Here is a 144,179-nt window from a genome sequence, read left to right on the forward strand (position 1 = left end):
TTCTAATAAGAACTGGATATAGCGTTCGATGCGTGGCCCATTTCATTCCTATAAGAGTTGTTTAGTGGGGCGCCTGGTTAACTCACCTGGTAGAGCGGGCGCCCATGTATAAAGGTTTACTCCTCGACGCAGCGGCCGTGGGTTCAACTCCAACTGCGGCCCTTTGCTGCATGTCATTCCCCCCTCTCTCTCCCCTTTCAAGTCTAAACTGTCCTATACAAATAAAGGCCTAAAATGCCCCCAACAAATTATCTTTAAAAAAGAATTGTTTAGTGGCCCATGAAGCCTAAAAAGTTCAACTTCGGCATATAAAATTACATAGATGATCATCGCTGATCTGCACTATGTGGCCCATAGAGCAGGCACACTAGAGACCTCTGCCGGCCAAATCGGCTACTCCCGGTGACATTCTCCGCTAACTTGAATGGGGTTTCAATGGCTTAAATCGTACGGCTTTCTAGACTTTCCATATGTTATCAGCATCAGAAAAAGGTTTATTGCCACAATAAGCCCACTGACAAGGAATTTGCCTGGGTGAATGGTGCAAACATAAACAAAATATATCAAACATTAATATGAAATAAACAATTAGAGAAAACAAATATATACACAGAAAATAACTGTTGCATAAGAAAAGAAAAAAGGGGCCCAGATCAAATTCTGAAAGTGAAACAAAGTAATTTTGTGGGGGGTTGTGACACTCAAAAAAATGTATCCACTTATTTACAGATGTGTCTTTCTCTATGCAAGTCTTTAGAGTAGGGCTGTCAAACGATTAATTTTTTCTTAATCGCGATTAATCGCTAAATTTCTACAGTTAATCGCATGTTTTATCACACGATTAAAATTCTATTATTTTGCATTTCAGAACTGTTTTTAAGTACATATTAACAATGGAAAGCAATTCTTACCAGTGTATCTTGATTGGGAATCAAATGAATGCAAAGAAAGTTCCTTTATGAAGTTGACTTTAAGATTTGTATTTGTTTATTATTTATTTACTGTAAACAAAAGAAAAATGTGTGAATCTAGTCACACATTTGAATCTAGAGTCAATATAGTGTGCAGTAACTCCTAAATAATTTAGATAACTCACTGACGTCCAGTGATCACCTTGCATCACTTTGCAGCAGTTCCAGTTGGGCTGCTTTCTCCGTGTCGTACAGGTGTGTGTGTGTGTGTGTGTGTGTGTGTGAAACTACTGTCCCCCTCGACGGCAATGTATAAGACGGGTCAAAACATGCCAACCGTAGTACGTCTTTAAGAGCCGAGTCTTCTACGATGCTGACACATTAACTGTACTACTATGCTTAGCTCGTAGGTGGTAGCTCCAGCTTGACGTGCTTCAGTGATATTTTAATTTGGTTTTACACAATGTGGCTTTCGACTTGTCTACTGAGCCGTCTGGGAGTTTTGGAAAATAAAAAGCAGCATTCAGATTGTGTTGCTGCTGTCTTTCTCCATCATGCCTGCAGCCTGCAGCAGTAGGAGTAGTAAAGGTGCGGCAAAGGGTCAAAATAGTAGCCTATTAGGCACGACGCGAAGCTGAGTGAAGTGTAAAATAAATTAACGCATTATGCTCGGCTCTTAATTGCATTGCGATTAACGCGTTAATGCTGACAGCCCTACTTTAAAGATGACTTTTTAGGGCTTTTCCCGTCATTTGATAGTGACAGTGGATAGTAAGGAAAGGTGGGAGAGAGATGGGGGATGACACGCAGCAAAGGGCTGCAGGTCGTACTCGAACCCGGGTTGCTGCAAAGGACCCGGCCTACATGGGGCCCACGCTCTTACTGGGTGAGCTAGAGGTCGCCCCTTTTTCCATTTAAGTCTATGGGGAAAAGTCGTTTTGGGCCAGAGGGCATCACGTGACGGGCCGGGAGTTGCTATTCCACTTTTTGGCCACTATGGTCAATTTGCACTTCCTGGGGGCTTGGTTTACATCTATGGTTTTGATAGAGAGAGACCACTTGTGACAGAAAATTACATATTGGACGTTTAACACTGGGATTAGGGGGTTGTATTAATTGACTTCAGAAAAAAAAGGTTTTGAGTAACTTACCTCTTCGCACACTGCCAATATCAACATTCCCAGTTAGAGAAAGAATAAAAGGTAAAGGAAGAGGATGTTTGCCTGGAACCCAAGTCGAGCAGTAGTGCTTTTGGGGTTTTTAGTCAGTCAGCGTGAGCGCTGTGCACATTCACGCTGCTGCTGAATGTCAGAAAACTCCAGAAAATATTTTATACTGACCGTTATAAAAAAAATATCTAAAATGACAGATTCAGCATCTGCAGCTTATTTCTCACATCAAATTATTTCAGAAACACATTTTGGGTGAACTATTTTCGTAAAATAAGAGAAATTTTCCCAACGATGTGGTGTGGCCTGTTTTCTTTGCTTGTCAGTGGTCATTGAAGAGATATTGATAACTGCTAGTGGCAAGCCCATCAAGCATCCAAGCGGGGTGATCCCTGCTGTAAAAAAAAAAGCCCCTGTGGACACATACCATGCGTGAGATGGAGGCAGCTTCCTGGAGGAAGAGAGGCTTTACCCGGTCAGGCTCAGAGATAACATTATGTTCTGCCCTCTGCTTAGAAGTGGTACATTTATTTGTCACAGCCATGTAATACGATATAGTGTTTGTCTAGTGCTGACAAGAAATGCTGCCATAAACAGAAGTAATGCGTAGAGTGTGGATGAGTCTCACTGTGTGTGCAGCGACTGTGTGGAAGGATCAGAGGAACACAGGGATGATGGTGGGCTTGACATTGTGTCTGACAGTGGAGCTGATCTCAGAGCAGTTTAGACTGCAGCACTGAGGGCCATCCCAGTAACAAGGCCCTGCTGCTTCAACCTCTGGATCATCAGGACTCAGCTGATCCTGATCTACTTTACTGATGCTCACACTGACAGAGATCACCACTCCCGTCTATTAAGAGAAGACAACAGAAATATCGGTCAGTGATGCAATATAAAGACCAGCAGGGACTTTAGTCCTATTCAGACCACAAGTGGAGCGGCTGTGTAGTGGAGTCTGCTTCCTTACAGCTCTCATGTTAGCGTATTGGAGTGAACAAAAGACTGTAAAAAATAATGGACAAAGCTTTCTGGTCTGAAAGGTAAAGCCAATGGGGAAGTGCATAAAACCTGCATTCTATCTATAGATCCATGCCATGGAAGTAGGCAGAGGGTTACTACTTAGTTTGGCTCTATTTTACTGGTGCACGTTCAGCCCCGACAAAATGTAGCAACACGTTTATGTTTAAACATTGATTTAAACTGACTTGCTTTGGTACTATCTGTGTTTAGATAAATACTGCTGAAAGCAGCATGGACTGACTCAACTCTCTACTGACCTCAGAGTCTCGAGTCTACAGTTCGGACTCTCCACAAGATCACAGAGCAGCTTCACGTCCGAATCCTTCAGGTTGTTGAGACTCAGGTTCAGCTCCCTCAGATGGTAGGGGTTGATCTTCAGAGCTGAGGCCAGAGAAACACAGCTGGTCTCTGACAAAATGCAGCACCTTAATCTAAATAAAGAAGAATGTTGTAACTTTAGAAGACAATGTTCCTGCTTGAAATCATTCAACGTTTAATAATCTGTTCATAGCTGAAGGTTTAGAATGTAGAAATTTAGAAGAGAGCAATAAAAAATGTGTGATTAGTTTGTGATTAATCGTGATTACGTATTTTAATTAAGGGGCGACCTCTAGCTTATCTAGGTGTCCTTGGCAGCAGCCCGGGTTCAAATTCAACCTATGGTCTTTTATGGTCTGGTCTCTCTCATGCCATTACTGTGTATCTACTATAACGATAACAATAAAAAAATTAAGAGTGTTTGAAGTGTTTCAGAGGTTTAGATTGAATTATCCAGTGTAGGAATTCTCTTGTTATGTTAAAGTTTTAAACGTGAAGCTCAACATTGCTCTGTCAATGAAAACACTTAAGAAGAAAAATAGACTTTAGCATTAAGATACTCAGTGTGGATCATTATAATATCAGCTTTATTTCAGCAGTGTAGTGTCACCCCAGCTTCCACATCATATTAATCTCAGCACAGAAGTAAAAAATGGTGTCTGACCCCAGACTTTCCAGTCTACAGTGTGGACTCTCCAGAAACCCACAGAGCAGCTTCACTCCTGAATCCTGCAGCTTGTTGTCACTCAGATCGAGCTCTCTCAGATGGGAGGGGTTGGACTTCAGAGCTGAGACCAGAGAAGCACAGGTGACCTCTGACAAACCAGAGCTCCGCAACCTGAATAACGAATAAATGATGTAGATAAAAAAGTAAACAATAACATGCTGCTGACCTCAGTCAGGTCTGTGATTAGAGGATCAACACTATATTGATCCTTTAAACAGCTGTGTGTGCTCTTAAGGATCAAAATCAATGATCAGACAGTATTTGTGAAATCATATTCACATCACATACAGAAACCAAAGAAATATTTCTACTACAGCAAGTAAACTTTATTAATTTAAGACCAATATTATTTCACTGGATCTTCTGTAAACAGATGTGGCCATTTACCAACAATTATAAATTTACTTTAACAACCAACATTTTCTACAGTCCCTTTGAGGAACACAACTCTTTTGAGACTGTTGACTACATTTAGTACAAGAAACTTGAAAATACGAACAAAATCAAATGTACAACTTTATGGATGCAAGTTATGTTTGTACATAAATTAAACATATAAGATCCAATATAGTAACAGAGACTCAGTGAACTGACCTCAGAGTCTCCAGTCTACAGTGTGGACTCTCCAGAAAATCAGACAGCAGTTTCACTCCTGAATCTCGCAGCTCGTTGTAACTCAGCTGCAGCTCTCTCAGATGGGACGGGTTGGACTTCAGAGCTGTGGCCAGAGAAGCCCAGCTGATCTCTGACAAACTGCAGCTCTTCAATCTGAAAAAAGAATATATGTTTTATCCTTAGAAGACAATGTTCCTGCTTAAAATGATTCAATCATTGCGTTTACATGCACAGCAGTAACCATTAATCTGTTCAGAGCTGAATAAGGTTTAGAATTAGGGATGCAAGATATATCTATAAATGTTACATGCACAGGCTTCACAACGACATTCCACAAACCAATGGCTGACATCACGGATGCTACATCCACTATTTTTACTGTCTGTGGACAGATCAGACACAACTTAAGATACTTCAAACACCTACATTTGGAAATATGTTTCACACTCTCCCCCTTTAAAGTTAGTTTGATTGTGTGTGTGTGTGTGTGTGTGTGTTAGGCAAAGAGAAATATGTTCCACACTCTCCCCCTTTAAAGTTAGTTTGATTAGTTGGTTAGGCAAAGAGAGATATATTCACAATGTTTTCAATGTGTTAGTCCCTTTTGATTATAGATGAAATTTACAGTCAAAGCCACTGTTCAGGCATCTAGACAAACTTTGTGCTCAGACAAGTAAGAAAAACAACTTCAGTTATGGATTCAAATTTGGTAAATATATACTGTATGTTAGCACAATACATGAACTGACCTCAAAGTCTCCAGTCTACAGTGAGGACTCTCTAGTCCAGCAGACAGATGCTTCACTCCTGAATCCTGCAGCTTGTTGTTATACAGGTCCAACAATCTCAGAGGGGAGGGGTTAGACTTCAGAGCTGAGGCCACAACTTCACAGTGAGTCTCTGAGAGTCGACAGCCAGTAAGTCTGTGATTACAGATAATAAAACACTTAAAATGACTTTAACATGACTATTTTATCATAAACTAGACATGCATTTTGATCACAAAGCACATGAACATGAGCAGCTGCAGCAGCTCAGCTGATCGGTCATTGATCACAAGGTGTGGTGTTTGAACCTTGAGCGCCTCATGTCCACATGACAAAGTGCCCTTGAGCACTTCTTTGGACAAACGTGTCTGACAAATGACTGTAATGTACTGTAAAATGTGTTATACTGAAATACACAGGGTGCTGTGATTTGTGTTTGTTAAACTTTATTTTAATATGATGTTCAGTGATTTTTAAGACTATATCTACACTACTACCCTACCCTTGCCCTCTCCTGGTTCAAATCATACCTCTCAGACCGCCACCAATTTATCAGCATCAACAAATCCATATCCAACACTGCCCCAGTCTTGCAGGGAGTCCCCCAAGGTTCGGTGCTTGGTCCCCTCCTCTTCATCCTCTACATGCTCCCCCTTGGTCACATCATACGCCACCATGGACTACATTATCACTGTTATGCCGATGACACCCAGCTTTACATCCCCACCAAATCCATCACAGCTGCCACCTGCTCCACACTCACAAACTGCCTAAAAGCATGCATGCAAGCTAACTTCCTCAAAGTCAACTGTGACAATCCTTATTACCGACCAAAAATCCCTAATCAAATCCTACCAAAACTTCTCTCTCAGCATCGATGATTCTTCTTTTCCAGTATCTAAAAAAAAAAATCCGCAACCTCAGGGTGAAACCCTCTCCTTTGAGCACCACATCAACCACATCACCAAATCTGCATTCTTCCATCTCAAAAACATTGCCCACCTTCGTCCCTCCCTTTCCTTGTCAGCCGCTGAAACTCTCATCCATGCTTTCACCACCTCACGACTGGACTACTGCAGCATTCTGTATGGTACGCCCACCAAATTCCTAAAAAAAACTACAATATATCCAAAACTCAGCCGCCTGTCTACTCACTCACTCCAGTACCAGAGACCACATCACTCCAGTCCTCCGAGACCTCCACTGGCTCCCCATCCAACACAAAATCCAGTTAAAAACCCTCCTCATCACCTACAAAGCTCTCAATAACCTTGCCCCCTCCTACCTCACTGACCTTTTGCACCATCATACCCCCACCCGCAACCTCCATCCTTTCCCCTCTCACCCGCACCAAGCACCGAATCTGGGGGGACAGGGCCTTCTCTGTTGCTGCCCCCTTCCGCTGGAACTCTCTCCCTAAAGACCTCAGACTTTCCACATCACTTGCTCACTTCAAAACCGCACTCAAAACCCATCTCTTTTAAGCGGCTTTTAACTTGTAACCAAATTAGCTGTTTTCCATTTGTTTTTATTTTGATTTCGTTTTTTATCCTTTTTCTATGCTGTTTTGCTGCACCTTTTAATATTTATCTCTAGTTGTTATTGTTGTTGTTGTTGTTGGTGAACTGAAGTGTGAAATTTGCCTTAATACTTTTCCTATTTAAACTTTATTTTTTCATTCAGAACACAAGAGAAAATAAGAGTTAACTTGCAAAACACAATGAGCTAAATAATAATTTTTCACGATTATTCTGTTTTTGTGATCATTGGGAGCCAAAATCATAATCACGATTAAATTTCAATGAATTGCACAGCCCTACTCCACACTACTCTCTACGTCTCCGAGCCCCTAAAAGGGAGACATTTGGAAACACTGCTGCCCCATTTGATTTGAAAACTCTGGGGTTTGCTTTGTAATCTGGATGTGTGTGCCATTGTAAACAGGTAGCAGATTGTCTGACGTTACTCTGCAGCTAAAAACATCGATGTATATGTTGAAAATACTGAAAATAATTTGGAGAAAGAACAACAATGGGGACTTACACAGCCTTTCTGCAGTTCCTCACAACTGGAATCAGTCTCAGTCGTCCCTCCTCTGATGTGTTGTATTTATCCAGGTCCAATTCATCCAGAACCTCCTTTGACATCTGCAGCATGTAGGCCAGAGCTGAGCAGTGGATCACAGAGAGGCTCTTCTCTGATTTATTCTCTGACTTCAGGAACTCCTGGATCACCTGGTGGACTGAGTGGTCATTAATCTCCATCAGACAGTGGTAGATGTTGATGCTTCTGTCAGGAGAAATCCCATAACTGTTCATCCACTTCAGGTTGTTGATGGCTCTGTGGATGATTTCTGGACTGTTGTCTGTCTGACCCAGCAGGCCTCCTAAGAGTCTCTGGTTGGACTCCAGAGAGAGGCCATGAAGGAAGCGAACAAATAGGTCCAGGTGGCCATTTTTACTTTTGAGGGATTTTGCCATAGTTTTACTCAGGAAGACATCCAGGGATGAATCAACGTAGACCTCTCCAAGGAAGTCCTCCAGCACCTCTGTGTTCCTGTTGGTGTAACAGTGGAACATGTAGACTGCAGCCAGAAACTCCTGAATACTCAGATGAACGAAGCAGTAGACTGTTTTCTGGAAGATTACACTCTCTCTTTTGAAGATCTGTGTACAAAATCCTGAGTACACTGAGGCCTCTGTGACATCAAGACCACATCGCTCTAGGTCTTCTTGGTAGAACATGATGTTTCCTTTTTCCAGCTGTTCAAACGCAAGCCTTCCCAGCTTCAGAAGAACTTCCCTGTCGGCCTCTGTCTGCTCCTGTGGACTCGTCTCATGTCCCTCGGCATACTTGTACATCTTCCTCTTTGTCTGAACCAGCAGGAAGTGTGAGTACATGTCAGTCAGTGTCTTCGGCAGCTCTCCTCTCTGGTCTGTAGTCAACATGTGGTCCAGAACTGTAGCAGTGATCCAGCAGAAGACTGGGAGCAGACACATGATGTGGAGGCTCCTGGATGTCTTGATGTGTGAGAGGATTCTGCTGGACTGCTCTTCATCACTGACTTTCTTCTTGAAGTACTCCTCCTTCTGGGCGTCAGTAAAGCCTCGTACTTCTGTTACCCTGTCAACACATGCAGGAGGGATCTGATTGGCTGCTGCAGGTCGGGAAGTTATCCAGATGAGAGCTGAGGGAAGCAGCTTCCCTTTGATCAGGTTAGTCAACAGCACGTTGACTGATGACTTCACTGTGACATCAGACACAACCTCATTGTTTTGGAAATCCAGTGAAAGTCTGCTTTCATCCAGGCCGTCAAAAATGAAGAGAACTTTACAGCCAGCGAGCTGTTCTGCTGTGACCTTCTCTAATGTTGGATGGAAAACATGGAGTAGCTCGAGTAGACTGTACTGCTCATTTCTGATCAAGTTCAACTCCCTGAACGAAAGCGGAATCACCAGACTGACATCTTGGTTTTCCAAACCCTCGGCCCAGTCCAGACAGAACTTCTTCACTGAGAAGGTTTTTCCAACGCCAGCGACGCCGATCATCATGATGACTCTGATGTGTTTCTGTTGGCCAGGTAAGGCTTTAAAGATGTCGCTGCACTTGATTGGGTTGGTTTCATTCATCTTGAAGCTGTTTCGAGCTGCCTCACCTCATGTTGGGTATTAACCTCTTCACTCTGTCCATCTGTGATGTAGACCACAGTGTAGATCCTTTTAAGGGATGTTTGACTTCCTTTAGCGTTGAGGCAGGTTCCATTTCCTGTTTGGTCACTTCCTTCAGTCACACAGTCACATGTCTGCTTCAGACTGATCTTATGTTCATGCTGACCACCAATCACTAAAAAGGACAAATGTGAGAGAAATAATGAAAAATGAAAAGTTTTCAATCTGGTGAATTGTTTTTGTAACCAATATGAAAATGTTTAACACAAGAACATATACAGAGATACTTGTATTTAGTGTTTCTACTAGAACATCTTTACCTGCTTTAATGTCCTACTGTTTTAAATAACCCTACTTCTACTTTTGATTTACTACCTCAGTTAACATTTTCATAATGAGTTTCATGGCCTCCATTGCTAGTTTCAAGTCTTCTGCTTTGCCCCTCTCACTCTGTGTTTTCACTTCATCAAAAATAATTTGGTTGTCTAGAAATGTCTTGTTAAGCCTTCTGCTAACTAAGCTAGCTAGCTACAGCTAGCATTAGCTGATAACTTAAGGAAAAGTTTGCTCATTTTCTGTACTGGCGTACATGCAGATGAATGGTCTCCACTGGATGACTAGCTTCAGAAGGGTTGAACATTAGCAACTTTCCTCTTTAGCATTACCTCTCATCAAAAATCGTCAAATGTGGTTACAAAAAACCAAGATGGTGAAGCCCGTATCGCTAAACTCAGGGCTTCAAAACAGCAGTCCACAAACCAATGGGTGACGTCACAGATACAACGTCATTGTCGCGTTATTATGGATCCCACGCAACTTCTAGGCAAGATCCGCCCTATGAAGCAGCCTGATTGGTTGGTGTTAGGCATTGACCTCGAGTAGTTAAGGTCAGGATAGCCGACTGCTCAGGGGATAGGACCTGAACAAATCTGGTTCCATTACCTTGCGTAAGCATGGACGCCTGGCCAACAGTAGCGTGTGAATGCTATTGAAGGGCGGGTCTTGCCTATGTTGCATGGGTTCCATAATAACGTGTCATTGTCCCAGGCTGCTAGCTGTTCTAACTGTGACTGTCTGTCTATGATACAACATTGACATTACTGTTCTACACTCGGTTAGCTCACATTGTCAGACCTTCCTCCACAGCTCTGCGGAAGAGGGTCTGGCTAGTCCACACAGCAATCTGGGATAGGAGAAAAACGTGCTCTCGTTTATCGGCACTTCTTTAAACCAATCATAATCGTCTTGGTCGGGCTAAACCCTGAGCAAAATAGCCCTGGTAAGGAAGTTGTTTTAGTGGAACGTGCTCGTTCAAAGGTTGTTTTAGTCGTGCGAGAGAAACCTCAGATTGGACAGATAGTCTAGCTAGCTGTCTGGATTTACCTTGCAGAGATCTGAGGAGCAGTTAACCATAGAGTTTAAAATTACAACACAAAGAAAGCGTAAGTTAATGGACATCTGGTGGAATTTTCGGCATAACGAGAGCCATCCCGGAAGTGGAACGTCGTGGATATAGACTAACACTCGGTTAATGCAAGCCTGCAGACAGGGGGCACCATCATAAAAGTAAAACATTAAATATAAATCTATTTTGTATTTTGTGTTCTGATTTTCTCTCAAAGGAGAACAAAGGAGGAGTGAAAGTGAATATACAATGTTTGTTGGAGCAGAAAAAAAATGCAGTTAAATTTCAGATGGACTAATGATCTTAAACTGTTGTGCTGTATGACGCAACAAATGTGACTGTATAACAATAGACAGCAGCAGACAGATGTACAGACTTACTTTGTACAGTGCAGGTCTGATCGTCTGTCTGCAGTCCAGGTCTGGTTCTGGATCTGGACGGCTGCTCCTCCAAAGAAACATCACTTCTCCTTCTGTGAAGAAGACATGTCTTTATAACTAAAATGATTTTTTGATTGTAGTTTAAAAATATTAAGACGTGGCTGACACTGTCTCACACCTGAGGTGTTCAGATTTACACAGGGAACACACCGCAGGCGTGTCGCGAAATCACCATGAACCTAAGTGTTTTATTTTGAAATGTGCTTTATTTTTGTAAAGTATCCGGCTGCACTGTGGTCTTCCTGTATGTGATCACCTGCCTGGCTTGACACATACGCTCACGTATCGTGTAAAAAATAGACGGGACGCTGAAACTATCGCTGCAGCGCGCAGACATACGTGGACGCTACGTGCCGGTATGAACGGACAGATTGAATAACATGGGCGCCGAAATAAAAATAGCTGCGGTGTGTTCCTGGTGTTACTTTTCTGTTTGAATTCAGTCTGTAATGAAAATGTTCCTTCAACTGCTTTTCCTACGTGGCTGTATAATTAAACTTTTAGTGATCTACCTGTAGTTTATTAAAGGAAAACGTTGACACCATTTATCTGCATATACCACACACACTGCAGTACATGGGCGATTTTAGACCCATTTTTTTTCTTCATCTCACCCCCCCTAAAAATTATTATGTAAAATGGTGTTTCAAGTGAGAGTTTTCGAACTTGTCTGTTAGTGACAGAGGACAAACAATTAAAGGTTCAATGAGTTTAATATCCTGTGTGTCTGTCGCCAATGCTATGCACCTGTAACCCTGTCAAGGAAAGGTTAACAGAAATGTAATTTTGACCATTTGGAGGTGGTTGTGCCAGACTCCTGCCTTTGGCTGAGTCTATCTACTATGACAGAGGGAGAGCAGGAGACGGTTGTGAAGTTTAACGTTGGTAGTCCCCACAGAAGAAGTTGGTTATTTCATGGAGCAGATTAGAACCCAAATTAAAAAGGTAAGCAACTAAAATTGCTGAATGTTAGAACATTGTGTGAAATTGGTCGTTATTACTGTGACTTACAGTATAAAGTGTCAGGTTTAGTTCCATCATAGTGTTAATAGTGTCAAAAAACATTAGCTGACGTTGTTGTTCAGTAGATAGCTCAGAGATTATCCAACCCAGTCTCACGGCAGTTTGTGAAATGGCCACGTTATTTAATCTATTGATTTGTGTACACGGACACATCCACGTGTGTGGAAAGCCCGCTTTTATTTAGCAACTGTAGGAAGGCATTCGGAAATGTCAACAGATGAACGCATCAGCGCACACGGGGAACCAAGCACACGTTAACACAGGCGTGCACCTGAATAATAAGCTGTTTTAAAAGTAAAATGTTCAATGCCTTATCGCGTTGATGTGACCGAGCCCGACCCGAACCCCAACATCATTTCTAAATATCTGTCCGAACCCGGCCCGGCCCGTCGGGTACCGTCGGATCCCGACGGGCTCGGTTCGGGTCTCCATCCTCTAGTTGACATCAACCAAGACAACAATGTCTTTGATATGACAACTTCACATTAACCTAGACAAAATAACAAATAACATAAATATGTCATAGCAGGCCTATTTATTCAATTCAAAGAAACTATTAAGCTTTATATTTTAACATTACATTATACAGTCATAAGTGGTTGGTTTTTCGACATTGGCTGTCATGGGACCATTATAATTATGTCATGAATATTTTCCTTGACTTTAAGTAACGTCAAACAATTTGGACTTGTCATGAAGTTTAATTACACTGTCAAATTCTCTGGAGTGAAACCATTTTCGCAGAACATTTTGCCTTCATCCTCAATGCATTATCTGCCAACAGGACAGCTGATGGTAAAAACATCTTCTTACTTTGTGCCTGAGGGTCCAGGACCAATACTGAAGTCCAGAGGATTACGTTTGGACCGGTCACTCTTCATGGACAGACAGCCGGATACTACAGACTCTGCTCTCTGTGTGTTGTCTTGACCTCTGGAAACACCATGATGTTTATGTTTATCACTTGAACCATTGATAAATTCTCTATTTTAGGAAGCTCTAAATACCCAAACTGTTGCTACTGTTAACAATTAGGAGGACTCAAAGTCTGTATTAGTGTGTACTAGTCTTAGATTAGATTACAGTTTTTTCTAGGTGACTGACCCCCAATTTCCACCAACTGCGGAACGGCTGCGGATCCGCTCCGGAACGGTGGCGGAGTCATTAGGTTTCCATTAAAGTTAATGTGTGTATTTCCACTGACTGTAGAACGGCTGCGTTCCGACTGCGTCCCAGCTCCGGTGATCCGCAGCCCTCCGGAGCAGATACGCAGAGCTTCTATTTTTGCCGGATGTCGGAGAGCTCCGCAGCAATTCAGCACAGGGCAGATAGTGCGGGACAGGAAGTCGAGCACAGAAACAAAATAAAACATCCGGTTAATTTTCAAAATAAAATACACTGTGCTCACGGCGGATCATATTTCCCTGCACTACACCTTGAAAACGTCATAATGGGCAGAGACAGGCCTGAAGCAAACTGTTGTTTTGCGGTTCTGTTTATCAGAATCAGAATCAGAAAAGCTTTATTGCCGAGTATATTTTTTACACATACAAAGAATTTGTTCTGGTGTTGTAGGTGCATGTCACATTCTCTAAAATAAGTTAAACAAACAGGTTAAACAGAACAAACAATATAAGTATAAATATATATATATACACACACACAGAACGTATTAAAAATAACAGAGTAAGTGTTAAGATAAAAAGACCAGAACAGTAGGTTAAGTACAGTGGCATGTAGAGCCAGAGGTGGGGTGTAGAGAGAGTCAGGGTGGCCTTGTTGATAGTGGCGGAGGGGAAAAAACTGTCCTTGCGACGTGAAGTTTTGGTCCTGATGGACCTCAGCCTCCTGCCAGAGGGGAGTGGCTCAAAGAGTTTGTGTTCGGGGTGGGAGGGGTCAGCCACAATCTTTCCAGCACGCTTCAGAGTCCTGGTGGCGTATAGGTCCTGGAGTGGTGGCAGATTGCAGCCAATTACCTTCTCAGCTGACCGAATGACACGCTGCAGTCTGCCCTTGTCCTTGGCTGTGCTAGCAGCGTACCAGATGGTAATGGAGGATGTGAGGATGGACTCAATGATGGCTGTGTAGAAGTGCACCATCATTGTCTTTGGCAGGTTGAATTTCTTCAGCTGCCGCAGGAAGTACATCCTCTGTTGTGCTTTCTTGACGAGGGAGCTGATGTCCAGCTCCTACTTGAGGTCTTGGGAGATGATATTTCCCAGGAAGCGGAAAGACTCCACAATGTTAATTGTGGAGCCAGAGAGGGTGATGGGGGCAGGTGGGGCTGAATTCTTCCTGAAGTCCACAAACATCTCCACTGTCTTTAGACCATTGAGCTCAAGGTTGTTTTGCTTGCACCACTTCACCAGGTGGTCAGCCTCCCACCTGTAGGCGGACTCGTCACCATCAGAGATGAGTCCGATGAGGGAGGTGACGTCCGCGAACTTCAGAAGCTTGACGGACTGGTGACTGTAGGTGCAGCTGTTGGTGTACAGGGAGAAGAGCAGAGGAGAAAGAACACAGCCCTGAGGGGATCCGGTGCTGATGGTCTGTGAGTTGGAGATGTCTTTCCCCAGCTTCACATGCTGCTTCCTGTCAGACAGGAAGTCAGTGATCCACCTGCAGGTGGAGTCAGGCACACCAAGCTGGGAGAGTTTCTCCTGGAGCAGAGCCGGGATGATGGTGTTGAAGGCAGAGCTGAAGTCCACAAAGAGGATCCTGGCGTAGGTTCCTGCGGAGTCCAGGTGCCGGAGGATGTAGTGTAGGGCCAGGTTGACTGCATCATCTACAGACCTATTGGCTCTGTAGGCAAACTGCAGGGGGTCGGTGATGGCTTTGAGGTGTGAAAGCACAAGGCGCTCAAAGGACTTCATAACCACAGAGGTCAGGGCGACGGGTCTGAAGTCATTATAGAAACTACATCCTGTTATATCGCGCGATCATACGTGAATTTGTGAGATCTCGTGGGTCCTCGTGACTTCAGCTGTCAGTCATGGCCACAGCCATTCCGCAACAAATACGGACCTAGTGGGTATTGAAGGACGGCGGAGCACGGAACCGACACGCAGCGGAGCCGATCGGCAGCCCTTCCGCAGTTGGTGGAAATTGCGTGTGACAGCTATCAAAGATATGAAGAGGAAGGTGGCACAAATGCTTTCTCTTTGTTCAATTTTAGTTATCAATAACATTTTAGTATTCATTTATTATACAAACAGAAAATCAACAAAAAACATAATAAACATTGCAGTGGTAGAGGAAAGTCAAAATGAGTCATATAAATGAGTTAGTAGCAGTTCTCTTACTTTGTGTCCGAGGGTCCAGGTTCATTACTGAAGTTTGGAGGAGTACTACTACTACACTTCATAGACAGACAGCCAGATACTACAGACTCTGCTCCGTCCTCTTCCTCCACACAATCACCCATCTATAAACAGGAAGAACAGGAAGTACCACACACACACACAAACACACACACACACACACACACACACACTGAATGATTATTCTTGTGTAATGAGTATGTGAGGAGATAAAAGTTCTCTGTTCTCTACAGTACACATTCGCGCACACACACGCACACACACACGCACGCACGCACGCACGCACGCACGCACGCACGCACGCACACACACACACACACACACACTTAAAGTACAATAAAACCATGTCAGTTAAACCGGTTTTCTTGCTTTACCGCAGGTTTAATGTGTATTATTCAGCCAATCGCGACTTTGTGTCCACAAATAAATTAAACTGCTGAGTTCATTCTAACATTTCTTTCCTTTACAGTCCACAGGGAGAAAACAAACAGTTGAAGACTTTGACAGTAAAACAATAAATATTGGTTTGACACTCACCCTGCCTCAGCCTTCAGTCTCTCTGAAAACACGTCTTACTCTTTCGCTTTCTCTTTCTGTGTTTATGTACCTGGATCACCTGGTCAGTGTTGCTCCCTTCTCTCTCCATTTACAGGAAATCAGGTGAGTTTGTGGGTGTGAAGGTGTGTTTAGTAACACCTCTCTTGGCTTGAACAGATTGAATTAAAATGAGTTTTGCCTAAAGGTTGTTTTCTCTTTACATACTTATAGAAATAAACAGTATTCTGTCTGTGCACGATAAAACTTTGTGTGTGTGTGTGTGTGTGTGTGTTTTAAAGATCACCAGAAGACATGCTGCTTAGCTCTGTGACAGGAGAGGCACAGTCTGGGACACTAGAATATAGGCCTACCCCTGGACTGCAACCTGTTTGTGAACATGCAGTTTCCTCTCAATGCTGAGCGCACCCAGCACCACGAGAGGTCAAAAAGGGGGCTTTGCCCCAATTTGTTGTATTTTGTGCCCCCCCTGTTTGAGTATCATACATCCATAAAAAGTACAAAAAAACACAATGTCTCTTTAGTGTCTTTATCGCAAGGGGCTTTCAACTAATTCCAAAGTAATCCCATCTGCAGCAATATTTGACACAGAGAGCGAGCGCTCCAGCCGTCATCTCACTTCGTTAACCGACCGCGGCGCTTAAAGAGGATTTGAGCATCCGTCCTAGTGGATAACGGAGGACCTTGACACCCGGAAGCAGGGCCTGAAATTAAAGGAACACGACGACTTATTGGGATTTAGCTTATTCACCGTAACCTCCAGAGTTAGACAATACTCTGTCTCTGTCGATACATACCCTTCTCATCTCCGTGCATGCTGTAACGCTGTCTGACGCCCCCAGCATTAGCTTAGCCTAGCACAGATCATGCAAGTAACTGGTTCCAACTAGCCGACTGCTCCGAATAAGTGACAAAATAACGCAAACATATTCCTATTTACATGTTGTGATTTGTATAGTCACAGGGTGTACAAATAATGCCATGATCACCAGTCACGTTCGCTACTAACTAGCTATTCACATTGGTTTTGTTGACGGAAGTAACTGTGCTTTTCAGTGTTGCGCTAATCACTCCGCCCAAGTAGCAGTGCTTCCACTTTCTGAGAATGTGAATTTACAATCACATCTGAGACACAAAGACACCAGTGTGTCCATGTTAATTACACAACATGAATGGGTTAAGGTTATGGACATCAGTTGTTATGTTTTCCCTTATCCATTCTGAGAAACAAGGAGTTTTTTTGTCAGTTTTGTATAGCTGAAGATGCATCACTGAAGTTAAAAGCTATAATCAAACTGTAATCATATTTTCGCGGCAGTTCGCTCTAACAAAAAAAAAAAGAAGAGCAACAAACACAATTTATTTGTTTGTTTAAAATTATTATTTGGGCCTTAGGGCCATTAATTGAAAGGAAGAGCTGTAGACAGGAAAGGGGGGAAAGGGAGGGCGCCCCAACACAGACTATTTCTAGTCCCTCACTGTTTAGTCAGCCAGCCAACTTAAAGGGATAGTAAGCGATGCTGCTTAAAGATTGTTGATATTTCAACTCAACTGCTAAACAAATGAAATCCCCCTTCAGAGGTCCCACCCCCCATATTCATGGTCGCATTGCTATAGCGACCATTTCTGCTAGTATCTCTGCTGACTAAAATCAAATATGGCAGAATCGACAGCAACTGCTGGCCGAGGAACAAACATCCTCAAATGAACTACTTGCAAGCAGAACAGAGTAAAAAACTAGCGAACTATTTGAAATTGTTTTAACAAAAATACAGTGACTGATGAGAGGACGATACGTTTGTATCAGATGATGAGCGAACAGGGAACGTCTCCAGTAAGCTACTAGCAGTGCTGTGCCTGAACGCGCTCATTGAACGATAGTTCATGAACTCGTTCATATTTTGGGCGAACGTGAACTGAACGTACTGTATTACTGCCTGATGAACGTTACTGTGAACTCGTTCATTCTGGTGTCTGTGAACGGTACGCTCTCTCAGTTTAACTTCGTTCAATAGGGTGCCAGATTTCTATAGAGCCTTCTAGGCGAAAACCCGGCTAAAACACACCGGAAACAGGCCTTAATATGTAGGGGAAAAAACACCCAATCTGGCAACACCAGCCACCAGTGTTGCACCGCCGCATGCGTCATCAAAACAAAAAGCAGCATGGAGGCTTGTTTTTCTTTTAATAATTCCTCATTAAAAAAGACCATTCAAGCAGCACGTTTTTCCCCATGTTTTTGAGAATATACCGAGGGGTGAAAGCTGCAGCTGCTACTAGTGTGGACTGAATGGACAGCAACAAAGCGTTAAAGCAACAATGGGGAAATGCTGTCCCCTCATTGCTAATGTAAACCCTGGTTGGATAAGGATTCAAAATTGGATATGAAGTGTTAAAACTGATAAAATAATTGCCGTCTGTGATTCTATATGGGCTGTGGCAATAATTTTGAAAAAAAAATAGCTCGCAGCAACATATGGAAAAAAAGAACTATGAACTAGTTCACATTTGGAACTGTGAACTTAGTTCAAAATTTTGAAGTATGAACTATGAACTGAACTAGTTCATTTTAAAATTTGTGAACTGAACTTTGAACTAGTTCATGTAGAAAGTGAACTTTCCCAACACTGGCTACTAGTATAGCATTTCGTATTATGAATAAACCCAAATTATCCCACTTTTTTTACCAAAACGTGTATTTAGGTCTTTCATGGCCATAAAACCCTTTGCAAACTTTTACAGACAAATACTATCATAATGTTAGAGCGAACAAAAACAACAAGAATTGTACAGTACCTATCTTGACTAGGTTGTGAATTAGCAAACTGTTGATAATTTACTGCTGCGGCAACGCTAACCACTTGGGAGCAGCGCACAAACAATGGACCTTTTTCACAGCAGACATTTTGACTTGTCATAGTAGGAAAAGCACAGCTGAAATTGATAACCTTATCGATGGCTCAATTCCCAGTAAGTAAGTGTCCCAGTAAGCTATTTCAGTGAGTCAGCATGCACCATACCAGGGCCTCTCCTAAAGCCTGGTTCACACGGCAGGATAATTAGGCCGATTTTAGCCCCGATTCACCCCTTCCGACAATCTTAAGGATGCTACGATTATGGTAAAATAATCTGATCAGATATTCCTGCCGTGTGTGGTGTGTTAAGACTGCTCTCGTCTGCTCGGAAGGACGTCGGGACCGCTCCGATCTCAAATCGGGGATATCCAACATGTTGGATTGTTTTGGCCCGATTTTTCCTTGTGTGTGGTGTCCCCCGGGGACAAACGAGCACGCAGCCTGTGGACTGTGGCGTGTAGCCAATCAGAAAGCGAGGAAAGCACCGGGAAACAAAATCAAAACAGCCGGTGGCATGGCGCACCAGAAAGTCCGGTGGACGTCGGAGATAAGTATAGCAAGTATAGTCCATGCTCGCGTTGTCTCCACTTCTTTGACCATTGCATTTTCTTTTGATAAAGTTTTTTTTTTCGGTTAAAAACCAACTACAAACTATCGCCACTGCATCCTCTTCGTCCGCCGTGATTGTTTACTCTGAAGTCATGTTTGATCTCGAGGGATTTTGCGAGATTTCCCGTCTGACCTGGGAATGCTCGGGAGTCAAATCGGTTCGTGTGTGATGTGTTGATTTTGCCGTGTGCTGCGCACCACACACTGTAAGACCAAAACTGTTAGACCCGTGATTTTTTATTGCCGTGTGTGGGGTCTCTCAGGATTGGAAAATCGGCCGACAATTTTAAAATCGTCCGTGCTTTTCCTACTATGACATGTCAAAATGTCTGCCGTGAAAAAGGTCTATAGCAACGGACAATGTAAATTGTTAATGTTGTTAATGCTTATAATAATGACAAACACTGTTGTGAACTCACATACATGTACTCAATACGAGCTCCGGGTGTAACACTCAAAACTCCCCCCAGTCCCTCACACAATAATGTCCCGTGGGCAAACATATATTGCAACAGCTAGGTTATGGATTAGCAAGCAGAACTTTTTCCTGTTTAAAAACTACAGAAATATGCTTTCAAAGGTGACAATTAATGGTTTGGGTATCTAATTTATAGTGCTCGTCTTACATATCAGGGGTTGAATTTTGACTTCACTTCTCTTTTCTGGGGGTAAACCTTTTAACATTGTGACAAGGCTCAAGAGAAATAATTCTGGATTATGTTCTCAGCACAGACATTAAATCTTCATAGGAGTTGTCTGGACTTGGAAGTGCCTTTTATTTACTAAAGAGCCAAGGGGATGGCAAGGTGTCTTTGAGGGCGGAGCTGCCTGCTGGGTTGCTGCTTGGGAGGAATGGGTGGATGTCGAACCTTATGTTTGGCAGGGTTCCATAAAGGGCTGGGGTGGGGGGGACCTGCTGTTCTAATGAAGGGGTTTGAAATTCTTGGAGGGAGGATGGTGCAGATCATGAGGGCTAAGCTTTGGTGTTTGCTACAGTGGGCTCTATCTTGCACCCGACGCACCAGGCGCTTCACGCCGTGCGCTTAGATTGTTAAAATAGGGCCCAGTGTTGAAAGGTCAGCGGCACCCAAGGTAAAGTTAAAATAATATATGAACTTTGCTCGCATCGCTCACTCCAAGGGTAGCGCTAACACATACAAAAGAGACATAAAGGTGAAAGTGGCGGCTGCAAGAGAAAAGACCTTGCACCCTCCGGACATTACTGGTGTCTGTCTTCTACAGAAAGTCAAATAGGCAGGCATGCACAGATATTCCTTGATTCCGTGGCAGTTTTTAAGCATTGACGAGAGATGCACTTTTTTTCACACGTGGCAGATCCAGGGGGAATTTGCAGCATGTTGAGAAGGCTGGGTGGCATCAGTGACGGCAGCTGCAGTCCGATCTTCCTAGCAGGAATCAAGCCTTCCATTGTCTCAGTGAGTCTAAATCACGAGACTGACTGCATCTACTTTGTTTTTTTTCTAGTTGCTAAACTAATCATTTATTTATTTCATTTTTATTCCACTCAGTAAAGTCATGTAACAATGCAACTTTATCATTTGAGGGAAAAGAAAATCAGCAGTGATACTTTTGGCCAGCAGGTGGTGGTACAGAGCTGTATGTCAAGAACAGTGGGTTTGTTCTCTTGATTTCTGATCACACAGTGCACTGGGTGATAGAAAGTGTGCCCCCCCTTATTAACAGGTACACTTAAACCCACACTGGATACACACTTAACTGTGAATACTGCCTCAAAGTGCACTTTGAATTACATCAACCTGCATGAAATGTTCTACACAGAAGTTGGTTGGTGGTTGGTGTTCTAGGTTTGGTCCTGGTGTAATTTTGTTTTGTTGAGTGCAATGGTGATATTGTAACTGTATTATTTACTGTTCTCCAACCATTATAGCTAGTGTTTGAGGCCTGAACATGTGAAAGTATCCAGGTTTTGAATTTATATTTTTATATGTTGCATCCATTTGATCACCTTGTGACCCCTCAAATTGTCTTGGGAATCTTTAAGGGGTCCCAACTCCCAGGTTGGGAGCAACTGATGTACTGTAGTTTATACAGTGTTACAGTATATACTGGTGGTGATTTTGGGTGGGTGGGTTAACAAATTCCTTATACCCACCAATAGTTTGCGCTGCAGCAACAGCAGTATCACATCCAAGATATCAAGTTACAGAAATGCCACTATTTGTCTTGTTAACTAGCTCTAGCGCTCTAAAACACTATAGAAGTACCCATAAACAGGCCTAATGCAAAAACTTACTCTTTACCTCTCTTTTTTTCACTCTCAGTGGTTTCTGTGACATGAGAAAGACTTTCAAAGTACTTATATTTACAGTTTCTCTCAATCACTTTGGCACATTTACTGAAACAAACTTACAATTGTCAAAACTCTAAGTACAATCCTCACCACGTGGTAGGCTACATTCAGCACATCACTCTGTGTGACCTGCAAAAGGTGATAACTCCATCAAAATAATTATCTCCTGTTTTAAATGTAAATAAAACCAGTCAATGAATAAATCATTTCCATCAAAACAAAAGGTTCCTTTATCATTGATTAGACCAAGACAGTCAAAATGCAAAGAGGTCTTGTCAAATGACTCAGAGAATATCGGAGTTCTTTTTCCGTTAATTTACGACTTTTATTTCTCAGAAATTCAGATTTTTTTTCTCGTAATATCACTCCTCTTCCTTGGTTCCGTAAAAAAAATGTCGTTCTACAATGACCTTAGAATGCTGTCGTTGCAGAAGCAACTTGCTTTTGCCAACGGTTTCTGATCTTTCTGGAGTGGTTTACTGGTCCGGCCCACTTGAGATCAAATTAGGCTCTTTGTGGCCCATGAACTTAAATGAGCTTGACACCTATGATTTAAGGTGCCATGTAATTTCTCCGACGCTCCATTGTTCCGACCTCTCAATAACCTGAAAAATTCCCTTTGGTCCTACAGCCCACTAGTCCGACGTCCCTTTGTTTCGAAAGAAATAAACTCTCTGCTCCGACATCCCATTGTTCTGACCATATAGGCTTTTGGGGATCACCTCCCATCATCTAAAATGTGAATCAAAAATAACAAGCAAAATTACTTTTCTCTAGCTTATTAACACATTTAAATGTTTAGCCTATCTTTGAAAAACTGAAATAAAAATGTAGGCTAAGTCCAAAGTCCGACAGGGTAAAGTTAGTTTTGGGTTGGATGTGTATTTATATTATCATATGTATGCAATGATAATCAATAGGAATAGGGCATATCCCTGCAATAATCAATGTGAAACTTCATCAGTGAGAAGACGCCTCATCTTGGCTTTTTCAAACAGGAAACTTTGGGATTCCCAACATGTTAAACAAGGCAAAAATCCTGAAGAAATATTATAAATAATTGTCCCTAACCCTAACCCTAACCATAACCATAACCATGGTATGTCGGATCAGAGGGTTTATTTTTTCAAAACAAAGGGACGTCGGACTAGTGGGCTGTAGGACCAAAGGGAATTTTTCGGGTTATTGAGAGGTCGGAACAATGGAGCGTGGGAGAAATGGGCAGTCCCCTGAGTTAAATCATAAAGATGGTGTTCTAAAAGTCTTTCATATTGTGACTGTAATGAACACGGCAGCCTCTGGGGGAGGACAGCAGGCTTCACCTTCTTGTTGACCTCAACCTTCCTCAGGTTAACAGACCTCTGCGGGGCTGAGTCTGATCCAGGTGGACGTGTTTGGGCTGAAGACCCCCCCTCCCAGGCGTATCATCAAGGTCGTCCTGTCTGAACTGTAACGCTCCTCAGGCTGCAGTCTGACCACTCTGATTATACAACACCTGGATGACCTGCTGCTGCTGCCAGCAGCAACAACCAAAAACAAAGGTAACGTTGGGTTTTATACAGTATTCACACGGAGAGAAAAAAACACATAAATACAAAACAAAATGTAACTTAAATAAGTATTTATATGTATTTAATTTTTTTACATACACATTTAAATATGAATCATGCTTATATAGGCTACATGTATATGCCAAACAAACATTATTGACATACAGAATCACTTTTAATTTAAATTATATTGTATATCCCAATTTGTCAATGACATTAAATGAGTCCATATAGTATAATTTAATAATGTGTCTAAAAAAATGCACAAGACATGTCAAATGTTTTAACTTGATGACATGTTGAAGCCATTAAAAGCATGGAGTCTTGGGTTTGTAAAAAGCTTGTAGTCTCAATGAAGAGCTGAAACATGGTCATACATAATACCCGTACAAAAAACTTCTTCGCAGACAAATATCCCAACATATGGGTTTAAACCTGTATCAGGTTGGCTTTATAGTTTGTATAAAACAAAGACATTGATTTAATGTAACTATCTGTTGCATACGGTTGCCTTCCAAACTTTTTCTTCCTTTACCCCTGTACAATATAAAAATTATTAGAAAGATCTTAGGTAATATTTTTCATTATTCTTAGGGGGCTGTCACTAGCCTGGCTCTGCCCTCCTACGTACTTCCGCTCAATTTTCATTTTCCTTCAGTACTCCGTCTGGGTTTGCGGGTTTTCTCCAGCCAAATCTTTACCGGTCCAATCAGCGAACAGAGGGAGTGGCTGAGAACGATGACGTTGAGGTCGTGCGCTAGTTTGAGTTGTAGTTCCGTAATGGCGGCGGAGAAAGATGCGAGCGAAGCCGTTCGTTCTGTTGTGGCAACGCTGCCGAATATGCAGAAGTTAAAGCTCGAGCAAGAACAATCTTTGCTGAGTTTTGTCGATGGCCATGATGTTGTGGCCCTCCTCCCCACGGGGTTCGGGAAAAGTTAGATTTTCCAGCTCGCTCCGTTAGTGGTGAAGGAGTTGGCTAAGGCGAATGCTAGCGATGCTAAGGCGAATGCTAGCGATGCTAAGCCGACATCACGACCAAACGTTAGCGATTTGTTATGGCAGATCCAGAGTGGTTCTGGGCAGATCCAATAGTTTTAAACTTCAGCAGAGTACCTGCCTTCAAGGAAGTTAACACTTGTCAATGGAGAGTGGCCAGACTCTCTGTACAAATGAAATGTACCAGACAGTCTCACGAGGCTAGGTCTCAGTACGCTTCCAAAAGATCTCTGGAGTGGTTTGTTTGTGGTGAGAACGGGATCCAACAGACCAAAGATCCGAGCAGCCCCAACTCCTGAAAGAACTGTGCTTTTTTTGATTAAACCAGCTGCCGTAGTCATCTGCGCTGTGCATTATAGGATGATGAGAAGTTTGCACTTCAGCAACTTGCGGACAAACCTGGAGTTGTGAGAAGGTGCGACGCCTCATTTGGTCTGAGCCATATATTATTATCCAAACTTTCAAAACACACAGAACAGTGTGAATAACTGACATGTGTTTCTTCACAGAATCAATCACCTCACTAATTGAACACAACACTGCTATTATTTTGAACATGCCCCTTTCAATTACAGATTCAATTACACAGAATGAGCAGCATGCATGTCATGACTGTTGGTCTGTTGGTTTTCTATGACCCTACAACACTTACTAGTAAATTATGTGCCATGTAGAAATATCACTTCTACCAAAAAATTTGATTTATGAGGTTAGTGATGTTGGACTGCTATTATTTTGAACACAACTGTACGTATGTATATGTCATGTTACACATGCATATTATATTAGATATCAGATCAGTTTATGTTTATATCTAAACATACAGTGTTAATTAATACTGTGTGTTCACACTGTCAATGTGTAAATAAGACCACTAAAATCCACTTAAGGGGGAAATCAGGGTCTCAGAGGTTAAAGATGAACATTGCATGCACAGTGGAGTCTCTTCTATCAGATCTTTTTTGTTTCTGTTCAGACTGTGCTGATGTGAATCTGCTGCTGATGAATGTGTTCATCCTCTGACCCAGATAGAAACTACACAGCTTCACGTTTTATTCCCTTCAGTCTGGACCCACAGCATTCAGCCTGGAGCACCGAGCTGAGGACTTGGACTAAATTGAGGTTAGCGGGACGAACATGATGATAATGATGATGATATGTAAATGTAAATACTGCCATATATCTAAAAACCTGTCTTGCAGCATCTATCAGATCTATAATAATGTCTGATCTCTCTGGCAATAATCTGCTGTTTCCTCAAAAAAAAAATGCCTAAGGGGATGAAAGAGAGCGTGGAAACATCTTTAACTGTGAGCAGAGAGCTGTCAGCTCAAATCCCACAGAGAAGGAAGAGACCAGAGGAGGGACAGGGTTAACACTGATGCTGCTGCTGAGGTGCTGCTGAGCAAAGCATCTGGCCCAGGATAACAAAACCACATGTCAAACTATACAATATCATAGAAAAATAACATAAGGTACATCATATTTGATAGTTATTAGGGCTGTCAAAATTAACGCGATAATAGCGGGGTAGTCTATCTCGACGGCGTTTCATTTACGGGATAGTTCAGGTGCCGCCGGAAGTTCAGCCGGATGTCCCTCATCTTCTGCTTACTTTGTGTTGGCATTCTAAACTCCGGTCGATTTGGGAAGCATCCTCCGAGCTAGAACCGGCAATCAGATTGTATTCTTATATATATGTTATGTCTTTTTTTTTGGAGTACAATTCTCATCACACACTCCACAGCTATTTTCATTACAGAGCTCGCCTCCCTACGTACACATTCCACCAAAACAAGTTCCTTCCAGAGGCTATTTTGCAGAGGCACAGCTTAGCGCCGCCCAAAACGATTGTGATTGGTTTAAAGAAATGCCAATAAACCAGAGCACGTTTTTTTTCCCATCCCAGAATGCTGTGTGGACTAGCTAGACCCTCCTCCCCAGCACTGTGGAGGAGGGTCAGTTAATGGAGACTAATAACGGGGGTAACACAATTTCCTTTTAACACCACATTTTTCACTTTGTAAACCTATAAAATACACAAAAAAAGATATATAACACAATAAAGGAAAGGGAAAAAGCCAAAAAGCATAATATGAGCACTTTAAATAGTCGATCTCCGGAAAATGAAATAGTCATTTTTAGAAATAAAAACAACCCAAACACCCATTCTTTTTAAAATCCTTGGTAGAGTTTCAGTTTTCCTCACTATATTATCTCTCAATAATACGATTGCTATTTGAACTCAGCACCCAAACAAATACACCCTTCCCCCCCCAAAACGTTAACATGTGCCAGATTTACCATCCGTCTTGCTCACACTGCTTCTCTTTATACATCCATGGTCTTCCCCCTGTCCCACGCACGTGCACAAAATGGCGTACACAAAATGGACAGCCATTTCACAAAAAGTGTATTGGATTTCTAATCCAATACACTTTTTGTGAAATGTCTTTCTCAGACTCCACCTGAGAAAGACCTCTCACAGTCATTCCCATGATCGCAGAGCAATTAACTTAACGAGCAGCCTTCCCTCAGGCTACATACAATGTGCCCTATCTGGAGGTTGTCTCCACATTCCGGTAAAAAAAAAATAAAGTCAATTTGTCATATTTATATTGGCATACAATATACTCTCAACTGAGCATGAATGAAATCAGTCAAGCAATGTGATCTTTGTAGCAAAGAATCATGTACAAAGTCTCAGGTATCTATCAAGAAAACTAAACACAATTTTACGTACAGTATAGGGTTTAACATTACATAGGTCTTCATCTGCTAGATTGAACATTTGGATTTTAAACTTAATGCTTTAGTTTAGAGTTTACAAACCCATGAATTCCCAGTGTTCAGTGTGTGTCAGTGTATTTATCAGCTCAGTAAACATAAACCTGTTATTGTGTCGAGGTTTCCGTCTGTCAGTGTCACTATGACGCACGCCTGGGTGGCGACCATGTGACATCACTCCTCCGGAGTTAAAGGGCGTTGCTGTTACACAGCGTAACCATAACGACTTGGTTTCACCTCCTCTGTGTGTGTGTGTGTGTGTGTGTGTGTGTGCGTGTGGTTCAGCATTAACACAGCAGAGGTGTGTTGGTTTGAGTCACGTCTGACAATTTAATTTGTGCCTGATGTCATGAGAAAGTTTGTTTGTAAGGAAGCAGGCAGCAAAGTGTGACTTTAACACACAGTTTAAATATCATAGAACTCCACAACACACTGCTTCACAGTCTGTCACTCATATTTCATATATGTTTTAGTTTGGCAGATCACTTTGTGTTCTGATCATAGCTGCTGTGTTCATACAAGCCTTTAACATCATGAAGTTGTTTTCTGCTGAGCCGCTTTCAGCCATGCACCTGGTTCCATTACTGTAATGGTCTGGTCATTTTACATGGTCTCATGTCTGTATAAATCATTTTTACATACAAGTCAAGTCATGACAGAAATCTGACGAGGTCGGACATTAAAAAAATATGAACTGAATCATGCTAAAATAAAGGCTTCAGCAGCACAATGTTTAAAAATGAATGCACATCTTGTTCATATGTATATTGTGTATATATATATGTATGTGTGTGTGTGTGTGTGTGTGTGTGTGTGTGTGTGTGTGTTGTGTGTTTGTATGTCTATGTATGTATATATTATATTATATATATATATATATATATATATATATATATATATATATATATATATATATATATATATATATAAAGCTGGATAGAAACCATATATAAAATCTAAAAATATCTAAAATCCAAATTATTTAGGGCAATTAGAGACAAGAAGAACCCAAAACAGGGATCTAACTAATTTTTAGTTTGTTTATGTATCTTTTTTTATGATTAATGTAAGTGTGTGTGTGTGTGTGTGTGTGTGTGTGTGTGTGTGTGGGCGTGTGCGTGTGTCACACCCTAAGCCTTATGTCTAATAATAATCTGAAGGTACAGACAGTGTAACAAATCAACACACACACACACACACACACACACACACACACACACACACACACACACACACACACACATCTGTGTCAGTCAGTCATTTGTTTGGGATTTGTCAGCTTTAATTTAGGAACATTAATCTCCTACAGGACAAGCTCTACAAACTAAAGTAACTGTAAAGGTGATAAGAAGTCAGTGTTGTTGACTGTTGCTGGATGAAAGAAATGGCCTGATAGTCAGATAAAAAGAAAGTTTTTTTTAAGTGTGGAGGAATTATACACCGACTGTGACTTCTCTGCTGGGCATCCTCATAGCCAGTGTGCAGAAGTCGGTTTCCAGCGGGGTTGACGGTGTCCTTTTGCTGAGACTTGGCTGGATCCTGGAGTACCGGTGCGGTTCAACCGGGTAACTTTTTCTGTGTGCCGATCTGTTGGCCACCTTTTGCTTAATGAGGAATCATGCACAAATTGATGGGATAACATTTCACTGGAATTGTACCTCTTATGATTTCATTATATATATATATATAATACTGTGCAATATCTATATACTGTGCAATATCATTACTCTCATTGTCAAGTATCTATTACTCATTGAATATGATCACCACTATTGGGCAATATTCAAATAATGTGCAATAACCCACACTGCATATCACACTGTATATAAAACCATTTATATATATTTTTTTATATGTATATAGCGTCTCAGAACTGTGCACCTTACCCCCCTTTTTTTGCACTACTTATTTTATTCCATGTTATATTTATTTTACGTACATGTTGGCACTGGAAAATTAGTTGCTTTTAATCTCATTGTACATGTGTATAGTGACAATAAAAGGCATTCTATTGTATTCTATGATTCAGCATTCTGGATCCGGTGTAGCAAGCGGATATCCGGATAACTGATATACGGGCCAATACATAAATAGGAAACAGCAATAAGCACTTTCATCTACTTATGAAACACACCTGCACTTTACGTAATAATGTGCAATACAAGTAAATTCTTTTACTAAATACTTTCACTATTTTACTATTTAGTTACTACTTAGTTTAACATGTGTTTCTATGTTTGCACCATAGAGTAGCACTTTTAACTTAGTTGTATGTATTTACAATGACAATAAAGTCAATTCTGATTCTGACTTCCTCTTCCGTGTGTCATTATTTACAGTCCGAGTCGATACTTTTTGTAGGTGTTTTACATCGAGACGACATTTTTGGTCATTTCCAGCAACAGATATCTGCATATGAATGCAGATACATTTCAAAAAAGCTAAATCGTCGTCAGACAATAGCCGATGGGTTCCGAGATTATATTTCGGCTAATGCGTTCCGCCTCTTTTGCTCTCCACACTGAATACTTTCAAATCAACCGACCAACCAAAACACTGACTACGAACGGAAACCAGAATGCTTTCAATACTAAAATCTAGCCCTGTTGCTTTGGTGGAATTTCCGGAAACACCATGTAGTGGTACGATGAGACTAAAGGGAAAGCTTAAGGCTGTTTTATGCTTCTGTGTCAACTCCACGCTGTAGCGACTGCGTCGCTCCTACGGCGTCACAGGGCAGGGGACGAGAGTATTCATCCAGTCTCTGATATCCAAACCTGTTCTATCCTTGCTTGCCTGTCTCAATCAGGGAGCCTAGGTAGACAGCAGCCATAATAAAGGAATGTTTTGTTTCAGGACTATCTCCTTTTGGAGGTCAGTGTAAGCAGTGTAACAAGGTGACATAGTTTCTCATGCATCCCAGAACTATGCTCAAGGTGAATATCTTTTCATTGGCACCATCAATATCTTGAGATATCACCTATTTGATAGTTGGGGCTAGGGATATAAGCATCAGGAAAAGGCACAGGACCTCAGAGTTGGGGACGACACACAAAGCCCATCGTGGTTAAAGGTCCTATGACATGCTGCTTTTGGGATGTTTTTATATAGGCCTTAGTGGTCCCCTAATACTGTATCAGAAGTCTCTTTTATATAGGCCTTAGTGGTCCCCTAATACTGTATCAGAAGTCTCTTTTATATAGACCTTAGTGGTCCCCTAATACTGTATCTGAAGTCTCTTTTATATAGGCCTTAGTGGTCCCCTAATACTGTATCTGAAGTCTCTTTTATATAGGCCTTAGTGGTCCCCTAATACTGTATCTGAAGTCTCTTTTATATAGGCCTTAGTGGTCCCCTAATACTGTATCTGAAGTCTCTTTTATATAGACCTTAGTGGTCCCCTAATACTGTATCTGAAGTCTCTTTTATATAGACCTTAGTGGTCCCCTAATACTGTATCTGAAGTCTCTTTTATATAGACCTTAGTGGTCCCCTAATACTGTATCTGAAGTCTCTTTCCCGAAATTCAGCCTTGGTGCAGAATTACAGCCACTAGAGCCAGTCCCACAATGAGCTTTACTTAGGATGTGCCATTTCTGTGTCTGTAGCTTTAAATGCTATTGAGGAGGAGAGACGGGGGGCAAGGTGGAGGGGGGGGGTGTGGCCTTGACCAACTGCCATGCTTCGCTTGTTTTAAAGCCATGATGTCTCTCTCTTTCTCATGGGTGGGCCAAATTCTCTGGGCGGGCAAAGCAGAGAAAGGGGAGGTAACCTTTCCCCTTATGACATCATAAAGGGAAGATTCCAGATCGGCCCATCTGAGCTTTCATTTTCTCAAAGGCAGAGCAGGATACCCAGGGCTCGGTTTACACCTATCGCCATTTCTAGCCACTGGGGGACTCACATTAATGTTAAAAAAACCTCATAAAGTGAAATTTTCATGCCATGGGTCCTTTAAACTGTACTGTCTTCCTTAATCTCCTCGTTCGAGATCAATAAATGCTTGCGTGTAAGACATCAAAGTCTCCCGAACCTTCACGTATCCTGAAAAAAAGCTGCTACTGAGTTTTTCCTTAACAGTTGCCTTTAGATTCTTTTATTCATATGCAAATATCTGTTTAGAGAGATCAGTTGTTTCTCTGTCTCTCACAGCTCTGCGTCATCCCCGTTTCCTTCTGAACTTTATTGACGTGTTGTCATCATGATTTAGTTTGATCTGACCTCGTTAATGATGATGAGCAGCTATTTGTTTTCGGCTTTTGGCCTGAAGTATTTCTCTAAATATCATTTTCAACCTTGACTGACTAATTGGAGCTAGGCGGGCCGAGCTGCTCCGTAATGACCTTTGACCTCCGGAATGAAACGCATGAGCATGAAAACAGTTTTCCATTATGAAGATTAAAAAGAAAATAGATTGAAACATGAATGTATGAAAATAGGGATTAAAATAAGTGGGCATTATGAGAAGAAAATCAACATAAAACCAAACCGAATACCAACCGAACACAATGACATAAAAGTCATAACTTCAAATTAAAACATAGGGACACAAAAAAATAATTCTTAACCAAAAATAGATGTTCGACAGCTCCTATAAAGAACTGAACGCTGATTCTGACCTCCAGTTTGTAGATAAAACATGTGAAGCATTATTATTTTTAGACATGCTGAGACCACGACTCTGGATGAAATTAGTTTATGGCTATGTGAATGTGCCCCCCCCCCCCCCCCAACCCCTCTCCCAAACACACAAACACACACACACACACACACTCGGAGTCAGCCCCGCACCGCTGGCCTCATCCTGAACGTGGCTCTGATCAGATCTGATCAGTTTCCGCTCAGCTTGCTCTCTCACAGCGTGAACACAAAGAGGCAGCAGCATACATTTCCTCGTCGTGTTTTTCCTCTGTAATGTCATGCAGCAGAGCAGCTGCGGGGCCTTTTTCCTCCAACAGCCGTCTGTCTGACTGTCTGACCCTGCTTCCAGTCCCAGCTGAGCAGGTCGCAAAATGAACGTCGAGAGGTTTATCAAAAGTGAAGCTCAAGCCAACCCAAACTGACATCAAATGAAATAAATAACCCTGCATTAAAATCACATGATGAGACTTGTTGGAAGATAAAACAAAGCGTGTGTTGGGAATCAGACCTTATAAACTTTGAACACTCTTTTAATGAGCACTTTTTAAACTGTGATAAGCGCTCTATAAATACATTTCACTTACAAACTCTTTTTTAATTCTTTACACACCTACTTCTGTCACGGTCCGTGTAGCCTCGCATTGCCAGACCTATCTCCGCAGCGCTGCAGAGTAAGGTCTGGCTCTTGAGCGGCGCTAAGTTCTAGACGCCTGGCCAATCGTAGCGCGCGAATGCTACTAAAGAGCGGGTCTTGCCTAGAATGGCAGTTGGATCCATAATAATGTGTCAATACCGCGTTATTATGGAACCCACGCAACTTCTACGCAAGACCCGCCCTTCAATAGCATTCACACACTACTATTGGCCAGGCGTCCGTACTTACGTAATGTACCATAACCTGATTTGTTCAGGTCCTATCCCCTGACCAATCGGCTATCCTAACCTTAACCACTCGAGGTCAATGCCTAACCCCAACCAATCGGCCTGCTTCGTAGGGCGGGTCTTGCCTAGAAGTTACGTGGGATCCATTACAACCCGTCAATACTAGCTGTAGAAGGAAGTGGATAGGCAGCAAGCAGGAAGTTTGTAGGACAACCACATCTCCAAGACATTACAGAAAGTATTTCAGCAGTCACCGTCTCAAGCTTGTCTGACAGAACAGATATGCTTCTATTTTAATCAATCCAGCGCTCTACACAGGCCACGTAATGGTTTGCGGTTCACTCTACTTCACTATGCATGCAGAAACGCGACCCAAAGTGTACTTCTACACTTTAAGTCAGTTTTCTTCCACTTTACTTGTGTGACAAGCTCTGAGCACTGCCAAAATGTATGTGACGTACACTCAATACTGTGCCTGAACACACCCTGTGTAGACCTATGGCGGGCTGAGGCTGCTGCTAACGTGCTGCTTATGCTACCCCTCCAGTGTTAGGCAACAAGGTTCTGTTGTCTAAACCTAACTACAGATTGGAGTCTGGATATGAAAACTGGACTCTGGAATCACAGTCCTGTACTTTGTATGACTGCAATCTACCCCGCCCACCTCACTGCAACTCATTGCAGTTTGTACATCGAGCGCTACATTTATTTAAAAAAAACAAAAAAAACCCCGAAACATACAATCCCAAAAAAATAACTTTTCTGGTTCCTTGCTTTGCTTCTGTTATTCCATTTGTTCCATGTTTCTTTCTCTTCTTCTCTACATCTTTCTTCTATTCTTTCTTTGATTCTCTCTTTGTCTTCGGTTCTGTTTTATTTCCATTCTTTCGTCTATTCTTTCCCTCTACATTCCCTTCTACTTTTCTGTACTGTATTCTCTTTTACTTTCTGATTCAACCCCCCTCCCCCCGCCCTTTCCCTCTCTTCTCTTCTGTCCTACACTCTTCACTTCTCCCCTGTCTTTCATTTCTTCCTTCTACTGGCCTTTCTTCCCATAGCATCTTTGCTCTTGTTCTTGTAACACTCGACCCCCTGGCAGGTGTAAGTGGCTCCTGGGTACTGGACCCATTGTTCTGGTTAGTAAATCATCTTTGCCTCTACTGGTTGCCTCTGGGCAGCTGGTAGTCTCGCTTTGCCAGACCTTCCACTACAGCGCTGCGGAGGAAGGGTAAGTGCCTGACAGAGCCACGGTGCCGCTGTAAAATAGCCTCGGGAAGGAACTTGTTTTGGTGGAACATGTGTAAAAGTTCAAAAGTAGTTTTAGTCGTGCAACAGAAAACTCAGATTGGACAGATAGTCTAGCTAGCTGTCTGGATTTACTCTGCAGAGATCTGAGGAGCAGTTAACCATAGTCCTCAGAAATCCACCGGAGTTTAGAACGCCAACACAAAGAAAGAGGAAGGTGACGGACATCTGGTCGAAAAAGAGTGACCTCCGGTTGAAGTGAAGCTTATTTTAAATGCTATATATACTTTTGGAAAGTTAAATCTATGACACAGCATTATATCTGATATACTGTTCACATCTTTTGTTTGTAAAATCTTAATCTGAGAATAACTATAGCTGGTAAATAAATGTAGTAGAAGTATAAAGTAGCATAACATGAGAGTATCCAAGTACAAGTACCTCATATTACTGTACAGTACTTGAATAAATAAATTTAGTTACATTTCACCACTGGTTGGTGGTTAAGTGCCTTGCTCCAGGGCTTCTGTGCTACCATTGGTGTTTCTACTCCTTCACTTTTCTTCAGTCACAAGAGTTTCCAGCCGGTGTTTGGCTCGACTGCATGGATTTATTTAGTGTCTGCAGATTGATCACACTGGTTTGTATTTAACCTACTTAGGCAGAGAGTGAGCGCGCTAAGCTGAGCCCCCTGCAGGATTTAACATTTCCAACTGTCAGGACGAATTAACCGGCACTAATACCACTTTCATCCCTCGCTGGGTTCCTTCAGTGGAGTGACTCACAGCTCTGTAACGCTGAGCAGGAGGATGTTGGAGCGTTTCTGAGAGTGATTCTTTTAAACATCCATGTTGATTAGACTCTGATCTGCTCCCAGGGGCTTCAAGAAGAAGAAAAAGCATCAGGGTTTGATTTGTAAAACAGTCTTTTAGGAGAAGACGGTAATTAACCTGAAGTTTTTTTAATTACAGGATCCAGGGGGTAAAAGTATCTATTAGCTACGGTAGCCCTGGAAGTACAAAACTAAACGGCAAAAGATAAAACACAACCGCATTTGTTAAAACTCAAATTGGAACAGGTAGTTACGACTATTCCATAATAATTAAGGATTCTTAACTTGGGAAATCCCTAAGTTTGGACAGCTCTGTAATAGCTAAATTCCTATCATAAGATACGATTTTTGTTCTCCTAAATGCAGTTAGGAAAGTTTCTGTTATACCAAAAATCCTGAATGTCATCGTAAACAAAGTTTTTGGAATGAGGCCACCGGGGTAAATGTCCAGCAGTTAACCAGCACTAATGAAGCAGTCATATGATCTGTGGCTATATAAAAAAGGTAATCCAGGGTAAATGTCCAGCAGTCAAATGCAGTGCCGTACCGCCAGCAACTCTGCAGAAAGTTCCTTAACAAAAACACAAACCTGCAGCCTGTAGGTAGAGAGCAGCAGCTGCCAAAAACAACCAGCTGCAGCCACGGCCAAATCCACCGTGGTCTTTAAATTAACTATATGTAACTTTTTTATGTTTCTGAAACTGTGTAATTTTATATCTAATGATCATAAAAAACTGTAACAGGAAACAAGACTAACAGTGAAAAGAACGCTATTTTTATATAGTTTTTAGTAAGGCCTCTGCCCGGGTCCAAATTTTCCTGCACAGTCACAAAATGATTTACAGCAGGTAGATGGCGCTACAGAGCACACATTCTGACGGGTCACAGATTTCTTTGTAACACCAGAAAAGCCTGTGCAGCCAGTTAAAAGGAAGCAGGAGATTTCTTCATATAGGCCTAAATGTATTTTAATTTTATTTTAGAAGTTATCTGTTGTAGTTATGGCTGTTATCTGTTGTAGTTATGGCTGATACTGAGGCAGGGCCATCACAGAAAAGAGGGAAATTAAACAAAGAACAACTAGAAGCTAAAAGGGAACGTGAAAGAGGACGAGTGAAACCGAGTCACACTCGGTTGGGCTTTCAACAGATGGAGAAAATTACGGGATTGTAAATGATTCAACACTGACCCGAATTGGCCCTCAGGTATGTAATATGTCTATTTCATTCATAAAATAACGTTACAATGCACAATGTGGATGTACGCCAGTAGCCTACATTAAATTACACACCCTTTTAATTAGCGCCCGGTTTTTATTTATTTTCAGTCCGTGTTTGTGTTGGCCTACTATTTTCTCTTCCCTTGTCGCCCTGTACTTGTGTAAAGCGTCCGTAGGTTTCATGAAATGCACTATATTAATCTAAGATATTACGTTGGTTGCTACAATAATCTCTTAATGCTTTGGCTCTCGACACAGTGACAGTGATACCCAGTTTATCTCACGATACATCCAAAGTAGACTAAGTTTCCGTATGCTACACTATAAATGGAACAATGCATCTGTAACATATTTTTTAATGTAAATGAATGATTAGGGGTATATATATATACCCCTAATAGTAATTAATAATATTAATAAATTAATAGGGGTGGGGGGAGAAAATCGATACAGCATAGTATCGCAATATTTTCCATGGCAATACTGTATCGATACACAGACGCCAAGTATCGATGTATTATTATATACTGTATGTGTTGGTCAGTTTGTCTGCTTCACAATCCCATTTTGCACCAATAAAATTGAAGTGAAATGAACAAACAGAAAAAAATTTGAAGTTGGAAAAAAAGGTAATAAATTACAATATATCGCAGAAAATTGCAATATGTTTAAAATCGTATTATGACACAAGTATCGTGATTATATCGTATCGTGAGGCCTCTGGTGATTCCCACCCCTAACCTATATCATACCAATCATATCAGAGGAGTTTCTTTGCAACTTTTGACCTGCTTGTCCCCCTTCAACACACCTGTCTCACGTTGTAGATGTGCGAAGTATTTTTCTGCACAAACATCAACATGTTAACATTGTCATTGTGAGCATGTTAGCATTTAGCTCAAAGCACCGCATTGCCTGAGTACAGCGCAGCTTGTAGAACTTTACACTCCAACGGACTGTTCGCACATACAGACTCAAACGCTGGGACAATAATAAACAGCTGCTATTCATTGTGAATGGGACCTGGCTGCACCCCCCAGAGATTCAAAAGGCTCCCAACAGTAGGAGGGAAAGTTAAGAAAAGCTCAACTTTATACTGTTATGAGCAGCTCGCAGGCCACTACAAAGGAAGGAGATGCACACCAAACTCAGAGGTAACCAACTGACATTTATTTCACCAACATAATGACAATGGGGTTTTTAGTTTAGGATCACTGCTTTATGAGGATGCATGAATGCAATGACCAATATGATGTGCACGTTGCCAATGTTAACAAAAGGAGCAATGCAACAAAAGCAAACTCGGGTTGGTGCAGGGTGGAGAGACTGACACTGCCACCCACACACACACACACACACACACACACACACACACACACAGTACACAGAACCAAGGCAACAAGCGAGCCAACTGCTATCTTTTGAATGCCTGCAGAAACTGAAGCTCAGAGTTGTTCACTGCTCCGCTCCACATACAGTATGCAGGACTGCAATGTCGGTCTGTAGTGCCCGCTTAGGTATCATTGATGTATTGTTGAAACTGTCAACAATGCGTATTGCGTTAAATAAAGACAGAAAATAACCCTATTCTGTACTTGGGGAAACAAATTGCAGAGGAAAAACTAATTCCTTGTGTGGAGTACGCTGGCTACGTCAGAAAACAATGTTCAGTCAGTTAATTTTAAATGTTTAAATGTTATGTGCAGTAAGTGCGTGTGTGCAACACACACACACACACACACACACACACACACACACACACACACACACACACACACACACAGGGTGAATGGCTGTGTGAATGGAGCAGTATGTTGTTTCCACTTGTTTTAAGAAAGTAAAACTTTAGTTATCAATAAGGATATTTTTTGCAATGCACAGTTTGGATTTTACATGTTTTATTCTGAAGAAGATGTACATTAGTCCAGTATAGAGTGTGATCAACTGTGCACAAAGACTTGAAACAGAGCGGAAAACTGCCTAGCTCCACCAAAAACTTTGCATTTATTTTTTTGCATTACATTGTATATAAAACCGATTTAATTCTCAGAAATCCTGAAGCTTCATCAGATTGATGTGAAATGTTTTTTTTTAAATCAAATTTAAATGTCTAAAAAAGGCTTCTTGATGTTAAATATGTATGAGGAAAAAATAAAGGGATTGAACACAGAGGAGTTTTGTACATTTGCATCTTTAAAGTGAATCAAATCGCAATATCAGGCGGTCAGATTAGTTAGTTTGGGTTGGACTGATTTTTTTACTGGATTTCTATCTTCTAGAGGAAATCATTTTCCCACACAGGCCAGACACGTGCAGTGTGTGTGTGTGTGTGGGGAGGGGGGGGGGGGGGACGACACACACATTAAGATTAAAGAACAAAATTAAACATTAAAAGCCAGTTTAATTACAGCCCCCCACCCCCCACACACACACACCACCACCTTATTTTCACCAAACTGTGTAACATTTAAATAAACTCCTCTCTCTCTCTTCCAAATCCAAGAAGAAACAAATCCACCTCCATGAATTATAGATGAGCGTGAAGAGGATTAATTATAGCGCAGTAAAACCTGTAGCTAATGTGCTGCGTTCAGACCGACACTAATGCTAATGACAGAGACAGAAACCTCATATCTCCACACAGGAGAATCTGTTAATATTTTCAGATTGCTCTGCAAGGATTTGATCTGTTTATATCAGACTCTCAAATTGGCCTTTACAGCTCCATAGTACAGACATTTAATTATAAAATAAAATGTATAGTGTAGACTTTATGGGCAGAAGTGTCTCCACTTCCCTACCACTATATTGACATGGAGACACTTTTCCCCCTAAAATCTCCCTGTAAATATACCAAAACATTAAAGCTTTAGTGCGTAACTTTTTCATATTAATGAACATCCGTTACATTCAAGCCATTGCCAAATGAGTTGCTACAAAGTTAATTAAGACTATCAGCTCCACACAACTCTCTCTGTATCTCTCAGTATGACTATGTTCAGAAGATTGGGTCGTCCGGTGACTTTCCCACGCAGAAACTCGAGTGAAGATAATGACCTCTTCTGAAGAGTCCGTCGTGTTTTTTCAATCCTCTGTGTCCTCCTTGGCTACTAGCAACTGCGTGGGGGAGGACGTAAGGCTTGTATCATGTGGACGCGCTGACAGTGTTGTTGTTATTACTTAGAATTCCTCATGGGGGGCAACAGAAACTACGCACTATAGCTTTAAGGGCTAGTTCACGTATGAGTGATCCAATTGTTCTAAGTTGTGGAATTCTCTTCCCTGTGGTCTACACTGCATATTTCTGTTTATTAAAGCTATAGTGCGTAGTTTCTGTCTCCCCCATGAGGAATTCTAAGTTATGACAACAAAACTGTCGGCGCGTCCACATGACACAAGCCTTCCGTGATCACGCAACTCCCCCACCCCTCCTCCACGCAATTGCTAGTAGCCAAGGAGGACACTCGAGTTTCTGCGCGGGTAAGTTACCGGACAACACAATGTTCTGAACATAGTCATACTGAGAAATACAGAGAGACTTGTGTCTAACAACGTCTTTTTACAGTGTTGAACAGATCCAGAGTAGGCTACAGTGTGTGTGTGTGTGTGTGTGTGTGTGTTCTTCACAGCAGTGTGTGTCGATGCGTTCAGACAGCTGCTGTTTCCTCATGGCTCGGCTACACTGGTCGATACCCACACACACACACACACACACACACACACACACACCCACACACGCCGCCGGAAATTGACTGTCAGCCAGGTACAGGCTTTTATGACCGCCAACATAGACAGCATCTAGCTACTGCGTTGCGCCAAAAAGGTTATAATAATAAGAGGCGGCATTCACATGTTTTTTGCGCAACCGCCACCATTTTGGACTGAATTCTCCCCTGTGTCACAGTCAATATAATACATCCGTGGTCAAAATACATCGTCAATTTGAGTCCACTAAAAGTGCTGTTTTTTCCGCTGACAGGCTCAGATTGTTATTAGGTGTCTGACAACATTATGGAAAGAATCTCTACAGAGATAGACCTTTATGTTAAAGAGTATAATCTTTGTTTAACCAGAAACTGTTGCTAAACCAACCAGACTCTATGTAAATAACCATACTTTTAGCGCATACAGAGCCAATATAATCTTACGTGTAAATTTGTAAATGATGTGTTTATTTCATAGACTGTATAAAACCAAGACGGCTTTTCATAGTTTTATTTTGTGTTTGTCAACTTTGAATGAAGTGTATTTTACAATGCTAAAATGTTTATTTACATGGAGTCTGATGGCTTTAGCGATAGAAATTTCGCGAATGTTTTAAAAAGGATTTTGCTCTTTAACAGAAAGGTCGACCTCCTTAGAAATCCTTTCCATAATGTCGTCAGACACTTAGAATAATAATCTGAGCCTGTCAGTGGCAAAATGAGCACTTTTTTAAATAGTAAATTGGGTGCGCAGTTGCCCAACAACTTCCATTGTAGCTTGTTTTGCTGACTGCCGACTGTGGCGATCTTGCTTATATGTTTTGCAATTATTGCAACAATACCTGGTAAAATCAATCATACCTTATTTATGATTACCATGGCCTGCTGCTCTCATAAACTGCGCTACATTTTAATTTGATTTTGTTGTCCTTTCAACTTTATTATCGAAGCTTGTATGGCGTATGGCAGAGATATGGCAGATGTTGTATGTATGTTCTCTGGCCATTTGCCCATTCTGGCTCTAAAAGAATCATTCTGGCAATCATATATTACAGTTTTTCTTGATTGCTTAAACACTATAACCAGGCTTTTGAACTAACATTTCAAAACCATAACGCCATATCAAAAAAACATACCCATTTTCCTAAACTATAAACACTATTCCCCTGTTTTGACATATAATTCAGATTTGTTAAACAGTCGCTGCAAAGCTATACACACAAATCCCTTCGTTTCTCATTGCCTACACCAGGGGTCTTCAATGTTTTTTAAGCCAAGGACCCCTTACTTAGGACTTTTATTAGGCTAAAAACTAAAGTGATTTTAGTGAAATGCAGTATTTGGTTGTAACGTTTAAATCTGCTGCTTCAAGTTTGCATATGACACCAACAGGACTTGACATTAGCATCCGCCTACCTGCCAAATGGGGGTAAAATGTGTCAGTGGCAGGTGGCATATAGGCATATATAACTATGTTATAACACTGGTCGCTGGAGTACTGTGCCACCACCCGACACAGAAGCACAGCTCTAATCTACTGCGCAGTTCACAGCCAAAGTATGGTGGCCCGGTCCCTCTCAAGCCGTCACCTAATAACACACCTCATCGTTGGGTATTTTTTCTGTTTCAACACCACAAGCAGGCCTCTGTGCACGCTCTGCTCTCCAATATCCCCCAGAGCTCCGTTCAGCGTGCGCACTCTGCATGGTGTGTTTGGCAACAGTTGCGCTTGTGGCAGAAAAAAAAAATTTGACAGAGGTTTGTAAAAGAAGTAGATGACAACTGACTGTTTAAAAAAAAGTTTTTCTCTGTGCGCTCCGCTTCTTGTCACCGAGGGCGTGTGCCAGCTGCTGACTCCGCTTGAGTGACACCTGAGCGCATGCTCCAAACCACTTTCAATTACTCTTCTACACCCCTGCACTACGTATGCAAAATGACTTTATGTCTGTCTTAAAGGTGCTGTACGTAGGATTGCGAAGATCCAGGACTAAGCCAACATTTTTTAACATCAACAACTTCTCAGTCCCTCCCCCCTTTCCACTAAAGCCCAAAACGGTATCCTAAGCCCCTCCCCCCACAAGGGAGAATGAATTTAATTCAATTCAATTTTATTTATAGTATCAAATCATAACAAGACTTATCTCATGACACTTTACAGATAGAGTAGGTCTAGACCACACTCTATAATTTACAAAGACCCAACAATTCCAGTAATTCCCCCAAGAGCAAGCATTTAGTCCGACAGTGGCGAGGAAAAACTTCCTTTTCCTTTCCTTTAAGAAAGACCCAGGCTCTTGGTAGGCGGTGTCTGATGGTGCCGGTTGGCGGTGTTATGAACAGTGGCAATAATAGTCACAATAAAGATAATGGAACAGTGACTAGAAATAGTCGTAGTAGTTCATGTTGTAGCAGGGCACTGCAGGGCGTTACAGGATGTAGCATGGCACAGCAGAGCATAGCTGGATGTAGCAGGACGCAGCAGGACACTGCAGGGCCCGCAGAGCGTAGCAGGCAGTGCAGCAGGACCACGGCGACAGCTGCAACAATGAATGCGTGTGCATGAGCAGTGATTGACACCCCCCCTGGCCCTGATTGGTGCATCTGAACAGGGAGCTGTGGAGTTTTGCAAATCGCACTACAGGCTGTAGGTGGTTTTTAAATTACCTGCTTCATGTAGTTCTACTCGAGCATAGGGTCAGTTTCAGCAAATATGACAGAAAATGAGTTTTATAAGTCTTACCTACTGCACCTTTAATCGGTTGCATGTTTTCATATAAAAGGAGCTTTACACACAACCTTATCAGAGCATAATATTTTAATGTAGTGTTAGGCCTATTATGTAGTCTTGATTTGGGAGGTCATTTACATTTAAAGAGTTGTAAATCTGGTTCTTCAAGTAAATTGTAGCACACCATAGCAACATTAATCAAATAAAACCTAATTTCCCACAGAATTGTGGCTAGTGAAAAGGCTGAGTGGCTAGTATCTTTGGAAAACAACTAGCCAGGGGCGGCTGGTGAGCAAAAAAGTTAATGTGAAGCCCTGGACAGTGGACACCAACTAGTTCACGTTATCATCACCATCTTTGAAAATGATACATTTTATCATTTATCTGAAGGTTACCAATGCTTATGGCAAAATGCTTTGTTAAATGTAAATAGACTGCATTTATATAGCACCTTTCTGGTCTTAACGACTACCCAAAGCGCTTTTACAGTACAGGCACCATTCACCATTTACACACACATTCATACACTGGCGGCCGAGGCTGGCCATACAAGGTGCCACCTGCTCATCAGATAAACATTCACAGACTGATGGCGCAGCATTAAGAGCAATTCGGTGTTCAGTGTCTTGCCCAAGCACACTTTGACATGGGACTGCAGGGCCAGGGATCGAACCACTGACCTTAGTAGAAAACAGCTGTCTGCTGTGTCAAAGTCTTATATTTTTTTGGACCATTCATTCACCAGTGATGGAGTACTCGAATCCTGGACTGGGGTCCGACTTGAGTTGGTGATTCTCCTGGACTCTTCTTTGGTGAGTCAGACTTGGACTCAGACTAGACAGCTGGTGAGTCGACTACAACGCTGTCATCCACTCCGACTTTGTCGCTCTATTACAACATCACGCTGCCGCCTCCTTTGCTCCCAACAGACATGAGTCATAATTCTTACTGCTGCTGGAGGTCTGTTGTATTTCTTGGGAGGGCAATGTCTTCTGAGATAATGATATAAGACAACATGAAACAAGGTGCATTTCATTTTCTATTTTATTTAACTTAAGTAACTGACACCTCTTCATAATCCTGTTAAAGCTATAGTGTGTAATTTCTGCTGCCCACATGAGGAATTCTAAGTAATGACAACAAAACTGTCAATGCGTCCACATGATGCAAGCCTTCCATGCTGCCCCCCCCACCTCCACGCAGTTGCTAGTAGCCAAGGAGGACACGGAGGATTAAAGAAACATGATGGACTCTTCAGAAGAGGTCATTATCTTCACTTGAGTTTCTGCGTGGGAAAGTCACCGGACGACACAATCTTCTGAACACAGTCATACTGAGAGATACAGAGAGAGTTGTGTGGAGCTCATAGTTAATTAGCTCTGTAGCAACTCATTTGGCAATGGCTTGAATGTAACGCACGTTCATTAATATTAAAAAGTAAAATATTAAATAGCACATCATCACATATCCTTCACCATACCTCAAGATCGGCATGGGGTACTTTCCATAAAATCACCCGCTTCGAATGTTATCATTGGATTGAATGGGCATTATCAGCGGTTATCAGCCTCATAGATATGGGTCAGAAGGGGCCTGCTATGCCTACTGGTAGGCTCAGAAGGCTGTTATCATCCATTCGCATGGTTAATCACGGATACATACACGAGAAGACTCCAGATCCAATCCCAGGAGGAATCCAGGTCGCCGCTAACCAGAAGTCTGCTGGATAACGGGGATATGTACAGGTAAGACCATTAAAATGAGAGCCTTTAAACTGTGATTATTTAGTCAAAAGGCGTCAATAAGCGAAAACAATACAGAAAAAAATGTTTTAAATGTTTTATGGTGGTGTGACATTAGTGTTGACATGAGAACGTTATGGTATACGTGCAGTTAAGTGTCCCAAATACCCCATACAATGTTCTTAATTAATTATGAACCTGCTAAACCACCTGTGCTACCATAACCTTAACCCTAACCATAACCTGTCTCAAATAAGACCGTCATCATTTGGGACACTCAGTTTTTATCAATTAGATACAACACAATGCAACCCCACTGACATGGCAGAGGGAATGTCCGAGCACATGGACGCAGAAGGTATGCTGAGTTGTTTTATGGACTGAGTAGCTGGAGAGGTGGCAGTTCACCTCCTGAGCACTGCCAAGGTGATCTTTAGCAATGCACCGAACCCCCCCCAACTGCTGGAGATCAATAAAAAAATGTAATTAAAAAATGTAATTAAATTTAAATGAATATATAACATTAAACTTAAGAAACACATTTCACTAGATATGTAACTTTTGTAATTCAATTCTCATTACACAGCATATCTGACCACTGTCCACATTAATGTCTGATGCAAATTATATGATGAAATTTTCACCTTTGTGTCGTGGTTGAATGTCTTTAAATCAACAGACACAGCAGTTTGCATCCAGAAGAAGTCAGTGGAACAGATCTTTGAAGCCATGTGTGGAAATGGTATTTCTTGCAATCTTAATACATTTTAAAAGCCAATTGCTACAAATCAGTTTTTGGTATTGCTTAAATTCGAGCTTAAATGAAACTTCTGAGGTCAGCCATTGACATTTGACAGAGAAAAGCTCACTTGTTTGAAAATTACAATATATAGATACAATATTTATCCAAGTGACATTAAACAGCTTCTATAAGCTTGGTATCCTGATCATTTCACACTTTGAGTTGACTGTTGAGATTTAGATTTAGATGTTTACTATAACCATTGACAGTATAAATGCTGTATTAAGAAAGATGTTATTGTGTTTTCTTTTATGTTCTTTAGGTGCACAGCAGATGGAAGGAGAGTCCTCAGAAACAGCCACTAATGTAGCCATCGTGATGACTGCAGATGAAGGTATCTGTCCAAACTGTTGTTATTTATATTTAACCAGGAAGTCCCATTGATACTAATAACACCTTTTTCAAGCAGCAAAGATAAAAACAAGTAATTTCAACAGATTACAATACTGCAATATGTAATCACAATTATGTTATTACAGGTGAAAACTGGTTGACTGTGATTGAACCTAAAATGCATTTAATTTAGGTGCAGTACAATGAAAAAACGGAAGTTGAAACAACTGAAAATAAAATATAAGAACAAAGGTTCTGACATGAAAACTAGGGATATTTCCAGTACAACGGTTGATATAGCCTACTAAAAAGGCCAGGCCTGTTATCTATGGGGAAAAAACAGCAGTTTTGTGTTTTTTGACCATGGTAACTGTTGTGCTGTGATAAACTGAGGTGCAGGTGACCTGATAAAATGTGTCACTAAATAATTACTTAAATTAACTCACTAATTTAACCTTTTCAGAAATTATTTTTTCATTTCCCAGCCCCTCAGCCCCCTCTGTTTGCCAAACCAGCTCAATTTAAATGTCAGCTGGGCTCCACAGTCTTTTCTGACTTATTTTATTGTTATTTAACTTTGCTTAGTGTTTAACTGTTAAAAATCAGGGAGATTTTCATTTGGCAAAAGTTGTAAATGAAATGGCAGCCTTAGAGACATTGTTTTATATATGTTGATGATTTCAACTAACTGGCTTCACTTCCAAAATATTTCTGTTTTTCTTTCGGTAGATGGAGGCAATTTGTGCTGTATCTATCGCATCCATTTTGATGACAAGAATAAGAACGCTACAAAGAAGTGGCGTTCATGGTCTCAAGAACCATGTGCCTTCATTGCCAGGGTCAACACACCATGCAAACAGCCTGATTTCTAGTAGTCTATATCTAGGTCCGTTGCCACCGAAAATTCCACGGATGTCCCTCGTTTTCAGCTGATGTCCGTCCCCTTCCTGTTCCTTAGTGTTGGTGTTCTAACCTCCAGTGGATTTCTGAGGACTATGGTTAACTGCTCCTCAGATCTCTGCAGGGTAAATCCAGACAGCTAGCTAGACTATCTGTCCAATCAGAGTTTTCTGTTGTATGAATAAAACTTTTTCACTGTGTTGATGGCCCCCACCGCATCCCTACAAAACACTCCGTTTAAAAAGAACCCTGGAGTGTTTGGTCGGAAAGTCCGGCTCGTGTGAAATCTCATCCGAACTCTGGTGCAGGTCTGTACGGATTGTATATATGTGTACGGATTTAGCCGGCGGCCTTGAGTTTGACACGTGATTTAAAGCCTTTTAACATTTATTAGGTGCCTATTCATCATTTTCATTAAAATAGACTTCATATGAATCTGAAAGGAAGAACATTTATTTATTTACGATACATTATTCATTCACAAAGAAAATTGGTGTCCTTAAAAGTTGGATTTTTCATAATTTTTTTAAATTAAGATCAATTTCCAAAAGATGATTTTTTTATTCCTCTTTTTAGTCAACTTTAGCATGGGTTCATAAACTCATGAGTGCCACTGTATATAGTAAAATATCAAATGGAGTCTCTGGCTTAAAATTATTAAATAATTTTTTTCATAATAATTACACTACTGCTCAAAAAGGTTCATTGCTGGCAGTAACAATGCTGTGGGTCCAAATGTTTTACATTATTTGTTTAGTTTGACTCTTTTTATAAAGATCTCCATCATTATTGTTGTATTTTATTATATTTATTGCTGTTCTGCATGTTTTTATGTGTCAAAAATGGCTATAGTTGGTATATATATGGTTTTGTTTCTTTATGTTGCTTGTATGGTAGGGGTGGGGGGGGGAAATCGATACAGCATAGTATTGCGATATTTTCCGTGGCAATAATGTATCAATACACAGACGCCAAGTATCGATGTATTATTATATATGTGTTGGTCGGTTTGTCTGCTTGACAATCCCATTTTGCAGCAATAAAATTGAAGTGAGATGAACAAACAGAAAAAAAAAATATCTTTTTAGATCAAACAGATGTTGACAAAGTTTCATTTTGGGGACATCATTTAAAATTGGTAAAAAATTGCAATATGTTTAAAATCGCAATCATATCGTATCGTGACATAAGTATCGTGATGATATCGTATCGTGAGGCCTCTAGTGATTCCCACCCCTACTGAATAGTGGACATTGGGGATGTATTACTGTACTGTTTTGCTGCTTCCTGTTACTATGCATGGCTTCTGCACTGACAATGCTTATTTTTTTGCTGTCTCAATGGTGTGTTGTCTTGTGTCTCCAAGCACCAATCACCTTATTGGTTTCAAAGTATCTCACAAAAGGACTGCAGTTGAAAATTAGCCAGCTGGCTAACACTGGCACACTTACAGAAATGTCAATTAATGTGCGTTGTTCCTATAACTAAGAAAATAAATAAATGAAATGAGATGATCAGAGTAAAACGAGTTGAGGACTGCAGGTAAGTCCACTTCATACTCACAGCTTTAAATGAGAAGTCACTTCATGCCTCATTAATATTTTCACAGGACCCTCTAGGACTTTGTGTTTAGCCTGAAGGTGAAGTATGCCTCTGCTAACTGGACTCTTCCTCCATTTTAAAAGCAGACTGTCTGATGTGTGCTGGAGCCCGGAGGTCAGAGCTAAAACAAGATCGGAACTCAGCACTATTTAATCCAGACTGACGTCCTAGCAGCTAAATCTGCTCCTCAGACTGAAGAATGAGCTGCTGTTGTTATTTAGAAGAAAAAAAAAAAAAAAAAAAACGCCTGCAGGACGTGATGCGTGTTGACGGAGTGACGACGAGGAGAGTCATAGTGTGCTGTGACCTCATGACCTCTCGTCTAAGCATGAGGCTGAGGACACTCCAGGTCAGATGTTCTTCTTCAGTGGAGGAAACACCACGCTGTAGAAAATATCTATCTTAACGTGTCTTTTAGGACTTTACCTGCTGTAGAGGCGTGAGCTTCGCTGTTTATTTTTTCTTCATCACAGCTGATGGGAAGACTTTGTACGAGATGTTGGAACTTGGCTGGCTTCTACTTTATTGCCTCAACAAGCTAGGCTCATCACTGTCGGTGTCAGGGCCCTATCTTGCACCCAGCGCAGCGCAAAGCCCGACGCAAGTGTCTTTGCTAGTTTAAGACCGACACAGTTGTCAATTTCACGTCCAGCGTCCACGTCGTTTAAATGGCAAATGCACCCGCGCCCATCTTTGCACCCATGGGCGTGCTGGTCTTACAAGGGGGTGTGTTCAGGTGAATTCTTGGCGTATTACTATCTTGAGGCAGCGGGAAGTGATCGCGCAATTGACCAACAAAAACCTGGTCTAAAGTCAATAATGCAGCATTTCATTGTTATTTTAACAGCGTATTAGTAAAATGCGCCTAGGCTTATACACAGCGAGCGCACACTATGCTTGTTCCAAACACAGGGACACACAGCAGCACAAAAACATGCGGCGCAACGATTACAAATAAAAATATTACGGTGCAAATCCGCCATCATAATAGCAATGCTCCAAGGTCCAAACACGCCTGGCTTTTAAAGGGAATGGGAGATGACACTCTGATTGGTTTATTGCATTTTACGCCCAAAGCACACCTATGAATTAATGAAGACACTAAGTACAACCCTTTTGAACCATGCGCCCGGCGCGAGGTCCCTTTTTTCCGCCGTCAAACTAGCAAAAGTGGATTTGGACACGCCCTAAACGCACCTGCGCCATGTGCTTCACGCCGTGCGCTTAGATCTTTAAAATAGGGGCCTCTGAATCACTATCACTTTCACTATTTTTGATGCAGTTAAAACAGACACAAGTAATTTCCTCCTGAACAGGTAAGCATTGAGCTTCACTAATTTATCGCAGCTGCTAGTAGGGATGGGCATCTTCAGTAATTTCAACATCCGGGTACTCGCATTCAATTATTATAGAGTACTCAAGTTTGTTACTCGCAAAACAAATTGAGACACACTGCCAGTGAAGTGATCCCGACTGGTGCTAGCTAACACCGTCATGCTAACCCACGCTAACTGCTATTGTTTACTATCTCGGCAACAACCACATATGACGCAGACATATGACAGAAACAACAAGTTTGACTTCCTCATAATGGAAACATGCAATTTAACTTTGGCAAAACAACCGTGTAGCCTAATTAACATTCTCTACAGGTTGCTCTGCAATGTACGGTATGTTACGTTATGGAATATTCTTGTGGTTACCATCGCCAGCTCCACGATTATGAAATGTTGGACAGGAAATGGAAAACATAATGGAGGATAACTCAAACACCAAGTTCCAGTAAACTGAGCAACTTGTGCCCAAAAAACCTGCAGTCTGGAAACATTTTGGCTTCAGAAAAGATGATTTAGAACAACATGATTAATTATCGTTAATTTATCGTCATCGAGGTAAAATGTGCAATTAATTGTGAGTTTAGGTCATATCGTGCAGCCTTAGAGGTAAGGCAGGCAGTCACTAAACCCAAACTGCAAAGTGTGTAATTTTAAAGCAGTGGGATTTTGTTTTAAGACAGCTACATACCGGGCCGACCGTTGGCAGAAAAGGCAGTTGGACTGATCAGTCTCCCCGAGTCGGTCAAACTAGTGCCTCGGAACACACCAAAGCGACGAGATGTAATACGTCTCCATAACAGCAGGTGGCGCTAATCTGTATTGTCGCCCAAAAATGAAAACCGGCAGCTGATTGCACGAACGTGTCACGTGGGTCTGGCTGCTGCTTCCGGATTTTGGATTTTTCAACCAGCCATTAATGGCAACTCATTCAAAATACGATCTCATATTGTACTAAAATAGTTCACCGAAACGTGTTTCTGAAAACATTTAAGCGATAAATAGGCCATGCAGTTGCTGAATCTGTCTTCATTTCAGATCGACAAAGGTCAATTTAAAAGATTTTCGTCAGATTTTGAGAGGCTTAGTCACGCTCATCCCGCTTGCGGTGAGTCCCGACTGCCCTGTCTCCGACTGAACATGTCAGGTCGGCAAAAATGAAGGCCGACAGCTCCTCCAACGAACGACGGCACGGAACACACCGAACAGACTCGATTCACTGACCTCACCAGACTGTCCAACGGCCGATTATCAGCCTGTTGTGTGGCTGCCTTTAGGGATAACAGGCTAAGCTTTGGCTACGTCAAACATATATATATATATATATATATATATATATACACACACACATGATGACCGTCAACATAGCCAGCATCTAGCTAACACTGATGTCGTGGTACGTTGGGTTCAGCGTTCTCAACCTGGCAACCCCAGTGAGCTGCGAGTCTGGGGAGGATGAGCCGGAGAAGACTAGTACAAATCCCAATTCCAATGAAGCTGGGACGTTGTGTAAAGCGTAAATAAAAACAGAATACAATGCTTTGCTAATCACTACACTACAAAGACAAGATATTTAATGTTTAGACTTGATGATGATGATTTTTTTGAAAATATTCATACTCATTTTGAATTTGATGCCTGCAACACGTTCCAAAAAAGCTGGAACAGGGGCATGTTTACCACTGTGTTACATCACCTTTCCTTTTAACAACACTCAATAAGCGTTTGTGAACTGAGGACACTTATTGTTGAATATTTGTAGAAGGAATTCTTTACCATTTATACTTGATGTACGACTTTGGTTGCTCAACAGTCCAGGGTCTCCGTTGTCAAATTTTGCGCTTCATAATGCACCACACATTTTCAATGGGAGACAGGTCTGCAGTCCAGTACCTGCACTCTTTTACTACGAAGCCACGCTGTTGTAACACGTGCAGAATGTGGCTTGCCATTGTCTTGCTGAAATAAGCAGGGATGTCCCTGAAAAAGACTTTGCTTGGATGGCAGCATATGTTGCTCCAAAACTTGTATGTATCTTTTAGCATTAATGGTGCCTTCACAGATGTGCAAGTTACCCAAGCCGTGGGCACAACCCCATGGCATCACAGATTCTGGCTTTTGAACTTTGCGCTGATAACAATCTGGATGGTCCTTTTCCTTTTTGGCCCAGAGGACATGACATCAATGATTTCCAAAAACAATTCGAAATGTGGACTCTTCAGACCACAGGAAACAGTCCATCTCAGATGAGCTCGGGCCCAGAGAAGCCGGCGGCGTTTCTGGGTGTTGTTGATATATGGCTTTCGCTTTGCATGGTAGAGTTTTAACTTGCACTTGTAGATGTAGCGACGAATTGTGTTAACTGACAATGGTTTTCCGAAGTGTTCCTGAGCCCAGGTGGTAATATCCTTTACATAATGATGTCGGTTTTTAATGCAGTGCCTCCTGAGGGATCGAAGGTCACAGGCATTCAATGTTGGTTTTTGGCCTTGCCGCTTATGTGCAGAGATTTCTCCAGATTCTCTGGATCTTTTGATTATATTATGGAGTGTAGATGATGAAATGCCTAAATTCCTTGCAATTTTACTTTGAGAAACATTCTTAAACAAAGTGGTGAACCTCGCCACCTCCTTGCTTGTGAACAACTGAGCCTTTTGGGCATGCTCCTTTCATACCCAATCATGACATTCACCTTTTTACAATTAACCTGTTCACCTGTGGAATGTCCCAAACAGCTGTTTTTGAGCATTCCTCAACTTTCTAAGTCTTTTGTTTCCCCTGTCCCAGCTTTTTTGGAATGTGTTGCAGGCATCAAATTCAAAATGAGTGAATATTTGCGGAAAAAAAACAATAAAGTTTATCAGTTTGAACATCAAATAACTTGTCTAGTGTATTCAATTGAATATAGGTTAAAAAGTATTAGCAAATCATTGTATTTAGTTTTTATTTACATTTTACACAATGTCCCAACCTCATTGGAATTGGGGTTTGTATTTTAAATTTGGACTGCAGTACCCATTTTAAATGTTAGCTATCAATATTGCATATTGCTCCTTAATTGATTGTCAAAGAATGTAATTCATGTGAATAACTATTTTTTTTACATTAAAGTCAGATATAACTATATATTTGTTGCAGGTACATTTACAATAGCTAAAGTTTCCTCTTTAAGTGAAAGCAGATTACTAGTGAGGACCGTCACTTTTTACAGCGTGGTAAAGGAGTCATTACATCACACTGTGGCAGCAGCTGACGAGCTGTGACAGCCGAGGAGCGTACCTGTCGGGACCCCTCTGTTAGAGCCTCACTGAGACAGAAGCTTTATGTAACCTCAGAGTCTGATTTCATTTAACACAAAGACATAACAAACAACAACAACAACAACAACAACAACAACAACAACAACAACAACATGAAGGCTGGAGAGGACCACAGAGTCATGTAGAACTGTATGGTTAACAAAATGACCTCAACTCAAAAACACAAACTAGCATTTTTAGATCTGTCAACAGCATCTCACTCGTCTTCTTCATTTTAGGTGTCACCGCATTACCAAAGTTCCACCCTATAGTTATATGGTGATGATGATAATAGGAGTAGTAGAATATAATAATATAGAAGACAAATAATGAATAGCTTATAAACAAGTTTGTATCCCTCGCTCCCGTTACAGATGTGTTCCTTGTTGTTAGATGTGGCATGTTGATTGTTGCGTGAACGTGACACGATCTCGCATGTAAAACAACGTGATTCCACAAGAGTTGTTGTTGTAACGGCTCACCGCATGGACAGTGCTCGAGCTAGAGTCCACATCCCAGCATAATTGCCTTCACTAATCGGCTGTATGTTCATTTGCTGAAGACGCAAATGCATGCACTAGGGCTGTGTTGAGATATTTCTATTACTGTAGACATTATTATAGAATATTAGCAGTTAAAGTTACATTTGTCCACGTTGCAAAAGAAGCTGTGTGCAGTCATTGAGGTAGTGGTTCAAGGCAAATGTCCCTGATCTACAGACAAGTTAGCTGAAGTCATAAAACCAGTATAGGCCTTTATGGATTAAAGTTGCAGATAAGCAGGAACACAGAAAAGGTAATTAAAGTTGCAGAACAGATGCACCACAGGGTCTCGACCGTGCGTGTGTGTGTGTGTTTCTGATGATAACAGTTTCTGTCTAGTGTTAAGTGTCTCATTGTGTGATGTTGTGCATTCTGTGGGTATTCAGGTTTGTTGTTAACATTAATGACAGGACATAGCTGGTAGAATTATGTGTGTTTAGGCGCTTGGTCAAAAAAAGTCACGACGAGAAGGAGACAGGGGTTTCTGTCAACCCCCGTTCGGAGAATGAACAGATGCCCTGCCATCCTGCGGTGCATGAAGCATCCCCCACACAATCTGAGGACACAGAGAGAATAAAAAGGAGTGGAATTTTGTAACTATTGCGCATAACTGGGAGGCGCGAGGAGGTGTCAGTTGCTTAGCCCGCATGTATTGGCCTGCAAGCGTTTGTAAATACTTAAAATACTGTTCAGTAAAAGTACTTGACTTTATTCTATCGTCTCAGTGATTCTTTGAGGTTTCTGGTCTTTTGGGTCATCAACGAATACGCTGGGGATTAGAATTTAGAGAGATTATTGGAGTCAGATTTTCTGGCCTTTGGGCCTTCCACTTTTTACGAAAAATCCCTTACAGCTGTCAAAATAAATGCGATAATAACGAGTAAACGCAAATTCCTTTTTACACCACTAATTCTTTTGACGTGCGATTAACACAAACGTAATGGTATGTGATTTGTGCCTTGGGTAGTTTGGGAAATAAGGAAGCGTTGCTGCAGTAACGTGTGGATGGCTAGCAGAAACAAACCTCCTTGAGCAGAAATGGGTAAAGAAAATGGTCTTTTAAATGGCAAGTTCAGATGGTTCTCTCGACAAGACAAGTTATTTGCATGTGAATTGAGTTACCACCGGAGTATGTTGAGTCTCAAATACCTCTTGCTGGCCAAGCATACAGCTGATGCAGAGAACCCTCCTCCCCATTGCCAAAGGCAGATGCTGGATAGTTTGCAGCGGAGACATAAGAAGTACAAGTGTAAAGTATTAGTATTACCAGGTTATGTTACATTCAGGTCAAGATGCCCGTCTGTTGTTGCTTGATAGAGTTGAGTTTGCCATATTATGCTTTCAGCATATTTTTTGAGTATACAGTACTTTGGACGGTATTCTAGAGAATATTCTAGACAGTATTTGTCATTGTTTTGGAGTCGCAATAATAATAAACATTTGCATAAAGCAAGCATATTTGCCTGCTCCCATGTTGATAAGAGCATTACAAACTTGAAAAAATATCCCTGTTAAAGACATCATGCACACATGAAATCATTTTCAACTTTTTTAAAGACATAGTTGGGTCTACAACCTCAATTCGGTGACAATTCTCTGGCTAAGAAGTTTTGATGATTGATTTGACTTTGAGCACTTGGTTCCTCCCAAAAATTCTGGGATTTTTTGCTGGAGGGCCAAATCCAATTCCCTTGAAAATTTTACTTTTGAACCTGAGCCCCTAGAATAATGTATGAAGACACTTTTTCGTATAAGTTGACCACGAGGATTCCAATTCTGACATCAGTTTGACATTACAACATCATTTTGACCCAGAAATTTAAGATGGCCGCCATCCAGTAGAGGGAAGGTAAGATGTTTTTGTTGTTACGCTACTGTTGGGGTTACTGTCCCTTTAAAAATATTGTGCTCACTGCCCTTTACACCAAATGTGTCTGGTGTTGTAAGATGGAGTCGGCCAGGCACCCAGAATCAAAGCTGCTCCTGATTTCGTACGACCGCATGGGCAGCTTTCAAGAGCCACAGGGTGGCACTGGAAGATTAGAGAATGTGAGGCAGAATAAACTGACTGAGGTAAGGTCATTGCAGAGCCTCCTCCGCGACTACAGCTCTATCATTTCTCGGTATGCCTTCCAAACATCCGGAGTCAAGTCATCCTACATCAAAGACATCCTGAACCGGGAGTTTGATGGCAAGATGGGCTTCCATTCCCACACTCAGAGAAATCTGAGTAACCTAGTCTATGACACATCTGGGGGTGGGGGGGGTTCATATGTGTAAGCAGTGCTCTCTTCCATCAGTGTCAGCAGTGAGAAACTGGTGCGCAATGTGGCTGAGCAGTTCAGGGATGACATCAAGTCAATCAAACTTTTCCCCTGGCCACAAAGGGAGCTACAGAAGGAGGAACAGCCATCGCCTCTCATAGTGTAGCGGCTATCTGCTTTGCAGAGGAAGAAGGGGGTAGATCTTTCACCAAGTACACTCTTCTCTGCGACCCACCACTACCCCCATCAATGCCACTGTCACCCTTCATGGGATGAATCGCAGCAAGGAGCTTGTCGTCTCTACTACAAACTGGGCATGGGGATCAGCTACTCGAACGTGCTTCTGCTGCGTGATGTCTGGACCATGCATAAACTTGAGCAGTGTTCAGTGCGTCCTGACGAGATCGCTGAGGGACAGCCAAGCATCAGTATCATTGACAATGATGACTTTCTCAATGACACCTTGACAGGAGGGGGAACTGCACACCGTTGTAACTGGATGTCTTGAGAGTACAAGGCAAACATTCAGGATGAGAATGCTCACATCAAAGACTCCAAGACTGTGTTGCAGGCACTGACTGAGATGGTCTCTAAGATGCAGGCAGTTAAGCCACATAGGACCATCAAGCACGGTGAACCTCCCATCCACCCTAAGCCCACTATGTTTTCTTCAAGTACAGATCCTTAGTGCAAGCGGAGCATTATTCATGCCCTTGCTCGTGCAGACATGAATGGTGATTGCCCTGATGCAGCTGAACAGACTATCACTTTCTACAGTGGTTTTCACGCTGGCTTCAATATGGAGCAAAGGATGAGCAAGGCTTATTTTAATATGTCTTACAATCAAATACCCAACATGTCAGTTGTGAATGACGTTATGGACAAGCTGTCTACCATCATCTCCACTAAGTGCATGCCTTTTGCCTTCTTAGCGGGAGATCATCCTATGTACCTTCTCTTTACCCTGCTCAAGGCCAAGAACCCAAACAAGTACTGTGAGATTGTGCCCTTTCTTGGTCCCTTCCATACCCAGTCTGTGATGATGAGCGCCATCTACAAGCGCTACATGGGGAGTGAGCTAGGAGATGTAGTTGTGGCGGGAGACGTTATCGCAGAGGGCCCTGGCCAAGCGAAAAGACGCCAAGAGGAAGCACATGGAAACCCGAAACAGATGCGAGGCGATGAGCAGTGTGTGCAGGACCTGGTCGCATGCATGCATGAGTTTGACTTTTTCCTGTTTGACACGGTCTCACCGACCTCCGCACCCCTCAGTCAGCCATGCCTGCCTCTAAGGAACTCATTGTGGGCTTCAACTAAGCCCGTTTTACAGGAGAGGAGAAGTTACATGGTACTCAAAGACACTTTACAGTAAAACAAGCACATATAGCACATTCAAAACAGATAAGCAATAAAACCAACACATAAAACAAGCATATTAAAAGCAATTAAAAACAATAAAACCAGTAGCTATCAGGTGAGAAATGTAAGACTATTGTGGCCGGGTTGGCTCGGTGGGTGGAGCAGGCGCACATATACAGGGGGGTTTATTCCTCGACGCGGGTTCGGGTCAGCCCTCTGACAATTTCCTGCATGTCTTCCCCCTCTCTCTCTCCCCTTTCTCACCTGACTGTCCTGTCAAGTAAGGGCGGAAAAAAAAAATAATAAAAAATAATAATAAAAAAAAGAAATGTAAGACTATTGTATGTGGAAAGCTAATCTGAAGAGGTGTGTTTTGATGAATGTTTTGAATGTGTCCAGGTCAGTACAGTCACGGATATGTATGGGTAGGGACTTCCAGAGGGAGGGGGCTGATATGCCAGATATGCAAAGAACTGTTCACTAAGCCCAGGTACATATGACTGTACAAAGCTTACAGCAGGGCTATTCAACTACACTGTTCAGGGGGAAGGCTACTACTGAGTGAGGAGAAAGAATAAAGATTGTCATAATCATCCGTGCGGACACACAGTGAGCCGTACAACGTTAGTTACATTGATTAAACAAAGCTTTGAGGCATTTTAGTAATCAAATTATTTGAGTTACTCAAGGAATCGTTTCAGCCCTAGTTGACTAGCTTCTTGCGAGACCGGGTGTTCAGTAAGAATAGCTGCCAAGGGGCCATGCACAGAATCCCTGAAAGGAACTCAAGGCGAGAGCTGCTGAGATGGAGGGGAGTGCTCTCAAGGCAGTGATCTAACACACTAATATTCCACCATTTTTCCGAATTTGACATCACAATATTTTATTTATTTTCCAAAGTTGATACAGGTCATGTAAACAGCATATTCTGTTTGGATATTCCGAATGAGGCCTTTTTCCAAATTTAGCATTTTCCGATTTAAGACGTTTGATATGCAGGTATTATTCAGGTTATAGAAGCATTCTTTGGACATGTATAAAGCGCATTCGGAATTTACGTCTCAATCAAGGTTTTTACTGCAGTTTGTGACAGTTTACGGCCTCTTGCCTGTTTACTGCTTACGGTCGAGAAGGAGAAACACACCTACTTTTAAATGTTGTAAAAAACTTGTGTATCAACAGGTTTTTTGGATGGTCAAACATCACAACTTCAACATCTTTAAGAAGGTGGTTGAAGGAATAAAAGAGGCTGTGTTTTTTAAGATTATTTTGTTGGCATTTGTAGGCCTTTATTTGTGACAGGACAGCTTAGACATAAAAGGGGAGAGAGAGGGGGAATGACATGCAGCAAAGGGTCAGGTCCGCAGGTCAGAATCGAACCCCCGGCCACCGCGTCAAGGACTGAACCGCTGCACGTGGGCGCGCTCTCCACCAGGTGAGCCACCCAGGCACCAGTAAACAGGAATATTAGTGGAATATTCACTTTCATTTACCATGTAAACATCTTAGTCAGAATATGTCTATTTCGGAAGAAGGACATAAATAGTCACTGTCATAAACAGGGTTATACACCCATTTTATTCCAAAAATCATAAATCTTTAAGAAATGAGCAATGAGCAAAAACAACTAGCAGGGTTTCTGGGAAATTGAGTCTTATGGGTCTTAAGAGAGAAAACTGAAATGCTTCTAAACATTACAACAGCATTGAGGTAAACAAGTCTGTTCCTCGTTATGTTTCAGCTCATTGAAGTGTGTGTTCCTGCTCTAAACTCTCAGTCACATCGCCCAATCAGAAGACAGACAGAGAAAAAACTGTGAGAGAGAGCGTCAGATTCTCACTTTACTGACATTTAAATCAGGTACATCACACACACACACACACACACACACACACACACACACACACACACACACACACACACACACACACACAGAATACTTAGTGGTTGATGGTGACTCAGCGTGTCTGTGGGCGGAGCATCTGAGTCACCCTCAAACAACTACAGAGTCAGCCAATAATACATTCCTCCGTCCGTGCACACCTCCATCATCCCTCCCTCATCCCTCCATTGGGTTCAGGACAACATTGATTATAAAAGTGATTTTCTTAAATCTTCATTGAATGTTTTTCTCTCTCAGATCTACTCACATGTTTTGTTGGTTTTGTAACCAAAATGATTGTTTTCTTCAGTGAACAAAGACATTCGGTTGCATAACACATCAGCTCTGAACTCAGATTTTCACCAGCGTGATCAGTTTACTTTCACACGAGAGCTTCACTTCCAAAAATGATCTCCGTCCACACAACAGCTTCAGCTCCAGTAGCAGAACCAATCTCCGTCCATATTAACACGTCTGATAACACATTCTCACTCCCATTGCGTAAAAAAACGACGTTTGGTCAGGTGCCTTTGGCGTCATATTTAGACGCGCTTGGTCGAGACTCTTGGCGTGACTTTTTGACTCTCTGGGTCAGGACATACGTTTAACTGGCATGTGGCACAAGAATGGGACAGTTAGGTTTAGGAAAAGATCGTGGACGTGGTTACAAAATGTACATTTCAGTGACACGGAGGACAAGAACGGAACACGAACCCCCTGCTCTCCTGTGTGAAAGTCCTGTGTTGTTTGACCCATCCACCATCCCAACTGGCCTCTTTACGCGGGTTTTCGGTCTTTTATACTACTTGCTACCGTTCATCATCTTACAGCGCCGCGGTCAAGCTACTGCTATGCTTGCTATGCTTTAGCGCCTATACAGGCGCTAAAGGGTGATTTTTGCGTCGGTATCTGACGCTGAGAGCCACTGACCAAGCGTCAGTATTTTATGAGTTGGGAGTGAGGATGGGTTGCGTCTGACAACGCATATCACATGACCATTTGCATACAGTGGGCATGTGTATGCCGGTGCAAACAGGAAGCAGATTGTCTGATGTTACTCTGCTGCTGAAAATCATGGATGTTTAAGTTGAAAATACAGAAAATACTTTGGAGAAAGAACAACAATGTTGAAAAGTAAGACCAGGGATGTATTTGCTTAACACTAGAAGTGCCGGAATGCCATAACTACTAGAACTGCCGTGAGCGGTCATTTTGACCGCCAGATTCCAAACTCTATAATCTCTCATGATAAATACCTAATTGCGATATTGTATTATGTATTGTGTTAGGATATCTTTTATTGTATTAGGATATCTTTAGAAAAACGTAATAACACCGAAATGTACATTTTAACGAGTTTAATTATACATTTGAGTAGTAATACGTGTTTCAATAATTCATATCATGGCATAGTAAACAGTAATTATTTCATACCTTCATATCCCGAAAAATGTGGTGTGGAAATCAATTCAACTTAACTCATAACAGCCAAATAACAATTAAAAGTATGTTATTTGAACATTTAGCTATAACCTAACCTTGCACTGCCTCCGTTTTGGCGTCTGCTGCAGTGCGCAGCGCTGTTCAGATCGTGCGTCGCTGCCCTTTTTTCCTCCATAAATTCCGCTCTCAGCTACTTTGCCAGTTGCTGCATGAACTTTTATTTTACTGTTGGTGCACTCCTTGGAGAGGATGTGTGCAATGATTCCAGCCAGTTCGAGAATGTATAAAGTTATATGAACATGTAAACAGCCACCGGCCATCTACGTGTTCCGCGCCTTTGTTCCACCTCTCTGTTTTAGCTACAGAGTGAGACCTCTCAACTTCTGTAACATCTTTGTTGTCAGTTGCACATGCGCAGTAGCTAGGTAAGGATTACATGAGCTAGCTAGCTGTTTCTGCAACTTTGGCCTGTACATAATATGGGCACTTTAAAGGTCCAATGTGTGGGAATTTCTCCCATCTAGCGTTGAGATCATATATAGCAATCAACTCTCTCGCACCACGCAGTTCAAAGTACGTATTACAGCTACGGTAGCCTTCACGTTTTTTTTCTGATGACGCCGGTTTCTTGATCTTTTCAATATCCTTTTTCTTTTTCTGGGTGAAGAAGAAGACTCCTGTTCCTGAAATTTGGATTTTGAAAACGTGTGGTCCTCCATGTTTCCTTCTTCAAACTTGCCGGGGCCGGGAAGCTACGATACCCATTAGCAGCATTAGCAGCACCTGTGAGTTTATCATGTGACAGCGAAAACGCGAAAGGCGGAGCAGTATGTCCTGTATGTCCCATACCGGCTAACGCATTTCAAGATGGAGCATGAATATAGAGCGTCTACCCCAGTTCATGCAAACGCAAATGTAAAATTTAAAGCCAAAAGGAATACTTGGAATTAATGGTGGTGGTAAATATTCATGAAAAAGGACAAGTTTGTGAACGGGCAACACAGATTTTGAGAATGAACAACTAAAAAACATTACACACTGGACCTATAAGTTGAATGAATGATTTGCATTAATTCACTTTTAACATTTGTTCAAACAAATGTTGCGGCGTGCACTAAGGTGAAAGGTGGTTAAAAGCAACTCAGTCACATAAACAACAAAAGAGATTAATTCTCTGATTGGTTGAATACATAATTGGTCCAGTTTATGAGTGTTCACAGATGTGTTTTACAGTGTTCTGTCATGCTTGTCTTTTTTATTTTCTACCTCTGTTTTTGTTTCTAGTCAACGTTACCGTAGCAACATCAAACCCAAACACCAAACAAAGACACAGCTGAAAACTTTCACTGCATGTGTGTGTGTGTGGGGGGGGTTATGTAACAGGCAGTAACTCTTTGAGTCAGCCAACAACATCAACAGAGAGGGAGAGAGAGAAAGAGAAAACGTAAAAGGAGAGTGAGGATAAACAGACCAATCAGAGGGCTTTGTCTTAACAACTGCTCTGATGAGGACCCTTTGAGCAAAAACACAGAGACATGTCAACCACTGAGACAGATGCCATTTTCATATTATATGGGATGGATGGCAGAGGTGGGAAAGATTCCCATATTCATGACTTGTGAATGTTCACGTCATCGGACTATTGATGGCAGTTGTATGACTACAGAGTTGGTTGGGTGAGGGTTACAAATACTGTGCATTCACAGTACTGCGCTATAATGACTAATGATGGTAATTATGGTAACTGGGATAGGACTTTAATGCAGCTTGTGTGTAACAGTTCAGCCCGGTCTCACGGCAGTTCGTGAAATGGTCACGTCATTGAATCTATTGATTCATGTACACGGACAGGTTTATCTCCTTTTTTTCGTGATGGTCAGCACGTTTTTTTAAACTAATGTATTTCAATGGGAAGCATCTTTCGTGATCACAGTACGAATCATTAAAGGGGTGATAGAAGGATTATATAGGGTATTTTACACTGTTCCTTAAGGTCTCCTAATAGGGTATGTAACATTGGTTGGGCTGAAAATTGCCCGAATGCTATTTTATTAGGCCCTTAACTACCCTGTGAATATGGCTCTATTTGGAAGAAGAGCTTTTCTTCCAAATATGATATGCTCATGAATATTTAGATGAGCTGCGCGCTGATTGGTTTGAGCAAACCACATAGAAACACATTGGAGACGAGTCAGCAGGTCTTATATTTCAGACACTGCAAAGTTATACATTGTTTGTCGGGCTATTTCGTTATTAAATTCACTTCTGAGACTTTTTTTAAGTGAGAAATCAACTATATAAAGCTCAAATATGGGCCGTTTTACGAAAATTGATGGCTAATTGCAAATTTGGTAAGACGTGTCGGACTTTAGCTAAGAGCTCCACACAGTCTGACGAGAAAGCGGCAACCTCCATACCCAGTGAAAGTCACCGTTTCCCTGGGTACTGGACTACTGGAATACTGGCTGGCTGCCAGCTGCTGGCATAACTAGAGTAGCTATATTTACAGTTTTGTCACGCCACTTATATAACATCTACCCCAAGGTCTTATAAAGCTAACAATGGTGTCCGATTTCAATTTAATGAATTTTTGTGAACATTAGGGGTTTTGTTAGCTGCGACTGTCCCTTCAATCCTATGTGTACAGATCGCGGCTAGTTAGCTTTATTTTTGGCGTAATTAGAGTATATTTACAGTTTTAATTTCGTCACGCCACTTATATAACATCTACCTCAAGGTCTTATAAAGCTAACAATGGTGTCCGATTTCAATTTAATGCATTTTTGTGAATTTCAGAGGAATTCTAAGAGGAGGCTAGCTAGCTCTCATTGATAAAGCTCCATCCAGCCACAGGCTCTATCAATGAGACTCGCGGACAAGTGGCATTTATCGTTTGTTTAAATAACTCAACACATTATAATCAGTGTTGGGCAAGTTACTTCCAAAATGTAATACATTATAGATTACTAGTTACTGTCATTTGAGAGTAATTAGTTATATTACAATATTACTGTCTCTGAATTGTAATGCATTACACTACTTTTGCATTACTTTTGAGTTACTTTCACCAAAATAACAGGGGAAGTTTGATTTGGCAGCTAGCTTGTGAATTTCACCACCGGATCAATAAAGTCTCCTCTTTATCCACTTTAATACATCATAGATTATTCATATTTTGTATAATTAATATAAATATGCAAAGTAACTAAAGCTATACAAAATAGATAAGTAAAATGTATAATAGGCAAGTAGGAGAAAATGAAAATACTCAATTAAAAGTATGGCATTGTTGTAAAATGTTTGTTTATAGCACTTCAATAAGAAATTCATGTTGTTTAGGTTAAAACACTCTAAAGGAAATGTTCAATTATAGTGTGATTAAAACTCACTATTAACATTATTTACAGTACTTGATTTACAGCTGATTTGTGAAAAGGTAGCCTACACAACCTTATTTAACAGTAATTTAGTTTTACTGCGAACCGTCACAGGAAGTGCTTTTATTTTGAAGTAGGCTACACGGAAGTTGTCTGTTGTGTAGCCTACTCTTGCTAGCTTACTGAGAAGCAACATGTCCGTCAGGCTCAAGTTGTTCACTTTCTTGTTTGTAAAACTGCAACATATTGAACAGTAAATGGTCACAGTAAAAGACAAGCGCTTTTGGTCGTCATTCGAAGCCATTCCACTACAGGCATAGTTACTCTCCACGGCTGATAAAAATGCAACGATATTTACGTGTAGCAAACCTCAACATTAATTCCCGACATGTTTATATCTGTCAGCCGCTGACGTACCGTCACCTGTTGGGACATACATGCTGTCCGTATCGTCTCTGGTTCTGGCTCTGACCACGGGAACAGAAACAGGACAGCTCACTTCAACGCAGCGTAATAACTCCTGAAAATAATATCCATCTCGCAAATGTATTTGTCTCTGCAGTCATCTCAACCATCGAATACAGCGACAGGAAAATAATACGGCTTTTTTTTTTTTTTCTGTGAAGAAATGTGTGTTGGTGAATTCTTAAAAAAACAATGCACCACTAAATGTTGCGTTAAAATGCATTGTAACTCGTGTTACTGAGATTGTAACGAGTATAATATTACCGAAATTTAATTAGTAATGCGTTATATTACTGTGTTACAGCAAAAAGGAATACATTACTGTGATTGCGTTACTTTTGTAACGCGTTACTCCCAACACTGATTATAATTACACACATTATAAGATGAACTGGAACCTGCGGTAAGAGATTGCTGGCGTAACAAGCTCGCTGACCGCGCTCTCACTCACACACCGGCCATTTAGCAGGAAGAGGGGAGCTGCAGGCCCTGGAGCTCTGTCAGGGTAGGCGTTTGGTAGTCCATTAACCCAAAAAACGGTGACTTTGCGCGGGTACGGAGTGCCGTGAGCTGCCAGCCGTGACGGAGCTCCATCTTCCTCACAGCAGTGAAGCTGTGAAGGAAGGCAGGCCGGGCGGCGAGGCAGCAACACAGGCAGCATCGGCCGCTGAACTCCGACACACAGTTGGACAAAATTTGCAATTAGCCATCAATTTTCGTTAAACGGCCCATATTTGACCTCTACATAGTTGATTTCTCGCATAAAAAAGTGTGGTAAAATAGCAGATGAACAATGTATACAATTTCTGAGATCTGCACGACCTATTCAGAAGACTACCTGATCTCAGGTCAGTGGTGTAGCCTATGTAAATGTTTGGGCGTGACAAAGATAGAGACTAGAGCCAAATGAAGAGGAGCCGCCGAGCTCGTTGAGATTTGCCCGTTTTCAGAGGCAGTTTCAAATTGTGATATTTGCAGAGGAAAGAGGTGTCAATGGGATTTTGAGGTTCTATGTATGTCCTAGTTACCCACTAAACTGTCATTATTCAACTAGGTAAAATCGGTTTTGCATTCTATCACCCCTTTAAAGGACAATTCCGGCGCAAAACAAACCTAGGGCTTAATAACAGATGTGTACCCACTCTGTCGCTCTCTGGGAACGAAGAGCTGCGGGAGCTCTGTGAAAGGGCTACGGGAGAGAGAGTGCTACCGCTAGTAGTAGTAGGTAAGTACAGCCCTGTTTATTAGAGAGGGGAAATCTTCAGACTGTACAAAACACTGCGTCTCTTGGGTGTCGCGACGCAACAGGTCCCACTCCGTGCAACATAGACACTCCTGTTCAGTGGCCATAGCTTCACAATGTCCGCAGGTACACCACCAGTTTCCCGAAGTACGAGGCTGTGTTGCGGCATTGACTACTCTCTCTCTCGTAGCCCTTTCACGGAGCTCCCACAGCTCTTCGTTCAATAAACTGTCTGTACACTTACAATGTTCTCAATGCTTCGGTTAACATGTAGGGACCCTCATTATGCTACCGTTGAAGTTTGGTGATATTTAGAGCCTTTTTAGTGGTACAAAATAGCGATTTATTTTTACTTTCCCTGTGCCCCGAATACTAGCGTTGTAAGCTAATCAGCAGTCCGCGCTAGCTTCTTTCAAGCTACAAACACATTCGATTAGCATGAAAACATGTCCCAGAGAGCGATCGAATGGGTACACATCTGTTATTAACCCCTAGGTTCGTTTTGCGCCGGAATTGTCCTTTAAGATCGACTACGGTGGCGAGTAGTACAAAACAGCAAAATCAGCTGGAGCAGTGCAGGCAGGAAGGTATTTACAGTTTGTAGTCCTAAAAGAAGAAGGTATTTGTAAAAAATGTGCACACACATCAGAACTCGTGAAAATTTTGAGATTTTATGGGTTTCGTGCTTGGGTGTGACTGAATGGCTTAATGGTGCCCCCTACACATTTTCAAAGTTGAAGCCCCCTCCTTAAAATTTTATGTAGATTAATGAAAATGAGTAGGCATAAGTAACCAGTTGAGATGTACAAAAAAGCCTCTTGGGGTTGTACCTTTAACTCAAAGGGAAGTCAGCCATTTTGAATTTACTGTGAAATATTACTGCATTTTGAAGTGTTCATATTTGGTGGATGACGCGGCAAAGCCAGTGTCTCTATGGTTTCAATGGCACTGCACTAAGCCAAATGCTAAACAGGAAAGTCATGCAGCGGAGTTTTTGCGGGGGGGAGGTAAACGTGGACCTCCGAATACTGGCGCCGTTCAACTGCATGTATGGAAGTACAAATAATCGTCAGACTTTCCCTGAAGTAACCAGCTAGCGCAAGGGCTAGCTATAGCTAGCTTTGGTTGACAAGTTGCTACCGAACACTGAACAAGACATTTTAAGGCCACCAAAATGTTTCAATTAACTTTGATAAAGTGAAAACAAACAATGAGAGAGATAAAAAAAACACGGACAACACCCAAAAACAAGTTCACACCTATTTTAATGTTTACAGGGCCATGGTTAGCATTACTAAGCCTCTGTCCTGATAGAAAGGTCGGTGTGTAGCCACGCCCTAAAGCATCACTTGCTTTATCGTTTATTTTAAAATAAATGAGACCATAATTTACAAAATGAACAACATGCTGTATTGAAGAAGACTTGAAAGTAGCGATTAAGGCCATAAAGTCATCATGAAAATGTTTACTGAGTTAATAAATCTTGTGAGAAGTAGGGTCACTTCCCCATAGACTTCTACAGAAATGGACTTATTTTTGGAACCAGTGGAGTCGCCCCCTGCTGGAAATGAGATAGAATACCGATGTAAGGTAATTGCGTAATGGGTTTAATTTGTGATACCCAGAAGGACAACAGGACAACTGCAGTTAGTCTGACAGCTCAGGTAATGACACTATTATTTGTGACAGACTCTGCTGCCAGTCAGATGTCAGACAGTCAGATCTCTTTTCATCAGATTCTCACTGGCGTCCACCATGTTGTATCATTTCTCTCTCAGAGACCCGCTCACATCAAGAAATCCCCCATCACCTCAGTATGACATCACGGCTCAGGGCAGTAGGCAGGCTCTGCAACGCCCCAGGTGAGTCTCATGAATATTTAATGAGGTGGAAAGAAGGAACGAAGGAAGACGCCTGACTTGACCCGACTATGGACGACTATTTCCCTCCAGGTGGGAGACGGGACTGGTGTGTTCCAGCAGTCTAAACCTAGGTCAGCTTTAGTGCAGTAAGCTGTAATTAATGTGATTTACATATGCATTCCTAAGCTCTTCTTCTTCTTCTTCTCCCCAAAACAAAGTGTTATTCATAACACAATCCTGATTTTCAACTCTAACAGATCATCTCTTTTTTGACAGATCATACATTCAAATCAGGCAGCCAGGAACACTATGTTTACAGCACGATGATGTTCATGTTACCTGCTGATATTGTCAGTTCCTCACAGCTATAAGACAGCACAATTGTATTACTAAGTATGTCGCATATTTACGAGCTGTTCACAGAGTTCTAGTTTTAAATAGACCAGAGGTCTGATCGATTCCATGCAGACTGGCTTATCTTTGGTACCCCGGATGTTCAGATCTGAATCTTATATCTTGAATTTTAGTGCCTGAATTTGGGGACTGAGTACCCAGGGCCCTCATGTGAGGAGGGCCCAAAAAGATGCTTGAATGAATAGCTGTGGATGCGGGAAGGGGCCCATAGAAAATGCCTTTTTACAGGGCCCAGAATTTTGTGCTACGCCCCTGATTGGAGCAACCACATTTTAGACCATATATATATATATATATATATATATATATATATGCAGTGATGTTTTTAAATTGACTACTGAAAATTCCAAATGGGGAATTCAGACCACTTAAATTCAGATGGATTTCAAAATAACTAACAAATACTGCGGAGGTGCCCTTGAGCAAGGCACAGAACCCCCTACTGCTCAGGGCACCCATTTCTCTGTTAATAATGCATGTGCATAGGGTCCTTTTTGTGTATGTGTGTATTTGAGTCTGTGTGTGTGAATATGTAAAACAACAGAGTGAAAAAATGGAATCCCCCCCCTGCGAGAATACTAAGGTATACATTCCTGCTTCTAAATCTAAAATCCAGTGGTATGGTATTTAAATGTATTCATTTATTAATATTCAGTAGTGATGAAATGTCCTACGGCCAACATTTGCTTCCATAAACAGTAGCAAGTCAAACAGAATAACATTGTCAGAATAAAAAGACAAAATAATATCATCAGATTATCAGCCGTATACGTATTATAATAGAAGAAATTCTGTTTATTTGATTTGAAAAAAGTAATAATGACTTGATCTAAAAAGCCCCTTCATTTGAAAGCGGCATGAAGCAGCGAGTGCTGAAGGTGTGCGAGCTAAAACATGTAAAACTACAACAACAGGCGCTGACGTTCACTGTCAACCCTCATTTATTCACAAACGTCTTTATTTTTAACAAACAGAATCATCAGAGAGCAGAAACAGAAACAACAAGACGGCGGTGTGTGTGTGTGTGTTGTGTGTGTATGTGTTGAGGTGTGGGTGGAGGGGGTATTAGTCACCAGAAATGGCACAGCGCCTCTCTCTCTCTTTCAGTAAGTGGGTCACTCCATCTGGAGCAGAATATGGAAAAACAGCAACACGTTTTCTAACAAACTGTTTAACACACACACTCACACACACACACACACACACACACACAAAAAAAACGTGATTCCGCCAGTCTGAAGTCAGTACCAAATGAAGTGAGTAAAATGTGAGCTGATCAGCTGGTCGGATCATTTGTTACTCTTTTAGATTTGCTACTGTAAATTGGCTTCACAACCAACCAAAACACACAATGTTATCCTTGTAAAGTTCCTTAATGTTCCCTTAAAGCGGCCATATTATACTCATTTTCAGGTTCATAATTGTCATTTGAGATTGTATCAGAATAGGTTTACATGGTTTAATTTTCAAAAAACGCCATATTTTTGTTGTACTGCACATTGCTGCAGCTCCTCTTTTCACCCTGTGTCAGGTCTTTGTTTTAGTTACAGAGTGAGCTAATCTTTGTAGCTAGGTAAGGATTACATGAGCTAGCTAGCTATTTCTCCAACTTCGGCCTGTACAAGGCAGGATTAGCCGGGAGACTTCTTCTAAATGAGGGCGCACTTCCAACTTTGCGTGGAATACCTACAGAACAGGGACATGTAAGTAGTTCTATACAATTTATTTTGTAGATTAGGGTGAATTTGTGTGTGCTGTAGCAGTGTTTTGCCATTGAGAACGAGCTAGCATGCTAACAGTTAGCCCCCTAACCCCCTCTTTTCAGCTAGTTACGTAGAAAGCCGTGCAGATTTTGAACAGCTCACCTAGAGACTGAAGGCAGGACACATTCAGAAACCGTATCTCACTCAAAACAGCATGGATGGGTTTTTTTTTTCAAAGTTTGTATGCGTGTGGAAGCACCAAAGACACAAAAGAACACCCTAAATCCCAGGAAAAAGTGATTTTTTTTTCATAATTTGGCCACTTCAAATCAGATAAATTCTTCATGAGAAATCACAGGAGCTTCAAATGCTAAACGTTAGTCTAAGTGTAGTTTTTTGAAGTGTGTATTCATGGAGAGGTTATTGTTGATTAAGAGATTTTTTAATTAATCTAGAGTCTATTAAAGCTGGGCTGTATTATTAAAGTAATTTTTGTATGTGTTATCTATGTGTTTTCCTATACACTGAAAAGTAGCCTAATGCGTTTTGAGATAAACGTAGTTTTAATAGTGAGCTTTGTCCTCCTGATGCTTGTTTGTCAGCATAACTTCTGAAACATTTGTCAGTAGTTTGACAAAATAAATCTTAACTCAAGGTCCAGGCTTTCAAGCTTTTCTTCCTCTAGGTAGATGGTGTTGGATCAACCTGATCTTTGAATTTGTTTCTAAGGTCAAGAATGAACCGTATACGCAGTTTGTCAGTAGCTTTAGATGACGTTTGGCGGAAGGTTTGGCTACTGGCCAAGAAAGCGCCAATATGTTAACATTTACATTGTGTCTTGTAACTCCTGATCTGTGAGAGGTAGAAGCAACATGTTTTATCTGTCTGGATTGCTTGGAGAGAGGATCATGGTGACACTTCCAGGATAGACTACACCGGTGTGTGAAATACCATGTAGCTCTTTAAAGTCCATATTATGAAAAAAATCACTTTTCTGGGATGTGGGGTGTTATTTTGTGTCGCTGGTGCTTCCACATGCATACAAACATCCATGCTGTTTTGAGTGAGATACGGTTTCTGAATGTGTCCTGCTTTCAGACTCCGGGTGAGCTGTTCAAAATCTGCACGGCTTTCTACGTCACTAGCCGAAACGAGGGGGTTAGGGGGTTAACCGTGCTAGCATGCTAGCTCGTTCTCAATGGTAAAACACTGCTACAACACACACAAATTCACCCTAATCTACAAAATAAATTGTATAGAACTACTTACATGTCCCTGTTCTGCAAAGTTGGAAGTGCGTCCTCGTTTAGAAGAAGTCTCCCGGCTAATCAGCTAGCTAGCAATTGTGAGCTTATCTAGCTACTGAGCATGTGCGACTGACAACAAAGATGTTACAGAAGTTAGAGGTCTCACTCTGTAGCTAAAACAGAGACCTGACACAGGGTGAAAAGAGGAGCTGCAGCAATGTGCAGTACAACAAAAATATGGTGTTTTTTGAAAATTAAACCATGTAAACCTATTCTGATACAATCTCAAATTACAATTATGAACCTGAAAATGAGTATAATATGAGCACTTTAACTTAAATGAGAATTTAAAAGTAACAAACATATAACAAGTCCTCCAAACCATACGACAATATCGTCCATTTACCTACCCTCTAATACGACCCACAGGAGCATTTCATAAATTAGCGCCCCTAGCGGTGGCAGAAAATACGACCTTATATCTAAACCAGAGAACGCTGCGGTCCAGTTTTTACAGTTTTTCGTGATCGCTTTGGCACCATCGTCAAACTATATGACTATTTATATGAACATTTGGTCAGTTGTTCACATGACTATAGTCATTTATAATTGCTTTGGCACAACATGCATTGAATAAGCTTTGCAGATCAAAATAGTATGCATTCATTTGCTGTTGAATCATATTACTCACAAATGCAACTACACATGTTCATTGTGTAAATCCCTACATGCAAAAAAAGCAACCAACAATCACAATAATCTGTCACACATACATTAGATACATAGTAGTTATGTGGTTTTGTTGTAAAAGTTGGATAGACGTAGGCTATATGGGGAACAATAAACTTCCTCACAATTTAGAGGAACCAAACACAAACAGGTGACAGGTGAGAATATCACAGCAGATTGCTGTCTGGGGGCTGCGTCATGCCAAAAGATTTTTCCCTGACAGTATTGGATCGCATGGGAGGATATCAGATGTGATGTCGATAAATTGTTGTAGCCAGACAGAGAGGAGAGATTGGATGACCCTTGAGGTTGATACAGCATATTTTCTTGTTTCTCGCACATATTGTACAGTATTTCCTGATCATTTTGCTGTTGTATATCTTCTGTACAAGCTTCCTTTATGTATTTGCAGTTGGCTGGTGTGTACATACAATGAGAAAGTATAGTGTGTGCCATGGCTGACATCAATACTATTCAGCTGCCTAACTATACAATGTTAGCAACTAGACAATAATACAGAGTGGGTAACTATTATATTTTCAGAATACACTGTCATTTGACAAGATGTCTTTGCATTTTGTCTTGGTGCTAGCAATGACAAATTAACATTTTGTTTTGATGACAAAGATCTATTCATTGATGGTTTTATTTACATTCGAAACAGGAGTTAATTATTTTGCTGGAGTAATCACCTTTTGCAGGTCACAGAGTGATGTGCTGAATGTACCACGTGGTGTGAGGATTGAACTTAGAGTTGTGTTTCGTTTCAGTAAATGTGACAAATTGATTGAGAGAAACTGTAAACACGTCATTAATGTTGTGAAATGACCACAGTTCTGTTTAGGCACCAACACTAATTAGTTTCGAAAAAGGTCGTGGTTTGGGATAAAAAAAGACACCACTTTTCTTCAGGTTATGCACTTGACACAGAACATGACGTAGCTCCATTTGTTCCGTAAAGTTAAAATAAAACTTGCTCGTTCCGTTTGTTTGACCCATGAAATGCAGCGCTTTTATACTTCCTCACCTTACTACCTGCTTTTGCTCCCGTCCTAACTACTACGACCAGTTGAGGGCGCTGTCACTATGAACGTGAATATAGGTCGTAATTGCTGCTACAAACGACATGTGGGAGTTTTTTTTTTTTTTGGGGGGGGGGGGCAGTCTTCAAATGTAGCCTACTAGTTTCAACCCAAACCATTATCTTGTCCTAAATCTAACCAAGTCACTTAATACACAACGTTCACCATGTGTTTAAAAGGTATAGTAAGTGATGTTAATCCAATACACTTTTTGTGAAATTCAGCGAACATCTCCTTACAGTCAGCTAGCTCTCTAATTTCTGTATGCGCTGAAACAAATATGGTGTTCATACAGAGCCCTGGCTGTGTAAATGGAAAACAAACAGAAAAGAGTGCACAAGCCACAAAACACCATTCCAGCCAATCAGCAACAGGCGGTGATAGTTGATGGTAGGGGCCGGAGAGGGGGGGAGGCTGCATGTGAATGGTGAGTTCCATTTACCTCGGAACTCAGAAGCCGGAGCTGGGAATGACGACACACTCGAGTTGAATGCTTTCTATTTACAAGTCGGATTTTTAATTGTGGGGTTAGCTGTAGCCAGGTTAGCCATTGTTAGCAATACCAGTTGATGACAACGCATTACGCTGTTTTTTGTGCATACAAACAGCGTAGCAACACGTCCACAGACAGAGGTTGGCCAGGACTGTGTGTACGACTGATTTAGTGCAACACAAATAAGACAGAAGTGCTTATAACTGTATGTTACTACAGCTTTCACAACTGTTGATGCACGGGGCAGCCATGTTGGATTTTAAGCTCGGGGTACGCAGAATGCTGTGTGGACTAGCCAGACCTTCCTCCGCAGCGTTGTGCAGGAAGGTCTGAAGAGTGTTAAGGCTACTGTTTTCCTCTAAAAGCAGCTGGGGTTGTTCTGGACTGTGTTTGACTGATGACAGTCTGACTCATCTACCATTAAAGGATTGACATAAATACTGTCATTACTGGAACATAGGTGACTCAGTTTGGCTCCATCCTCAACAACAAATCAGAGGCGAGTCCAAACATTAACCTGTTAGGTCTCTATTATCTCTATTTCTATTTCCTTGGCTTGGAGTGGCACCTTAATCATGATTACAGCTGCCGCAGTGATCCAGCTCGGCGCGCTACTACGCCCTGCTACAACTATTATTTCTAGTCACAGTTCCATTATCTTTATTGTTAATATACACTCACCTAAAGGATTATTAGGAACACCATACTAATACCGTGTTTGACCCTATCCCATCAATATGGGCCAACATTTCTAAAGAATGCTTCCAGCACCTTGTTGAATCAATACCACAAAGAATTAAGGCAGTTCTGAAGGCGAAAAGGGATCCCTCACACCATTACACCACCACCAGCCTGCCCAGTGGTAACAAGGCATGGCGGATCCATGTTCTCATTCTGTTTACACCAAATTCTGACTCTACCATCTGAATGTCTCAACAGAAATCGAGACTAAACAGACCAGGCAACATTTTTCCAGTCTTCAACTGTCTGTCTCTAACTGTAGCCTCATTTTCCTATTTTTAGTGGAGATGAGTGCTACCCGGTGGGGTCTTCTGCTGATGTAGCCCATCCACCTCAAGGTTGTGCATGTTGTGGCTTCACAAATGCTTTACTGCATACCTCGGTTGTAACGAGTGGTTATTTGAGTCAAAGTTGATATTCTATCAGCTTGAATCACTCGGCACATTCTCCTCTGACCTCTAACATCAACAAGGCATTTTTGCCCTCCAGGACAACAGCATACTGGATGTTTTTCCTCTTTCAGACCATTCTTTGTAAACCCTAGAAATGGTTGTGCGTGAAAATCCCAGTAACTGAGCAGATTGTGAAATACTCAGACCAGCCCGTCTGGCACCAACAACCATGCCACGCTCAAAGTTGCTTAGATCACCTTTCTTTCCCATTCTGACATTCAGTTTAGAGTTCAGGAGATTGTCTAGACCTGGACCACACCCCTAAATGCATTGAAGCAGCTGCCATGTGATTGGTTGATTAGACAATTGCATTAATGCGAAATTGAACAGGTGTTCCTAATAATCCTTTAGGTGAGTGTAATTGCCACTGTTCATCATACCTCCAACCGAACCATACCCCCAAGAGCCTGGGTCTGTCTGAGGTTTCTGCCTAAAAGGAAGTTTTTCCTCACCAATATGGCACTAAATGCTTGCTCTTGGGGGTATTGATGAAATTGTTGGGTACATTATAGAGTGTGGTCTAGACCTACTCCATCTGTAAAGTGTCTTTTGATAACTCTTGTTATGATTTGATACTATAAATAAAATTGAATTGAAATTATTGTCCAACTGAAATCTGAATGATGAATGAATTTTTAGCTTGTGTTCACAGCAGTGTTTATGCCTTAAATCTTTATTACAGTAAAAGGTTGTATCTGTCAGCAATCTTAATGATGTATTATAAAACTCTGATTACATTGATGGAGATACTCAAAATGTCAAAAGGCACATAAACTGAAGTCTGTGTGTTTGAATCAACATTTCAGTTATTACTAATATGTCTGTAAATTCCCGTGATGAGTGTGAGTTCCCTCTAGACTGAAACTGACACGCAAGGACATTATCAGACGGTGACACACAATTTCACTTTAGTGTGTCATAGCTGATCACCATTTGTTCGTTTAAAAGACTGGAGTGGGGAGGAAAAAAAAAAGTGAATTGGTCTAAAGCAACAAATATACAAGATACTAATTGTTGCGTTTGGGCAAAAACCTTGTTTGGCCAAAACTGTTGCTTTTCAGGAAATAAAAAGGCTCAAAATATTTTTCTCAGTTGCAAATCCCATCACCATTGTTTAAATATTTCTAAAACCCACAGACAGGCAGGTAATGGGTGACCAATAGCATTGATTTATGAAAAAATGGAGATACAAAGTTTTTGCCCGACAGTGACAAAATGTAAAGTAATCATCATAATTTATATGTGCTGTTATGATTAATAGATAGTGTGACGTTTAAAAGAGCTGCTTCACTTCTGCTGCTCTGATTCACAGAGAGAAATCACTTCATCCTAATGACTCATCCATGAGTGGAACAAGTACAAGCATCAGTGGATAGATAGATAGATAGATAGATAGATAGATAGACGGATGGTATAGATAGATAGATAGATAGATAGATAGATAGATGGACGGATGGACGGGATAGATAAATGGATGGACACAGACAGACAGAGTATGTGGCCAAACGTCAGGCTGTTCTCACAAAGCTTTCGTACATATAGCTATGAAAAGTAATGCACTGTAATTGGTATGTATGCACGACATTGACTGCTGATGTCTTAGAGCATGAAGATCCGCGTTGGGAGGTAGTCGGGGCGGACGTTGTGGGTCATAAAACACGAGAAACCTCTGCTTGACCAAATTTAACTTTAGGTGATTTGGTGTGGGCCTGCACAGAACCCTGACCTCATTTGCCAATTGTGTCCAACATAATGTTCACATATGACACAACATTGGCTATTTCATACTCAGATTTTCACTCATTGATCAAAGAAGCTAACTCTGGGTTATCTGCGTATGCAGCACGGTTCAAATCAAACAAATTGTCACTAAATAATAATTCAAAAACCTAACTCCATTATTTTTTGTGTTTTTTTTGTTGTTGTTTATTTCAAAATCACAGATCTTGCTTGAGGATGACACAATGCCTTAATTCACAAAGTTAGTCTATTAACATATTTGCAGTGAGTTGGCGGGTGAAATCTTGGTTCCCTTTGACTTGTTAGTAACTTTTTTGTTGAATGTTTTTTCCTGTTAATGCCAAGGAAATAGCCTGTGTTAAATCAAACTGAGGCATAGGGTGGTTAAGTAATAAATGGGAGCAAAAGTTGTTTTTAGAAGAGGATTTTGGTTATAGTATATTTGTTTCAGTAAAAGCATGTTTGGAGAGATGCAAATTTTAAATTAAATGGAATTTTAATTCAGCAATATCAATAAAAAGATACATTTTGTTAAATGGTATGGTTAGTACAAATATGTATGTATGTTAGTTAAGTTATGTATGTTGCTATAACTGTTGTGTTTATGGAAATACATTGTTGTTTGTTTGATTGATTGATTGATTGATTGATTGATTGATTGATTGATTGATTGCTATTTGTATTTATGTATCATGTCACTAAGTGGCCCATCCTACCTGGAATTACATGACACCAATACAACAGTAATTAATTCCATTGCATTGTTGTAGTCTATGCTTTTTTTACTGACATATGCTTATTAAATATGTCATATTTGAGGTTAACATATACGGGGGGAAATGGTTACAGATAATTCCTGTTATTAAGGAGCAATTTGGCAGAATCACTTACCTACCAGCACTCATGGGAAATATGTACATCCATTTTGTTTGGCTATTGTAATTAATGTGATTCCTTGGATCATTCATACATTACACATTGTGTGTATAAATTCATTCTGAACGGCAACAGAAACTGAATGGAATGACAACAGACAGCAACAATAAAAATAAACTTTTTATAAACATGATTGTTCTAATGTTTCGTCAATATTTTTTCTGTTCATAAAGACATTCTCGATAAAGATGCCAGAGAATGAACATTGTGTGCAGACATCTTGATTGATTGTCTCCCTTTTCAGGTTGTTGCACTTGCACATAGTCATTCTCAGTGACTGTGTTTACATGCACACAAATATTTCACTATTATTCCAAAAATGACAATATTCTGAATTTGATACGGGTCATGTAAACAGCATATTCCGCATGGATATTCCGAATAAGGCCTTTTTCCAAATTGGAGATCTGCAGGTTTGGGGACTACCTCAGGATTTATTCATCTGGTTGTGTTAAGTGACTCATAATAGTCTACATCAGGGGTCTTCAATGTTTTTAAACCAATGACCCCTTAACTAAAAGAGAGACGGAGCATGGACCACCTAATACATATTGTACAAAATCAAAAAGTTGCATAAACTGGGCCGACAATAACGTGTGGGCAGCCTAAAGTCTTTAAACATATCTTTTTTGTGAAAAAAATTCACAAAAAAGAATTATTAAAATAATTGTTGGCGTGATTATATAAATGTTTTAATGTTAAAAATACCTGTGTCACAGTGAATCCTTAGGATTAATTGTATCTGTGTATGGCTAACTTAGTGACTACTTTACCTATAGGCCAGTGTGTATATCAATGTTTTTTTTTTCACTAATAGGCTGATTTATAGTTCCTAATAATATATTGGATTAATGTTCAGACGTTTTCATTTTTGGAAAAACTTTCAAAAAATTAACAATAATTTGATGGCTCTGAGGACCCACTAGGGGGTCCCGGACCCCCTTTTGAAGATCCCTGGTCTATAGTAAAAACAAAAGTAGGAAGCTTCCTACAGAGCTCAACAGTGACCGCCCACTTTATTAACGGCTCTGGTTCCGGAAGTGTTTTTCCCCATTCAATTGTTTCATTGACATTTCAAAAATTGCTTATATAAAGACTTTACATCTGGAACCAAGCCAACCAGCTACGAGAGTAATCGTGACCATATACAATTTTATTCGGCGCAAAAAAACATTTTGAAAACGTCAAAAAAGGCAATGGTACAAAACTCTGTACAGAAACAATCATAGACTTCAATGGTAGAAGTTCGATCTAGCCGTTCGCGGTTTTGCAGGTACTGCAAACGTTGCTATGGTAACAGTGAGTTGGGCCAATCAGAGACGTTGCTGTTACGCTTAGGATTGTGGGTAGTGTAGTATTTCTTCATAAAATCGCGGATAAAACATGTTTTCTTAAAACAAGGTTGATTTCATACAGACTTCTAGCTATTACAGGAGCAGAAACTACCATTTTACAACCACGGAGCTCGTGGTCAATCTACTTCGGATGGTTTAGACATTATGGCTGATAATCTAAATCCTTAAAGGCACACTATTGAATTTTAATTCAAACGAACAGTGCTCTCTAGCGCCTCACTTTTTCAAATGCGTGTTGCAACTGCGGTAGCCGTTATGTACCAAGAAGCTATGACAACATGTCTTCCAATTTTCGCTTTTTTGGCGACGAGGATTCCTTCTCCTCTGGCTCGGCATAAGTATGATCCTTCATTATGAACTAAGGTGCAGTGCAGGCTTTCAAATTTGCCGGGGCAGTGACAAGCATCTCTCACTGATCTCCTTCTCCGTTTCAGCTGGTTTCAGTCACATGACGCTGGCTCTGAACGAAAACACGTTGTGGATTAGCTAGACAGGTAGGCTAGTGCCGTATGTCCCTCTCAGTGATTAGAGTTTTTCAAAATGACGGAACGACATGGAAGCCTCCTTGGACTTGCCCGTCCAATGTAAATACAGAGAAGAAATTCTTCGCTTACGAGGATAAGTCAGATCATTGGCAGAGGTAATTTTACACCAATGAGGACATATTTATGAATGAAGACATTGATTTTAGCTAATAATTTCCGGAACCCATGCTGAGCTCTATTAAGGAAGTGTCTAACGTAGGTTACTTTGTAATGACAATAAACCCCAAATTTCTTTGAAATCCTGAAATCTTGGCAGTTTCAACACTGAATTTACATTTTGATTGTTGATTTTTTTAATCCTTCATGTGAAATTTTGAACACTCAGCTAAAATAAGTTAAAGGGTAACTATCGTTTTTTTCAACCTGGACCCTATTTTCCTATGTTTTTGTGTCTAAGTGACTGATGGGAACAACAATCTTTGACATTGGTCCAGTATTAAGCAAGATCGCTGCAGTCGGCAGCGGCCAAACAAGCTACAATGTAATTGTCCAGCTTGTATTTACCTTCACAAAAGTGCTCGTTTTGCCACTGACAGGCTCAGATTAATATTCTAATAGTGTCTGACAACATTATGGAAAGGATTTCTAAGGAGGTCGACCTTTCTGTTAAAGAAACATAAAAACATCCGCGAAATTGCGTTCCCTAAACCCATCAGACTCCATGTAAATAAACAGTAATTTTCGCATCATAAAATACACTTCATTCAAAGTCGACAGAAACAAAACAGAACTAGGAAACGCCATTTTGGGTCGTCTTTCCGATTTTCCAACCACCACAACTCTAGTTTTGGTTGAAATAAACACATAGTTTACTGATTTACATGTGAAAATATGTTGGCTCTATACATGCTAAAAGTATTGCTTTTTTAAATGGAGTCTGGTGGGTTTAGCGCTAGTGACTTCAGAGCTGTTTCTGGTTAAACAGAAAGGTCTCAAAGAGGTTTTAAAGGTCTATCTCTGAAGGGATCCTTTCATAATGTTGGCAGACACTGAGAATATTAATCTAAGCCTGTCAGTGGCAAAAATACAAATACAAGCTGGACAATTGCCCTATTAACTTACATTGTAGCTTGTTTTGCCGCTGCCGACTGCAGCTATCTCGCTTAATACTGGACCAATGTCAAAGATTGTTGTTCCCATCAGTCACTTAGACACAAAAACATTGGAAAATAGGGTTAAAAACAACAAAACAAAACGGTAGTTACCCTTTAAGGAAAGTGCACTTATTACGTGTGGCCATTTTCTCGTGGAAAACTCCTCACTGCAACTCTGAATTTACAAACAGCAAACCAGCATCAGGCGAATATTTCTTATTAAGATATATTGACACAAACACCGCAAAACAGAAGAACAGTGTGAAGGAAATAAACACATGTCTGTATAACAAAAGATATTCATAATAAATAGAGGCAAAATGTTTGATAACATCAAACAGCTTGTACACACACATAATTTCAGAATATTCATAACAACAATGTTTTATACATTTGTACAAAAATAGAATCATTAGAGGCATCAAAAGCCTCTTTCAAGTTAAAAATAAATAAATATTTAACGCCCACCAACAGTATTTTTGAAAGTCTCTCATTTGTCAAACAAAAAAACATGTAACTGCAACTGAAAGGGTTTTTTTCATACTTGAGTGTTAATGTTCAGTTAAAGATCTGATGTAATGTTTTTGAAGTAGCGCTTTGCATTATTTGTCACAAAAAAACTGATTCATTCTCTTCATTTGCAGTTATATGTTTTTCCATGTGACAGCTGCAATTTACAAACTGTAACATGATACAGACTTGCTGACTCCACAGGAAAGTCAGGACAAAACAGAATCCAAAAAAAGACGTCTCACTAGCTTCGTGGTTGAAATTGTGTGAAAATATCTATTGTACTAAGATATTCCAGTCTGTAATTGTTTCACCATATAAAATATAAGGTGTGTTCACACACATAACTTGAGATTAGTAAGAAAATCCCCAACAAAATGTGCAGTTATCAAACAATAAGGCATTCTCAAAAGTACCACACTGTCGAGTGTTTTCATTATACAGCATGGTCTCACAGAATTCCGTGAAATGATCACAAACTGTTAACAGCACATTACGTGGTGGTGGCACGGAATGTGTGAAAATTCCGTGTGGCCACCATGGAAAACAATGCCAATGTAAAGTCAATGAGAAGATGACGTAGCATTAAGAGCGACTACGGTAGCGAGTAGTATGAAAGCCCGAAAATCTGCGTAGGGAGGTTGGTTGGTTGGTTGGTGGTTGGATCAAACACAGGACTTTCACCCAGGAGACCGGGGATTGTGTCCCGCGTGTCACGTTTCCTAAACCCAATCATTCTTCTTTTACTAAACCCAACCGTCCCGTTGTTGTCCCACATCCCGTTATTGTTTTCCTGAACCCAACCGTCCCGTTGTTGTCCCACGTGTCATGGAAACGTAAGCCCACCCACGACCTTTTCCTTAACTTAAGGGGTCGTGTTCGCCGAATTCTTCCGTGGGCCCATCACGGAATTGTTTGCAATTCCGTGAAACTGCCAAAGATTTTGAGTTAAGGGGCCGTGTTCATTTCACGGAATTCTGTGAGATCAGGTTGTCATTATAACATGGCAATTGAACATACTGCTCTCTGATTGGCTGGCAGGTGTCTGTTAACATCTTATATGTGGACATTTCAAACATAGCTCATGACAACAGTTTAACAACTGCTTTAAATCAGAGCTTAAGGTATGGCTGCACAATTACGTATGGCCAAAATGAAAATCACCATTATTTTTTGATCAATATTGAGATCACGATTATTTAACACGACTATTCATTGATTTGAAATGTTTTGATTGCACTTTAACGTTTTAATAAACATTGCACTTCTTTCACTTCCATGTTGTGCTATATTTGCCTGCTTTGCACCTGCTAATGTACAAATCTTTGCATCCAAGTAAGTAGGGCTGGATTATTCGGACATTCGTTCCTCAGGTAGGTATTCATTTTTTTCTTTTTCTTTTTGGTTTTCTTTAATACCGTAGAATAACAGAATCCTTAAAAAGTGAATGCATTTAGTCAAATCGAAAGACGCGTGTCGCAGCGCATCTCAGGTTAGTATGAGAGTCTTTACTGTCATCTACTGTCACGTTTCTCTCCACACACACACACCCACACACACACACACACACACACACACACACACACACACACAAAGCTAATGTTTAATTGTACACTGTCACTGTCTCAATTAAATTACATTACTACCAATATTAGCTGCTCTGTTTTAACAATTTTAAACTGAGAATAATGCACATGCAATGTGTCATACACCGTGGTGTTATGTCTTGATTAAGCCACTAGCTAAACGTCTGCTAGCCGGTAAGCTAAGTTATAGTGTAACACAGTTCTATGCCGTCATTTCAGCCGATAACGGATAAATATCTGGCTGAGGCGAGTTATAACCGAGCAGTATGATGTGTGCAGAGGTCTGTGTTGTTATACTGTCGCAGCCTGGTGCCGTTTTCAGGAGATTTAACAGAGAACAGCCGTGCGTAATTAGCCTTTGTACACACACATTTGTACATTTGTACAGAGAGTCTGGCCACTCTCCATTGACAAGTGTTAACTTCCTTGAAGGCGGGTACTCTGTAGTTTAAAACTATTGGATCTGCCCAGAGCCACTCTGGATCTGCCATAACCAATCACTAACGTTTGGTCGTTTGGTCGTCTGCTTAGCATCGCTAGCGTTCACGTTAGCTAACTCCTTCACCACTAACGGAGCGAGCTGGAAAATCAAACTTTTCCCGAACCCCGTGGGGAGGAGGGCCACAACATCATGGCCACCGACAAAACTCAGCAAAGATTGTTCTTTCTCGGGCTTTAACTTCTGGAAATTCGGCAGCGTTGCCACAACAGCCAGAATGGCTTTGTTCGCATCTTTCTCCGCCGCCATTATGGAACTACAACTTAAACTGGCGCACGACCTCAACGTTATCGTTCTCAGCCACTCCCTCTGTTCGCTGATTGGACCGGTAAAGATTGGCCGGGGAAAACCTAAGAATATACCGCAAACCCAGACGTACGGAAAGAAAATTAAAATTGAGTGGAAGTATGTAGGAGGGTGGAGCCAGGCTAGTGCGTAATGCCGCTGCTAGCATGCCACTGGCTGAGTCCGTCCTGAGTCATGCTGTTTAGGAAGCGCGTGATTTGCTATAGGCAGCAATGCATTGTAAACGTCAATGTTGCAGCCAATCATGTTCATTTAATTGTGAGAAGCCAAAATCGGGATCTCTATTAATATTCGATTAATTGTGCAGCCCTAGCTTAATGTACACAACTGCAAGTACCATGGCAACAGTAGACCTCATTTTCACAGAGGGCACTATTTTAATATACTGTATGTACACAAGCGTGAGTGCATTAAGCTTCATAACAGCACAGCTAGGAGTGGATTATACCTCATATACATTTTGTTTAGGATTTCCAGGTTGGCTGTTTTATTTGGTTTTGTTACTTTACACTGTAAAAAAGTGAGTAAGTGGAACACATTTGATGTTCCACTGAGACAATTTTATCTTAAAGGCATACTATAGGGGCTTTCCGACCGGATAGTACTTGTACCGTTTACATTCCCACTGGCCAAGTGGCCATAGGGACTGGTAGGAGGGGTAAGGGAGTGATGTAAGCACGGCAACGGTCTTTATTGCGTTAAAATCAGAAAACAAATACACCAAAAAAAGTATGAACTAAATACTAAATCTAATGTATATAGCATATTTGTCATAATTTAAACAAGTCTCCCGAAGAGAAAAGGGTATCTCTCTCTCCCCCCGCCTCTGCCTGCTGCACTGTGGACGTGTGTGTGTGTGTGTGTGACTGCCCGGTCAGCAAGGTTGTCAAGCCCGCAGGGCACGCTTGTGGAGTTTAACTCCGAAAAGACAGTTAACCACAGGTTCCCGTTAATGTTATGATGGACATGTATTGTGATATTTAAACAAACGATCCGTCAACGGCAAAATAAAAGCCTATTATTTACGAGAGCAGTCTGAGAGACCTCCAGCGTACAGCGAGGTCTCTGAGCCAGTCATGGCCGAGCGACGAGCTAGAGGCCGGGGCAGGCGCTTGCTGGCTGTCGCCTCATTTTATGGAGTTCTGAAAACTTTGATGCAAATTGTCAATTCGGCATAAATTTGCGCAAGACTGCCTATATTCGAAATCTAAACAGTTAATTTCAAAACGTTGTCAGAAGTGAATTTAATGATGAATAAGATGGTCAAAATTGTTAAAAATGTCCCGTTGTTAGTCTGCAAGTTCCGAGTTGGAAGTGGGCGTGACTTATTAGTTCGACCAATCAAGTACACCTAGGAAAAGGGAAAAGACCCTGCTCTGAAGTGGGAGCTAAAAAAGTACGCTACTGGGCCAGAGGAACTTAAAAATCCACAAATTTTTCCTGTCGCAAAAGTGTTCTAGGAACGTTTAGTTCTAAGAACTGCAAAAATCCCTCCGGTCGGAAAGCCCCTTATGTAACTTTTCCCTCTTCGGTCCCCCTACAGGTTGTCTCATTGGAACTACAGCTTGCGTAGTGCGAGCTGTAGTTCCAATGAAAAAAAGTTACATAGTATGCCTTTAAACAAAATCAACTTACTAAAAAAATGTTCTGTAACCCAGAACCAGCACCAGATTTATTTTATTGTAACCTGTGGAAGCCCATTACTACCGGGGGGTTAAATTATGATACAAAGTCAAAATTTGCTGTTTACGAGTCAAAATGACATTTGACAAAATGACAGGTAAAATACTTATTTAAGAGCATCCTTACATTTTTTCTCTATCCCTGGCAGAAATAGGCTTCAATGAAAAAAAAGCTGCAAATTATCAAAATGAAAAATATGATTAAATAGTCATATCCTATATGCACAATATTGTTATTAAATGAGAATAAAGGAGATGTCTCATCTGGAATTTCTCATCTTATTTTATGCTCAGTAATATTTATGTTGCAGTAGAAAATATAAGTGTCAACAATCAGTCAAATAAACATTTTTTGTTAAACCTGCTGTTGAGTTGAAAGTGAAATTGTCTCCCCACATCAGGATTTAGTTCCATTAGTTGAAAAGTAAAAAAAATATCAGATTTTTAAATTGAGATTGAAACCATGTACAGACGTCTTCGCTGGCAGATCTTGAATTGAACATTTTCCTTCAGTCTTGATTTCTAACAGATCCAAAGAAAGTGAGAAAAGTTTCAACCAGCCAACAACCCAAAAAAACAATCAGCTGGAAAAAATAGTGAAGAAACTTTAAACTATTTCCTCATGAAGACATAACTTTAAAGGTTTTTTTTTTTTAACATCCAGCAACAACAGACGAAGAAAACACAGAAACACAGTTCAACATTTTTAACAGTCACTGGATTATTACCAACCACAGCTGAGCTTTACAGACATGTAAAGAGATTGCATTAATCAGATTGCATAAATCTATCACAACCATAACTAGTTATTGTAAAAACAGGGTTGTCCAAGTCTTTTTTGTAAAGTGATGGTCCTTCAGCTGCGTGAACACAGAGTGGGATTGTAGTAAAAAAATTAAAAATAAAAGCAAAGAGATTACAGTAATCGGATTACAAAACAAAACTGCAGTATCGGCCATTTTGAACAAAGTTTTCCTGGATTTGGAAAAGTTGTGTTGAAATTGTCTCTTTGACACTCTCCTGAATCTCCTGACGCTGATTATTGTAAATTATGACAAGAAAATGGAATTTTCAGTTCTCACTCTGTAACTCAAAGTAATCTGATTATTTCCACAATAATTTAGATTTAAATATTTTGATTACTTTTTATAAGCAATCTCCTCAATTCTGTATTAAATAATAAAAGATCAACTTCACACTGTAAAAAATAATTTTAACATGTTAGTTATTCAAACAATGTTTTTACTGTAACTTAGAATAAAATCAGTGGTGGGACACTGCTTCCATTGTTTCCAGTACAGTTTATTTACTGAGATGACATCTGAAAATAAAAATTGAAAAATCCGTCAGTAAATGTAGTTCACCTGTCAATTAAATGTGCCTGTTCACATACACAGTCCCTTCAAATTAAATTAGCCCCCATCTCCTCTTAAAAAATTAAACGTCAGAACTTGAGCTCATGTGCTTCTGTCTCCTCTCTCTCCTCTAAGCCCCGCCCCCCTCTGGCTGGGTGATTGACAGCGGTTTACGGGGCTACATAAATCCCGTTAAACGTCCATCTGTCCTGTTGAGGCATCGTTGACGTCTCGCTCTCTGCCTCGCTCTGACCGAGAGTTCGAGCAAAACGACAAAATGGTCAAAGTAAACCCTCGGCCTCTCGACCTATCGGTTTATTTTCCCACGCACATTCTCCTGGTGTCCCGCCTCCTCAGCAGCTGGAGTCCTCGCTGCCGGTGCCTCCCCCTCCTCCTCCAGACTTTGCAGTGGCCGAGCCAACAGCGATTTGGCAGCCGTTGGTGACGTGACTCATGACCTTCTGTTTTAGCTGCGCAACCTGCTCCCGCAGCATGGCGGCAGTGGAGGCCAGGTCCGAGTTCTGGTTCTTAAGAACCTTCACCTTCTCCTCCAGCCGCGAGATCCGCTCCAGCTTCCGCTTGCGGCACTTGGACGCGGCGATGCGGTTGCGGAGCTTCTTGCGTTCTGCTTTGATCCGTTCCTGTGTCTCCAGGTCTATCGGGGAGAGGGAGGGTGGGGATGTGGGGTCGCCTGGTGGTTGAGGCACCTCAGGGACAGTCTGAGGGGCGTCCATGCCTCGGGCGTGGTGTTGAGGGGCTCCACCACCACCATGGCCTGAGGTGCTACCGTACGCCATCTGCCCCACAGGGTACGTCACCTGGCCTGGGTTGTAGCTGCTGAGATTGGTGTAGACTGGCATGTCTCCGCTGGACATCAGGTTCCTCTGGTAGGATGTCTGCAGGGAGGCGGCGGAGGACGAGGACGGGGACATGGAGCCGCCTCCCACCAGCTGGTTCTGCTTGTGAAGGTCGGCGAGCGCTTTGACAAAGCCATCAGCAAATCCTTCTTGCTCGTTGGTGGCCTGGTTGCGGTACATGAAGGGATTGTTGGAGTTCGACACGGGACAGGTGGTGACCAGTCCCTGGTTGGACTGGATGATCAGGTGCTCCAGGTCAGGGGACGCCAGCTTCAGCAGATTCATGTCCGACGATGGCGCCGCTGATGTCATCAAGGAGCTGTTGCCGGCGAGCCCCAGGTTGTGGTGGTTTCCGCCCCTGGCTCCTGCTGCACCACCACCTGGGAAGTGATGACTGCCCACCATTGACATGACCTTCTTATTCATCAGCATCTTGCTTCCCGGGTAACGCTCGTATTCTGCGATCTGGCTGAAGCCGGGGACGACTTCAGCCAAGCGGGAGTCGTCGTGGTAGAAAGGAGTCTCCATCTTGGCTGTCATTGACAAAAAGGCGTCTCAGAGGAAATCTTCATAATCAGATTAACCTGAATATAAGAGGGGATTGAAACGTTCCCCTGACGTCGGCGGCTTGAGGATGAAGGCAGGACGTAGAAAAGTAGAGACGAAGAGAAGAAGAAGAGGAGGCGAGTGCCAGCAGGAAAAGAAACAGACACTTCTGTAAGAAGAAGAGGAGAACGAAGATTACTGAGGTGTAAACTGGGAGGTGGTGCTGACACTACTGATGCTACTGGTGTGTGTATGTGTGTGTGTGTGTGTGTGTGTGTGTGTGTGTGTGTGTGTGTGTGTGTGTGTGTGTGTGTGTGTTCTTGTTTAACTATATTCATGGGGTCCAAAAACCGGGAGTCCAGTATACTTGTGGGGTCCGGACAGCTTTGTGGGGCCAAAATGCTGGACCCCACAACTTTAAAGGGCTGTTTGAGGGTTAAGACTTGGTTTTAGGATTAGGGTTAAAATTAGGTTAGGGTGAGGGTAAGGGTTAAGGTTAGGCATTTAGTTGTGATGGTTAAGGTTACGGTGAGGGGCTAGGGAATTCATTATGTTAATGACGGGTCCCCACAAAGATAGTGAAACACTATCACTAACACTATCTGTGTGTGTGTGTTAATTACAGAGATGAGATTGAAGACATATATTCAGTTCTGATTGGACAAAAACAGCCCAACTGTATAATACTGTTAGTTCCACTGTTCGATCAGCTGAAGACGAGATGGGAGAATTACGTTAACTGAAGGGGATGAAAACTGTCAGATGTGTTTGATATTTAGGAAAAAGCCATTAGGTGCACCTTGAGTACTACTATTCACAAGGTCAGGAATTAACTTTCACGCTCAAGGATCTTTATGCATTAACCCTACGGGGCCGACGATGTTGATAAGACATCAAATTATACTTTTTATGTCGTATTCAATATCTCCAGATTGATGCAGTGTAAAGACATTTTTTGCATCCGGGAACTAAGATCTGCGGCATTTCAACAAGATTGCTCTTGCAATTGAAGGCCTTCCAGAAGATATGTAACCCAAATTGAACTGCAGTGTATTTTTGGAGCATTTGTACAATAAAGCCACAATGATGAAATCATTCATTATATTTCCCGAAATGAGATACCTACATCGCTTCATGGGAGAGTCATACTCTCTTTTTTTGCCTTAAAACTGATAGCTTTTCCATTCCAAAGAGTTTTCAAAACTGTGTACAATAAATTCAAAATGGCAAGCTACACGCTGAAAATGGCAGGTTTTTAAGAAAATTTGGATCGTGCAACAAGGCAATTCTGCTTGGATCTTTTGGGGAATAACTGCAAAGATGTACAAAGAAGATGTTTAACGTTATGGTATTTACTATCCCAAAACTCATTGATGTTTTGGGACCGATTGTGGCAAGATTGCTGTGGACGAAGTAACGTTACACAGGGCGATACACTGGTAAGAGCAAATGGCATTAAACCATGTATCCAGCTAATTTAAATAGCTCACGTTACTGTATTGTGTGAACAGTTAACTTCATTTAATATTGTATGTGGCGTTTATTTTATTGGGGCGCAAATATTCCACCAAAACAAGTTCCTTCCCGAGACCATTTTACAAAACCACAGTCAATGCGTCTGGAGCCCAAGATGATTGTGATTGGTTTGAAGAAATGCAAACAACCCAGAGCGTTTTTTTCTCCTATCCTGCAATGTATTTGTGCAGAAGCCAGACCTTACTCCGCAGTGCTGTGGAGATAGGTCTGGCACTGCGAGACTATCCTGACTATAGATATTCAAATGCACTAGTAGTGATACTGTATATGGATGTAACCCAGTGCCATATCTGATGTACATCCTCATTTCTTGTTAGATCTATATCTGGTAGCACCCGGTCAATAAATAGTGTAGCTTCTGCTTGTGGTCCCCCAGCACCTTCTGAGCAGCCAGGAGAGTGGGTGACAGTCCCATGGAAGCAAAGCTCTAGGCCGAAGCCCATGGTTAACCACCAACCCCTTCACAATTCAATAATTTCTGCTCAATTAGCAGCACACCCGCTGAGGAGCCAACTTTGGTAATTGGCAGCTCCATTCTAAGAAAAGTGAAGTTAGCGGCACCAGCGGCCATAGTCATGTATATCCCTGGGGCCAGAGTGGTTCACTGTTATGCAGATGACACCCAATTATATGAATCGATCAACCAGATGAAACCAATCAGTTAGTTAATCTTCAAGCATGCCTTATGCAAATAAAAACCTGGATGATCTTCAATTTCCTGATGTTAAACTTAGACATAACTGAAGTTATTGTATTTGCCCCCCAAACACCTCCAAAGCTTATTATCTAAAGCAGGGGCGTAGCACAAAATTCTGGGCCCTGTAGAAAGGCATTTTCTATGGGTCCCTCCCCCCATCTACAGCTATTCATTCTAGCATCTTTTTGGGTACTCAGTCCCCTTTACCCCTCAGTCCAACGCCCCTGATCTAAAGATATAGCTACTCTGGAAGGCGTTGCCCTGGCCTCCAGCACCACTGTAAGGAATCTCAGTGTTATCTTTGGACAGGATATATCCTTAATGCCTACATAAGACTAATTTCAAGAACCACCTTTTTTCACCTGCGTAACATTGCAAAAATTAGCACATCCTGTCTCAAAAAGATGCAGAAAAACTAGTCCATGCATTCGTTACTTCAAGCTGGACTATTGTAATTCCTTATTGTCAGGTTTCTCAAACAAGTCCCTTAAGATTCTTCAGTTGATCCAAAATGCTGCAGCACATGTACATACAAGAACTAGGAAAAAAGATCATATGTCTTCCATATTAGCTTCTCTGCACTGGCTCCCTGTAAAATCCAGAATTAAATTTAAAATCCTTCTCCTGACCTACAAAGGTCTTAATGTTTAGGCACCATCATATCTTAAAGAGCTCATAGTCCCCTATTGCCCTATTATTAAAAGTTACTTGTGGTTCCTAGAGTCTCCAAAAGTAGATAGGAGCCAGAGCCTTCAGCTATCAGCTATCAGGCTCTTCTACTATGGAACCATCTCCCAGTTTTGGTTCGGGAGGCAGATACCATCTCCACATTTAAGAGTAAGCTCAAAGATCTCCTCTTTGATAAAGCTTATAGTTAGAGCTGACTCAGGTTTGCCTTGGACCAGCCCTTAGTTACTCTGCTATAGGTTTAGACTGCCGGGGGACTTCCTATGACACACTGAGCTCCTCTCTCCTCCTCTCTCTCTCTCCATCTGTGTGCATAATGTTCCTATAATGCATGTTACTAACTTAGCTTCTTCCCTTGGAGTCCTTGTGCTTTGTCACCTCGCAGATCTCCTTGGATTGTGGTGGCACCTGGATCGTGGTTGCAGCTGCTGCCATGGTTCTAGGGCTGGGCGGTATATCAGTTTTAACTTATATTGTTATATTTTCAAACGAGATATTGATATTGATATATTGACAATACCGTTTATATCAATATCTATATAGTTTGATGTTTCGTTACATAGCCCATTTCTTCCAGTAAACCGTGCCTGTGTTTGCATCTCTCCTCTCACACTCTCCGCGCAACCCTGCCCTCACTCACACACACGCTCTGCTGCAACATGGAGGGAGACACATTGCCATATAGAGAGGCGAAGTCCCTCCCCTTCCGGTGGACCACCAGGGGACCTTATTTCGGAAAAAATATGAACGGTGGTGAACAGAGACAAATTATATTTTGACCCTGTTTCAATTGAGCCATGGTTACACATATGATGGTCATCAATTTTAAAAGATAATTTCAGTCAATCAAAAAAGCTTGTTTGTATAACTATAAGATCATCACCTGGCCCCGTGTCGAACTCCACCAATGTAAATATGTAATTAGAAAGACTACACACTTCATGGGTGACGTTTAGCTGAAGCTACAATGTTTCTGTGTTTCATACCAGGATGTAAAGTTACTCATATGAGTAACAGGTCTTGCTCATTCTTTCGCTTCTTGGCTGAAACAAACTTTGCTAGATTAAACACATCAGGTAAGATAACGTGACATGTGTTGTGTAACATAGCTAAGCTAGCTAGCAGCTAGCAAGCAAGCCGAGCATCAAGCCAGTGTTAATTTCGTTGACGAAGACTATGACGAAAAATATTCGTCAACGAACCTTTTTCACGGACGAAAACTAAATAAAAACTAAATAAAAAGTCAGATATGATGACGAAGACTGTGACGAAATATAACAGACACTTTAGTCAACAAGTAAAAATGAGACGAAAATGTTAGGGAGGGACGAATGGAGAAGAGATCCAATCAGAACCACTCTTTTTTGTGGGACAAGTTGGGAAGAAATCCAATCAGAGCGAATCTTTGAGGGTAGATTGATTTATGCGGAAGCAGCAGAGCCATTTTAAAAAGCCGTGGCATATGCATGCGCAACAGCTAAACAAACGCAGCAGCAGTTACACAGGAGGACGAGTTTGCAGAACTTTGCACAGTTTCGAGGACGTTTTCACAACAGTAAGGTTGTTTATATTATACGTAGTTGTGTTTAGTTGCACAGTCTTAGTTACACAGCTTTGGCTGATTTCAGTTGACTTCGCTCGTTAGCAACGCGCTAACGTTTTGCAGTGCACCCAGTCCGAGGGCAATGACATGTCTCATGAACAACAGAAATGTCAGAGCTAGGTCTAGGACGAACCGTTAAATCTGTGTCTGTATTGCATATTCAAACCGTAATACCATTCCATAACAGACTTCAAATGACCAAAAATTCTGGAGAAACATTTAGTCAACTAAATCCACTGTAGATTTAGTTGACTAAAATCTGCTAATATTTGGTCTACTAAAACTAGACTAAAACTAAAAGACTTAAGACTAGACTAAGACTAAAACTCTTATGATATTTAGTCGACTAAAACTAGACTAAGACTAAAAGATTTCAGATGACTAAAATAAGACTAAAACTAAATGGTGTGTTATTCAAAAGACTAAGACTAAATCAGAATTTGCTGTCAAAATTAACACTGCATCAAGCAAGGTGATGTAAATCGTGGGAGACGAGAGATGTAGTTCACTGAGCGGTTTCACACAAAACTAAGTGGTACTACGACAAACTGTTACTTTCTTAACTTGCAAAATATCTTTAAAATTGCCGAAGATAATATATGTAATTCATGGCTCAATTCAAACGGAATCAAAAAATACTTAGTCTCTCCCGATTCACTTCCATACATATTTTTTTCAAAATAAGGTCCCATGAGGTCCACCAGAAGGGGAGGCACTTTGCCTCTCTATTTGCCTATGGTTTTAATTGTTATTTGCACAGCTGTTTATTTTGTTGAGCATGAGAGGAAAACCTGTATTTGTACCAGTGTTTCCGCTGGTAACTTTCAGTTGTGGCGGCCGCAATGACGGAAAACACCAAAGAACAGTAGTTACTGGATGTAACTTTTCTGGATCACTGCACCTAGACGCATGGAATGGAATGGACCACCGGAGGAAAATAGGGGAGGGTCATGTCTTTTTATTCTTTATTGAGGGGAGGGTCACCCAACATTTTTTAGTCTAGGAGGGGGGGGTCACACAACTTTTGTATTCATGAAACAGCAAAATTTCAAAGCGGCTTGTTTGGTGCATATTTTTCCATGTAGCTCTCAGTCTCGGCCCCCGTTACCAGATGGGTCTGACCCATGAGTTTGCTGGGGGGCAGGGGGAGCACTGCTCCCCTGGTGGCTGAAACGGGTAATTGCATTGTTTAAAAAATGAGTGGAATAATTATGTTTGGCATGACCAGACATTTTATAAATATATTAAATAACACAAAACAACTAAATTGTGGTAGATAATACATCTGATTTCATATAGGCCTTTAGTAAAACAAAATATTACCTGGCTGACGATGGGAGCAGCAGGACGCAAAAAACGGAAATTACAGTTGCACTAGTCTGGACATCTTGCCGTGCCAACGTTGCAATAAAGGTTTCCTAAATGCCATGTATATACATTTGATGTCAGCTTACTAATTGATTGCGGGTTTTGTGTAGAGACTTTTATACGTTTATTCCACTTTGTTTAAACGGCGAAGTTCACCTCGTTCACCTGTTTGGAGCTGGCTGGTGAATGTGACGTGCGTAGGCCTTGCTGGATACACTGTATCATTTACCTTTTTGTGGCGCTACTGATCGCTGTGGATTACTTTTTTTTGTGTCATTGGATACAGATTTTCTTTTCTTAACGTGTCTTAACGTTTTATGGTGGGATTGCACTTCGTTTCTGCGTTTGGAGAAACAGACTCCAGACTGTAGGTCGAAGACTGATTGTTCACTGTTACATTTTAGTTGAATTTAAGTGTCGGGGCATTCCGCCACCGTCTGTCTATTGCGTTACAAGACAGCCGTGCCATGATTGGATTTCATAAGGGCGAATTGTTAAATTGTTACAATGTAATTTAAAATCTGCTTTAAAAATTACATATATGTTTTGGATAATGTTTTGGATAATGTTCAGCTTCAGCAGGTTTACCTATATAGCTCCTAATATACAATGACTAAGGAAGCCTAGTGACGAGTCCATAGCAACCAGTTTGTGTGTTGAATTAATTACCTAGTGTGCGTTGCTGAATGGTCTCAATGTTTTGTTGTTTTATTTCAGGCGAATACTAGTTAATTAGAGGAGTAACTTAGTATTTGAAGTAATGCAGAAAGTGTGCATTTAGTTTCCATGGTTACTGTGTTTCCACAACAATGTTAGGGAGTAAATCTGCTGAAATGGCCAGAACACCATAACAGAGGAGTGTGATGTATAAGATGAGAAGGCAGAGGTTAAATCATGTAAGTCATGGCTGTAAAAAAGGCAACTGCACATTTTTGCCAAGTGCTAACCAGTATAGAAGGCATCCATAAACTTATGGGGAGGGTCATGCCTCTTTTCACAATCATTTTGGAGGATCATAGAATATTTTTTACTGGCGAAGGGAAGGTCAGGTCTAATTTTGCTAAAGATCCCACAACTCCTCTGGTGGCACTTTATATAAATAACGAACAGTCCCTAATAGCAACTGAAGGAGCATTCTCCGAGATAGGTCTTTTTTGTTTAATGTAGGCTATTTTAGATAATTTTTCATTTACGTGTGTTGCAGCTGAAAATTTCCAGCACGGAAGGAAACCTTGTCATAGCATTTTATTTTAATCACAGTCCGTTTTAATTAAAGTGCTTGCGACACCTCACATGTGGCTTTGACTTACAACTGCACATTTAGCCCACGTTAAAGAAAATACCGAGCTATATATTGTGTATCGGCATTGAGCCAAAAACTACCAAGATATGAATTTTGGTCCATATCGCCCAGCCATATGTGGTTCTACTCACCGCCCACTGTATATTTATAATTGTTAGGTATTGTAGTTGCTGTGTATCCCTCCCCCCTATCTGATTTGTGAACTGATTAATTTTCACACAGAACGAGGACTGTAGATTGTATTCTCCATCACTTCCACTGAAATTGCTTTAAGAAGGAATCTCTTCGTGGAAAGTATTAACAGGAGAAACAAATACTAGGAATCGGCCGATACTGGTTTTTCAAGGCCGATACTGATTATTAGTAGATATGTATTTACAGTGAAAATCAAAATCTTGGAATGTTACAAACTCCAACACAAAACTTTGTTTAAATGCTTTAAGCAATTATTTAATACATTAGAAACTTTCAACAATACCCAGTAAAAGATAGTCAGATAGTGTTGTGGGCGGGACATTACAGTAAGTCAGACTCAGTGGTGATTGAAACCAAAGCAGAGGGACAGAAACAGAGCTGTAGCGGAGCCAAAGTAGAACACTTTTTAATTCATTAAATCGGTTAAATCGGTTATCAGGCAAATAAAGCGCCGATACAGATAATCTGCAAACTGCCAAAAAACGGCCTGATAATCTGCCAGGGCAGATAATCTATAGTCTATCCCGAAAACTGTTTCATTACATGTGGGCATGTCAGTAATGTTTTAAAACAAACTTGATCAGACCAGAAGAAAAAGTTAAAAAAAAGCAGAGACACATCACACAACCAGCCTGTTCTCATGAATGATTCATTCAAAAAGCTACGAAAAGTTAAGCACTGTAATTCGTAAGCATTCCACGTTTTTTTTTGTGTGCTGTATTCACTACATTGACGGACACTATATAAGAAGAAGTAGGGAGGAGGTCGGGGTGGATGGGTGGGCGTTCGCTTCCTGGGGAAAACTAAAGACTTTCACCCAGGAAATGTGTGTTCCTCAGGAGTGTTTTAATCCAAACCATAATCTTTTTCCTAATCTTAACTAGTCGTTTTGGTGTTTAATCTTAACTTTTGTCGTGGCAAAACGCTCATATTTTGTGGACTAAATTTAACCGTAATGTCGACCGGCAGCTCGCAGTGCTTTATACCAGGCTCAATGTCACACTACAGCTGATACAACGGAGGTCTGTATGTATGCTGCACCCATTAGCCAAATTAGATCACCTGTGTTGGCTTTATGTTTTTTTAGTCTTAAACAGTGTCGGGCAGTAACGCATTATTAAGTAATACAGCACTGTATTATTATTACTTTTCACAGAAAAGTAGTGGTGTAAAGACCCTGACACACCAACCCGATCATCGACCGTCAGACAGTTCGGCGAGGTCGGTTACTCGAGTCTGTTCGGTGTGTTCCTTGCCGTCGTCAGTCGTGTCGACGTGTCGGCATCCATTTTGGCCGATTCGACTTGTTGAATTGTCCAGTCGGACTCAATGACCAATCTGATCGGTGGAGTGCTAGCCCTTGACTAGTGAATCAATGCTTCTTCCACAAGAAATATCTTCTTATTACTAGCTATCGTATTTTCTTCCGTTCAGCGAGTAATGACAACAACGATCCTTCTTGACTACTATCAACACTCTCTGATTAAAACAATGACTGACAACAGCGTGCTCTGTGTTTACTAGGTCTAGAGAGATGTTCCGTCATATACGGTTTTAATTTTTTGGCCGACAATATAGATTAGCGCCGCCTGCTGTTATGGAAACGTATTACGTCTCGCGCACGTGCAGAACGTACGCTCAAGTCGGCGTCGCTTCGGTGTGTTCCGAGGCACTGTTTTGGGAGACGGGAGCCGACTGATCAGTCCGACTGCAATTTTCCTTTAATTAATGATATTACAGTAGCTAATGTTGAGGTTATGGACATTTCTGTTGACTGTATGTTTCTGTTGCTGGTTCCTGTTTTATTTGTATATCTTGCATATTTCTGTTCCCTGTTTGTATATTTCTGTTTCCTTATTTCCCTGTTCATTGTGTGTTCCTGTTTATCCTGTTTTGACTGTGTTCTGTGGATTGTATTTGTAGTTTCCTGTTTTATTTTGATAGTCTGTTTTCTGTCTTGTCTTGTCTAGTTTTGCTTCCTTTGTTTTCCAGCCTTGTCTGATTGTCCTGCCCCACCCTGATGTGTTTCACCTGTTGTATCACCTGTCCCTCATTTGTTCATTACCTCATGTACTTAACCTCTGTGTTCCCTTTGTCTCGTGTCAGATCGTTTTGTATCCGTTTGTGTCTGTTCGTGTCCTGAGGCCTGTACTACAAAGCGAGATTTGGCGTTAACAAGCTAACTTCAGGTTCAACCCAGGGTTTTCTGTACTACGAAGGTGGATCACTTGTGATCGGGTTCAATCGCCGTGGTAACTTATGCTGAACACCTAACCTGGTCGGGAGCAGGTTATGTTGGAGATTAGAGATCAACTGGTGTAAAAGCACTGTCTACTGACCAATCAATACTCGATTGATAACGGCGTCACCGTTCTTAGAAGATCTGGTGGAGCTCGGTGGGCGGAGAGAGAGAAGTGCGCTCATAAACGTTAAAACATTTAGAGACCGACAACCCCGTTAATATTCCCTGATGGATATCTTTATGAAAGATATATAGATTTGAAGCGGAGGGAGTTACATATAGCCTAGACTATTTGTTGGCTTCTTCAGCCGTGTGTTGCCAATACGCACATCGGTTAGAATTATGTTTTGATATTTTATTTTCTCTCACAGCTTACCACTGCTGGGGCTGCAACTGAAATAAAAGGCTAAAGCAACGACAGTTCATGGAAAGCAGAAGTGTAATTATATATGGTCAGATCTTGTGCCTGACTGATGGGGAAGTGACCAGTGTAAATGTAGGCTATTATAGTGGGTGTACTGTATATATTGGCCAGAATCTGCCTTTGGCGGAGGAGGGGGGCATATCATAGTGGGGGGGCCTGGGTGTCCTCCCCCAGGGAAGTTGTAAACATCAACGACTTCATTTCCTGCATTCCGATACACTTTTATGCACCAATTTACGGTAAAAAAAAAAATACCTTAGAAAAAAGCACAGATGACAATTCAAAATTTATCAAAAATATAATAGAAAGTATGTTACGTGTCATTGTTAACAGAATGCGATTCGTTTTTTGTCCTAAAAAAGATTCCACCGTTTTGGTCATCTTTTTTGACACTTTTGTCACTTTTTTCCAAAGTTATTATTATTATTATTATTATTATTATTATTATTATTATTATTATTATTATTATTATTAACTTCTGAAGAGCGTTGTACGGAATCATCCACGTTATTTTGTTTTCAAATTTGGTTGAAAGAAACCCAAATTTCTGATATAGAAACTTTTTGAAAATGGGTCAGATTTGACCCGAGGAGAACAGGAGGGTTAAAAAGTAACGTATTACACTTCCGAGTAGTCTACATTGACGACGGTATATATTATTATATGTTATCTAGACTTCTTCCTATTTATGTCAAACTGATTGCATGAACATAGGCTCTGGAATATTTTCAAATGTCTTTACTTATTCTTTACATAATATATGCTATTATTATAGCATATTGACGGAGGTTCCGCCGGATGTCCGTCACCTTCCGCTTTCTTTGTGTTGGCGTTCTAAACTCTGGTTTTCTCATGAACGGGTTCATATGATATCTTACTTTTGCACAACAATTCGTATAATATCCTATGAAATTAGGCAACTGCCGGCTGGTCACGTCACGATCGGTCACATGACAGTTAAGTTTAGCAGTCTTTACAGTTAAATTTAGCCGAGAAAAGGATACTGTGAGCCGGGTACCGGTCACTGTGAGGTAGTCTATATCCACGATGTTCCACTTCCAGGATTGCTCTGGTGCTGCCGGAAATTCTGCCGGATGTCCATTTCCTTCGCCTTTCTTTGTGTTGGATTTTAAACTCCGGTGGATTTATGAGGACTATAGTTAACTGCTCCTCAGATCTCTGCAGGGTAAATCCAGACAGCTATATATAGTTTGACTAGCCAGACCTTCATCCGCAGAGCTGTAGAGGAAGGTCTGGCAATGCAAGACTACTTCCTGAGTAACTTGCCAAACACTGGTCTTAAACAGTGAGTTTGTTCAATTAATGTATTTATTCATTTTTCAAATGATAAAATGATAGATAAACCACAGACATTTCTGTGCCAGCGGGGTGCTATGGCTATCCTAGGGGTAGCTACAGCAAGACCCTCCCTAGCGCCACCTATGTCCCAACATCTGGTCTGTTTCTATCAATGATCAGTGGGTTCTTTGAAAGAAGATCAGAAAAGACTATGCTGTGCACATCCATGTAGTTGCTGGTGCATGACAAGGAAGTGAATGATCCTTCCTCAGAAGGCCAAATTGTGGGCCTAAACGTTGTGTGCCTTATTTGCACTATTACAATATTTTTCCTGAGCGTTACGCTGCTGTGCGGACTTTACCTTCTATGAACATTCTTTGAAAGAAGAGCCACAACTCTGACACTCTCTGCTCCTCACTCTGAGTCCACCATGTAACACAGACACAATACAGGAGCTGACTGCATACACCTGAACACACCAGCTGAAAAACAAATGGACTAAGATTTTCTCTTATTGGCATACATATTCTAATTGTAAAAACATCTTGCAGTATCAGCATATGACTCTATATACAACCATATTACCCACCAGTCAGTGCACTCTGGTGGACAAACGATGCAATGGCAACACAGTTTTTAAATGACCTCCAACATAGCAACATTTCTTACCTATCAGCCAACACATACAGTTCTGAAACAGCCTTGTGCAATACGTTAATAACATCCAATAATAAGCCTAAATCTGAGGTAGGGCCTACTTTACTTACTTATTAGTTATGATATTTCCATTTTCTTCTGCTTTACTTCTACTTCACTACACTTCAGAGGGCAATATATGTACTTTTTTTAATTTCACATACATTTAATTGAAATTAAGTTACTTTGCAAATCATTTGACACACAAAATAAATGATTACTAAATAAAAATAATGAATTGTTATGAATTGAGTGTGTTCATAGTTCAAATCAGCCAGCTACAACATACTACAAAATACTGCTTACATGTTGATTCATCCGATAATAATAAGCCAATAATTTATGATAAAATACCAGTGAAATATTATTAACATCAGGCCAGAGCTCATTATTAATAAAACATGTTAAATCGGTTATGTCACGTCCTTGATATTGCTGTTTGAAACACATTTTAATAATTAGTGATAGCGTCCCTGCAGAGGCTCAATTAGTCAGACAGTGAAACCATTAAAATTCTCTGTGATAACCTCGGAGTAGTGAAGGCTGTTACAGTTTGATCTCTCCTCTCCTCTCTGATCCGTCAGTGCGCTTCAAACACGTTAAAGTTCCCGGTACAGCCGTGTTAACTTCACACCGCGAGGCTGGCGGATTCACACACGAATCCATCTAACAATCCAAAACAACATTTCCCGATTGTTGCATCCGGAACTGTGGTAATAAAATATAACACAGCGGCTGGATGTCCATACCAACAATAATAATGTTTGACGAAGGTTAATACTCACAGAGAGAAGCAGAGAGCTGCTGAACGATCCGAGAACTGACAGAGTGAGTCAGACTCTCTCTCTCTCTCTCTCTCTCTCTCTCTCTCTCTCTCTCTCTCTCTCTCTCTCTCTCTCTCTCTCTCTCTCTCTCTCTCTCTCCATCATACCTCTGACGTCTCCTGTTAGTGTATTAGCACTAGGGATGGATTGCACCAGCCCTGCTGTAGCAAACAACGTTTTGGATAATTGATCTGCCAATAATTCCTTAAACACACACATGGGCAAGGGTGTAACTTTGGTTTGAGAAGTGAGAGGGACACAAAACTAGATAGATAGATAGATAGATAGATAGATACTTTATTGATCCCCAAAGGGAAATTCAAGGTCCCAGTAGGTTAAAGACATCACACACAACATTCACATACATTACAAACAGGATGATAAAAAAGCAAATCCACATGAATAGCATGGACAATAAAATAAAAAATACTAAATAAAATAAAATAAAAAATCCACATGAATGTACTAAGGGATGTATAAGCATGAGGCGCTTGCAGTGACGGGGCAGGGACTGACCCTGTGATTCAGTATGAGAGTGTGCGTCATGGTGGTAGTGCAAATAGGTCCAATAGTGCAAGGATAAAGTCTAGAGACCAGCATTAAATATGGACAATATAAGAGAATAATGTAAACATAGTAATATAAAAAAATATAGCAGTGCAAGGATAAAGTTTAAAAAAACAGCATTAAATATGTAATAATATAAGCATTAAGCATTAAATATGGGCATTATTTAATGCCAGGGGTATGGGGTGTCCTCTGCCAAAAAAAATGTTTTCTATTTGAATCCCATTTCCTGCATTTCTATTTATATGGACTATGGTGATATAAAATCCAGAAAAAAATTGAAATAGGGGCCGATCACTGAGACCTATAGATAAAATAAATTTCAAACGAATTTGAAAGTGGCGGGGACACAAATGGGGTTTTGAAAAGTGAGGAAGACATGTCCCCCCTGTCCCCAGGGGAAATGACGCCCTGGCACATGGGTATGTGAGTATTAAGTATTTTGTTTTTCTAATTTGCTTTGATTAACTTCAGTATATTTAAATATAACTAACTAACTGGGGTTAGTTCTCCACTGAAACTAAGAACTGAAAATACTAGTGGCACACATAGCTTAATCTTAAAGTGGCCATATTATGCTCATTTTCAGGTTCATAATTGTAATTTGAGATTGTATCAGAATAGGTTTACATGGTTTAATTTTCAAAAAACACCATATTCTTGTTGTACTGCACATTGCTGCAGCTCCTCTTTTCACCCTGTGTCAGGTCTCTGTTTTAGCTACAGAGTGAGACCTCTCACTGCTGTAACATCTTTGTTGTCAGTCGCACATGCGCAGTAGCTAGGTAAGGATTACATGAGCTAGCTAGCTGTTTCTCCAACTTCGGCCTGTACAAGGCTGGATTAGCCGGGAGACTTCTTCTAAACGAGGGCGCACTTCCAACTTTGCGTGGAATACCTACAGAAAAGGGACATGTAAGTAGTTCTATACAATTTATTTTGTAGATTAGGGTGAATTTGTGTGTGCTATAGCAGTGTTTTGCTATTGAGAACGAGCTAGCATGCTAGCGCTAGCATGCTAACGGTTAGCCCCCTAGGCCTCTCGTCTCGGCTAGTTACGTAGAAAGCCGTGCAGATTTTGACCAGCTCACTCGGAGACTGAAGGCAGGACACATTCAGAAACCGTATCTCACTCAAAACAGCATGGATGTTTTTTTTTTCAAAGTTTGTATGCGTGTGGAAGCACCAGAGACACAAAATAACACCCCAAATCCCAGAAAAAGTGATTTTTTTCATAATATGGGCACTTAGGACTGTAGAAAAATGATTGTGGTGGGGAATAAAAGTGAGGCATTTTTAACATTTTCTTTGGACTCTCTTCTTGACTAAGGGACAAAGTAATATAACACTATTCATTAGTACAATTTATTCTGCCATCAATAACTTACAGACAGTGCAGAAAGAACTTAAGATGGAGAACTCTAATCTAAACCGTAGTAGGCTATGTTAATACTGTATGGCAAAGATTTAAAAAAAAATCTCTTTTTTTTTAACCATATATTCTGTCTATTCTTTCTTTTTTTTTGCCTTTTTTAGCTGTCACATTCACTTTATATTACACAATTTACTTTAGGAAGGCAGCTGTCGAATAGCGGCAAAGTGGGAAAGTTACATTCTAACGTTAAATCACTAAAGACCCCCCCCCTCACTCTGCCAAAAAATAATTTGACTACCCTCCCTTTGGCAAAAAGAAGAAAACAAAAAAAACATACATATTTTTGTACAGTCCCTAATCATCGTCATTATCAGACACTAGAGTTGTGAGGCTCTGAATAATATATATGTGGCAAGGCTGTCGCTGGGATTTAGAAATTCAATTTATTGACATTATATTTATTTGATTTGTACAACTGTATCTCTCTATCAAGGTCTATATGCAGATTTTAAAGAATTCTCCACATTGCCAGGAATATGAAGTCATATTTAATTTAACTTAACTGAATAGTTTTGCCTTAAAACAGTCACTTCAAAGGTATTGACTCAACCTTGACACAGCCCTAATTATCAAACACCCATGTGAAATATGTGTAATTGTTGAGAGTGAAAACCCTTAAATTCACATGGACAGTACAGAGAGCATGACCTCTCCAACCTCAGTGTAGCTAATACTATAGTTCAGTGGTTTTCAAAGTGTGGTCCGGGGACCACCAGGGGTCCTTAAAAGCTCCCATATTGTAAAAAGTAAAATTTGTCTTGTCTTTTTTTATTAGAAAGCAGGTGTATATAAATAATGTGAAAGTATCATTATGCTCTATCCACACAGAAATGCACACAGCCCGTTCTTAGAAAACAATGCCTTTAAACGAGCCGTCAGGACTTCTGTAAGGTTGTGATGTGACTATATAGGTAGAAAATGCCACTACAGTGCCGTTACAGTCATTCCTCGGCTGCAATGACGGTGCAGAGACTGGAAGAGCGAAGATATGGAAGACCCAGAAATGCTGACCAATCAGAGCAAACTTTGCTTTTTCAGAAGGGGGCCTTAAAGAGACAAGTGGAGGGCGAATACAGGTATATTCAGAAAGATACTGTTTGAGAAAAAAGTGTGTTTTTTGAACATTAAAGCATATAAATGTTCTAGTAGAAACCCAAATTACAATTATTTATTTTGTTTTTTATTTATTTATTATTTTGGTAATGGGTTTCATTCACTTTCTGTAATAAAACAAGCAAAGCAATAAGCAAGAATCCGGTCAGATGGGGGACCCTGGGACAAACTCTTATCAAATAGGGGTTTGTGGTCTAATTTGTATCAGTTTAGGGGTCCTTAATGTCAAAAAGATTGGGAATCACTGCTATAGTCAACAGACAAACACGTATATTCAGTAAGGAATCAGTCAGCTGATTGATAATTCATCACATCAGATCCGGATTTGAATCTGTTTCTGTCATCTGTCAGCTTTAGTCATTTAGCTGAGAGACCTGACCTGATGAGAGTCCAAATATAAAAAGCCTGAGGACAAACCAACAAATAACCCCTGTGTGTGTGTGTGTGTGTGTGTGTGTGTGTGTGTGTGTGTGTGTGTGTGTGTGAGAGAGAGAGAGAGAGAGAGAGAGAGAGAGAGAGAGAGAGAGAGAGAGAGAGAGAGAGAGAGAGAGAGAGAGAGAGAGAGAGAGAGAGAGATCACAAATCAGTGTTTACTCTGGCTGGGGGAAGTAATTACAGTTCTTACAGTAGGTGTGGCAAACACACAAACACACATTCACATAAATACAGCAGATATGTTCACTGTCTATTCAGAAGAAAATGAATTGAGTTATCTGGGAACAAAATATGTATCTGGACAGCACTCCAATTAATACTTTTTATTGCCACACGGATGTTTTGGGCAAGACGCCCTTCTTCAACATGTTTCTCAGGCAATCTCGATTTAGATTAATGGCACATGAATGCTGTAGAGAGAAAGGAGGAGAGAGGAGTTCTATTTGTCAAAGGAAGTCCCCTGGCAGTCGAAACCTATAGCAGCATAACTAAGAGCTGGTCCAAGGCAAACCTGGACTGCCATACTACTTTTGGAGACTCTTGGAACAACAAGTAACTGCATTCTGAGAGCCAGTGCTGTAGTGGGGCAATAGGGTACTATGAGCTCTTAAAGATATGATGGTGCCTGACCGCAGAGCATAGGTCAGGAGAAGGATTTTAAATTCAATCCTATATTTTACAGGAAGCCAATGCAGAGAAACTAATACAGGAGAAATATGATCTATTTTCATAGTTCTTGTCAGTACACATGCTGAAGCATTCTGGATCAACTGGAGAGTCTTAAGGGATTTATTTGAGGAACCTGATAATAAGGAATTACAGTAGTCCAGCCTCAAAGTAACAAATGCATGGATTCATTTTTCTGCATCATTTTGATACAGAATGTGCCTAATTCTGGCAATGTTACGCAGGTGGAAAAAAGCAGTTCTTGAAATGTGTTTGATGTGGGAATTAAAGGATATATCCTGATCAACTTTCGGACAGTGGTGCTGGAGGCCAGTATAGCTACTCTGGATGGCTAATGCCACTGGATGGCCAGATAATGAGATTTGGAGGTGTTTGGGGCCAAGTACAATAACTTTGTTGTTTAATATCAGGAAATTGTAGGTCATTCAGGATTGTATGTCCTTAATGCATGCTTGAAGTTTAACTTCAACTTTAACTTCATTTGGCTTGATTGAATAATATTGCCTAAAGGAAGCATATATCTAAATTGAATTGGTCCAAGACCAAAGCCTTGGGGAACACCATGACTAACTTGCCTGCTGACGCCTTTTTCTCATTTTAATGCTCTTAAACAACATGATACGATACTTTTAAAACGGTGCCTGAACCGAAATATATATATATATATATATATATAAGGAGCACCTTGTTCAATTGTATTTGTCTGTTCTGTATGTTCAAAAATATAAAACAATAAAAAGTTGATCTAAAAAAAAAAAAGGAGCACATAATGGCGAAAACAACCACTGGATAAGAAAAGGGCATTTTACAACAACTTTGAATGCACCACGAGGCTGGCGAGGCGAGGCTGTGAGTCTGTGTTTTTCAGACAATGGCAGCTACAGTCTGGTGTTAGAAGCCTCTACAGTTTAATACAGACACACTTTACACCGTTTAGCTGTCAGCATTTTAACCGTGTTTACTCCAGCTGCTAGCTAACGCTAGACTAACGTTACCTGCTGCTAAGTGTAGTGTTAACTTGCGTCCCGTGCGGCGATGTTTCAGTTCCCTCTAACATCAGTTTTCGGAGCATCATAGAGAAGCGCAGGCATTTAAATGGCACCTAAATAAGGCACGGAAATCCGTGTTGCTATTTGGTCCGGTAGATAACGGTTGTTAAGGCACCGGTGCCGTATTAGCACCGGGTCTCGGACCCCATTCAAAACGGCAATTTTCGCCGAAAAGCGAGTAGCTTGCAGGTATGTACTACTCTTTGGCCGTGTGTGCAGCGCACCTGTTATTTTGTTTCTGGTCTAGCTAGATCCGGTGTGGTGTTGTAGTTTTTCTAACGTTACTAGTTGTTGCAACAGCATGTGAAAAAAACGACAAAGTTTGTTAGGCCAAAAAGAACGTTAATCTCGCGATTAAAAAAATTGACGTCGTTAAAATGGGTTTGTGTTAACGCCGTTAATAACGCGTTTAACTGACAGCACCAAAAATAATGGATGAAGCTTCCGGGCCTGAAAAGTGAAGCCAATGTGGAAGTGTCTTAGAGAGAAGACACACCAGCCCGATAATCGGGCCGTCTGGTGAGGTCCGTGACTGGAGTCTGTTCGGTGTGTCCCGTGCCGTCGGCCGTCCGAGGAGCCGTCGGCATTCATCTTGGCCGACCCGACATGTTCAGTCGGGAGAGGGCAGTCGGGACTCGCCCGGAAATGGCGAGCAGATGAGCCGCTCAAAATCTGACGAAAATCTTTTAAACTGACCTTTGTCAATCTGAAATGAAGACAGATTCAGCAACTGCATGGCCTATTTCTCGCTTAAAATGTTTTCAGAAACACGTTTCGGTGAACTATTTTAGTACAATATGAGATCGTATTCTGAACAAGCCGCCATGACAGTCTGGCTGTGAATTTCCGGAGAAAAAAGAACCACGTGACGCGTTCGTCCAATCAGCTGCCGGTTTTCATTTTCTGGGAAATAATCAGACTGTTAATGGAAACAATACAGAGCAGCGCCGCCTGCTGGTATGGAGACGTATTACGTTTCGCGCATGCGCAGAGCGTATGCTCAAGTCGGCGTCGCCTCAGTGTGTTCTGAGGCATTTTTTGGACCTCGGGACCCGACTGATTAGTCGGACTGGCTTTTCTGCCGACGGTCGGCCCGTCTGGTTGGTGTGTCAGGGCCCTTAGACCAGCATTTTATCTCATTTCTAGCAGGACTCCACTGGTAGCAAAAAGAAGTCTGTTTCTATAGAAGTCTGAGAAAATGACCCTACTTCACACTCAGGGGTGTAGCTCAGAACCATGTAGATAGGCATTTTCTATAAGCCCCTCCTCGCATCCACGGCTATTCATTATCATTTTTTGTGGGCCCTTCTCACAAAAGGCCCTGTATATTGAGTACCCTTTCCACCCCAGACCGATGCCCCTGTTCACATTTGATTTATTACCTCAATAAACATTTTCATATTGGGTTTGTGGTCTCAATCGCAAGTTCGCAATTTCAAGTCTTCTTCAAAAAAGCAGGATGTTCATTTAGTAAATTATGGTTCCATTTATTTTAAAATAGTCTAGACTGTCTGGTGTGGGTGTGACTGTGTTTTTGTTTTATTTCCTCATTTTGTTGTGCCTGCACGGTGTCTTCCCGCACCCGGCACCTATTCCAAATCCGCGCACCTGAAATTCATCAGCTCATCATCTGCCTTTAAAGAAGAGTGTGACCTTCCTCTCCCTGCTGGAATGTTACTTACCTCTAGTATGAGACTACTGCAGTTCATGTTAGTTATTTCCAGTCCTGTTTCCAGAAATACTCACCCTAAGAAACTCCTGCCAGCTCAACCTTACCTCGGACCCAGCCATCTCGACTACCAGTCCACAGCCAGCTTTCCCCACTGTCAACTATATAGTTGACTGTCAACTATATAGTCTTGCACTGCCAGACCGTCCTCCACAGCGCTGCAAAGGAAGGTCTGGTTAGTCCACACACTATTCCGAGATGGGAGAAAAATGTGCTCTGGTTTATTGGCATTTGGGGAGGTGCCGGACGGAGCAACAGTACATCTGCAAAATAGCCTCGGAAAGGTTGTCTTGTTTTGGTGGAACGTGTACGTTTAAAAGTAGTTTTAGTCGCACAACAGAAAACTCAGATTGGACAGATAGTCTAGCTAGCTGTCTGGATTTACCCTGCAGAGATCTGAGGAGCAGTTAACCATAGTCCTCAGAAATCCACCAGATTTCAGAACGCCAACACAAAGAAAGCGGAAGGTGATGGACATCCGGCCGAAAATTAGGGACAGCCTGCAGAATTTCCGGCGTCACCCGAACAATCCCGGAACGTCGTCGATATAGACTACTTGTTGTATAATCCATTATACCAACTGCTATGATTATGAGTCATATTTGTATCTTTCTCTCCTCCCTGTCCCCCAACTGGTCGCGTCAGATGGCTGCACACTAAGAGCCAGGTATTTGCCTGTTAAAGTCAAGTTTATCCTCACCGCTGACTTACCAAAATTTTGCTTTTGAATGGAATTGTAAATTATAGAGTGTGGTCTAGACCTACTCTATCTGTATAGTAAATTCATAAAAATGAATTGAATATTAAATGAAAACACAGGACACAGTCAGCCTGTCTCACATATCAGATGCTGTTTGTATCCAGACTGAAGCTGACTTCACTCTGAGGTTATTTGGCTGTTCAGGGAGAGTCCATTGAGCGTAATGGAAAAAATCTCTCTCTCACATCTGAAAGTTATCAGCTGCCATGACATCATGTGAACAAACAGGCGTGATGACATCATACTGTGCGAGAGAGAGAGAGAGAGAGAGAGAGAGAGAGAGAGAGAGAGAGAGAGAGAGAGTTAACTCTTCATATTTAAATCTGAAACATCCAAACAGAAAGTTATTTTAATCTACAAGTGTTCCAAATAAGAAAATCATAACATAATAACAGGAACACTGTTCAGGCTTGATGACTGTACAATAAAGTAATGACTGAACAAGGAGCAGAGATGTATAGTAATGAAGTAGAACTACTTCACTACTGTACTTAAGTACTAAAAGGCTGTATCTGTACTCTACTGGAGTATTATTTTTTTCTCCTACTTCCACTTTTACTTCAGTACATATTTTCGACGAGTTTAATACTTTTACTCAGATAAATTTTTTATGTGCTGCATCGTTACTCGTTACAATTATAAAAACGTTACGAATCATTCCAAACCCACATTATCATTGCCAGAGCGGTAGATGGCTCTGTTAAATAGGCCATGCAGTTGCTGAATCTGTCTTCATTTCAGATCGACAAAGGTCAGTTTAAAAGATTTTCGTCAGATTTTGAGAGGCTCATCCGCTCGCCATTTCTGGGTGAGTCCCGACTGCCCTGTCTCCGACTGAACATGTCGGGTCGGCAAACATGAAGGCCGACGGCTCCTCGGACGGACGACGGCACAGAACACACCGAACAGACTCGAGTCACCGAAGAAGGCCACACGTGCTCCTGTTCTGCCTTTCGCTCTTCTGCCTGCCTGCATTGAGAACACTTGAGCTTTCTAAGTTTGTTTCGAGATGGAAGAACCAGAAACACCACCTTCAACTTCGAGTGATCGTGGCGGTGAGGAAGGAGACCACCCCTGGCCCTACTTAGAGTCCATGTTTTCATTTGTCGGAGTGAAAGACAATTCATATAGAATGAAGTGCCTACTCTGCCACCCGAAAGATTGCGAAATAATGGCCTTCAAAAATTTACCATCAAATTTGAAGAAACATATCAAGGTAGGTTACAAATATAATACACAAATGGCACACCAGCTTGAGCTATCAGTAAGCGCTAGCTAACTAGCTACCCGCGGTTCATGACATGTACACAGCACAGTAGCTCCCAAGACGGCGGCCGCCTGTATACAAGAACACGACTGTCTTTATAATCTATCTTTTTAATAAACTGTCTGTACACTTGAAAAGTTCTAAATGCTTCGGTTAACATTTAGGGACCCTCATTATGCTACCGTTGAAGTCTGGTGATATTTTGAGCCATTTTAGTGGTATAAATAGCGATTTGTTTTTACTTTCCCTGTGCCCCGAATACTAGCGTTGTAAGCTAATCCGCGGTCCGCACTAGCTTGTTTCAAGCTACAAACTCATTCGATTAGCATGAAAACATGTCCCAGAGAGCGATTGATTCGGTACACATCCGTTATTAACCCCTAGGTTCGTTTTACGCCGGAATTGTCCTTCAAAGAGCACTTAAACTTCTACTCAAGTCACTTTTTTAATAGAACACTTGTACTTTTATTCAAGTCTGGGTCTCTAGTACTTTATACATGTCTGACAAGGAGACACGTCACATTGCAGTATAGGATAGGCTGAGCTTTTTTTAAGTCTATCTTAATACTCACACACCCATGTGTGTGTTTAGAGAGTTATTGCCTGCTCAATTATGCATACTTGCTCCTAATTGCCCTTCAGTACTTAGTTGCTTTTCGCCCCAGACCTATACTGTGTACCAGTTCAGTCTAGGGCCACACAATCCTCTAAGTAATGTAGTGCTATAGCTCCCTCTTGTGCTCACTAACAGAATTGTTAACAACACAGTTTGCCACATATTCATCATTATAATTTAAACAAATATCAGTTAAAATGTACCCTTTTCTCTGTTTCTCTCAGAATGAAGTGAAACTGGTTCAGTAACGACATATTTATTGAAGAAGCTCAGCGAAAGCTTCAACAGACTGATGATCCAGTGAAGACTCTCTGAGGACACTGGGAGGATTTAATGAGGCAGAGATTTTTCTAAAGCAAATGAATGATTCAAAGGTATGTCTTATTTTAAACCTAAATGGACCAAATGGTTATCACATGGCCCAATATCATCTAAAATGATTTGCCTATTAAAAGTATTCACCCCCCCTTGAAAGCTTTTATGTTTTTATTGTTTTACAACATTGAAAAAGACAATTGAATGCCAAAGTGTAAACAGATATCAGCAAAGTGACTGGAATGAATTACAAATCTAAAATACAAAGTACATGTTTGCATAAGTATAAACCCACTTCAGGACACAGCTAAAGAGTTCCCCCCATTTTATTTTGAGGTACATACAGTAGTTCACAGGTTAAATGCCTTCTGTAATTTATTTATACATATAAAGTACACATATAATGCCAACTGCATTGGAAAAATTACAGTCAAGTTTTATTATACAATATAATTCACAGTGTATACTTCTTTATCAGTGATCAATCATGAAATAACAAGACTAACAACAAGACGTCTCAAGATTCTCAGCTATCAAGGTCATGCTTTACCCAGAAGAGTTAAGTCAAGGGGCAACTGAACTTGCTTTATACTACGTTTTCACATGGCCGGCTATTTTCATAAACGGACATTTCAACCTCTCCGTTTTCAAAAATAACATCGTGCACAGTTGTCAGTTTTCAGAAAAGTGTTTGTTTACATACCCGTATATATATATATATATATATGCCGTCAATGCCGTCAAGAGCATGCCAAACCTGTAGGTGGCAGTGTAACGAGAAGCTCAAGCCCACATTAGCATTAGCATCATATTATCAGAATCCTGAAAATAGCATAGACAGTATATAAACTGGACCAACAGATCCCATTGCTCTGGACGGAGACCAGTGAAGATTATTAGAAGCACTTTGCCGGTGAGCGCTGAGCGTTACTGCGCAGCCTCCAACTGAGCTCAAAGACGTAGATGTGACATGCAACCTGTCTGAAAGTCGTAAGTCTTCTGGTAGCTGTGCCAAGAGAAATCTCAATCATTCCCAATCTTACAGAGACGGAGAGCGTAGGTATACGTAAGGAGATAACATGGACACAGGCTAATTATTGCTAACTAAAATGCTAGTTAACATTAGTAATTAAACTTAAACAGCGAATGTAAGTCCAAACTGCCTGCGAGCTTCTCCTGTACTATACGGTAATTCCTCTACTATGCGACCGTAAGTCGCGTGGTTATGACACAATCATTAGCCTATTGTTACAAAAACGTCTACTACGGAGTCATAACGTGAGATACAAGGTAATGGAGCCTTTTATACATTGTCGTGTTTCTTTAGAAATAAACAATGGACAAATAGAGTCTTTAAATGCTTCAGATGTAAAGTTATTCGCTGTCAAAGTGACGTCAAAATGAATGGCTGTCAATGGGATGCTAACGGGAGGTGATGGCTTGGTAGCATCAAAATGGTGCCATAGGAGCTACGAGTTTCGGGGAGAGGCTTACCCCCTTGGAAAATAGCAACAAAAGCAACGGATCTCTTCCTCTCTCTTCTCTTCCTCACTTCCTCAGCTGCCTAAACCTCCGTTTGTCTCAGTTTACATGCAAACAAAGTTTTCCAAAATCTCCACTCTGGCCGGACGTTTTAGAAAGACTCGTTTTCAGAGGCGAATTCTCCGTTTGCGTGTAAACGAAGGGCACAAACAAAGGGAAATGTCTCAGTTTTCCAAAATAACAATGTACGTGTAAACGGGGCTTTAGATTCCTCCAGACGTTAAAGCCTGTAAACACCCACACAAGTTATTCCAAGTTATTCTGGTTGATTAGACCTCTGCTCAGCTTAAAGTGGGCTGGAGCTTAGATGGGAATTTATTAGGTCACAAATCTTTTCTACCAATAAGAATGGTAAAGCTGGCATTTGTCCTGCCCTAACTGGTGCAACAAAGCTAACAAGAGACTGTTTTGTATCATGTGTGTTAGAATGCTAACATTTGCTAATCAGCACTAAAGTACAGCTGAGGCTGATGGGAATGCCAATAGTTTTGCAGGTACTTCGTCATAAAGTGAAGTAATGGAGAAATAAAAATTGTTACCTGATGATGGCGCTAGATAAAAAGTCATCAAAGTTGTTATAACTCGTTCTCTGGGATCATGAATGTCCGTAACAAATTTCATGGCAATCCATACAATAGTTGTCAACATTCTTCAATGAAAACCAACAACGTCTACCTCATGGTGGCTCTACATGAGGGGTGAAGGGATCACCTAAGTCAGTAGGATTTAGCGATAAGGGACCTTGAATGTCTGTTACGAATTTCATAGCAATCCACCCACTAGTTGTTGAGCTATTTCAGTATAGACATACAGTATAGAGTGCTGGACATACAGACATTTCCATTCCTAGAGATTGCTAAAACTATTCTTAAAGGTGTCCTGCCACATGTATTTCATTACTTTGTGGTAATGTCTGAAGTTCTACAATGGACATTGGCAACATTGTTTGTGAAAAAAAATGCCTTGGTTACCTTGTGTCAAGCCATTCTAGCGTGGTATAGAAAGCCTGCAGGAAGACTCAGCTTGATTTGTGCCAGTTCTCATTAATATTCAAAGAGCTAAGCTGCTTGACTCTGATTGGCTAACAGCTAGCCAATGAGAGCCTGGCTATCAGCATCCTTTACCCAGCACAAATGGGCGAGCTCATGAATAGTAATGAGCTCAGGCAACACCACGTCAGACTGACCAGCTTTTGTAATTGGCCTGATTTCTCTGCTTATTTTTTTTCAGTGGCTAGAGCTGACAGAAGAGGTAGCAGTTCATTTTCACATTCACGACATACCACAAACACATATGGACCTAACATATTTTAAAAAATGCAAGTAAAAACAGTTTTGTGTGGCAGGGACCTTTAAAAAAACTGAATTGTGTAAATGCATACACATAATAAAAATTACGTGTTGCACTAAAGCCTTGTTAAATTTCTGTTTTCTGGCTACCCTACTTATAACTTACCATACAGGCATTGCATGCAGAAGCTATCTGGAAGATGACTGTGGTAACAATATGTAAGTGGAGACACAGGACATAGGACTGTCTGGATCTTCTTCTGTCTGGTTTGTAGTGAAGGTTTCCGTGTGATCATGAGGCTGGTATCCATCGGAGCTTCTCTCTAAAGATGTTCCCTCCTGAAGCTCAGGACATAAGTTGGACTGCTGATTCCCAGGCTGCATTATAAGGTTGTATGACGCATTAGGAAATTCCCTTCTAAATGAAGAAGATGGTAACCCTGACTGAGATGGGATGGCCATAGATGGTAAAGTGAGGGGTGGTGGGGTGCACTTTTTCAGGGGCTGGTTGTAGTAATCCTTTGGAGTTTGTGAAAATACAAATGGCATGTTCTCCTGGCTGACCAAACCATTTATTGGTGCTCCTGCACTACAATACAGTTCCGGAACATCCATGATATCTGCTTCACTATAGTGACACTGATCCACCTGAAAATGACGACATCCATGTTCACCCTGGAAAAACAAACAAAATAACCTCACATTAATTTCAAGATGGGTGGTAGCTGGGAGTGCAAAAATGCCGATAACCTCTGAACCAACAATAGTTTAGCATGTACTTGATCATAAACCAAAGTAAAAAATTTGACATGATGACAGCGCTAAAGGAAAAGTTAAAGTGCTCATATTATGCTCATTTTCAGGTTCATCTGAAAAAGCTCCTCTTTTCACCCTGTGTGTTGAGCTCTCTGTTTTAGCTACATAGTGAGGCATCTTACTTCTGTACCATCTTTGTTGGGAGTCGCACATGCGCAGTAAGTACTGCTAGCTTGACAGTTGCAGAGTATGAGGGAGTGCCATGCTGGCAGCTAGGCGAGCATTATAATGTGTGTTACAAAGTGACACACGTTCGTCACGACTACAACAGAGCTGTTTCGAGCAGTTTGCGTGTTTTCTCTGGAAGATGGTAAGTCCCTTTGGGATGGACTTTGGGCTTTTTCACTTTGTAAACCTATAACGTGCACAAAAAGATATAAACTTAGCACAAAAAAAAGGAAATTTGTGTTTGGTAGATTATTTCTCTGTGGTAACAATGCTTTTCGGCAATAAATCTTATACCGTTGGAAAGCCTGTTTAGTTCCCTTTCAAATGGTGCCCCATTTGTAAGGAACATGCATTTGTGGGATGAGCAGCAGCGCTGAGTATGTGGGTTGTGCCCATGAAAAATTTGCCAAATCTTCTCTGCCAATGCCAAACAGCTTATTCTGCCATTGACTCGTTTGGTGGATTGGATGATTGAAGTTTGAAGAAACAAGACATATTGGCAATTGAACAATTTAATAATTTCACAAACAGGAGCCTCAGTAGCGTGTAGAAGAACCATACACAGCCACAACAGCCTGGCACCTCCTCCTCATGCTGGTCACCAGCCTGGTCACACACTGCTGTGGGATGGCATCCCATTCTTCAACCAGCATTTGTCGCAAGTCAGCCAACGTGGTTGTGTTGGTCACTCTGGCATGAACAGCATGCCCAAGCTGATCCCACAAGTGTTCAATGGGGTTGAGGTCAGGACTGCTGGTTGAAGAATGGGATGCCATGCCACAGCAGTGTGTGACCAGGCTGGTGACCAGCATGAGGAGGAGGTGCCAGGCTGTTGTGGCTGTGTATGGTTCTTCCACATGCTACTGAGGCTCCTGTTTTGTAAATAAATTGTTCAATTGCCAATATGTCTTGTTTCTTCAAACTTCAATCATCCAATCCACCAAACACCAAACGAGTCAATGGCAGAATAAGTTGTTTGGCATTGGCAGAGAAGATTTGGCAAATTTTTCATGGGCGCAACCCACATAATCAGCGCTGCTGCTCATCCCACAAATGCATGTTCCTTACAAATGGGGCATCATTTGAAAGGGAACTAAACAGGCTTTCTAACGGTATAAGATTTATTGCCAAAAAGCATTGTTACCACGGAGAAATAATCTACCAAACACTAATTTTTTCCTTACTTTTTGTGCTAAGTTTATAACACAAAAAAGGAAAAGGGAAAAGCCAAAAAGCATAATATGAGCACTTTAAGTGATCACCAAAATTGTTACAATCCATTCTGAGGGGGACAAACCACAAATGTGAACCTCATGACAGTGTTAATTTTGGCAGTTAGTTTACGTTTAGTCTTAGACAGAAAATGCTTAGCCTATTAGCCTAGATTAAGTCACATTTTAGTCATTTTTATCCTTCAGTTTTGCTAGTTTTAGTTAATGACAATCAAACATAGTCCAGTGTTACATGACAAAAAGTCATTACATTTTAGTTAAATTTTTCTCATTACTTTTAGTCAAAATGTTTTCACTGAATTTTGCCACTTTTGTTTTTTAGTCTTATTCCTGTGTCAAATGTTTTATCAGTTAATCTAGTCTCGGCAAAATAATTTTAGTCTGATCTATCTTATATATTTGACGAAAAACACAGGTGCCAACCAACAACTTTATCTTCACTTCACCTTTTCAACTGAATTTAGTAGTTTACATACTACAGACACTTCACTGTCCTGCTGTTCATACAGACATGTGAACTAACCACAGATACTTGCCTCGTTTATGGACTCTCGCGCAGCTGCAGAATGACACACTGATGTATGAAACTGCCAATCAGATTAATTTACTTATTATTTGAAGGTGCTGGAACACAGCCAACTTTAATTCCTGGTTGAATTTTTAAGAATGCAGCTTTGCAGTTAGGCTACTCTGAGTCCTCCTGGCAGTGTACATTAGCTAAAGTGGGTCAGTCGCACCTAACCAGTCTGTTATGAGAGCCAATCTGCACCGCTTAACATGCAAAACCACAGACTTTATGCATTATAGTAGCACAATTATCCAGACTGAGCCGGAGGTGTGTTGAAGAAATAAAGATTATTTTTTGATTTTTTTAAACTACATTTTAGACACGTCTTTTTTTTCGACATTACATCACAGTTTTTGTTTAATGACAGTGGCATCTCGTCATTGTCTTGTCTTACTCATGGAAAAAAAAAGTTGTTGATGGATGTATTTCGTCAAAATTATTGTTAACGAAATGAACACTGCCTCATGATGGCGCTATAGATAAAATCAGGATCACCAAAGTCATTAGGATCCATCCTCTGGAGACCATGAATGGCTGTACAAAATCTCAAGGCAATCCATTCAACAGTTGTTGAGATATTTCAGTCTGGGTCAAAGTGGTGGACCAACAGTCTGGCATTTCCATCCATAAAGCCACACCGCTAGCATGGCTAAAGAGAATGTTTAAAATAAAGGAATCAGAAAGAGAGATATCCTGACTTTAAGTCTCTAATATCCAAAAACGCTGGATCCCACTCACAATGCCACGCAATGGCAACTGTCATTAGACCACGCCTGCCTTTTAAATGTCCTCATCTTCCAAACTTCACATCTTTAGTTTCTTATACAGGCTTGGTCAAAAGATTGGAAGTCTTAAGCCTGATTAGAGCTAATGCTGATGACATCACTATGACATCAACAGGCTTGTTTTCTCAGACTTTAGAAAGCCCCCTGCAGAGCCACATAAGACAACAGTTTTCTGAGTTTGATCAATACTCCTCATGACAAGTAATCTGATATATTAATGTGTGAAATGTAGGAAAATATTTTGTGGAAAATGTGTGTAGAGATCATGAGTGGTTTCGTTCTCTGATCTTTCTGACTGTTTGTAAGAAAAGCCAACTGACCTATATGAAAGGGAACACCGGGCCAGGAAAATAATTGAGCTAATTAAAAAGACTCTCAGATCGGGGGGAGCAGAGAACGAAGCCACTGTGTAAGATGTATTTTGCAAATAACTGAAAGGTAAGATTCAGGTCATAGAATGATTTTGGCTCTCATCACTCCTAGGTCAGCAGAAAAGATAAGACACACAGATGAACATCATAAAACATTTTGTAGTTCCAATTTGTAGATCTAAGACAGTGACAAACTGTTTGGCCTTGGGAGTGTGGAGAATCTAAGTTTTTCATGCATGGCGCGAACATCGCGGAAGGGGCCGAAGGACCGGACAGCAGAGCAAAGATGACCTGGATCCATATATCCAACCGATGAGAGCACCAACAAGGATGGGCAGAGAAAATGTATAAGAGTATGAAGGTCTGAGTAGCGGGCACGAGTCTAGAAATGGTAAAATACGGTCACATTTTATCTTCAGAAATTAGTGGAGTGCCCCGTTAAGACATGGTTGTAAGGACCTACCGTTGATGTCAACACTGGCTTTGGGATTGGAGGATAGACCGTCTCTTTGATACTGTTGGATGTAAGAATGCATGGAAATAAGTCACACACATGGCAACACCATGCAGTCATTCAAATAGAACCACCAGAGTACCATTAGAGACAACAATTGAGCTAATTGCACAGAAAATGAATGTGTTGACTTGCTTACCATGTCCAGTGTCTGTAGCAAACAATAGTGATGAGGGAAAGGAGACCAAGAACAGTGGCCAGGGAAATGAAGACTGTCTTGATCAAGTTCAAGTCATCAGCTGTTGAGTTAACAACCCAAATGAGAAACAGAAGTTGATCAGATAAAGTAATAAATTCAAGATTTGATTGTGTTTCCATAAGACAATTTATTTTTACACAAGTAAAAATAGTGATCTGAAATGGAGAAAAAAAAGCAATATACTCAGTGAATTCAAGGTGGCAGTGATGGATGTAGCGCCACATTCTCCAACTGCTGTCCGTGCCTTTACTGTGAATTTGTAGGAACCGATTTTAAGGTTTCTTGCTGTCAGGCTAGTGGCCTCAGGATTGTCTAAACCAAACAAAAGAGATTGTCATTAGTAATAAACATCCTGAAGAACCATCAAGGTCACAATTTAACACTATAGAGTGCTTTCCAATTAGTAAAGTTAGAAGGTCTGCATTACATATATAACGCTTCAGGTCCCCCTATTTAACATTTACTACATAAGCAGCTATAACAACCAGCAACTTCCACGCCTGAAAAGTGAAGCCAATGCAGAAGTGCCTTAAACCTGCATTCTATCTCATTTCCAGCAGGGGGCGACTCCACTGGCTTCAAAAAGAAGTCTGTTTCTATAGAAGTCTATGGAGAAAAAACCTCACTTCCGCCTTGATTTAATACCTCAATAAACATTTTATGAACCAGTTTACAGTCTCAATTACAAGTCTTCTTCAATACAGCATGATGTTCATTTTGTAAATTATGGTCCCATTTATTTAAAAATAGACGATAAAGCAGGGGATGCTTTAGGACCTGTCAATCAGGACAGAGGCTTAGCAATGCTAATCATGCTAACACTGTGGACATTAAAATAGACTTCAACTTGTTTTTGGGTGTTGTCCGTGTTTTCATCTTAAACTTTGACCCTTTGGTCGCCTAGAAATGTCTTGTTTAGCGTTCTGCCAACCAAGCTAGCTAGCTAGCATTAGCTGCTAACTTAAAAGAAAGCCTGCCGATTTTCAACCAGCTCTGCATGCTACATGCTGACAAGCAGCACCAGTACCCATAGGTCTGCATTTAACCGCCAGTAAAACTGTACCTATTTAGCATTTATCTTAGTGCAGCGCCATTGAAACCATACACAACAGTGCTGTAGACGCCAAATATGGTCACACAAAATACTAAGATGTGGACGGCCAAAATGTGAACTGCTGGCTTTAAAACGGCAGTCCACAAACCAATGGGTGACGTCACCGATGCTGCATCCATTATTTTTACAGTCTATGAGGACATTTTTAGTATTTACAGATTTGTCAACTTCTAATAACTGTGTTTTACTTTATTGTCATTCAATATCTGTTTTTACAACAGCCTCCATTTGGGTGCTGATTAGTTATAGTTATAGACATAAACAATTACATCTGCTTACAACTATATTACAGTGTGTTATTAGAAACCATCTATTACATGTTCATATACTGCTTGTAAATGCTAAATAGGGGGAAATTAAGTTGAATGTTGTCGCAATACTAAGGTAATTGATATGAAGGTTTGTAAAGGTGTATCCTGACCAGTGGCGATTTCTTTAATACTGCAAGGGAAGCTCAGCTTCCCCTAAAATGTGTAAAATGTAATGGTCAAACATGTACTGTGTTAACATTTTATTGACTAAAAATGCGTTAGAATACGTCTCGAAGACGAGTTCGTTCAGAATCAGCTGACTAGATTTCCTTCTCATACATTCCCGTAGCGTCTTGCATTTCCCTGTTGAAGCCTAGCGTCCATTGACTTCAATGGGACTGCATTGAGCAGTTTTTTTCAGTGCTTCGAAACTAGACGGTCATTGGATAAATGCTGTGATTATGTCCCACCCATGGACGCTCAACGTCTCTGGGAGTCAATGGAGCAGTGGGCTGGCCTGGACGCCGTGCTTCCGCGTGATGATTGGAGGGATTGGAGGCAAGTGTTGTTGAAAGACGAACTGCTGCAACCTATTTCTTGGTATTTGCTTGGCGAAAATGCTAGCCAATTTTCATCATACATTTCATACAAGTATACACCACATTCCTTGTTTCAGTTTAACCTAATTCCCACATTTCCTCCTTCAAGTTTAATATTGTTTCGTTAGATCGTTTGTTCATTCATTCAATCATTCATACAGTAGGCTAGGCTAGTGTTGTAGGGGTGAACCATAGACTGTATATAGAATGGACCAACAGATCCCGTTGCTCTGGACGGAGACCAGTGAAGGATATTAGAAGAACTTTTCCGGTGAGCGCTGAGCGTTACTGCGCAGCCTCCAACTGAGAGGGACGACGTAAATGTGACATGAGCAACCTGTCTGTTGTAGTTGTTGTTGTATAAGTAAATTGTAAGTCTTCTGGTAGCTGTGCCGAGAGAAATCTCAATAATTCCGAATACTGCCGGAGACGGAGAGCGTAGGTATATGTAAGGAAATAACATAGGCACAGGCTAATTATTGCTAACTAAAATGCTAGTTAAGATTAGTAATTAAACTTAAACAGCTAATGTAAGTCGAAACTGCCTGCGAGCTTCTCCTGTACTGTATGGTAATTCCTCTACTATGCGACAGAAAGTCCCGTGGTTATGACACAATCGTTAGCCTATTTTTACAAAAACGTCTGCTACGGAGCCATTACTTGAGATACAAGGTAATGGAGCCTTTTATACATTGTCGTGTTTCCTTAGAAATAAACAATGGACAAATAAATCTTTAAACGCTTCAGATGTAAAGTTATTCGCTGTCAAAGTGACGTCAAAATGAATGGCCGTCAATGGGATGCTAACGGGGGGTGAGTGCTTGTTAGCATCAAAATGTCGCCATTGGATCTATGTGTTGTGCGGAGAAGCTTACCCCCTTGGGATGAACTAGCCAGCTAGCAAACTGCACACGATGGCAGACAATGCTAATATTGTCGACCTGATTTTGGCAAAGCCATTTGAAAGTCTTCCTTACGAGGAGAAACTAAGAATTAAACAGCAGGGTTAGATCAACACTTAAGATTGATTTAGTGCAAAGGATAGGGAAAAGTAACAGTAACAGCTCTCATGGTATGACAAAGTTTGCTGGCTGACTGGAAGTGCTGTGACAAAGAATATGTACTGCTGGCCATGCCTCTTGATGAAACCTCACAGATATTATAAATTATTATTATAGTAATTATTTTATTATTATTGTATTATATTATTATTATTATTAGTAGTAGTAGTAGTATTATATAATATATATTAAATTATTATATATATTATTATAATATAAATAAATGGACAATTTTTATGATGTAGGCTGAAAATGAGCTTCCCCTATTTGAAAGACCAGCAGCCACCACTGATCCTGACATGCAAATGTGTTCTTATATTTGTAAATGTGGTTCTCTGTGGACTTTCATCAGAAAATAACAGGGTGTCACAATACCTGTGCTGAAGTTGATGTCTTTCTTGTTGTAGTCCAAACAATACAGGACATAGCCTTGGATAAAAGCAGTCTGCTCTCTTAGAGATATAGGCTCCCAGGATACCTCGTAATCCCAATCCTGCTGTTGCCCCTTGAATGATTTAAACAGACCGTCTTGTATTTCTGTCAATAGAAAGTACTATTGTAGTAATAGTCACTCATATAGACACATATCTATATATAATTCATACCTTGCACTCTGTATATACTGTACCATATGTTATTTATTCATACTGTAGCACGTTATTTAATTTGTTATTTAATCACTGCTTAAGCACTTCTGGTTAGACACTAACTACATTTCGTTGCTCTGTATGTGTGACATGTGCAATGACAATAAAGTTGAATCTAATCTAATTCTAATCTAATCTAAAAAAGCGTAACATAGGTGAAACACTATTGGACAAAGTGCTTTTTTATTGCACGGACAGATTTATTAAGCTAAAACTGCTCCACAGAAATATCAAACATTTCAATCTTACTTTTCTCTCCGACATAGCCCTCACTTCTTTGTAGTAGCACTGGAGCTCCCTGGGTGCAGGCATATACTGACAAAGTGTATCTCAGTCCATCTTTGAAGTTTTCTAGAGTGGAGAAATAAAAGGATGTATTGTAACACAAATAAATGTAATGTAACTGTTTTCTGGGCAAATGATGATACTTACTTGAAAATATACTGGCATTAGTCTGATTGGGAGGCACTTTCAGCCACTCCACAGTGCACTTTCCTAAGGTAGGACACCAATCTACTATGTAGCCACAGCTGGCAGTTGGACTGGCAGACCAAGACAGGTTGAAGCTACCGTTGCTGCCAATGATCAAAGAAGTGTTCACTCTGGTTCTGTCTGAAAATAAAGACTTTGGAAGTTAGGATTGAAATAGACATATAGCTGCAATTAGGGTAGTGCAGTGGTTAGCACTGTCGCTTCACAATGTTCGGAATTGGTAAGGATACAGATTCAATTATTGGCAATTTATCAAAGACATTTTATCAATATTAATAAAGTTATGAATATGTGTATTCATAACTTTACCAAATTGGCAAACAATCAAAACGGGGCACCACCCTGGAATCAGGGACCAATAACTGAACTGTGAAACAATCTCATAGGTGGTGTTCCCTTTAAAATACAGATCTTAATTAATTTGATTCATTTATCTGGTATCTTTGAAAGGAACAAAAGAAGGGTGAAATTCGAGCACAGACCTGTTCAACCAGCTGTTATTACAACAGATACACAAATAATCACAAGCAACTGCTCTTTAAAGTATAATAGAATTGATTTAACTTCCAAATTATTAATTGTCAATCAATAGTTCAATACTTCAATCAATAAACCTATATACTTGTTACAAACTACAACAAAAGCAAAACAACAAGCAGACACTGTGGTGAGCCTGTGTGTGTAGTTTAGCACAAAGACTTCAAAAATGGCTACTCAAAGGCTAGTTAACCCCAAGATGGCGGGTATTGGAGCTGGTTACAGCAGCACGTGGCTATGAGCTAGACGTTAGCTTGTGTGTGTGTGTGTGTGTGTGTGTGTGCATGTTTAGAGAAAGAAACACTTGGAGTCTTGATTTTCGAGGTTCTGAGAATAACCACCCTCTCGTTCACTCAGGAATTTGTGCCTAATGTGACGTTATATCTCTCTCTGGTGAGCTAAACAGCTGACTTTGTGTGGCAACAATAAACCGACCCGTTTGCCTACACAGGGCCACAAGGTGCCGGACTCGTCACGTCGCGGTCCCTGTGGCTGGACTGCCGAACGGAAGATTTATTCTCTCGCTTGTACAGTAACTTCTCCGCGGCGGGAGATAGCAATGTAGCATTTACAGTTTTAAACAAGCTACATTATTTAACACAACATTTAATGCACCGTGATCAGTGGTGATTTCACAGCAAAACTTGGACTCTGTGGTTCCAAATCAGATTAATAATCAAACAACCACCAGTAGCACTTATTAATCAAATCACATTCAGTGTTTATTCCGCAGGTCAGCAGATCGCAGCCCCCTGGTGCGTTCAGGTTCCGCCAGCCAATGGGAGATCAGAGTGTTCTTGAAGGTGTGAACTACACGCCTGTAGTTTTTAGACTTCCGGCCATTTTCTCTCATAGAGGTTTGAACCTGAACAGGCCTGTGTGTGGGGCACGTGGTCCCTGGCTTGCCCCTCCTCTTTGCATGTTCAACCCATGTTAGTGTGAGTTTTGTCCCACAGTCCAAAGAATCCAATTGTGACTCACTACCTGTCCAACAGCACACAGACACAGTTAGAGACTAGCTGGTGAACACAATGGAGCATCAGCAGCTAAAGAGCCAGATACAGAGCAAATCAGAGCTAAAAGGAGATTAAATATTAGATTTACATTCGCTGGGTAGTCAGACACACAAATAATGCTTATATGCTCTGCGTCTGCAGAGTTTGTAAAAGGGAACTGTTCAATAACAAATCGCCATTTTCAGAATCCGAAAAAAAAAAAATCAATTAATGTAGCTTTAAACCTGAATTCTGTTAGCTTCATACCTGGATTGGAGCTGGGGATGGTGATGGTTGATGGGGATGAACTGCCGTTTATATTCCTAGCTGTAACTGTGACAATATGCTCGACAGTGGTGTCCAGACTGAGGGCAAGACTGTAATTGTTGGGAGCCACTTTGGTCCTATTTCGTCGCTCTCTCTCTGTGGTCTTGGTCCAGGTCACTTCATAGTCTTTGATGTGTCCATGACTCTGGTTGGCCAGTGGCACCTGCAGAGAAGTAACATCAGGACTTTAGCTTAACTGCCAAAGCACACGCATGGAGATCAGGCACTCATCAACACCACTTCTAATAAGGCACCCTTTATGAAGTTTATAATACGAGTAGCTCAGATCAAGCAATCTGATTGGTTCATAGCCGTGATAAAATAACCACATACAATTGCTATAATTAAAATTCTTTTGCATGATAAGTATCACTCAGCAGAAAAAAAATGTTAAACTAACAAACTGATAGCTGGTGCCACGGAGGGAAGCTGTTTATCTGCACAAACTGCCATGACACAGAGCTGGTTTAAAGATCCTATGACATGCGGCTTTTTGGATGCTTTTATATAGACCTTAGTGGTCCCCTAATACTGTATCTGAAGTCTCTTTCCTGAAATTCAGCCTTGGTGCAGAATTACAGCCACTAGAGCCAGTCCCACAATGAGCTTTACTTAGGATGTGCCATTTCTGTGTCTGTAGCTTTAAATGCTATTGAGGAGGAGAGAGGGGGGGCAAGGTGGAGGGTGGGGGTGTGGCCTTGACCAACTGCCACTTTGCTTGATGCACATGACGTCTCTCTCTTTCTCATGGGCGGGCCAAATTCTCTGGGCGGGCAAAGCAGAGAAAGGGGAGGTAACCTTTCCCCTTATGACGTCATAAGGAGGAGATTCCATATCAGCCGATCTGAGCTTTCATTTTCTCAAAGGCAGAGCAGGATACCCAGGGCTCGGTTTACACCTATTGCCATTTCTAGCCACTGGGGGACCATAGGCAGGCTGGGGGAACTCATATTAATGTTAAAAAACCTCATAAAGTGACATTTTCATGCCATGGGACCTTTAAAATCCGCCAACTATCCCTTTAAGTGGATGCTACATTTAGAATATTTTTACCACTTTACCTCCACTTTTCGGGCCGAAACAACGCCCCCAAGGCCTGTAGCGAACTATTGCTTAAGTAACTAATAGCTTTAATGGTTAATAAATCATTGACTAATGCTTTACAGCAGAAATCTTCACAGGGGGTCCCGGACCTCCTAGGGGGTCCTCAGAGTTACTGCAGGGGGGCCTCCAAATTATTGTTATTTTTTTTTTTTAAGTTTTTTTCAAAAACTAAAACGGCTTAACATGAATCCAACATATTATAAGCAAATATAAATCAGCCTATTTGTCAAAGTAGTCACTAAGATAGCCATCCACAGATACAGTTAATTCCAAAAATTCACTGTGCCATATGTATGTTTAACATTATAAGATGATTTATAAAATCATGACAACAATTTTTATTTTAATAGCTTCATGTTCTATACACTACAAAGCTATGTTTAAAGGCCTATGGCCCCCTACACTTTATTGTAGGCTAAGTTTAATATACAACTTGATTTTATACAACATATGTAGTAGGGGGTCCCTGATCTGTCTCTCTCAGTCAAACAATCCTTGGCTTAAAAAACATTGAACCCTGCTCTACAGATTAGTTCTAAGCCGTTCATTGAAATGACTTTTGCTGCCATGGTGTGAAATGGTTAGTGAGTCATTAATGAAGTCATTAATTAAGGGTAATGTGTCTCACTTTCTAACAAGCCATCACGTCTGCAAGTATTAGTAAGTCATTAATAATCACTCTCTGATAAGCAACATCAAAAGTCAGTGAGTCTTCTGAAAATAAAAAATGTGAATGTGTTAATAGTGACATTTTTACAACAATCCATTCAGTCTTGAACTGTGAATATCAATACATTGTTAATAAATAGATCTTGGTTCCACTACGCTGCAGCACTTTTCCAGAAGGTCAGAGGTCAAATTAGCGTGGTCCTCCTGATGAACTGAAGAGCTAAAAAGACAAGGGTCCTGCTGGAGGAGTGTAAGCAGAGAACCAGAGAGTTTTCACATCCTGGCCACCCAAAATGTTTTCTCATTAACGGATTAGTCAATATTTTACTACCAACCAACCAAGTAAAGCAATTAATTACTACTGATAAAGCCTTTCTGAAGAGCAGTTTATTAGAAAGTGGTGGCCACTCATCTGACCTACCTTCCAGATGGTTATAATTTGGTTGTCCATCACCTGCATCCACACATCAAGAACATCTGGAACTATAGGACAAAGAGACAATCAATGCCTAGAAAAAAATGGAAACAGTATCTGTTCAATTGCCATTATTGACTAAAAGTTTTTAGTTTTTTTGTTTCTTACCATCACCCTTTGTATGGAAGTTGACATTTGTGCTCCAGGTGCTCCATTTCCAGAAATGTTGTGCTGTTCTGCATCGTATTTCCACATTATATGTCCAATTTGGTATCAGGTCATTCAAAACTGCAAAGTTAAGACCAACTCCAAAGTGTTCACTCTGGGAACACAATTACAAGTACAAGAATGATGATGTTAGTATAGTTCAGAAAATGATCCAACTTTAAAAGTCTTGCTAATAATGTTTTTTTGTCAACTCACTATGGTGTTTTCACCATGGTTACTAATTTTCACTTGGCATATCAAACTGAGATTATAGTACTGCTGCACCGTCCACTTCCACTCCAGACTGACATTTCTGGCATTCACACTCGAAGCTGTCACTCCCTCTGGAGGGTACATGTGCACTGAAACAAAAGACAAACAACAATCAGCTGATTTCAATGATTAAAAAGTGATGTCAATCATCAAATAAGCATTTTGCCACACAGAAATGCTAATGTTTTAAAAAGGTATACCTCTTTTAGTCAGGTCTGCAGTGTCGGAAAGCTTCACTTCGCCCAAAGAATTACTTGCTGTTAACGTCCAGTTTCTCTTGCGAGCATCGACTCGCACTTTTTGAGAGCAACTCGTCTCAGGCGACTTTGCACAGATTGATGGACTGAAATACAAATGCCAAGAGAGTCTAACTTTTTCGTTTGATACATAATAAAATGCTCAAAACATTTGCCACCTTTTATGTGGATGTCCAATCAGTTATGATGATAAATGTAGTTGATTAAAGCAAAACATTTCTCAGTGCATGCTATATTGATGGAGAAAGCTGCAGTTTGTAGCTGCAAAATCTGTTGTTCTTCCTACATCCAGCACCAACATTTGACTTGACAGTAGACCTTACTCCACAGCCCTGTTGTCTGGCTATCACTGCATGAAAAGTGGGATTTTCGTCCCCGTAAACGCCCGTAAATGCCTGTAAATGCCTGTAAACGCCCGTGAATCTCCCTAATTTTCGGCAGTTAACGTTGCGTTCGTCTGTGCCACATATTGACGGAAACGAACCATGACGTATGTGGAGAGCTCCCGCGGAGGTGCTAATGGCTCAAATAAGCATATGAATAGCAGCAAAACGTCTCCTGGCCAGAGAGTGTCTGGCCTAATTAGCATATGAATAGCAGCGACACTGCAGGTAACAAACAGGGAACCGTCTGCGTCCTTCCAGATATTTTTTTTCATTGTTTCTATCGGCAGTTGGTATGAACAGAGCCAAAGTTTAAGTCCGGTGGATTCCATAGTTACATGTCTGCAACCGGCACAAAATTTCCTACACTTTGACCAACCATAATGTACTGTATGAAGAGTGAAAACTGTAGGGGAGAGAGCAATTTTTTGGAAAAAATCGTACTGCAGCTTCACCCTCTGTCCTACCCTCTAGCTCTCAATATTCCGGCCCTATACACACACATTGGAAAATCTGAAACGGTCTGGAAACTGGACGATACATAAACTATGATTTGGTAGAAACCGTGCTTGATATGAAAATGCCCATTCAGCCCAATAAAGGCCAAAGTCTTGTCTTCGGTTTAAACTTTTAATTATTTTTCTACATTAAAGTATGGCGATACAGTATGGCCCCAAAGAGGGGTTGTTTTGAGCTATGTTAAGCGATTTACCAAAGATTTCCCATTAAAGTCTATGGGATATTTCGCAGCGTTTTTTTTGCCAATTTCATGAAAACCGCGTAGCAAATCTCTTATTCAAATGATAGCACACCATTCCCGGTCATTACACACGTTTTGATGTATTTTGTGTGCATGTGTTGGTAACGCTCCGTGACAAGTAGCGGGACAAAAATGTGGCGGAATAATAAGTATGGGGGATAATAGTCATTGTGCCGATTGCAGCACATCGGCAATTAAACTGACAATTAAACTGTCCACTATGAGTCTGACAATGTTTTCAGAGTGCAACAATAAATTGGAGTAGTACTCTTTGAAGTATTTAAGTAAGGGTTAATGCACGACGAGGTGTCCATTGTCAGATATTGATGAGTTTCAGAGGGCGTCGGATGGTTCACGCCTCGCCATCGGCCATTAATACCTGACAATGGACACCTCGAAGGGCATTAACCCGCTTATACCATGGTCACTTGCCAAATATATATTTTTCTTAAACATTAATTAATATTTTAATACGTTTTACAATCAAACAAAAGTTTTTTCCAAACAATAACTCTGTTTCCCTGGTTATGCCTGAGGGTCTGACTAATACCTGGAAAAATCATTCCCATCCCATAAGGTTCTTAGGACTTTCGATACGACTTGCAACGGGAGATATTTATAGTCCGTTCAGCTTGTAGAACCCTTCAGCTCAGCTACGAGCCAGAAAGCTAATGCTATGCTAGCAAGATTCAAAGTCAATAACATTGTGTACAGTTGGCAATCAGTAAAAAAAAAATAACAGTATGTTTAACATCAAGACAAGCTAGCTAGCCAGCCATGTCATTGTCCCCAAAACAATATAACGACTTTTACGAACAGTTTTAGCCACGACGTGTAACGTTAGCCTACTGTCTACCGCAGCCTGAAGTAGTGAACAGTGAATGGGATAGTCAGCTGCAAATATGGCTTGACCCCAAAAAAATTCTAACAAAAGAGTTCTCAGTGGTTGCAGAACATGACAGATGCGTGGGCCTGGATTAAGTTGAGGTTGGCCTGAATCTAGGCAGTTTTCCCGAATCATCCACATAGTTCCCAAATCAAGCAGCAGTCTTAATAGGCGATATGCACAGGCGAGCATGACGTATTTCCGGTTAAATCTCAGGATGGATGTAAACTTCCGGTTATCGTAGAATGCTGTGCTACCGTATGCTACCATTGAATGCTTGTCGTCAGAACATCCAAAACTGTTAATTTTCGTCGTTGTTGTGTTGTTTATGTTAATGTTTTTACTTGTAATACTTTGTCTTGACTAATAACACGATGAATAAACGTACGAAAGTGTCCTTTCAAAGATGGGATGACAGCTCTTCCAGCCACCACTGCTGTGTGCCGCAATCAATGTAGTGTCTGAAAGATGCAATTCTGTTAGTTTTTTTACTTTTCCCAAAGACAATGAATTACATAAACGGTGGGTGATTAACATCCGATGAGACAACTTTCTTATAACGAACACACAAGTCTGCAGCCGACACTTTTTTTTTTAAAAAAACATGCGGTGTTAACATTGTCGCATGTAGCTACATGCTAACGGCAGTATGTCATCTTGGCTGCCAGTGTTGTTAAATTCTCCCCAATTCTGGGTCGCATTCCTGCTGAAACATGTCTGATTGGGTAATGTTTGGTTCAGAACCCTTTATCTGTGATTTTTGACGTTAGAAAGTGCTTCTTCGTTCCACTACAATCTAACGTTAGCGTACCCCTAGCTAACTATTATGTAGCTGCATGCTAACGCAACATAGCTGTATCTTAGCTGTAATCTTGGCCAATGCTGGTAATTTCTCCCCAAATTCCGGTCACTTTACTGCTGGGACATGTCCGGTTATGTAGTATTTGGTTTAGAAGCCTTTATTGGTGATTTTTCAAGGTAGCAGCAACCGGACATGTCCCAGCAGTAAAGTGACAGGAATTTGGGGAGAAATGACCAGCACTGGCCAAGATTACAGCTATGTCGTGTTAGCATGCAGCTACATAATAGTTAGCTAGGAGTATGCTGGGCTCTCACAGAGATCTCATTTGTAGCCCTGTTTTTACCTGATACTTTCATAAAAGTACAAACACATGAAGTGAGAGGTATATACACATGATTAGACTTTATTTAAAGCATGATTAACCTGAAGCAGGACGGAGTCATGACTTAATACACCAAAGCAAGGCTTCTAGCTCAGGCTAGCTAGCGTTAGCAAATTACCTTAAAAGTTGCAAAGAAATTAAGAAACGTAAAATTTGAAGCCTTTATCCAATTTGCTACGTGGTGTCGTACTGGATGGCCGGACGACCCTCCGTATATTATTAACAGATACTTTAGGCAACTCCAGCAAACACCTTGTAAACTTCATCTCTGCCATCATAACGGTCTACTGTCACTGTCTAATGTTTTCTTCCGGTAACCGGAAATGTCCAAGCATCCTTACGCCAATGCGGAAGTGATGCGTGCATAGAGCCTATTGCCTGATGAAACATTTTCCACAGGGCTTAGAGGAGAAAAAGGGAATTCATTATAGATGGATTATCATTTTCATTGTTCAAGATACTGCTCGTTAAACTTCCAGTTATGATTAACTATCTCTTATTTTTGACTAGGCTAAATAAGCCAAAATATCAATAAACTATCTACTATTTTCAACATACTAGGTCATAGTTTTGACCTTAAAGGTCCAATATGTAATATATTTACTGTAATAAATCCAAAAATGACCCTAATGTGTCATCAGATATTAAGGAAACATGCTAAGTTGAAATACTATCTTTTCTGACAACAATGCTAATGCCAGTATTTTCTCCTTTTGAAATTTCTGTTCCGTGACGGAATTTCTGTTTGTGTTTTGGCCTGCTTGTTGTTATCAACTGCCCAGTTTGACAGCCAGGCCGGGTTGCCAGATATACCTGTAAAAACATAAACCCAGGGCGCTACAGCTGTAAGGTTAGTACAGCCATAAAAGCAGCAAACAGACAAACAGGATCAACAGAGATTGATTGAGAGTGTAATTAGTTCTTGCAGCTTGTGTGTTAGCGCCATCCTGTGGTGTTCAGAGGATGAGGCACTGAAGCAGCACACAGTGTTGGAAATAACAGATTCACATTTCCTATTTGTTTTTAGTGTAGTGCATTAATTTATAACAGTAAACAGTCAGTTTCACTGGAAATCCTTTAGTAGGTGTCCTATAACACTTTTTTATGGACACCCTGCAGCCAATCAGAATTGAGTATTCACCCAGACCAGTGGTTCTCAACTGGTGGGGCCCACTCTCCTGGGGGGGGGGCGCGAGTAGGCTACAGGATGGGAGGAAAAAATAAAAAATAAATCACGTAATGTAATGTAACTACACGTCGCTCGGTCGTGGCTGGGTAGCGTTGCATTTCCTCCCCGACTCATTTCCTGGTTCTCCTTCTCCATAAACAACATGAACTCAAGGAGATAATTAACTTTTCCTGCTCCAGATTTCCCACCGTGGTCAGAAAGAACAGAGGAGACACTTAGTTTCTCTCACTATAACTCTAGAGTCGGTACTCGCTCTAAAGCTAAACGCCGTCACTCTCTCACTTCTCCCTCTACCACACACACACACACACACACACACACATATGCCGGTTCACGCACACACCAGTGCACAAGTAAACATCAGGCCACTTACGTAGGCTACGGAGAAAGCTCTGTGTGGAGCCTCCGCACAACTGTAAAACAAGTCATCCTCCTGGCGACTTTTTTTGTCAAAAGTGACTAGCGATAAATCTAGCGACTTTTACTGTTGTTATTGGAGACTTTTGTGGTGTTTGGAGACTCGAAAACACGTATCACTCTGCAGTTATGTGCTCAACGAGCAGCGGGTGCTGCGTGAGCCCCTCCCCCGTCCAAAAGCCCTCACAGGCAGTGTTGCCAACTTAGCGACTTTGTCGCTAGATTTAGCGACTTTTCAGACCCCCTTAGCAACTTTTTTTCAAAAGCGACTAGCGACAAATCTGGCGACTTTCTGTAGAAAAGTCGCCAGTATTGTCCAGCGAGCACGCAAGGTATTTCTCTCCTGTAGCCGCCTTCGGCGCCTTGCGGAGCAGCCTCTCCCCTCTCTCCTCGTGTGTAGCAGCACTGCGCACAGTGTGCAGGTAGTTAGAAGGGGAGGGGGGGACAGGGTGTGCGGGTGCTGGTGTAGATAGGAGAGACAGCGGGACGCGACGGGAGAAAGACTCCGCTGAGCTGGCCTGGCCCTGGGCAAGCCAGCCTTTGAGAATTCTTTATCGATCTTTTTCCCTCCCTTTGTAGAATAACATTTTTTTACTTCAAAGATAGGCTACCTAAGTAATAATTATAAGGTAAAATAAATTCATGTATTGAATTTGTGATTATTTGGCTAAAGAGTTCTATTTCTTTTTATCTACCTTGCTGACAGAACCACTAAGCTTTATACAAATGATTGCGTAATGACGTCAAAAATATGCAAATATGACGTCATCAAACGACTTTTAGCGACTTTTGGAGCTGGTGCTAGCGACTTTCATTGGAAAAGAGTTGGCAACACTGCTCACAGGCGGTCAGTCTCTCAGTAGCCTCGCGCAGCAGTCCCAGCCTGCAGAGAGGAGACACACACCACTCCGCGTCCAGGCTGCACACACATCGTTACATCATAGCCTCAACTTATTGAAAACACAACTAATCCACATCCAAATTATTTCAAAACCAAACAAAAATAGAGAGATTTCTAGTGAGGACCAACAAGGTCTCACATTAACATCGCCTACCTGCAAGCTTCTGTCAAAAATGCAGATGATATGCCTACTGTTAGGCCTAGTAATAATAACAGTAATAAAGCATGAATTCATATCAGAGGTCTGGTGCCAATTCCCAATTATAGCAATAGCCTAGTAATGATAATAGGCCTACTACTACTCATGATAATAATAATAATAATGCCTGCAAGCTCACATTAGAATGATAATGATAATAGGCCTACCTACCGCTACTGATGACAATAATAACAATAATAATAATAATGATAATAATAGTGTGGGCCTAAAAATAATAGCCTAGCCTAGGGCTATCTATCTATCTATGCAAGGTGGTGTAGTGGGGGTGGCGCCGGGAAGGGGGGGCCCAACTGCAATGAACCAGCTTTGGGGGGGCCCAGCTTGCAAAAGGTTGAGAACCCCTGGTGTAGTGCATTCATTTATGACAGTAAACAGTCAGTTTCACTGGAACTCCTTTAGTAGGTGTCCTATAACACTTTTTTTATGGACACCCTGCAGCCAATCAGAATTGAGTATTCACCCAGACCATGGTATAATAGTTAATAAGATTCAAATCCCTTACAGCCTTGTTTGCTTCTGTCCTCCAACCTCTGACTACATCTGGTTTAGTTGTATTATACCTTTCAAGTAGATGATATTCTGTTGGACTCTTAAAGGGTAGGCTTGAGTCTTTATAAGTCCAGTGGCATTCGACTGATTGCAGATCTCGGGTTTCACATTGAAGGTCCGTGACAATAGGTGGGTCTGAGTGATGGCAGGTATTAAAAAAAAAAAAGAACAGCCAGCAATTATTAACAAGACGTAGGCCAATTTAAGACTCCAAAACTGAGCACAATACTAGGTCATACTTACAGCCAATAAAAGCACAGGCCCCATATACAACATAAGGATTCAGTTCACATATTACATCAGTGCAACTGTATTTTGATGCCTGGTTCAGGTGGACGGTCAAGGCATAGGTCTGATTGCTGATCCTGGTAGTGTTCATATCAGCGCTACTATACTCAGACAGATACATTTTGCCAAAAACTACCCCAGCAGGCAGAACGCAGCAGAAGGTGACTGTACTGCCAACCTTGAAGTATTTGTCCTTTGGATAAACCTCTGCTCTTGATGTTTCAAGCCCTGCAAAAGCATAATAATAGGACATTATAAGCATCTGAAGCAGTGCCATGACTGTCAAACGTGTAATAATGACAGCTTGAATGTTGTTGATTATCAAAACATGGAGGTAAGTCAAATGAATATTAACCAGGAAGAGTCTTTTGATTCCATGGGCTTGTATGGTTTTTGTATCGGGACCTGAGCCTCACTGAATGGGAAGTACACTCCAATGCCAAATATGACGTCCAGTTCCAGGAGTGAGTAGATCCTATCTGGTCAGGCGTCACAGCAACTTCATCCTAAAATATTTCCATAACCAAATTAGAGGTGTGTTTGTTTGGCTACTCCAGAAGCTGAGGTTATTGTCATGGAAGTCAGCAACGTTGGTGTAATGCAAATGAACACTTACATAATGTTCTTTGTTGTCTGCTATGAGAACCTCCAGCTCATAGATCAGCACATCCTGTACTGCAGAGCACAAAGGCTTGTCTTCCCATGTTAACAGGATCATCTGACCGGAGCTGGTTAGTTTCAGATTCTGAGATCCACAATGCAGGACACCTGAGGAACATGATCATAGTGTATTTTACATGACCATACTCATCATAAACCGCAGAGAGGCAATAAGTTGTTCTCATGAAGCATTTTTACACATCGCTACGAAAAGTAATGCACTGTAATTCGTATATATTCCATGTATTTAATGCTGTATACACCACATTTATAAGAGTGTGAATCACAGTGTAGGGAGGTGGTTGGGGTGGACGTCGGGGTCATAATACACAGCGCTTTCAAGCGGTGGAGTGGAGTTCATGTCCTCACGAAAACACATGACTTTCACCCACCAAATGGGTGTTTGTGTCCCGGGAGTACAACTGGAAACAGTTGTTTTAACCCAAACCACGACCTTTTTTTCTAATCTTAGCTAGTCGTGTTGGTACCTAAACTTAATGTCATCGCCGCATGAAGGTAAGTTTTTGTCAGGTAAACTTAAAGGGTACTATTAGTCAGCATTTTTTGCGTATGTGAACACTAAAAAGGGATTCAGTCCCCTCTGAAGCGAACCTTACTCAGACCTCCTCGGGAGGTGGTCTGAGACCCCATCAGAGCTAAAGTGGACCAGAAAGAGAACTGAATCCTCTTTCATAAACCCACAATGTGAATGCAAAAAGAACTGAGGCCGTTTTCTGTTGGTCCACTTTTTGGTCCACTTTAAGAGTAATGAGTTTGGTTTGTTGTAAGAATCATTATATTATCAAGAATAGACAGAGACCACTGAAGATATATTAAAGTTCATTTTACTTGAGAACCCGACAAGGAGGCCGTCTCCGCACTACAGAATGGTACAGACAATGACCGAACAAAAAGCTCTCTACAGCTGCTTTTTATAATTACCAAGTGTAATGTAATAAATCATGATACATAGCAGATGTCGTCAATTGTTATCTTGTCAAAGTCGATGACGTCTCCCCTATCTAGTCAGGGAGCGCCTGTTCCTTCCTCAGCATCATACCGTGCTCCAGACAAGGACATGCAATGGCTCCATGTTATCTTGTTTAGAGTATTCAGTATAATATTATTCTATGCAAACAGTTTAATAATAACAAGAGAGAAAGTATGTAAATCAAAATTTCCCTAACATTTGTTTAAAGAGCACTATATGTGAAAATACACACCTTGGAGTAGGCTAGAGAAATTATAGGTTTGAAAAGATTTTCAGTTCCGTGGCTCAATATTTAAATGTTTTCGAGAATGTGGATGAGGTCATTATAGTTCGATGGCCTCCCGTATTCATTTGAGCAAGAGAATAGAGATGAAAAGCAGACGAAGAGAGAGAGAGAGAGAGAGAGAGAGAGAGAGAGAGAGAGGCAGCAGGTAGAGGAGAGGAGGGTGAAGCAGCTAGGCCTACTTGCTGCAAGCCTCCGGCGTTCTGGGAAATTGGTGGTTTTCCTGTGGGTGCTGTGCATGATGCTGTGCCCCTTTGCAAGAATGCCTATATTGTCAAGAGTGGGACCTGTTGCTGCTAGATATTGGTGGCCTTGATGTGTCCAGGGATGATCCCTTGGACACTTCACAACGCTGTGTTCCCCTGTCAGAAGATTTTCACTTTTTTTTGTTTTTTTTACAAAACACAAGCAGTTATATGAACATTAACACAATATTAGGATGGATTTATTTTAATTACATTAATCTATTTGCATGGCAAATATAAAAAACAAAAGTTATTTAGCAATATGAAATAAAAAAGTATATTGTACTGTATTAAAAATGTAAAGACATAGTACAATTTAACATTAGATCTTTAAATCTAGAAGATTCAACTACTAAGAACTAAACTGAACGTTTCACAGACATGTGACTAACAGAAATGGAAAAACGTGTCCCAAAGAACAAAGGATGGTCAAAATCAAAAGTTACAGTCAGTATCTGGTGTGGCCACCAGCTGCATTAAGTACTGGGCTCTTCGCTGGCCATGGCAGAACACTAACATTCCTGTCTTGCAGGAAATCGCGCACAGAACGAGCGGTATTGCTGGTGGCAATATCATGCTGGAGGGTCATGTCAGGATGAGCCTGCAGGAAGAGTACCACATGAGGGAGGGGGGATGTCTTCCCTGTAACGTTCCACAACTTTTGATTTTGACCATCCTTTGTTCAGGGACACATTTTTCTATTTCTGTTAGTCACATGCCATGCCACAGGTTGTTCAGTTAAGTTCTTAGTAGTTGAATCTTTTTATGTTCATACTAAGTTTTACACGTTAAGTTGGCTGAAAATAAAAGCAGTTGAAAGTGAGAAGAGGTTTCTTTTATATATATATATATATATATATATATATATATATATATATATATATATATATATATATATATATACCAGAAACCATCTGTTTGTGGCCACCTCGAAATTACTTGAGATCTGAGAATCCAAGACTTGAGCTTGTAGATGCAGCCCATAACAATGGAAAGTACTGCTCTATTTTAAGATGCTAGCTGACAGGAAAGTGCTGGTAAAGCACTTAAGAATCAATGAAACAAACAATGACATTGCTCTAAATGTAAGAAGCTGTCTGTCTGCCTTAGCCATACTGGATGGGGGAAATGTGAGATAAGGGCCAATGTGTGATCAGGAGACTTTCTGTCTTTGTTGAAATGGAAGAAGCCATAGCTAATTCTAGATAGATAAATATATAGATAGATAGATACTTTATTGATCCCCAAAGGGAAATTCAAGGTCCCAGTAGCTTATGTTGGTGAGATAACAAACAACAGGCATGGATGTGTGATTTGCAAATCAAATTATATTTCCATTATACCCCTTTCAGACAACAGATGTCCAACTGCTTCTAACTGTTAGCACTGACAACAGTCTGCAGTTTACTTCCATACACTTGACTGATAAACCTGAACATTAATTATCAAATGTTAGCATGCTAGCATTGAGATGAGGACAAATCTACTATTATCAACCTTATATTCTGGAGGAAAAACACATGCACCTTCATTAAAGGTTAAAGGTTTGGTTTGGGTTTAGGTAGAGGGGAACAGATCTCAACGGGAAACGGAGTTCGATACAACACCGGCCATCATTGCAGCCGAGGACTGCCTGTAACGGAGTATAGCGATAGAATGTGATACGAAGTTGGGGAGAAATTATTAACAACACAGCCTGTTCTCATGAACCATTCGTTCAAAAATCTACAAACAGTTAAAGCAACACTAGAGCACTTTTCCCGCTTCGGTCCCCCTACAGGTTGGAAGCGGAATTGTCCGTTACCGCTTTCGTAATGTCTCATTATGTCTCATTCAAACTACAGATCCGCTACCCGATCTGGCAAACTTGCATAATGTAATGTAATGGACAATTCCGCTTCCAGCCTGTAGGGGGACCAAAGCGGGAAAAGTTCTCTAGTGTTGCTTTAAGCACTGTAATTTGTAAGCATTCCACGTTTTTCTGGCGGTATTCACTACACTGATGGCCGCTGTATAAGAACGTGGTTGGCTGAATAGGGAGGTGGACAGGGTGGTTGGGTGGGCGTTAACATACAGGATTTTCAAGCCAGAGAGCGGAGTTCGCTTCCCAGGGAATACTAAAGCCTTTCACCCTAATCTTAATTTTTGTCGTGGCAAAACACTAAATTTTGTGGACTAAATTGAACCGTAATGTCGGGCGAAACAACCGACAGCTCGTGGTGCTCTGTACACGGCTCAAAGTCACCTATTTTTTGGGGTAATTGAACCACCAACTACCACTGATACAACGGAGGTCTGTAGCCGGCATCACAAAGCTCTGTAGCATTGCCGCTCGGCGTCATGGAGCTCGTAGCCAGCCGGCGTCACGCGACCACCAGGCGGCCTCCTAATTTTGTAGGATATCATACGTTTTGGTGTGCATACATTTTCGTACAATATCATACGGACCCCTTCATGAGAATGCGCTGAACAACATCGGCAACCAAGAGTGTATGTAAAACATAAACACTGCATTAACGTCTGTTGACTGGTGTCGCAGTATGCCTTTGGTGACATCGACACGTCTAGCGAGTCCAATCTAGAATCTACCCTCCATTGGACCCCCAGAAATGGATTCCTGTTCCTTAACTGTATGTCACGTTTATGCTGATTGGGTTTATGACCACAACTCCACCAATTTAACCAAAACTGCATGCTAGTCTTAAATATACTGCAGGCTATCTATTCATATAGCTAATAGCATGCCAGTATATGTTATGAAAACATTTAGAATAACTATTAGAACCAAAAATTGGGTTTAAACAATTCTAATTCTAATCACAGTAAATAGGCTGCATAATACATTCATAATCTACAGTAAATGTAAAGTATAGAGACCATTGTCTTCTTTAAAATACAATGTAATTTGAATTCCTAGAAGTTCAAGGACAACGCACTCACCACTTTCTTGGCCATTTCCATCTTGCGTGCTCTTGCAGAACAGTGAGACCAGTAATAACCATAGGATCATCATAATCCCTTTTACAAGGACCATTTGGGATCAGCTGTTAATCCTTTAATGTAAACTTGTCAGCAAGCCCTCATTGATTTAGTGCCGTTATCATAGACGAGACATCAGAAACCTCCACTTATTACACTTGATACCTGTTAAAAAAAGAATTAGCAAAAAGAATGATCAGTTCATTCAGTGCCAAAATAATAAATAAAGGGGATATTCTTGACTCCTTAGGCTTTTTTATGAGTATTAATTTAAAATACTTACATGAGGATGTCTGACTGGTTGTCATGGATCTTGAACACGGAATGAATTTAACTTGAAGGCAATAAGGGGTAAGAATAAAACTGAAAGAGTTACAGTGTCAAGTTACACCCTGCAGCAAACACTCCCTTTAAAAGTAGCCAATGATACAGTCCTTGGAAATCCATTTGCTGTTTGAGCTCTTAGTGATTGTGAAATCCATGTGGACTTCACTGCAGGAAGTGGAGAGACTGCCTTCTGGTAACTGTGAGTCACGGTACCCAGATCAGATATGCATTTGCATGCACTCAAGAAATTACTTTACAAAACAATTTTTTTCAGTATCTGAGTGTGGCAGGCCTTTATCAAGAGAAGTAGGACAAGTTTATTTGTTAGGATTTTTTCTCATACGTCACAGTTTCAGCTATACTCGGGAGAGAAAATCAGGAATCTGTACAACTTCGTCTTGCTTGTACCGTGATCCAGACTCAGCAAAACACGCCCACACAGAGAACTGAAGCTCTTTTTTGAAAATACCAAAGTCAGAACGTTTTCTGTCATGGGCACTTTAATATGTTCCTTAGTATATAGTCACTATGGTCAGCAGTACAGGAGGAAAGAAAGTAAGAATAGAAGAGGAAGCTAAGGTCACTGATTTACAAAAGAGCAACAGGATGTTTACATTTCAAGGAAAACTTATCAGAATTAGTAGTACCACATTTCACAATAGACAGTACACTGAAAAAAATGAGTGTTATTTACTTTTTTTTTACTTTTTGCACTTAGAAATTGTAAGCAAATTCTACAAGGGCGATCATCAAGTAAACTTTACTTGCAGATATAAGTTTATTTTACTAGCAAACCTCAGGTAATTTACTGATGTTTATTAATATGGTTATTGAATTTTACTCATTTTTTTACTCATTCTTTGTAAATTTTACTTAAACTCTGACTGCTTCAAACTGAAAAATCTCACCTAAAACCAATGGCTTTTCAAGGTAATTTTTAAATACTTTTTCTAACTTTTATTTATGGACTATATTTAAGTAACATTTACACAACATTTTACATAATTTTTCTGCAGTTTAAATTATCTAAATTCGTTCTTAATGTTTTTGTTTACTGAAACAATGACTTAAAAAAAAAATGAGGCAACTGTTTAATTTGACAACCCATTTATTTTTCTTAAGTGAAAAAAACTGTTTTTCAATGAAACATTTTCCAGCAAGTTTGCATGGCAAAACAACAACAAGGTATAGTTCACCCTAAGATGAATTTTTTGTTATTATTTACTCACCCCTTTGTCAATAGGATTGGGGAAGTTTTGTTAACATCCGTGTTCGTGTTCTTCTGCGAGTTTGAGAGACGTTTTTTCCACTCAACTGCAGTGAGCGGTATCTTAGCTTCAAACGTCCAAAAATACATCAATAATCAATCCAATGTCTCCATACTGCTTGTCGGAGGTAATCCAAGTGTCCTGTAGCTCACACATGCCAAGATGTTTGTAAAAAAAATTACAAACTTGTGTTTTCAGCTTTGTTTGCTCTGCTGCTCTTCCCATGCGCGCTCCTTCCGACGCCGCACACAAACTTACGCACTACTAACTTCCAGCCAGCCCATCCGTGTTCACGCAACACCACAGAGGAAGCAAAGCAGAGCAAACAAAGCCAAAACACAATTTTGTTATGTTTTTTTCAAAACATCTAGGAATGTGTAAGCTGCAGGACACTTGGATTACTTCAGATGAGCAGTATGGAGACATTTTTTTGATTCATGACATATTTATGCCGTTCACTGCAGTTTTGTGACAAACAAACATCCTTCTATCGGCATCGGGGTGAGTAGATGATGACAGAAATTTCATCTTAGGGTGGCTAAAATGGGTTTGATGTAGCTTGTTAAAGGCACAAGGAAAAGTTCAGGAACTGTTTGCATAGAGCATATGTACCCTATCTTTTGGATAGGCTTTTTAACCTTAAACTCTCGAAAAAAAACATTTGACATGCTTCACGAACCTTCAGTGCATTTTAAAAGACATGCTGATTATTGGTTTCATCTTAAAACATTTCATCTTAAAGAACAGTGTTTTGCCCTGAGGTTCTAAACGTCTGTTTCTGTATCATGAGTAATATCCTACAAAAAGCAGAGCATCTCGACACTAAAAAGTGTGATATTTCGCCCCTCGCTCTTTTCATGCCCACACTCACTTCCGTGACCCTTTGAGAACCTCTGGTTTAACTTGAAAATGCTGATCCAACTTCTTTTCTTTTGTCCCCGAAACTTAGCCACTCTACATGGCCACATGTTTAATACAGTGCAACAAGTTAAAATAACAATTACATCATTAAAACGAGAGAAAAATAAGAAAATAGACAAATAGCCACATAAACAACTGTGCCATATTTTTCTTTTTGCGCCCTCTTTGATAGGACAACTCTTGGGTCAAACGTGCACTCAAGCTATAAGCTTGTTGGACAGAGACAGGATTTTCAAGGACAACTTAAGGACATCTAGCTCTAGAAGAAGCTTTTGAAAAACTTCAAAAGTGTACTTCGTTTTTGGGGTGTAACTAAAGTTCATGGCATAAATGATGCCCATGAGCAGGAGACAGGCCTTTGCAACACTTCCACAGTTGTCAAGTACCTCAGTCCCTTCAATAACAATCGACACATCAGTTTCGGATGCACCTTCATCTTCTTCACTTGTGTGGAAGACATAGATCCTCAGGACTTGCTCAGCCTGGTCCTCTTGAGCTTCCTCTCTGCTGATATCCTGTAAAATATATGTGAATCCATGTCCAGGTGCATAGTACAGCTTAATTTGTTATTCAAGTTATAGACTAGTGTCAAAAATATCAATATTTCAATATCTAGCGATCCTAAACATTTGAAATAATTTCACTAAGTTTAGGAAGTTTAGAAATTTAGTCTTTGAATCATACAAAAAGGAGGATACTGCCAACTGAGGAGGAAAGGGGTAGCAGGGAACTACAGAGTGCATCCTATATGATGATCATGTTGTTGTTGTTATTTGTCTCTTTTGTGTATGCATTTGTGTTGTTAGGGTCTGGAAACATAAGTTTTTCTTATTCCAACCCCTTTTCAAACTGTTGTAGTACTGTCTGCTGCGGAATTTTGTGTCTTGTGAATATTCAGTTTGAAATACATTTTTCTGATTCTGAAATTATTCTTGTTCCACAGTACCGATAACAGCTGAAGTTTGTACTCGCTTTTACACGCACAAACAACCTGTAGTAATCAGGCCTTATGGATCTTATGCACAACTCTAGTGATTCCTGAACTTTATTTCCTGTCTCTCATTATTGGAAACATTGAATAATACAGAGCAAGTAAGTTGTATTTAAAGGGGAAGTGAATAAGAACAACATAATGTACTCAAGTGAACTTTATGATCTGAAAATGTTTGAATTTACCTTGCAGTCCTTGAGTTCCCCTGACGACTCCCCCAGGAATTACATCAGGGCACGAATAATGCCCGTCTCTGGAAATCTGGAAAATACAAACAACTAAATCAAACCTCATCTGAATTAGATTTTCATATCAGTATAAGTAAGTATAAGTCAACTTAAAACTAAAAATGAGAGGTACCTAGGGTTTTAGATTTACCTTACAGTAGCCGTTCAAATCAAATACTGTAGCAGGAGAACTTTTCCGGTGGAGGCTGTAAAATACAAAGAAATCTATTAATACATCTTACTCAAAGTTACTTTAATGCCAGGGGTAATGGAGAAGCAGCATTTCATGGGCTATATTCATATTGTGGTATATTGACATTCTATAACTTTCTATACACTTTGACTTAAAAGTTGGTATAAGGAGATGCATGAACTTTACTCTACATTCACTGAGAATATCTGGAAATTGTTAACATGAGTAGAGGTCCCCCCGAGACAGAAGAGACCCTTTTTGGAGTTGTGCCAGATAACAGGCATTGATTGGTCAGTTATCCGATCCAATGGTATACTTACAAATCACGTCCTATGCTAATTCAATGCCTTGAGATATAAGTTTTGTCCACACAAAGAAAAGGCAGAGCGGCAAATTTTGAGGTTTGGGTTGGTCGTTCTCCAAGCTCTCTGCAGGAGTTTGTAAAATTGATGCTGAATCTTTGCTTGTAATAAACCTTTTTATAATCAAGAACAGTGTCGGCGGATTCCTCTTCATACAGCATCACAGCATTACTATTTAAGGCACCACAATATCACTAGAATAGATATAACATCTTCGATTGTCCTTTCAACTTTTGTATACATTACATTTTATGCGGCGCAACACAACTTCACATTTCAAAATATATTCTGCGTCAATGTAATTCGGAATAGTATGTATATTCTGTGATGATAGTAAACCTCTTACAACTTATAAAGTGCAAATCACTACACAATTATTTTTTTACCTGAATAGCCAGATGGCTTTGCTTGTGACACAGCTTGCTGTAGTTGCTGCTTGAGAGGGCACTGTGTCAAATGTAGAAAGTTGTTGCTTTGGGCTTAAGGACAAAAACACAAATAAAAAATAATACATTAAAACTACAGAATACTACAAGAAATATTACATTAAAAACTACAGAATCAGGTAACCCAAATTAACTGTACCAAACCAATGTATTTTTGATAATATGCTGTCAAAATATTTGAAAATATCGCTCAGATCTAAAAAATTACACATCTTTCATACAGAATCGGAACTAGGGCTGAACGAATAATTGCATTTGCGATAATATCGCGATATGTTAAGACGCGATTTCCTAATCGCAAAGGCTGCGATTTGGTCACGTGACTCGCAAGAGCAAATCAGTCTGCACCCGCAGAGAAAGCATCAACTTAGCACGCTAACGCTACGCTGTACCTTGAGCAGATTTCTGTCATTCAAACAACTCTGAGTTGTAGTTTAAAACTTTTACAACCATTTTAATAAAATTAAGGGTTTTATTCGGGCTCGAGTCCATACATGCAGTTAATGGATACAGGCACGCAGAACTGAAGGCTCGGTTAGCAACGGTTAGCTCTGATTAGCGGTTAGCTCCAGTTAGCTAGCTCAGTTATAAAGATATGGAGTGGAGGAGACTGCCACGGGGAGGGGTAACAACCATACTCTGATAAATGACGTTCAGGGAGCTTTTACAGCAGCATGGCTGCGTTGTTTCAATGGTTTTATTAGAGAAAGGGAAGGTTAGATATAGGTCTATAGTTGGACCTCAGGATCGAGGGTGGGTTTTTTCAGAAGAGGTTTTATCACAGCTACTTTGAATGACTGTGGTACATAACCTGTTAACAAAGACATATTGATCATATCTAGTAATGAAGTGTTAACCACGGGTAACGCTTCTTTAAGTAGCCTCGTTGGGATGGGATCTAAGAGACAGGTAGATGGCTTAGCTGAAGAGACCTTTAGCATGAATTGTTGAAGGTCTATAGGAAAACAGCAGTCTAAGTATATGTCAGGTCTTGTTGTTCTTTCAAGCACTCCTGCGTTTAAAGGTGAACCGTTAGAAGTTGAGGGCAAAAGGTGATGAATTTTATCTCTAATTGTTATGTTTTTATCATTAAAGAAGCTCATGAAGTCGTCACTACTCAGAGCTATAGGAATAGATGGCTCAATAGAGTTGTGACTGTCAGTCTGGCTACAGTGCTGATAAGAAACCTTGGGTTGTTCTTATTTTATTCTATTAGTGATGAATAATAGTTCTGATCTGGCATTTCTGAGGGCCTTCCTATAATTTTTCAGACTGTCTTGCCAATCTAAACAAGATTCTTCCAGTTTGGTGGAACGCCATTTACTTTCAGGTTTTCGTGAGATTTGTTTTAATTTGCGAGTTTGGGAGTTATACCAAGGTGCTAGTTTCCTTTGCTTCGTCATCTTCTTTTTGATAGGAGCAACAGAGTCTAAAGTTGTCCATAGGCAGGCCGTAGCACCGTCTACAAAATTATCAATTTGGGAGGGACTAAAGTTAACATAAAGGTCCTCTGTTATATTAAAGCACAACATTGAGTTAAATGCTGTTGGAATATCTTCCTTAAATTTAGCTATAGCACTGTCAGATAGGC

At 40.8% G+C, this 144,179-nt stretch overlaps 2 protein-coding genes, 3 long non-coding RNA genes and 1 pseudogene across 6 annotated transcripts; 2 read left to right on the plus strand and 4 right to left on the minus strand.

The window, feature by feature from the left end:
* Positions 1–2,249: 2,249 nt before the first annotated feature.
* On the minus strand, positions 2,250–13,001 carry LOC116041434 (annotated as a pseudogene).
* A 16,827-nt stretch (positions 13,002–29,828) lies between these two features.
* LOC118493053 lies at positions 29,829–43,915 on the plus strand. The gene is made up of 3 exons (XR_004894996.1): positions 29,829–29,956; positions 36,653–36,654; positions 43,905–43,915. It is a non-coding gene; the product is annotated as an uncharacterized LOC118493053 (long non-coding RNA).
* Positions 35,841–51,650, minus strand: LOC116041425. Its single transcript, XR_004102950.2, has 3 exons — positions 51,360–51,650; positions 37,510–37,515; positions 35,841–35,851 (listed from the first exon to the last, which is right to left on the minus strand). It is a non-coding gene; the product is annotated as an uncharacterized LOC116041425 (long non-coding RNA).
* On the plus strand, positions 44,342–45,959 carry LOC116041418. The gene is made up of 4 exons (XR_004102943.1): positions 44,342–44,418; positions 44,740–44,802; positions 45,125–45,196; positions 45,925–45,959. It is a non-coding gene; the product is annotated as an uncharacterized LOC116041418 (long non-coding RNA).
* Positions 51,651–84,492: 32,842 nt separating the features above from the next.
* Positions 84,493–86,796, minus strand: june (JunE proto-oncogene, AP-1 transcription factor subunit). Its single transcript, XM_031287303.2, has one exon. The coding sequence runs from the start codon at positions 86,631–86,633 to the stop codon at positions 85,590–85,592; it is 1,044 nt and encodes a 347-aa protein (XP_031143163.1). The 5' UTR covers positions 86,634–86,796; the 3' UTR covers positions 84,493–85,589.
* Positions 86,797–112,374: 25,578 nt separating this feature from the next.
* LOC116041379 (leukemia inhibitory factor receptor-like) lies at positions 112,375–138,366 on the minus strand. Of its 2 annotated transcripts, none has more exons than XM_031287267.2 (18): positions 138,137–138,366; positions 137,815–138,018; positions 133,312–133,463; positions 133,051–133,201; positions 132,651–132,902; positions 132,419–132,542; positions 125,862–126,004; positions 125,605–125,750; positions 125,350–125,503; positions 125,188–125,249; positions 122,934–123,156; positions 121,075–121,254; positions 120,892–120,993; positions 120,371–120,532; positions 117,154–117,282; positions 116,911–117,010; positions 116,721–116,772; positions 112,375–112,992 (listed from the first exon to the last, which is right to left on the minus strand). In XM_031287267.2, exons 2-18 carry the CDS (start codon positions 137,906–137,908, stop codon positions 112,507–112,509), a joined length of 2,712 nt encoding a protein of 903 aa, XP_031143127.1. In that variant the 5' UTR covers positions 137,909–138,018; positions 138,137–138,366; the 3' UTR covers positions 112,375–112,506. The 2 variants fall into 2 exon arrangements, with proteins under 2 accessions (XP_031143127.1, XP_031143126.1); XM_031287266.2 differs by having other exon boundaries at positions 132,651–132,923.
* Between the last annotated feature and the right edge of the window lie 5,813 nt (positions 138,367–144,179).

The sequence above is a fragment of the Sander lucioperca genome, chromosome 14 (genome assembly GCF_008315115.2).
Source record: "Sander lucioperca isolate FBNREF2018 chromosome 14, SLUC_FBN_1.2, whole genome shotgun sequence".
Lineage (NCBI taxonomy): Eukaryota > Metazoa > Chordata > Actinopteri > Perciformes > Percidae > Sander > Sander lucioperca.

Coding starts and splice junctions, on each gene's coding strand:
- june (XM_031287303.2), bottom strand. CDS start 86,633: ATGACAGCCAAGATGGAGACTCCTTTCTACCACGACGACTCCCGCTTG.
- LOC116041379 (XM_031287266.2), bottom strand. CDS start 137,908: ATGGTCCTTGTAAAAGGGATTATGATGATCCTATGGTTATTACTGGTC. Junction 125,504..125,604: donor ACCATGGTGAAAACACCATA/GTGAGTTGACAA, acceptor TTGTGTTCCCAG/AGTGAACACTTTGGAGTTGG. Junction 120,994..121,074: donor TAATGCCAGTATATTTTCAA/GTAAGTATCATC, acceptor TCTCCACTCTAG/AAAACTTCAAAGATGGACTG.